The sequence below is a fragment of the Embiotoca jacksoni genome, unplaced genomic scaffold (genome assembly GCF_022577435.1).
Source record: "Embiotoca jacksoni isolate LCO1_2020_lvr unplaced genomic scaffold, fEmbJac1.0.p SCAF_16, whole genome shotgun sequence".
Lineage (NCBI taxonomy): Eukaryota > Metazoa > Chordata > Actinopteri > Embiotocidae > Embiotoca > Embiotoca jacksoni.
In genome coordinates, this window is record NW_027185296.1 from 11046549 (window position 1) to 11190727 (window position 144179).

The window sequence follows — 144179 nt, forward strand, 5'->3', positions numbered from 1 at the left end:
TGGGAGATTTCTCTGACACAGTGGATGTAAGTGTTCTGCATGACGGGCTGTGCAAACTGAGGACGTCTGCCAAGCTAGGTCTCTCTTTTTGTTTACCGTATCAGGAACATTATACTTAAAACCTTCCAGATGCTCCGAGATAATAACTTCAGCACATTTAATAGATTTGTTTATGGGACAGTGTAAACGGTTTATGATTTGTCTCAGTGTTTCCACATTCATGAAATGAACCGAACGCCTCCTTTGGAAACAAAGTGTTATCATAGTCTGTTTGAAATAAAAGCACGATGTGGGATATACCAGACTCGCATGATGTGTGTCGATCATGTGATTTCAGCTTTGACTGACCGCTCTCACATTAATACACGACACAGAAATACCACCTCCATCATGTTTCGTAGTTTCTCTTTCCCCGTTTCCCAGTCGTGCCCTTTTCTTCTGCGACGGTTTAACCAGCTGTTCATATCAACATAGCAACTCCTATTATTTGCGTATTAGTAGTGGATGGGAAAGGGCAGTCGTTTCCCGTTAGTTTTACTTATTGTATTAAAATTAAGTAAACAAATTCTGCTATCTGTCTGCCGTCTGTTGGCGGAATACAAAAGAAATATAGAGTTACTTGCAAAAATGTTGTGTAAATGATTTATAATATTTCAATATTTTAGACATTCTGTGACACTTGTGGCACATTAACTATCAGTTAGTTAAAACATCCTGTAACCAGCTGGTTAGCTAGCTCGCATAAAACATACTTACTGGGAATGGCAGTGGATGACTGAGAAGTACAGAGTTGATATGAATATGAATAGTATGATTTAAATATATGTAATCAAATCAAATACTGTGTTCCAGATGGCGTACTTGTGCACTAACAGTCCCTATTGTGAGTGCATAAGCGCGTTCACACTGTCAAGTACAGAAACATGCAGTGAACTACAAGTTCTACAAGGATGACGCACTAAAAACGCCTTCAAAAAGAAGTGCGACGCGCTGGACACGTTCAACCCTAAACGGTCGCCATCTTGGAATAATGTTCAAATGAAGGCTCTGAGGAAGCTGCAGCTGTTCCTGAACACCACATGAAAGTGGTTTTTGTTTTTCACTGCTGCTGCTGGACGGAAGAACAAGTGTGTTCATTGAGTGTGTTAAACAGAGGGCGTGAAAATATACCAATTTCTGATTAAAATAATTAAAGCTGCAGATATTTTGGCGGGTGACGTATTCACATGCTGAGGTCACTTCCGGTCAGTGCAGAACGGCAGTGTGCTGGTTGAAACAACACTACTCTGTCAAAACTCCTGCTCTGCACCTGTGAGAGTCCTGACATGGAAGAGGACTATTTGTTCGGGTGCTGTGGGAAGTACGTCATTTGGAACACAGCAAACGTTTCAGGCTCGGCTAGCTGCTACCAACCTTGAGAAGCTAAGCTAAGCTTAACCAAGCAGCTACAGCCTGGTGCCTGATATCAAACAGATACGAAAGTGGAATCAGTCTTCTCATCTAAATCTCCGTACCAACGCAGCATCATTTCCAATATCAATATTAATGGCCTGTACAAAAGGGAATTATGGACTCTCTTTTTCCTTAACTGTCTTTATTAGCCATTTTCTGTAAAACAGAACGTCCTCTATACCATCATTCGACTTCCATTTTTTATTTGGTCCTTCATTAATTCATCCATCCATCTGTTTTCTTGGCCAGACTTGATCAGATTTTGCCAAAACCTGTGAAATTTATGCATCTCACGTTCACGTTCCAGCATTTCTGTAATTACACTGATGAGGTCCAAGGGGTTTTGTCTGTTCCTTTGTTCACTTGTATCTCATAGAACATTTATCAGGGTTTGACAAAACTTCAGTGAAGCTTTTTTTTTTTTTTTTTTCCCAGCTCTTTACTGATAACAGGTCAAACATAAAGATTCAAAGGTAAGCTATTTCCGACTGACTGGCAGGAGGCAGGAGTGGTAGCTACTTGGCAAATCATCCCCTAAAAAGGTATTTTAGAAAGTCTTATTGCCAGAGGAGTTGACATCCGTCAGATCTAGACTGACCAGCTATATAAAGCCTGCCAGAATCTAGGCTTTCAATGAAACCTGAGGCCCCTTAAAAACATCATAATGGTGTGAAATGGGCTTCATAATTGTCTTGTTTCAGTCCACCGTGGAATCAGCAAACAACTTGAAATAGTGCCTGGGCGGTATTGCTCAGTTACTTAGCAGGGTGTTCAATAACACAGAAAGGCTCATGCAAATATTGGTAAGGCAATTATTGACAGTCATGTTTGGCCTAAAGTAGCAGGTAACTCTATCCTCTCCATTATGTATGCTGTGAACTCCGGTGCGAGGCGCACTGTTAAAGCGTTGTTTTTTTACTGACCAAAAGGAGCTCACTTTACACTCAGATGTCCTTCACAGTGGAAATGCACTCGTAATGCAGCCGGAGAAACGAAGCACCTCGCGCCTGCAGGAATCTTGTCTTCTTAAAGCCACATTTTCTCAAATCTATAAATAAATTATGCTTTTTACCTTTACACTCAGGGCGCTTTATCTGCGATTTCCCTAAAAAAAAATATCCCAAATATCAGTTTTCCTGCCATTCTTCAGTCACTATTAGAAAACAAATATCAATAATCAGTTTGCAATCAACTAGCTGAAGCATCTTTTTCATAAAAAAAAAAAAAAAAAGGATAAATACATAAAGGGAACGGGAGCCACTGCCATAACATGAATGCTTATTTCACTGGAGAAAATTACAAACATGACATCTGGGCTCAGACGGCTTTTATCAGTTGTTTTTGAAAAAATGAGCATAAATACAAAAGAAACAAGACAGTCAACATTCATGTGTTTACTCCCCCATTCACTCCTCTCCTTTTACTGGTTTGACTCTTGAAAAGCATTCCTTTTTCCATTTTCCCCCTTTCTCCTCAAGAATGTAGTAACAATAATAATGCATTAAGTGGGCTGAGTACTCTAAACACTCAGAGCTTCCTCTCACAGTAAGTGCAGAACCAGTTTGCCTGCTGTTGAAAGCATCTTACACACAGTCCTACAGAGAGTGGAGAGCCCCTCCCCCCTTCCCCCTCAACAAACACACACACACACACATATACACTCATACACACTCCCCCCCCACCTCCCACACACACACACACACACACACACACACAATAGGCCTCTACACACTGTCTGTGACTCTGGAGGAAGTAACAAAAACACTGTCAGACCAGGCTCATTCGCTGTCTGGTGAATCAGAGGACCTCAACATGTCATACCATTGCTTTTGCACAGGCATCCTGCAGAAATAGTCCCATCTGAGTTCCAGCACTCATCGTGCTTCTGTCTGCTGGAGCCATCAGCATGGTGAGGCTCTGAGCAGGGGGTTAAATCCCCCATAAGAACAGCAAAAGGTCACCAAATGCTGTTGTTTTTCAGCCATCCTAAAATGAAGCGCTGTGTGTGCATCCTGTGGGTTGACTTTAGCCCCTCTGTGCCTGCAGCTTTGCAAACACACCATGATGATCATTCCAATATTAATCTCTTCACAAATACTGCAAAAAAAAAAAAAAAAAAGACAGCTGGAAATTTCACACAGTTTCCTTAATTGATTGTTCGGCGTGTTAACAACCAGTAGCTGGTCAATCTATAAAAAAAAAAAAAAAAAATTATGCAGGCTAAAGTGCATGTGTTTTCATAATAACTTTGCGGTGAAAGAATATTTTTGGCATTTACATCCTCAGTACAGATATAGACAGGAAATGAAAAAGAAGAGAGGAGCATCGCACCATAACCATAAAGCCATCTGGACCACCCACAATAACTGTTTTTAAGTACTTCGGCCAATAATCACCATCGAATCTGAAACACGACATATCTAAGCAATATATAAAATAAATGTTGCCAAAAGGATGACAAAACTTAGAATTCACTTGAAATGATGGCGCTCTGAGAAGCCAAAAATGTAAAATATATTATAGCAAATAAGGCTGCAGGCTCCAGCAGAAGACAGTGAATTAGATAGGACTGATGATGTTCAACAGATCCATCAATGTGGTCCAACTCATTATTCTCTAAACAACAAAAAGGCCTGATTGTAAACAAAATGTTACATTTATCTTTTGACAACAGACCTTAGTTTCACTGATTTCACTTTAATTTTATTTTACTATCATTTAGAATTGCACTTTTACAACATTGTCGTACCTACAGATGGCAGTTTTTTTTTTTAAGAATAAACGGGTCAAAATTTATGCCACATTACCCACAATGCAGCTTGACCTCCAACAGTTTGGTGAAAGATTCAGGGGTGTTATGTGAGGCTATCACTCCTTATTTTCTACCCATGTCGACATAATTCCCAGCATATTGTTTGCTTTTGAGTGTATGAGTGCCCTTGAAAATTCCCAAAACAAAATAAACCCGTGGTATCCATAACATGTGCAGTACACTCATTTTTTCGTGAAATGCAATCAGCGCTCCAATGCCAATTTGAAAATTAAAGTAGTGAAACGTGTTAGTGCGGTAGCCTGTACGGTTGGGAAAAAAACTAAAGTGTAAAAACTGAATGAGCCAAAAACAATCATTGTCAAAATGGCAACATCACTTACAGTTGGCCTATATTAAGATACAATATAATATTAGCTTAATTCAGTTGATTTAGCTCATTTAAAAGTATAGAAGGTTTTGCATGTTAGCCATCTGATACAAATATTAACACAATCCAAAAATCCAAGATTTAGGCTGCATGTTGCAGCCGAGGCTACGACAATAATGACATCTTACAAAATCCCAGACATGAGCTAACATGTTAGTTTCCAGGCTAACAATGGCCAGAACCACTAACCATAGTATATGCCAGCCAATATATTAAGGATGCCCTTGGCAACTTTTCCCTCTTGAAGAAATCAGTATCCACTCGACTAAACATTATGAACTCTCGCCACGTGTAATTCCAGCCACAGGTTAAAGGTTCCTGGCTAAAAGTGGCCTGAAATGCTAACAAAGCTAATAGGCTGCCATTTTAGCATGACCACGTGCAGCTGGGGGGCACAAGTAGAAACAAGGAAGTCCTCAGTGGATTCAAGGTTGGAGCCACTAAAGGACACTCAATCAACTTATGTGTAGTAGAATCTGTCAAATATCTCTCTGTCTATGTGTTACACACACACACACACACACACACACACACACACACACACACACACACACAGACAGAAAAAAAAAAGGAGTGAGAAAGACAAGCACTCCAGGGAGAGAAATAACTCCTGAGGGACATCGTCTGTCTTTGATTTTACAGCTCTGCATTAACCAAGTCCTCAATGAACCTAAACACCATCGTGATATGAAAAAGTGGGTGGAGACGGTGGTGCGTTTGAGGTTGGGGGCCTTTGCGTTCAATGATTGTTGTGCTATTTTTTATTTTTTTTTGCTGCAGCTGTCATATTCTATTACAGGAAGTATATCAGGAACGGAACAGATTTCACAAACACCCAAAGACAAAAATGCAAAGCACAAGACCTGAAAGTGAAATTTCTTTTCATCCCCCGGTCATTGACCTATACATGTAATTATGGGACCAGTCCAAGCAGCTTCAAACATACCCTGAAGAATGTCCTGCACCATCACTCGATCGCCTCCGAACTGATGTTTTTTTTTTTTCTCAATCTTTTTTAAGGCATTACAGCTTGCTGTTTCTTCATATGTCACAAAGATTCAGAATCTGTGACCTGAAACGGCCTGAGGAGAGCGACTTCACAGGCAGTTTCCTCGGGGACTAATGTGTTTTCAGAGCGGCGACCATCTTTTTCCCTGTTTAATGAGCTCAGTCATAAATAAATGCATGGCCTTAATTAGCCTGCGTGTGGCGGGGGCACTGGAATTAGTGTGGAGCTGTAGAGATGGAGGCTCCATGCCCGAGTTCTTCTGGAGATGGTGATCCGGGCATGGGGAGGTGGCCTTTGAGCAGATGCTCTTCTCGCTCTCTGCTGGTTGAGGCTTCCATGACTCCTTCCTTTCATCTAAATCTATTAAGCTGCTTCTCACCGAGTGCTCCTTGGCCGATGGAGGGGCTTAAATCGGACAGTCGGCCAAACCAAGGCTAAACTGTAATCTGTTTTTTTAGGTAAGAATGATTAACAAAGCTAAAATTTAAAGAAACTTAGGTTGAAGTAAATGAAAAGGTGACAAATAAAACCACGACCTATCGCTCTGTGAAAAACATTTAATGTCCTTTTAATTCTGTTTTGAGCCACAATATCACAAGCAGTTTTACAATTTCAACATTTCAGATGCAAAAATGATACAAAATCACATTTTTACCCAGGTAACACTTTTCAATATTTTCTTTAAGTCTCTGAATTTCCAGTGTGAAACTGTCACACCTTAAAGGTTCCCCAAACAAAATAAAAATGTCGTGTCAGCAGCATACACTACACAACGTTTTTTGGAAAATGTAATCAACTCTGCTACCAATGGTTCATGTGAAAATTATAGTTATGCGACACTGTCGCTATTAAATATCATATATGGTTGGAAAAAAAAAAGGGAAAAACTAACCTCTGGAAAATGGCCAAATATTAACACAATCAAGTAGCCATTTTAAGCTACCTATAGCCAATGTAGCAATATGGGGCTAAAGTTTGGCTTGTTCAAAGTTTTGCGAGTGCAGAATTAACAACAGTGGGATTACTGTCCATTTATCACTGCAAAGCTGAATGTAACCACATTTTTATGTTCTCTAATGAACAGGTAAATAAAGTCTGAACACAGTCTATAATAACAATGGCAAATTCACAATGCCCCTCGTCTGCCGATCAAATCAATACGCTGCGCTCCGAACAGTCACACCAAAGCGGTTGGCCATGTTGTCGGAGAAGACAAAGAGGGATTGAAAAAAAGTCATTCAGGAATCAAAATTGTAAACAGACCTCAGCTGTGTTGATAGTTCGATCATCGTGGAGTGGACCTTCATGTGGACTTGGTTTGAGGTTATGGTGAAATTTTTTTTTTTACTTCAGTCAGTTGTGATCTATACTAGTGATTTGTTTTGGTGGTGATGCTATAAAATCAAAACATTCCAACTCCTAAATTGAAGTCATATTGAAGAACTCCAATTAAAAGTTTGACAGCAATCAGTGTTGATTTCTGTTGGGAGGTTTGCCATCTAATTTAAAACTTGTTTTTTAACTGTTCACCTCTATTGCCCAGTTTTAAACACTTGTTCAAAATGAATTTGCATGCAAGTAACATTAGTTTGGCGAGGTAATTAAAATAGTTACTTATTCCATTTTTAACAGGGTAACTAGTAATCTGTAACCAATTAGCCTACTTTTCAAAAGTACTGTACTGTGAGATGAATACTGACAACTGTGCGGTTATTGCACAAGATCCTTTCTGTTAATATTCTTCATCCACTTCGAGTGAACATGTTTGTTCTCTGCACGCTCAGCGAATCTAAGTGTATGATCTGAGACAGGCCCACTCTGTGTGATGTAACACTTGTGTATTTCACATAAAGCTGGGATCTGCACGGGTTCCTTCCAACATCTTAGCAACGGTGTTGTCACGATTTAACCACTGGAACGCCAAGTGCACACGACTTCCTATGATTTGACCACGAGTTCACGAGTTTCATTTAAAGGCTGCGTTTGTTTTTACGCCTAACAGTGACCAGAAATGCTCACAATACTAAAAACACAACTTTCCTGAACCCTGAAGACGTTCAATATCTACCCGACTAAACACAAGCCAACACGTTAGCAGCTGGTAGCTTTCAGAAACGCTCTACGCCGCATATTTGGCTATTGAAGAGACGAATGAGGGAGTATTTGCTTTTCTTCAGCTAATGGTCCAGAGGTGAGATGAGTGGTGGCAGCAGATCAGGTGACTCTGCAATGAGAGACAGGAGCGTTTACAGTACGTAGGTGGTGACTGAAGAGAGTCCACGCCTGTTGGGGACGGGGTGACGAATTCTGCTCTCATATTGCATTCTAAGTTACATTCTGGTAAGAAGGCTGGGGCGCTCCTCCCCTCCAGCACCGACCACAACCTGAACACACACCGATAACAAGCAGCTTCGCCCTGATGAACGCAGAGCGGGGCCTCATCTCTCTTCACCAGTGGACCCTGTGGGTCCAGAACAACACCGCTCCTGACCATGGACACAGCCATCTCACCAAACCTCAACATTTGTCCAAAACAATTTGTGCAGAGTGGTCCTGGACGGGGATTGTAAAAATACATTAGGAACAGACATTAATAATATTGCCGGGCCATATGTGTGGCAGACCACTGAGGTCACCTGACACTGAAGGTCACCTTTTTCAATTCAAATTATTAAGTGCTTCCTCTCTAATCAGATGAGACGTCCCACATACTGCCCATGCACATAGCAACCAGTTTATTTATAGGCTCCAAACTGAAATGACCAGTTGGTTTAATTTAATAGTGAGCAATAGGATTATACATGGAAACAAATTACCTAAGTGGGGGTACTCACTACCAAAATCTTTTAACAATGATGGAAACCACGGCCATGATGTCTCCCAGTATTATTTCATTATTGGGCTTAGCCTCTGCATCTGTCAGCTAGGCCTGGCTTCTGGATGGGCCCAGCTTGTGTCCAGACTGACGCACAGCTGCTAGCAGCTCATAGACCTACGCCCCGGCCATCCCACACTCCAGGGTCAGAGAGGGGAAGGGCAGCATCCTCTTCCACCAGCAACCACACACCCTATTACCCAATTACAATTGAATTTCCCAGTCCTCTGTGGTCAAAAGAAACAACATGGACTTTATCTACAGATCATGATATCTGTTATTTTGTCTCCCACATGCTCCCGGTAGTGAATATCTACTCTGACGCTGAGCCTCTTTAAACACGAGGAAGAGTAGACATTATTTAATCTGATGGAGTACAAGGGGCCGACATCAGCATACGAGCAGAAAGCTGAAAGACATCATAGCAAACCATTTCTCCTGTAAAAGAGTTGTGCTGGTGAAAAGATTACTTTTTTTTTTATTATGAAGGAATGCAATTAGACTTCAGCCTTAATATCTCAGAGGCTGTCACATTCTCAAGCTACTCTGCTATGCTTGCCAACTGCGATCAGAAATAACTCTGTCCCTTCAACTTAATGAAAAACAAGTACTTGGCTATAAACTTGTAGTCATCCTCTATCCAATCACATTGTCTTGAGTAATTAAAATGATTAGCTTAATTAGCTTAATTAACTAAATTTGACTACAGGACATGGCCATATGGTGAAGAAAAACAAAGATGGGAGCTAATTAAAGTTAAAATAATGCAGGTTTTAATTAACTCAACCCTTAGGCATCAACATTTTCAAATTTATCCAAGCTGATAATTAAAAAGTCCTCTTGCCCAAGCAACATTTCTTCTCTGAGCTAATTAAATCTGGAAATAAATTAGCAACATGACGCTCCAAATATTAATTCCTGCTAGAAGATGACTTCACTTTCTAATGAAATTAATTAGCTGCACTGGACCCTCAATCAGATGCCAGGCACTGTCCATGAGCATAGACCTCATGTAATCTAGCGCCGGGCGAAGGGCCCGAGGGCAGAAATTTACAATTGTAATGAACACTCTTTAACTGTGTGTCTCTCTTAATATACCAAATGAACATGTAGATCTATTTATGCCAAGGGCTTTCTCATTTATGAAGGAGTGGTAAGACCAGCTAGTTAAAACTTTTTCTTTTTTTTTTTCAGAAAGAACGTGTAGTGCGGGAAAGCGCATAACCACATAGCTGCCAAAAGCGATGCCAAGACCAGCTTCAGCAGCCTGTAAGGTTCCACAGGCTGTGCCTGTGTGTGTGCCAGCCTATTACAGAAGACCCTCATGAATTCACCCCCCTATACTCTCTTGGCAGCTCAAGGGGATGACACTGTGGACGAGGGGGGGGGGATGCAGTAAAATGTATCCGTCTGCATTTTCAAATCCTTACTGTCCCCGATGCTTATGTATACAATTTACTGTATGTACTGAGACAGCGCTGTAAAACAAACTTCATCATCTGCCATTATGGGTCTGTTTAAACAGATGTCTAGTATGCGTGACACCTTAAAAAGTCAGCCCGATTTCAGATAACATATTCAAATATTTTTTAGCATTGAGCATAAAACAGACATAGTTTACTGCATCAGTGCGGAAACATGTCATAAGATATTCACACAGATTTTAAGATTATGATTCAGAAGATAAAATCAAGATGAAATTTTAATGAAGCCCACGGGGAAAAAGCATAAAAATTAGATAATGACAGCTTAAACCAAAAGTTCTTGCATGTGGTGCCAAGACAACAAGTCAGGTAATGATGCGGTATCTGATAATGAAACACAGTATTTCTCGAACACACGATGTGCAGGGCCTGTAGTAAATTACAGTTCAGGCCAGATTCAAACTGCAATGTAAGTGTCTGAAGAATGCCATTCAAGGCTATGTTAGATGCATCTGTCGTAACGATGTTGTCACCGAAAGACAAAAGACAATATGAAGGCATACAACAGTAAAGGAAGTGCTCTGCCTGGAATGACTGTGTTTGCTCACTGCTTTATTTTCAATAATTAAGTCGCTACAAGTCTAACGCTCAATGACACTGATCAATATGATGCACTTTCTATTCTTCAGAGGCCGCTAACCACATCAGCAGCCTGACACAGATACAGAGCTGCATCCAGTGGAGCAGGTGTCTCTCCAGAGGCTATACCTCGCCTTCTCCACGACGCTTGTTACAGCCTGTCGGTGGAAGTGCAGCACAAAGCACAAAACCTTCGTTCTGCAGCGGAGGCTGAAGACGCTCCGGCCTTTGTGCTTCAGCGCGTTCTCTCAAATGTCTTTAAAATTGAGATAATTGTGTTTACTGGGCGCAGAATGGCTTTCAGTCTGTGCAGACAACAAACTACGAAGGGAGGGAAAAGCTGCTCTTTTGATTCTGTCACTTTTTCAATAATTAATGCTCTCCTCTGGAAATTTTGATCTGATATGTAAATAGTTTCTCATCCCATTATGCAGAACATTGATGAATGTGACAAAATTCCAAAAGATGACAGTCCAGCTCACGCAGTTGTGGGCAAACATTACAATACACTAATGACCGGGCCCTTTAATGTCATCCCATCTGAGACATTAGAGAATTTGAAATTAAAGGTACAGTTGGCACACACGACAAAGTGGCCATCTCATCTAAGTGGAATACCCACATCAGTCAGGATGCAGCTGTGATGCGCCCAAGCTGAGCTTAAAGCTAGTTATAGTTCACATCAAAGGAACGTCATCATGCCCAACAGCTACCCTTGCCATTTGGATCCCACTGAATCCGATCCTTTCGTTACATTTTTCAAGCTATCTCTCCTCCAGCTTCCACGCTTAAACACCATTAAAATGGAAAATATAGTGTTTTCTGCATCAGCCACGGCCTTCGTTATTTCACAGACTTGTCCTTGTTATCTTGATCGCAGTAAACAAGCCGCGTATACTCCTCTGAATTCTCAGCTCTAGTGCGGAGTTGTCTGACAAAGTGGTCAAAAATGTAGACACAATTAGCGCTACAAAGAAATGTCTAGATATCAACGAGGTGGTGCACTGACCTTTAAAACAAAGGAATCTAAACACTGGCATCATAGCAATGCGCTGGCTGCTGGCATAAGGCTCAAACTCATTTATTTCAGGTGGTTTTCATGTGTTCTGCTTTGAAGAATAATAAATCTCAATGCTCTAATCATGCTGCTCAGGGCTGTTGCTCTTCCCTTAGATATTAATAACACACACACACACACAAAACAGAAGTATCAGATTGGCTCAAATACATACAGAGCTTTTAAGACAAAGATGAAGCATCTGATGGTGATTGTTTATTTGATGTTCAGAGAGCTCCTCTCCTAATTATCCTGCTGTGGATTATAGAAGAGATTTTCTTTTTTTGTACTTCTTTTTTGACGCTGGATTCCCTTCAAACTAGTTCAACAGAGCATGACTGTGATTAACTTTAAAAGGTCAGTTAAAATAGCTTTCAGGAAGCATGTGATGAAACCTGGTTGAACGTTTGGAAATGATGTACTCGGAGATGAAGACCAGCCTCGCCCGGCGACCCCCAAAAGAATACACTTTATGCTTTAATAACCCCCTGACAGCGTACAGAAGTCGTCTCCGGACCTCCTGGCACATGTACCTGCAGAAAAAACAAGCCGTCTTCACGCAATAATACATCAGGATTCCTTTAAATGAGTCTTACCATGTGTCCGACTGCACCTTTCGTGACCTACCTCAGACACGAAAGGTTAATCCATGACAGGGTTAAAAATTTATCTGGCCTTTCTGGTCACATAACATCCCAATTACTTTAACAATCTAACAGTGAATGGAGGTGGTGGTGGTGGTGGGGGGTGAGCAAAGAGATGGGAGAGAAGAAAAATAGAATAGATAAAAGTCTGTCTCAGAGTAAAAGATAAGTTCTTATCTTAATCTAATGACTCCACAGCCTTAATTTGTCAGACCTGGCTTGCCTGGAAGGAACCGAAGAGAGAGAAAAAAAAACGAGTTTCTTGTACACAGTGTTAATAAGGGACATCTCTCAAGTCTTGATGAAAGAAGAGAAAGGATCATGGGCGGAACATTCAGTGGCAACGGTGAGATGTGCTTCATTCTGGAGAATGGACTACGCCGCATATAGGACTCGTGCTAACAGTTGCTAATTAGCACCTTATCACCCTCCAAGTAGCTCCATACTGCGGAGACGGCAAGCACACGAGTATTTATAACCCAGTGACTGAAGAGATAAACAGCTCTGTGTGGCCAGTGGCCAGATCAAACATTTTGCTGGTGTTACGGCACTATTTAACTGTATTATTCAAGACAAAGAAAACAACCTTTCAGATCAGTTTAACCTGAACTCACTGCTCCAGAGGCCACGCTGTCTAGCAGTTCAGGTATTCACTCTTTTACAATACACCTCCAAAATGATTTTTTTTTTTTTTTTTTTTTTTTTTTTTTGCCAAACCGCTGCCGTGAAGCACGTTGCTAATGCCTTATTGCATGGATGGATCCTTTGGAATCAAACCTTTAAACCTGGCAGCGTTGGTGACATGCTTTGCTAATGAAGCTACACAGGACCAGACTGATGCAAAAGAAAGGAAAAAAAAACATGTCTCTTGAGCTGCAGTTTCTTTAATGAGACAAAGAAAATAGAATGTGAGCTTTGTGTGAGAGCAAATCTCAGTAGATTAATTTGAAGTGTTCACTGAATTGTGATTCCTTTTAATTAATGATAGAATTAACTGCTTTGTTAATGCGTTCCTGGAGGAAATGAGCTGCTGGCAAATTCTGCGGTGAACAAAAGGAGGGCACATCTCTCTTGACATTTATACAACTTTGCCAGTGTCAGGGTGCAACAGCTCATGTTGGGCAAAATTTGTCTTGAAGGAAATGTTTTGCGACACTGTTGGGAGACAGTGATTCAAAACCACAACTGTGTTTAAAATCGATAAAGGCAGTGCTACTAAGCTAAGTTTGCATCATAGCTGAGGGTGAGACATGTTTAAGGGGTGTTGATATCATTTAAAAGATGTTGCTTGTTGTAAATGATCAGCTGCCTTATCTGAAAAACCACGGGATGTCACCATCAATTAACTTGTGCTCGAATACTTCCAGCAACATTTAGATGCATTACAGATATTCCATAACTATAAATGTGGCCATGATTGCATTCACTGGGCTCTATTTCTGTGACTCTAGTTAACGCGCAAATGCATGTCTGAGTTCTGTGCGCTGGGAGCACACAAAGGTGTGGCCAGCTTTTTGGGTAATTTGGTGATCACGATCAAAAGCGCATTTGTGCTGCAGCAGAAAATAAGGTGTAATAGATAATTAGAGGGTGGACTGCAATCATGGCCAATCACATCACCTCCATCCACGACGAGATACCCGCCCCAGTGGAGCATGGAGTAGCCATTTGGGGGCGTCGAAGTTGGCGTAACAAGTGATGCATTGGAATTGTGGAAACTCCTAACTTTATTTACTATATCATAATTAATCAAATGTCAAAGTAAACAGAGAACACCCATCGAGCATACTGAAGGTGCTTGAACGATGTTGAGGAGTGAGCAGGAGTAAATAGAGCACACTCAAAGCTCCTGATGCAATTCATGTATTAACAACGCTAATGTGCTCGAAGCTTCGCGGAGGCGAAAGTGTGATTTTACTTTTAAGGAATGGCACCGAAGGTGCTCTACACCAGCACATCTTTACCGACCCACCCCTTGTTGGGCAGTTCTACCCATCAAGGCAAAGTTGGGTTCATGTTGAGCCATGAAAATAGCAACTTGATTCAAGCGTGGAAAAAAAGTGGCTTCCGCTGTACAAGTGTTGCAAACACACCTGGATCTGTGCTCAGACCAGCTTTGTGTCAGAACAAAAATAAGGCCCATTAAGTTGAGGGTTGAAATCTGAGGACATGGTGACATCACTTAAACAAAGTCACACAGAAACATAAAAACAGGTTAAACGTATTTGGAACAGGAACCAAAATTATTACCCAGACTGTCCAGTACAAATATCCAACACAGATAATGAACAAGCTGCGATGGATTGTATACATTCTACTTCATGCACAAATTTGACATAAAGTGCATTAAAATGGGAATTTACTGAATAAAAAAAAAAAACTGGACATTGGGATCACTATTAGTCCAAATAATTCAACTACAAGCCATGACTATTATGAAGCAAGTTTAACAAACATAATCATACTAAGTGGTCACACCAAAATGGTTAGCAACTCAATAAGTAAATTCAGCCTTCCTCAATCCAGCTGAGAGCACGCTCATATAAAAGGGGCGGGGTTTGCAGCATCCGATCAACCACAAGCATGTTTACTGGCAGCAGAGCAGCATGTTATACAAACCAAGAGCAAACTATAAAATTAGACAAAGACGAAGAAGTTAAACACATAATCCAGGCTTAAAGCAGCACAGCTGCAGCTGCCAAATGCAAAAAAGACAGCTGGCAAAAAAATCACAGACTGTGTGAATGTGTAAGTTAAAAGGCTTCTAAGATCACTTCCCCATCATTAGAGCATGAATAGATCTGACTATAATTACATTCCATTAAATTAATGTGTTGCTCAGATGTATTCTTATGGCATGTAATTTTAGCCTTTCTCTCTCAGCTGCAGCCCCGGTGGTGTCAAATGGACTGGGGAGCAAATAAGAAATACATTTAAAAACATAATTCAAAGGTAGGTACAAGTAAAAGACTTTAGTGCTTCAGTCAGTCAGATACAGATATATAAAAGCAAAAGCCAAAGCGCTTTGCTGGTTTCTGAACACTTTGCCCTCCGCAGAAACACTTTGACTTTTCGCACACAAAGCTCCTCGGGACTTTTCAAATAGGTAATGTGATTTTCCTTAAGAACTGATTGATCAGTAGGAGGTACTTTCATATATTTGGATTTGTTATCTCAAACTGCACTTTCTAAGGACCAGGTTAGGTGTGCAACACTAGTTAATATGTCATTGAGGTTACCTCACTAAGCCCACATCCTGCTTGGTATTACAGGCCTCTGATAAAAACTAACAGCAAAACTGTCTGAAAAATGTATTGCCTACTCAACCAAACAATGATGACAAAATACCATTATATGTCATTATATCACAACTGAATCAAAACAACATGCACATAAATCACTCCAGAGCCAGAATGTCAATCATGTCAATCACACCCCAAACATACCTCCCTTTAGGTTAGGTTAGGTTAGGTTAGGTCGTTACTTTATTAATCCCCGAGGGGAAATTTTTCCGCTACAGCAGCATACAGAAACAATAAGATAATAATAGAATAATAGAAAAGCAATAAAATAGCAGTAAAAAAATATAAAATATATATATATTGAGGTTTCATATCTACTAACTGGGAAATTATTTCCAAAATGTCTGATCAGAAGGAGGGAATTTAACGAATGACATCATGGTGACTTATGAAAAAAAAAAAAAAAATCATTGAAATAGATTTCAGTAAGAAAAGTTGGTGCTGGTTGAATAGTAGTCTTCTGGAGCCAGATGGTTTTTTTTTTAACCAGCTCCTAGTGGCCCTCAGTGGTACTGCACTTTGAGGTACTTCAGCATTAGCTTCGATTTCAAGCCGTGGATGTTGCCTCTTAGGTTTTACAAGCGCCCCTTTTAATTTTGTTCTCTTGTTATGCCCTCTTCTTCTGCAATGGTTTGAAAACACCGATTACAGAATTAGTGCCACCAGTTGTTTATCTCAACAAACCAATTGACCCAAACTTAATTTGCATTTTATTTTGCCGATTTTCTTGAAACTCAGTTCAACTTTTAACTACACCTGGATGGAAACACAGCTAGATTTGGCAAGACTGCCATTTAAAGTTATGCAGTGTATTCTTCAGTTAAGCTATGTGGGTTGTGTTTGATGTAATAAGAATGAATTGGTTGAATGTATCTTTTTTGAGGTACTATCATAACAGATAGGAATGAAAGCCAAAAGGAAGACCCAGGTTGTAACAAACCAGAATTATCTTTTAAGGATCTCCTCATTTTCATTTAACAGGCAATTTGACAAAAAACATACTTTAAATGCACATTGATGCTTCTACTGATCCAACTTCTTTTTACAATTGCACAAGCAGTAGTGAACTGTACTGCAGTAAGATGGGCTCATCTGACACTCAAAGGCTGTTAAATTCCTCAGTTTGAAACATGGCCTTTGTGGTAAATGTCTCCAGCTGTTTTACGTTTGCCGATGTACTTTTGACATTTAACAGTCGTGACTTTCTGATTGCTGATAAGGATAAAAAAAATAAAAATAAATGGATAACAAGGTAGCATTACACGGACATTTAAGAAATATGAGGGTCTCCACTTAAAAAGATAAGAATTATGATGGTTATTTCCAAGCATTGGAGCTGTTTGTGTAACTTAGGGAAGAAAATGTCACACACATTTTCCTTCCTCACAAAGGAGAAACTGCAAGGTGAGATCAGTGAAGTGAACAGTCCGCTGTATTAAAAGCACCTGACAACATGCATGACACTTATTACAGTATTTTCTTTCTTTCAATTCAGTGAAGTTTTTCACAGCAACAACCCGAGACAGCATAACACTCGCAGAGCGTCGGCAAACGGCGTGCTCTCTGACAACAACATCGATGTATGTTTGGAGTGGATTTCATGTATCAGAACATTTTCTCTTTGACAGTGTGCTTTGTGATGATTTTTTTGTTCAGGCGGAGACAGAAAATCATTGAGATTTCAGGAACAGTGATATTGGAAGTGGAATTGAGTGAGTATTATAGGCTACATCTCTGCAGTGGCTCTTAACACATACTAAATTACAGCGCGTCCATGCCCATGCTCAATATAAATCCATCAAAGGCGAGAGTGGTGGTAGTAGTGGTGGTGGCGGTGAGGGTGGGGGTTCCATCTCTTCATCCACTCATTGTAGGCATTTAATGAACAATTTAGAACATGTCTCTCCAGTGGATTCAGATATGCATCCTTTAGTAAGAGCAGATTTCGAAGGGGTGTCTACCCAGTAAAAGCAGCATGTTCCTCACTACTGTACCTTTGGGTGTCATGTGATAGCACACTGTGCTCTTTTAAAAGCCGACCCGTGCAGTTCAAAATTGAATGACTTTTAACTCTTTCTGATGGATTGATGACTACATATAAGTGTTGGCACTGGATTTTAAGGAGTATCTTCACCTATCAAGCAGTGAGTTGCACGCAGGAAGAGCACAAATGTCACCTTGTGTGAGTAGTGCTACCCCCACCGACCCTCCCAACAAAAAAAACATAGCAGCTGCATATTCTATTCAGGAGCAGGGCAACAGGGCATCCATATGAGCATAATATCAGGGAGCGGGCGATTCCCTGCACAGGCCTGTCGAGCATGATGTACGTAGTGGACTGGTATCTTCCCCAGCAGAGCTCAGATTGTTTTGATATTTTTATTAACATGTCCTCAATCATAAATCACCCCGGGGGAAGTAAGGCCGATCCCTCCTCTCTCCGCGGCATCAGATTACAAGTAGAAGACAAAGCTATCAGACACCTTGCCACGTGTCTTGCGTTTAACACTTTAAGACTTAAATTCAGTTTACATTCAAACATTAGGATGGAGATGAATACAATATACATAATATTATGTAAATGGCCTCTCCCATACAGTGGCTGGGATTCAAAAGCAGCCTTCTATCCTTCATCTGTTTTTATCAAAGCTGGAGACAAAACCAGCTGGACAGACAGTAAGCACTTCTTGCAATGTCAGGATTTCATGTCATATCTCTTTAAATAACCTCGCCGGACATCATTTTGTGTTATTGTGCATCTTGTGATGTTATCTTCTTGAAAGGGGAGGTATTAATGCATTGTTTAAGCACAATGCTGTGTCCATTTGCATCACAATAAGACTCCCTTTTTTGGGGGGGGACTTCTCAGCAACCGCTCCGTACCCCCGACTCAGGCCAGGCAGCAGCCGAGCCGTTCTGCAGCCACACACATTTTCATGTCATACTAACTTGCCAGTGTGCGCAAAACTGTCAGACTCTCTTAAAGGCTCTGGGTGCTATGTGTAATTCCTTTAACACAAGGCCGTGCAGATATCCTTATCATTGTTGTAATGGCGTGCTCATGCCACCCTGCATCCTGCGAGCTTGCACAAGGCAGCTGGTAATTCATTTAATTTATTCAAGTCGACCTGCGGTGGATCAGACCGCGCCGCGCTCCTGTTGTGATGACGGCCAGAATACATGGCCGGACACTCAGCAGCCATCGTCCTTCAGAGGTGATCTCAGGGTCATGTGGGATTCTATCACAGGCCAGAAAAACCATCATTCAGGACTTTCTATCTGCAGCCACAGGCTCTGCCTCCATGATGACCAAATGTGGGAAGTCTGGAGGTTTGTGAAAAGGTATAGAGCTCATGTCACAACAGCAAATACATTTCTCTACTTTCAACAAGGACCTCACTTGATGAAAGCAATTTTCTTTCACCATCAGAACAGAGCTTGCCTTTGTTTGTTTAATATGTAAACACCATCTGTATTTTGTTTAATCCTCCTCAACAGGTAGCCAACTCTAAAGCGGATCCCCTGTCACTCGCAACCTAGGACATTTGGCACCCTGAAACACTGGTTCTAATCTGTGTGTTGGTGCTTCAAAGCAAATATCTTGTTCACATGTGGTCTGAAGCACTGCGGGGTGTGTTTAACTAGATCTCAGTCAGCGCAGAGCGGGAGCTTTATCTCTCCTGATGGATCTGGCCACTCATTATGAGGTGGACTCATCTAATGAGCTCTGATTTCACAAAGGCCTTGGCTTGAGTTCAATCTAATAGGAGTGTGGGACATTAATAAGTACTCATGCTCAATGGAACATTTTTATTTGGAAATATAATGATTTGGCTTTTTCAAACAATGACATTCTATAGCTCCTAAATATATGTAAAACTAGTTACTTGTAGGCATATGTTTGTGACTGTATCACCATGAATGTCATACCGCGATTACAGTGGAGATGTGCTCATTAGCGAATCGAAAGACAATTATATGCAAACCTGTTTGATGCTATTTATAGTTGCCGTGTTTTCAACACGTTCTATTTGTATTTGCTGCACATTCAGTAATTACCGCCCTATCGTGTACGGTGATTTTCAACATTAGAGGCGGAGTCTGAAATTCCTGGGCTGTATTCAGTGGGTTACTTACAATACGCACAACGAATTCACAGGAAGTGAAGCAGCAAGTTTCCATCAACAGAGTGGAAACACACGGTGACGTTTATTGGAAGCAGTCTCTGAAAATGCAGTTTATATAGAGTATATGTTACAGAGGGTGACTTTTTCATTTTAAATGATCACTTTAATTATCCGGTATCAATTTTAATTATGTGCTTTGTTTTTAGCAAAACCCCCAAATACTCATCCGTCCATCTATTATCTATACCCGCTTTATCCTGAACAGGGTCACGGGGGGGCTGGAGCCTATCCCAGCTCACTTTGGGCGAAGGCAGGGTTCACCCTGGACAGGTCATCAGTCTGTCACAGGGCCAACACATAGAGACAGATGGAAACAAAGACCAGTCACGCTCTCATTCACACCTAAGGGACATTTGTAGAACCATCAATTAACCTGAGGTGCATGTTTTTGGATGGTGGGAGGAAGCTGCAGTACCTGGAGAGAACCCACGCAAGCACAGGGAGAACATGCAAACTCCCCAAAATATTCCATTATTAATAATGATGTTGTTACGGGACTAGCCAGCCAGGCCTGTAATAGGTTTAATCCTAAGGCTACCTAGCTAGTAACCTAATGTTTTCCCTCATCTGTGTTCTAAATAATGTGAGCAGGTTCTGATCTGTCCGCTGTGTACGGGTACTCTTCCCTACATGCCGCTCTCCTTGTTCAGTATATATTTTTGTAAATGATGCAACTTTACCAATTGTGTTGGAATGGATGACAAAACAAAAAAAACACATTTCTCTCATCAAAATTCTGTCCTTCATGGTATCGCATCTTCTGGCCTCCTGTGGTTTTCCTGCGCTTCTTTCAAGCGAGCCCCCCCCCCACACCGGAAGCTGGCGGCTTAAATGAGTTAACCACAACCACAACACTGCCCCCGAGTGTATAAGACACTACCATGACGTGTAAAACAGAGAGAAGAAACAAATCCTCACATCTGGGAGTCTGTGGCCAAGATGGTAGGGCGGGTTGCCCACTAATCAAAAGATTGGCAGTTCGCTCCTCCTCCTGGTGACATGCTGAAGTGTCCTTGGACAAGACACTGAACACTGATGGTGTACCATTGGTGAATGTGTGCATACATGTATTTCTGATGGCAGATCAGCTCCATTAGTGTGTGAATGGGTGAATGGGAAACAGTTTAAAGCGCTTTGAGACCACTGAGGTGATAGAACGTTATATAAGTGCAGACCCTTTACCATTTGTGTGTGGAAGTAGGTATGGTTTGATACTTTTGCTTTACAAATAATTTAAAGCAGCATGGATCAATATTTTTATATTAACAATGGGTCAGCTGACTGGGTGTAATGTGAAAGGTTTTACTTGTCATCATAAACCCACAGAAAATGATCCTTCGACTGCAATTCCTCTCAGGCCTGAGGAGCATTTTAACGTCTTCTAGCTGAAAAAGCTTTGATAAACTAACTACCGTATCTACACAGCACCACATGACACAAGGGAAATGTTACCAAGTAGCTGGTGAACATAGTTGAGCCTTCGGCACCTGAAAAGCCTGATATTTTGCTGGTGGAGACTCAAACAGCTAACGTAGAGTGGATATTGGACTTGCGTTCAATAGCTACTAACATGTCTGCCATTACAACTATATAAACTCATATACACAGTTTGATGTGTGCCACACTCAAAGCAATAAGCAATACATGCTGTTTTAAATTACTAATTAATGGGTAAGCTTCAATGAGGGTCAAATTGCTTGCTAATTTTCTGTAAATTTACTACACAATTAATCAAATGACTGTTTCAACACTGCTGTACAGTATTCCTCTGTATTGTCTGCCTGCTGCAGTGTTTGACCCAGCGATGAACACTGACAACAATGAATCAGAGCGTAATGTGATAATGTGTTGATGGTGGTGGCACGCTCATACTATGGGCAGCTGTAGCTCAGGTGGTGGAGTAGGTAGGCCATTAATCATAGCAGGAGCAGTCCATTCCCTGGCTCCTCTTGTCCACATGACAAAGTGTCCTTGAGCAAGACACCTCGCCCCAAATTATTCCCTGTGTGTGCATGTGGTAAAAACGTGCAAACGTGTTAGTTGTTCCCATAACACAGGAAGTTAAGGACAGAGGAAGACGTTTGTCCAAGCATTTGTCTCGCAGGACGGTCTCGTAACCTTTCACTCTGCCATTTTTGGCAATGCCCTGTCAGTGACTATAGATGTAAGAGAGCCCACTGCAGGTGTGCCCTCCCCGCATGCCCACCTGCCTCTCTTACCGCAGTCTGCTGTACCATGTGGAGCCCCAGATGTAGCCCGCAGAATAATCCACACTCGTACACTCATGAAAGTGTCCATCTGGCCCCACACGCACACATTAAGCCCCGTAACCATACAGGCATGGGGGGCACTGTTGTTGTGGCATTTAACAGATACAGCAGTGTGAGATACTGCTGTACTTCTTTTATCCTGGGTGTTAAAAAAAGGCCCGAGCTGAGGTGGTGCACAGCTGAGAGTCACTTGGCTGTGACCGAGAGGTGAAACGAAGAGGGACTGAGCAGGATAAGCCTGCAGAGCTCACTGCTAGCAGAGCAGAGCAGAGTGAGGAGGATCTTTTTACATTAGCTGTGCCTCAGGCACATGCAGATAACAGCAAAGCTCCTTCCCAGCAGGAGAGGCACCAACACTACAGCCCTGCATCACAGCTGGCAATGTTTATCCAATCAAAATAAAAGATCGCTTTTTTATATTTCAAGGTTTTCTTTGCACATCTGAATAATATCTCATGTATTCTCTGTTGATTAAATACAGACTGACCTGAAACCCATTCAATGTAAACATCAAATAGAGGCCTGCCTCACTTTTTATTTGTTTCCAAGTATAACATTCAGTTAGTGATTCAGCAATGGTTTACAGTAACAGTATTCAGTTATTTACAGTTTACATACAGTTAGTTCATATACAAGATGGTGTCCTATGGAATACATTTACAGAAAAACATTTGTTTACAGTCCCTTTGTATACAATGAAAAGCATACTGCGAAAAGTTCTGTTTCTGCAGGAGCTTTGTCAGGTCTGTGAAAATAACCCGGATGATGTCATCATGGTGATTTAGGTGTTTCTAGGCCAAAAGGTCGTGGACTCCAAATTTACATTAGAAAACCTGAGTTACAATCTGTAGAAGAGTCTAATGAACACAGAAACGATATATAAAGATGGACGCTTCCCAAAAGTGAAGCCAAAATATCTTGATGGCCCCCAGGCGGTCTCATATAGGAAGTATAGGTAACAGATGTCAGCAGACGGATCATGAGACAAACTAAAAACTCAAAGAACACCTGAAATACTTTTTTTTTCCAAACATGGTTTCCCTCCTGTTATGTTCGTTTCTTAGGTACAGCAATGATGTTCCCGGGTCCCGGTGCATGTTTAATCATCCAAAAGTTGTCAGAAACAAAAAAAAATCCTAATAAATATAGTTTGTACCTCATCACCAGCACCATTACTAACAATTCAATCAGTTTTTAGTGGAATGGAGTTATTCACCCCTCCATAGATCATAGTTCAATTAGGATAACTCACTCGTTTTCATGAAAAATACATGTTCAAACTATTTTTTAGGTACACTGGAAAAACCTAGATATAAATTGCACTAGTCTACCATAACATGTATGTTTTCCTAAATTTTATTTGCATTTTGAAACTTTCTTTTTTTCATGGCGTGGTGTAGATAAATAGAGATGAGACACCTCTGCTGTTCAGGGTCATATTGACCCGCTCACTCAAAATCAAGCCAAATGAGTCATAAGGATTGCGTTTCATCCAGCTCCTTCCACTTCTCCCCCAAAACACGTCTCCCTTCTAGATTAGTCATTTCTACAATGACTTTCTGTATTGAGTTTGGAATGACCAGCTCAAAAGCTGACTTGATGTCTGTGACACGAGTCACTGCCATCCTGGTTGGGCCTGCCACTGTCTTTACAATATGTTCGGCAGACGGTGATGTGTATCGGGTGAGGATGACCGCTGTATTTCATGATATTTTGACACGAATGTCTCGCTTGGATGAACTGGTGTATCACTTTCCTCATCTGATGGTTCATAATCAGTACCGTTATAATCTGAATTGACCTCAAGATGGTCTTCATCTTCAGACACATCCTCCTCTATTTCACTGTCGTGATCAAGGATGTGCTCCAGAGCCTCCAGGGCGGTCATCCTTTTGTTTCTGTTGCTCATGTTGTCCTACAGTTAGGTGCTGAGTTGTATGTATCTGCAGAGTGTATAGTTGGTGGGACTCCTAAGCAACCATTTTGTATGTTTCGGCCCTCCCCTGCTAAGTGTGGGCGCAGTTTTCCTGCGGGAAAAAGAAACGTTCCTGTCAAAATAGTATCTGTATTTCTCGCACAAGTGGGGTAGCTAGAAAGAGATTGTGCATGTGTGTGAGATTGGGATGAAATAGGGTGTGTGTGTGTGTGTGTGTGTGTGTGTGTGTGTGTGTGTGTGTGTGTGTGTGTGTGAGAGAGAGAAATGGGGTGAAACATGGTGGGAGGGAGTAAGAAAGACTGTCTCACATTTTCAAAGAAAGAAATGGTCTAAACCTGACACTTTTGACCCCTTATAGCCTCCACTTTCCACTGCCTGGTCAAATTGACCCGAACATCATCTCTGCAATATAAACCTGCAGGGAGGGGTTGCAAATTCATTATCTTTTTTTATTAGTATTATTTTTACGTTGATTACACTAATTAAGGCAAGCAGAAGAAGTTTGATACAGAAAAAGTACTTTAAAATATTTTTTCTAGATTTTCAAACTGTCCACAGTCCTTGAGCTAAGCTTAGCTGACCAGCAGCTGGCTGTAGCTTTAAATTTAACAGACAGATATTCAAATGAATGTGCTTTCTTGGCAAGAAAGCATCTGATATGTTGAAGAAATGCGGCATCGCCCCAAAAATGCTCTATTCGGTAGATACTAATTCAAAGCTGTTACGCATGAAAATTATCTGCAGTCAATGTGATGGTAATATAACATGAGGGCTACTTGTTAGCACCTTTTCTGTCTGTATGATAATGGTTTATGTTTTAAGTACAAGTGTCTCTCTGGGAAGCTTTACTCTCATTTCTGAGGCAGCAGCGGGACAGACGTTGCTCTCGCCCCCGTCCTCGTCACCACTTCACGGGCTATTCAATTAGCAGAAGAAGCATGGGAGATGGAGCCATAATGGAGCTGATGAGATGCACAAGGACAGGTGACACTAATCAGAGCGGCTCCCCATTGTCTCTGTGTGGGCATCATTAAGGAAAGAGAGTGATTTCGGGCGGGTTTTTTTTCTCTCTGAGCCCGAACACACTCATGCAAGCTGCGTGCATTCTCTTCCTTATCATCAATTTGCAACATGTGTGAATATATCAGCTGAATGAAGTGAGAGTGAAATGATTGACATAAAGGAAAACAAGAATATTTGGCACCTCGAAAATAGGTTTTAAAGCGTAAGATCTCCTGATACTGATATACCATGTTACTTTCAATGGCTGTTAGACACATCTTAATACCCAACGGATTTACTCTCAGCCTGTATTCTGTAAACTCCTGTTAGTGGTTCAGAAAAAGCTGAGACATCCACTCGTCAACAAATCCACTTTCCTCTCCTCCTCTTGACTGGGTGAAGCCCCTGACGAAGCGTGATCTGGTGGTGCTGCTGAAGCGGCCTCAGACAGATCCCAGCAGCCCTGGTGGTTTCCGTCCTCCTTAAAGTCTCTGGGCCGGACTGTGAAGGATCTCTGCTCAGCCTGCCGGTACCGACCGCTGAGGTAGCTCGACAGACACCTGAGAAAACACCGCCCAAGTACAAACATTAGCAACTGCTTCATCCCACATATTTCTGACACCAAAGTCCAATTAGCTACATTCACACTTTGGCTAATCCCAAATAACTTTGTTAGTATAATAACATAATCCTAATCTTATTATTAAGTCCCTCTCCTCCCATTAACTGTGTCTTTAGAGTGTGTGGGAGACTCGTGCTGAATCCAGAGTGCTTCTTATCCTCCTGACATAATGTGGTATGTTCACATTATGTCAGGAGGATAAGAAGCACTCTGGACTCAGCAGGGGTTCTGTTCAGTACCAAAACATTCAAGAGCTGATGCCGTCTCATATTGACTTTAAATTTCTTTGAGTCCATCTGTGTACACTGATGAGGCGATACATTATGACCGCTTCTACCTAATATTCTCTACATCCTTTGCGTGCCGCCAAAACAGCTCTGATCCGCCAAACCCTGGACTATACAAGACCCCTGAAGGTGGCCTGTGGTATCGAGGTATACAAGACCCCTGAATCAGACACGTTCTAGCACATCCCCAAAGGTGATTGAGTCGTCACTGTTACCTAACTGGATCAACATCAACACCTGTGTTACACATGTTTTTGTGACCACTAGTACATGCGCATATTCGCGATTTCACCATGGACTTGAAGTAGCGCACATCAAAGTTCACGTGAAACTTAGCAAATTGGGAAAGGAAACCTTTGAAATGCTTCAGGAAGCCTACGACTATGAAGCAATGGCCCAAGCAAGAGTGGCATTAGTATTTCAAGAGGGGGCAGAACGTCACAGTTCAAAACTAAAGACGGTGCGTCAGGTAAGCAGTGCAACCAATGTTAGTGGGTTTTTTTCTGACATTCGCAAGGCTGTGTATCATGAATTCACCCCCCAGGGTCAGACAGTCAACACCAAGTCCTACTGTGATGCTCTGAGGCCCTCTCCAACATGACAAAAAGCCTGCTCACAGTATATTTAAAAACATGTGAGTTTCTTGCTCCCCACTACTTTGATTTGGCTCTCTGCGACTTCACTGTTGATTCATTTACGTTCTGTAAGCGGTGCGTGGCCGCAGTGCTTGGCAGTCTATCGCTGCACAAGGGGACTACTTTGAGGGGATGGCCGCAATATTTCAATACGGTAGTGCTTTTGGTGGTTATAGGTACTGTTAAATTGATTGATGAAGCGCCACACAGAACTTTTGTTGGATTTAGTAATCGTTGCATGTTTCTCCTGTTTGTTTTGTGGCATTTAACATCACATGTTTTCCCAACACCTGCTACTAATATGTTCTTCCCCTTCTGATGCTTGATGTCAGTCAAAAAACAGCCTTTAGGTTCATTACTGACACCTTCTGGTGGTAGTAAAATGGCACTACCAGGTGCCGGTAAAAACAAGGGAAAGTTTTTTTATTTTATAAAACAAGACGATAGTCGCATAAACTATTGATTTTATTAATTATTTTATCTGCAACATTGGGGGGAAATTATAAGTTTTTTACATTTACCAAAGTCTCTTACCAAAACATTTATATAAAACTGATTTGCTTGGCTCAAATACATGTTGGAGGATCTTCTAAACCAGGAAGCATAGGATTCCTGTACTGGAGAGAAGTCATAGGAAGTAGGTCAACGTGGCTGGTTGAGTGTCCACCGGATTGGACTCTACGGATGGGGCAGCATCACCGCGAGGGTGTGAATGATCAATCAATCAATCGAAATGTATTTGTACATCACATTTTAAAACACAACAAAGGTTGCCCAAAGAGCTGCACATAGACAAACAGTCATACATTGGAAAAGACTGGAAAGCCGACAGGGATTGAGCAGCAAGATCTCTGTTTTACCTTCGTTGAGGCATAGAACATTTTGCGAGAGCCAGGTTTTGACATCAGCCAGGCAGCTCTTTAATGAATTTATAGAGGCCGTTCCAGATTTGAGGGGAAGGTATATTTGAATATCCTCGGCATAGAGGTGATAAGAAATGTTATGTTTTTGGAAAATGGATCCAAGAGGAAGCATGTAGAGTGAGAACAGAAGTCGACCCAAAATGGACCCCTGCGGTACCCCGACAGGTCAGGGGAGGCCTGTTGAGAGGAGCAGTTGCCCATGTTGACAGAGAATGATCTGTCATTCAGGTAGGACTTAAAACATTGTAGGGCAGTACCTCTGATGCCGATGGAGGAGGGCCAAATGATATCAATTTTGTCTACTGTTCATGTCCATGAGGGATGTCTGGGTGAAGCCCGGTGTTTATGGCTGTGGGCATCTTGTGAACACGCCTGCATACGAAGACTGAATGTAGTATGAAGAGAACCAGATGTTTGTCTGCTGTCTTTGTCTGTTTTAGAGTGTATTGGGGCTATTAACTGCTCAACATTCACCCCCTTTTTTTTTTTTTTTTTTTTTTTTTTTTTAACTAAAACAGGACTAAGAGCTTGGAAACACTTTGTCAATTGGACTCCTACTGTGAAAATAGTGTCCAGCACATAGTGATTTAACAATTATGTGCCCCTATAGATGATGGAAAATGTCAGAATATAATTTTGCTGTGTAAAGAGCTGTTGCTATGCCATTGGTATCTTAAAATGGTCTCTGCTGTTTGAATTGTTACGTCTTGTGATTTTAAACAATGTTCCTGTTTCTGTACAAATGCTGAAATCGTGCCTAAAAAAGATCCCACCGCAGCAGTTACTTAAAATACCGTGTGCTCACAGCAATGTGACGATCTTGCCTTTTTTTTTGCTATGTACAAATTAAACAATCAAGATATATGAAATTGTAATTTGTGAACTTTAGAGTTGCTGGTAGGTGGAGCAAGGCTCGCTCTTATCCTGTTTCCACTTTATGCTAAGCTACTCAACTCCTAGCTTCTTATTTAGCCTACAGACATAAGAGTGGAATTATCTCTCTCAGCTAACACTTGTCAAGTAAGCAAATCTATGTTATTTGCCAAAAGAAGTACATTATTCCTTTAAAATATAGAAAAATCAGCTTGTCCCATTTCTTGCTTGGAACGGGTATCGCAGGACAAAAAAGGGAAGATAGTGATACAGAACAGTGGCACCAGCAGGATTGTATTTTATAGAACCGACCATTAATTGACTACATTTACCATCAAGGTTCCCACGCATACAGCGAGCGCGCAACAGAAGGACAGACTGAGTCATGTTTTTTACAATAAGTGTCTAAACGATGTTGATATGTATCTAAATGGATGCAGCCGAAAAATCTGACAGGATCTGCTGTAGTTGCAATTTTATTTTCAAGATACGAATTTTCAGCGAATGGACAAAACTTTTAAAATATGTGCATACATTCTGTACAGAAAGTCAAACAGCAAAGAAAATCCAAAATAATAAAATAAAAAAGTACATCGTATCTCATTCTATCACAGTACTCAGCTTCTGAAACACAGGAAAAAGCATTGTTTAGTTTTTAGGAGTGGACTCTACATTTATGGGATTCTTCGTGTTAATGCATTCTAACTATCCCAGAAATAAGGTAGTTATTATTAGGTTCATGTGACTGATGTCTGAGCTAATCATGATAGCTTGACTTTGTGGTGGTCGAACAGGTGCACACTATCATTTCCTGCAATCAGCAGCCATTTAATATCAAGACGTACACCTTTCAGCGCTGCCTGGCAACCAGATGGAGAACCCAAGAAATCAAGACTCATTATTTTCCACCTTTCCACTTTTTCACCAGTACATTTTAATTCAACATTTCTAGAATCAAAATAATACACTGGACAGGAAAGGAAATCCTTCTCCCAGTAGACTGACTGAAATAACCTCCATCCACACAGTAACTGGCTGCAAAGGCAAATCAATGCCTCAGATCAGAATTGAGGTATTCTGCTTGTTTACAACATCTATCATTTGTTGTTATCAAGTGTGATCAGAGCAATTTTCTCTCCCTTAATATAGGTTTGATGGGACAAAGAAAAGCTCAATTCTCAGAGAATTGGAAAACACATTTCTTGTGCTTTGTGGTAACTAAACTGTCAACAGATAAGAGAGTCCATAGTATCAACTTGTGGGTAATTCATCTTACAATTGCGCTGTTGTGTTTTCCTCTGGAAACGCTTGGAAATATGGTTTGAGGCCTTTACTCTAATGTTACTGCAAATGCTTCATCCTAATGTTCTCACAAAGGAGAATGTAAAGCAGAATGCAAAAAGTGTAAACTCAGAGCGCAGTGCTCTCCTTCCCAAAATCCTCTCAACTTATGTGTAGTTGCCACTTAAAAAAAACAACACACATTTTTAGCCTTGTGTGCACTTATATATCTTCAAAAGGGCGATGAGCTACTCGTCCTCAGGCAGCTCTACAAACTGCTGTAGACAGTAGCGTGAGGTGAGAGAGCAGTGTAGGCCACTTTGTATCATGTCAGCGCTAGCGGTTGGACGCCATCTCCACAGTGTCCCTTGTCACCAATCACATCCTTTTAAACCACCCAGGGAGCTCGACACCCCCCCTCATACACACACATACACATACACACTCCCTTATCTGTCAATGCTGCTTAAATAATGTAATTAATGACTTAATTAACATTTCCATAATCTATTTTAATAAATCTAACACGGCATAATGAGAGTTTCTAACCTCCAGGCAATGGCATATAAAAATTCACAGCGCAGAGCTGCATGGTCAGGGCAATGTCTGAGTGCCGCAAACTCTCGCCGTGACAGTAAAGGAAGGAGAGGACGCATGTTGTGTGACAGCCTTCCGAAAGGCAGTTCAAGCCTGACAAATGTCATGTGACTTTGTGAATGTGTCCAATAACAGACCTGCAGCAGGAGGAGGAGGGCAAATAAAAGATTATTTTGGGGGTCAAAATGTTGAAAGGAGGCCAGAGAGCCACAGAGAGAAGGTTCTTTGAGCGGGGGTCAAATGTGAGCCAGAACAAGTCATACATTCTAGAAAACTAAACTAAAAGAAGTCAGATATATGGCTCCTGTTTAGCACTTGAACATGGAGCTGCAATGCTGTCTTTTATTTTCCTTCTTCCACAATCAAAATATTTACCAATTACCATTAAAAAAAAAAAAAACAGTGTCGGAAGAAGTATTTTAAAAGAGCATCCTAACAATGCAGCAACAATGTAAAAATACTCTTTTATGACTACAATTATCAAATAAATCTATTATCTGCCTTTCACATTCATAATGAATTCATTAAGCTGCTGTTCAGTAACCCTCACAACAGTCAGAAAGGCCACACAGCATCCTGGAATCCAAGTGATTTCCCAAAGTCCAAGCCCTGAGAGCTCAACGCACTGCAACTTTTTATAGTTTGTGAAGTTTGAAGTTACCGAAGTTGACTGTCTGTCAGTGAAGTGGGAAAATAAGCAATTATGTTTTCTGCTTGTTTGTTTATTTTAACATTCACTTCATGAGACACGTCAACCGCATCCCATCCCTGTCGATAACGTTTTAGTGCTCCCTGGAAATATTTGCTACCTGCATCTTATTTCTGTATCTGCAACTTTTTTCTGTATTTGCAGCATTTTTTTTCTAAATGTCCTGTCTGTGTTGTCAAATTGATGAAGATGTTTTCTTAATTTTTTTGTTTGTTTTTGTATTCAGTATTCAAAATTCAACAGCAAAATGCATATAAAGGAGCAGTGTGTAGGATTTAGTGGCATCTATTGCTGATGTTGCAGATTGCAACCAATTAAACAACCCTCACCTTACCCTCCCCTTCCAAGAAAGTAACAGAACCTACGGTGCCTGCAAAACTCACGAGAAACATTAGAGACCTTCTCCAGGGCCAATGTATGGTTTGTCCCTTCTGGGCTACTGTAGAAACGTGGCAGTACAACATCGCGCTCCGTGGAATGGGAACAGCTACACTACCATTCTAGCACATTATGGAATTTGATGTCTTCCTGAAATCTGAGCACAAACTTAAAAAAGATCTAAATTTACAGACATTGTGCAAAATTTCGCATTGTTTTACATTGATTATTATTTTTTTTCTAAAACAGTGCAGAATTTACATTCAGTGAAAAAAACCTAAATTTACATGTAAGGATTTCTACAATAAGGCGTTGGTAATAAATATACAGACAATTTGATTTTACTGTTACACAATGTACTTACAAGTCTGTTTTTTTAAAAATGATGTCAAAGGACGGAGATAATATTGAACACGTATGTTTACAAATGTTTTGATAAAAAAAATACTCTGGCAGTCAAATTTTACAGCTAGATACCATAATGAAAATTGTATTTTATTGAGAGGTGACAATGATAGTAAGTTAACAAAAGAATAAATAATATGTAATAATGAAAGAGACATCAGAGTCTGTAATTAGTATTAAAACACTGTAGGCTATTGTATAAAAGTTATCGTCATATGTTTTCTCTGTAAATACTAAAGTAAAGTAGAGTACTTGAGTAAATGAACTCATTTGTTTTCTCCCACTGAAACAGAGGACCTCCTGTCACTCCAAGTACTCCACTAATGACAAATATTCATTAAAATATGGTGGTTATTCAAGTGCTTTATGGCAAGCTAATCTGTCATCTGAAGTGCTGTAGCTATGGCAACAGACAACAGGTATGAGCGACACAGACACTCAGTCACAGGGACGGTAGCAGCAGGCTTTAACCCCCTCCCCTGCTAATAGACTGAGATGACTGCATGTTACCATTTCATCCAGAGTCAGTGTAAATGATCACGAGTGCACAACATGGATCCAACACGGTGCAAACAATAAAAGGTCATTCGGAGCTCTTTGCTTGTTTATCTTTGTCTTGTCCCTCTTTGGAAGACTAACAGGCAGTGTGGAGGGTGAGAGATGGGGGTGGGGGTCGCTCCTCACAAGGGCCTCCACCCCCAGGGCTGAAGTGTGACTGAGATGCACACTGACAGGGGGCAGCAGGAGGCTGGCACATCCCAGGCAGCACAAGCACCATGGGGCACGGGCCTGTGAAGACCACCCATCCTAATAAGGGCACCCACCAACCTTCCTGTTGCACCAGTAATAATGTAAGCAGTGGTCAACAGAGAACCTGTTTAGTTCTCTGTATGTAGACGTGAGGATGCAGACAACAACAATCTGTATTGAAGCTTCAAAACAACATAAGTATGTAGTAATGGGTTATTGTGAATGATTCATACAGAAGTGTGAGAATGTTAACTAAAACATAACTCAACCCCTTCCAACTCAAACATTGAGCTAATACCTGCAGCGCACATCTGCCAAGAACGCGTCCGTCTGAAGCTGCTGTAAACAAACCAATTTCCTGTCATAAAATTACAGCTCATTACTAGCGTGGATACAGGCTTCAACAGCATAATGATGCAGAAGCACATTACCACTGCCACCATATTTATTAATTAGGAGTTGACTAGCTACATTCCTTGCAAAGGCGGTTAATGGGGAAAAAAAAGTTATTGGCTTTGTTGAGTTAATTACAAACAGCCTGTCTTATTTTAGTTAAGACAAATACTGAAGCAAGGACTTGTGTAGAACACAACATTTTAATATGGGCACAAAAAGCAGTTGAGGGTGATTTAAAAGGTCACTTCTGCTACTATTATAATTTTTTGTAATTAATTTTAATAAGCAGAGGGGTTTGCCTGAATCCCAGCATTCAGTTGATGAAGCAAAATCATTTAAGTTATATTAAAACTGTGATTTGATTTTCAAAAGTACAACCAGGAAGCAGTATTCTAAGAAACCTTTGTATTTACAGGTTCCAATGTAAAAAAAGTTCCCACTGGCACACTTAGCCAGGTCAGGGTTTTACTGGCCCCTTGTATATTTTCACTGGCACCGCAATCACAAGATGAAAACAACTCTTTTCCATAATTTTTGGTGAATTATTACACACAAGTATAACGATGAAGTTCTTTGTGGTTTTGGTCATTTACGATATGAGAATAGAATTTGTGATAATAACATTTCAGTATGGATGACCTTGATAATAAACTCTTGTGTCAGGACCAAAGACAAGATAAATAAATCTCAGTGTTTCTCGAAGGATAATAATTTACTTGTGGTTGGTGCAACATGTGACCGACGTGCATGCAGAGACTCATAGAGTTTCGAGAAGGAGAGTGAAACACAGGTTACTTCCTCAAGCTACAATTTACAGATACCCCCTAAATGCCTCACATGCGGACTATTGGTAGACCCAAGCGGCCAACCTAACGTGGCGTCACCTTTTGGTTTGTGAACTGTTGTTTTGAAGATTAAAGTCTGGCATTCGGTCTTCATTTTTTTTTATTTTTTATTTTTTATTTATTTTTTTTTTTTTTAGAGCCAGATGTGACCGTATTTGGACGAGCTAGGGAGGAGCGAGGGATGAATCTGATGGAGATCAGAGAGAAGCCAGACTGAACCGCAGGCATGTCAGTGAAATCAGGCCTGCCCCCAAACAATACCTCTCTTTGAGGCCTAATATGTAATTAATTATGGAATTATTTCCACATGGACCACCAGAACTCTGATCAGAATGAGGCCATTTAGTTAATGAAAGCATAAAAAAATGCATTGACTTTGTATGTGATGAGAGAAGTTGATGCTTTTTGAATGGGAATCTGCTGGAGCCAGAGGTTTTTGGAGCCGACCCCGAGCAGCCCTCAGTGGTATTACACTTCAAGGCACTTCCACATTGGAATCACTCTTCAGACTTGCAGGTTACAGTCTAAGACAGGCCCATTCAACTTGCGTCCCTGAGGTCGGATACGACCCGTTAGATTTTTTTTCTTTGGCCCTGGCATGTGAGTAAATAAAACAAAGTTATAAATCTCTGATCTTCTTCACCATGAACCGTAGATAGAATGTCAGCAAGTAGAGTGCATCTTAATGGCAGTACCTTGCCACAAACACCTGAAGACCTCATTTGCTCAACCTCCAGTCAACAACATTGCCTTTTCTGCCTGCTGCTTGCTGACACATCTGCAGGCCACACTGACTTACACGTCCTTTATTGGGAAACTCAACAAAACATACCAAAGTTCCTTCCATGAATGTAAAAAAACCCTCTTTCTTTCTCGTATGTTGCTTTAGCAAACATAGTTTTTGAGTAGCAGTAAGAGCCTGAGAGCACATCTCGTAATGCATTTGACCTTTCCCACATGTATTTCAGCGAACCATGATGCATTTCGTCAGTCACATATCTTGAAAACGATGACATCATCTAAACCATGCTCACATCACAGCCTCTGATTGGTCACAGACTCATAAACTGCATAAACTTCTACCTGTCGGCCCAGCAGTTTGTGGGAGCCTGATTTATCAGAAACGTGCAGCCTGTCAGAGGATCTACTTTCTGCAATTACGGATTACAATACCTGTATTTGTAATCTGATTACATTATCTGCCAAATGTTGCTTTGTAATCAGAGAGTAGATATTGTTTATGCCAGGAAACTAATGTATTATTTACAAGTTAGATGTTAATAAAAACAGACTGTTCATTTACTAATGGTTTACAGTACCGCAGGCATCGTTCCAATTAGCAATATCAAAATGGGAAAGAAGACTAAGTGAAAACAAGAGAGGTGGGGGTGCTGGGGGGTCAGACAACAACATGTTTTCAGAGATGATTATTTGGATGACACACACAGTCACCGCTTCTTGTTTTGAAACTCACATAAAAATGAAATGCTACTTGAAAATATTGTTTTATATATTTGGCAGACCTGAATACAACCAGTGTGGAAAGACTGTTATCACCATTTTAATCATTAATCGATCTGTGTTCTGCATACGAAGTTCAGCCCAAAGGCACTTCAAGTAAAAAAAAAAAACCATACAGATGTGAGGGTTAATGAATACAAAGTACTCACTTGATGAGCAGGATCTCTGTCAGTACTCCAAAAGATGCTGCTGCCACTTTAAAAGTTGTGGGAGGAGGAGGGTCGGTGAAAGCGGTCATCATGCAGTAAACAAGATAAGGCACCAGTCCCAGCAAAACAAACGCCGTGATCAGCACCAGCCACGTCTGCCACTGGAAGCTCATCCACCGCCATGGACAACTCTTCTGCAGCTGGTACTGGAGGAGAGACAGAAGGAAATGTCATGACATCACCACATAGTCACACCGTTCATCTAATTACTCGGTATTCAGACAAATGATTCAAGTAACCTGAAGCCAGAAATAGAAAGGAAGGTTTTAGTGCTGCGGGTTCTGTGGCTTTAGGGGATGACATGATGGGTGTCCAGTCAGTTTAGCCCTTCAGCTGGAACAGCTGGCTGGACTGTCATTAAATATTCCTCTCAGGATTAACTGAGAACGCAGGTGGTCCCGTAACTTTTCAATCAGTTCAAACTTTCTTTGTCCAAAAACTGCAAACCAAAGACTTTCACATCAGCCTCAGATTGTACTTTGTGAATGCTAACAGGCTAAATTAAGATGGTAAACTATGGTAGTCACTACAAATGATAAACTTCAACACATATTGTCAATGTGATCATGTTAACACACTAACGTTAGTGTTTAGCTTGAAGCACCGCTGAGCCGAATGCTGCTTTTGATTCAGCTCGGTGTGGGTCTCTAAACTGAAGTACTGACAAGGGACACTTTTTCATTCACTACAAATTTCACCAAGAGACAGAGGCTCTAATTTCACTCAATTTAACAGCGTCCACAAACAGTGAACAATAGTATATCAATAAGTGTAATTATTGCAAAGTTAATGGTGTACTTTTGTGAGGAATATTCTGACTAAATTGCTGTAAAATATAACAAGTGACAACCGCTTCTATTTGTCATTTATCCTCCTCTGTTTCATTGATGTATCGAGTTACGCTGACAATTATATGCTGCCTGCAATAAGAAGACGAGTTTGCAGTCAGCCAAGTTGATTGCTCACATTTGGTTTCAGGAATTGTGGAAAACGTAGAGCATGACTGAATTAAAACAACAACCACTGACACAATGAACTGAGCTTATTGAGAAGCTGCACAGCAATACAGCCGGGTTCTACAACTCTATGACCCGAACAAATAGTGCACCTTTTTCATCTTTTGTCACGATGGGAGTGAGTTAAACAGTAGAAATATGACAGTCATGTACAATGTTATCGAGCAGGAATGTGCCATTTACCAACACAAAGCTCTGCTGGATGATGCCGTGTTACAGCAAAAGTTGAGCCAGCTTCAACCTTTTAACTGGTTCATCCAGTATATTTTGCCAGAGCACCAACAGACAGGCTTCATTCAAATTAATAACAACACCAAAGTAACTTGTGGAGATATTTGATTGACTGAGAATTTTATGGCACTATTTGAATGGGAGTCTATGGAACCAGAGACTTTTTGGAGTCAACCTCTTGTGGCACTTGGTGTTATCGCAGCTTAAGGCAGTTCCACATCGACCTCATTTTTCAGACCCCGATTGCTACGTCCACTTTTATACGCAGTATAGTATAGAGTGGTTTGGAACCAGGCTAGAAAGATTCTTAGTCTTGTCAAAATATTAGCCACATGTGAAAAGATCTGACCGAATTAATGTCTGACTTTGGCAAATTAAAGATTTGTGATTTCAGCCATCAAGACCTCACAAACTAGTATCCTGGCCAAACAGTGGCTGTAATAGCCAACGTACACTGAGCTACAGAGCCTTAAAGTAAAACCTGACAAGTTTCCACATGTAGAAATCCTGGTGATTGTGACCCCATAAAAGAGAGTTTACAAAATCCTATTATTCGAATAAACTCATAAACCTACACCGTTTTTACTTCAGGCTTCGGCACTAGTTTATATAAAAGTTAAACATCTAAACAGGGATAAAAAAAAAAAAAAAACCCAAAACAACACATATACACAGGCACATACATAAAACACAAAAAAATGCATGCAGTCATTAAGCCAGCATGCAAACACGGCCTTAAGTCCTCGCCAAACATCGCCTCGCTCTGGAGACAAACCAAACCACTTAAACAGCGTTTGATTAGTGTCTGGAATTCATCTGCAAATGCACACTTGCCTTGTCCTCTTTCATGGCTGCTATTCATTAATTAGATTCGTTGTGCAACTGAGCTATCCTCAATGTTTAAGGTTACATCAGGCCCCAGTAAGTGGCTGCCTGATAACAGAATGCATCCATCTTCATTACTCAGCCCTTTCTGTCGAGGCTTGCTCCTCCACAAGTGAGCTATGTCAGGAGGTTCTAAGGAACTGAAACATTTCTTTGCATTCAGATCCTGAACTTTTGCCTCCTTTGATTTTGGTCACTCTGATTGAATTACTGGGTTGCGGTTTCTATTCATATCGGGTTCTTGTCTGGAGATTTTTCCTTCTCAAGGTGGAACGATGTTGCAGCCAAATGAAAACTAAACACTCTTTTCATGGTTTTTGAATTACAAATTCTCTTCATGAATACAAAGCAAGGATTGTTAGATAACTATTACATCCAAGTAATTTGTAAATCCTGCGGTAATGTCACATTCCATCTGTCCTGTGTGTACTGGATCACTCTGAAATGACTCATTATTGTTGTCAGCAGTTGCACGAGTCAGAAGATTAGCTCTTTTTAAAATTAATCCAGTCAATTACACAGAAAACATTTAAACTATTTTTACTCTCGATCAGAGTCACAGTCAGGTCATAACTGGGAAATTCAATTCATTTAGAACGAGGCTACTAATAACTCAGGAATAGTTATTTGTGAAATTAGATTTCTATCAAATAAATTATTAAATTAATCAAATTAAACTCCAAGCTAATGTTAAATTGGTCTGCATTAAGTTCAATAATGTAAACCAGCTCCCTGTATGTCTCTGCTGATGGAAGTGTATGGCAAGAAAAAAAAAGAATCTGTAAGCTCACTATACTTTTTGCCAAAGAAAGAGCAGACATTCAGATAAATGTCTACACAAACCAAAACACGTGTTTTCAATCTTGGAGGAAACATGAATAGACTCAACTCCCAAGGTAACAACAGAACAAAGTGTTGCCACATAGTGAGGGCTTTCTTTTGTTATTTCGGGAACGGAGCCTGATAACGCAAGCTATTAAAAATGGAAGAAATGTGGTGGTCAGTCCTGAAGGTCTGGGCATCTCAAAGCAATTGAACACATTTTGGTGACAATCCTGAAAAGTCAGATTTAAATGAAGCTGTTAGCATTGCATCCATGAGCAGGACCTCAGCTTTTAGTCATCAAGGCCAAGCCAGTCTGAATAAGGTTAAAAGCAGCTCTGTATGGTTATTGTATTCCCTCAGCCGAATTAATTATCTGTGCGGAAGCTGAGTGAGGCAACAATAAGGAGACAGGCCATCACATCTGTCTTGTCTCCATGTGACTCCACGTGGAATGAAAGCAGGTTTTGAGTATTTTGGAGAGCAGTGTTTCAAAGGAAAAGGAAACGCAACAGTCCATTTATTTAGGGAAACGATGATTAAAGAAACACTATACGAGGATATGTATCACAGGTTTGGCAGTCTTTCGGAGAAAAACGCCATCTTTCTGAAATTACATTTACTCTGCCCCTAACTTTAAAATTCAAATAAAACTTGGCAATCCAAACACGAGTCTGAGAAGCGAGTCACGGACTTAAAAAGCAACAAGCAATACATTAACCACTGCTTAAAAAATCTCAGTCTGTTATTTACATCCAGATGTTTTATGACTTTGACCTTTAAACAGTATACCAATCAATCAATGCAGGAGGGAGGCAGCCTATTGGGAATATTTAGATCCACACATTCTGAAAGTAGGGCACTATTTATCCAAACACAATCATTATTAATACCTGGACAGTCAACCCAAATACATTTTCTGCATATTTTCTACATTAGCCTCTCTCCTCCAGAAGTACACACACACATTGTCCAGCATAGAGGGAATTAATGAACCACAGCTATCGCATTGTTACACCAAAGGAGACAATCAGACAAGTACAATATCATCCTCATCAACTCATGGTCAGAATCTTTGACCCATCATTTAAATGACTCTTATTGTGATATAATATCTGATATAATAAAAACAAAAATTATATGAAAGTTTTAGTATACTATAGGGAGGAACAAACTGCTACAGAAGCAGGTAATTATATGATAGATGAATGAAAGAATCAATATTTGAAATTCAAATAATGAATAGTATACAAATAACAAATTATTTCAGACAGAAGCAGAAAGAAGCGGTCAAGCTGCTGCAGGGAGAGTCTATCAGCTGCCGCAAACTAGGGAATGAATTTTTTTGTTCTGAATTGAGTGAATGTTTCCCATGTTTTCCACATGGGAAACATCACATGTATGACACATGTTAACCATGTTGCAACATATGAAAACATAGGGAAAATATGTGAAAAAGTTGTCACATGGGAATTTAAATGGGCTTCACACATTACACCATGAAAATCTTCTAAAACCACGTTTCACGTGCAAAATCCCATGTGTATGTGGTCACATTTAATCACATGAGTTTTTGCATATGTGAATGTGTATTTATGTGGCTTTTCTGAAAGGTAAATTTAATTTGTGGTTGACTTTTTTTATGTTTTCAGCTAAGGCCCCTGAAAAAAGTGTAAAATATGGTTTTGGTTCATACATACAGCACATTATGTTATGCTAAATAATATTTACACAAACAAGACTGCAAGATAAATGCTAACAGGTCCCAGGAAAAAAAATAAGTCAACATGCTCAGCTTTATGCTTTGACTTTTGTATGTCCAAACAACAACTTTTACTTTTAAATGAGAAAAAAAACCTCCAAATATTTCCCCAAAACTTTGCTATAGTACCAATGTCCTTGGAAACATGATGTCCATACTTTACTGTGGGTAGTAAGCTACCAAAGTATGCGGACATTAGCGTTAACCTTAACTTCTTTACAATTTTGCTCCAATAATTTCAGTTTTAGAACGATGAAAAACTGCCTCTATCCACTTTAAAGCTTGACAGACTTGCCATGTCTAGATAACTCCTTACAGACTTTCATAGTTCTGAGAAGTTCGTGGCACTGAGCTGTAGTGCAGCAAGTTTGACAAATTACCAAACTGTTTTACGACAAGTTCTACAAACATTACATAATGCTAATTGTCACAAAGAGCATTTTTTTTTCCCATACACATTAGACCAAGCAGCTGTAAAACGATAAATACATTTTTCTGTGCGTCAGAAACTCTGAGAAATGGTTTAATAACTTTTGGAGGAATATTAAGTGCTTTATGTGATTATTTTATTGTTTTCATATAGGCATCAACAGGAAGTCAACTGGCTCAACCGGCAGAAGTCTCGCAGGCAGCGGGGTGAAGACGCCTGCCAAGACATGGTGAATGTCTTGTGCACATATTTCATGGGGATATCTAGTACTTCTTACTACAGCCACGCCTCAACACATGCTTTATGCTTGTTTTTAGTTCGTTATGAATTGCAGTGTGTTGTCCCTTCTTGTTCTGGATATCATACAGTATATGCCTGCATGTAATTGAGGAATCATACAGATTTGCTGCTGTAATATACATTACCACATATTAAGATCCAAGTACTTGCTGCTGTAGAGGTTCAGATTGATTTTCCTCTGCTGGCTCAGTACTTAGTAACCTTTAACTGGCCGTTCTGGGTCTATCGACACACTTTGGTCAGATCTTCTAATTTAAGGTGCAACACAAATTAACTGTGTAATGTGGAAATGTCAACCAGCTCCTGAGCCAGTCTGCTTGTTTGCTAACAACAGGAATGAAGTTCTACTTAGTGGGACCAAACTCAAAAGTCTATTAACTTATTGAGATTAAAAGTCTGATGCCCGTCCGCCCTCCCCCCTCGCCCGCCCTCCTCGCCTGCCCCCTCCGTGGCCCCTTCCCCCCAGGCCGGCAGCACACCTCCAAAGGAGAAAGGTGATTGATGAGAGCTATCAGGCTGTTTGGAATCTCTTCTCACATTAGACTCCTTATGCATCTACGCTGTTTGAACGCACACTGGGAGGGAGGGGGGAGGGAGCAACGGGGGCTGTTCATCCTCTGACTTTTTAGAAGATAAGTACTCATACTAAAATATTTACCTTGTACATTAATCTCTGGGAAATTAATTTGCCATTATACTTTCTCCCTGGGAAAAAAAAAGAGACATTTTAATAGAGAAGTGAGATTCCCACTCCCTAATCTTCATGCTTACTGAGCTTTCTCTCTTTTGACTCACTTGTGGGACTGCTCGGAAATTAATGTCCCTGAGCAAGCGATGTATGGACAGTCAGGGTGGATCCTATCATCGACCACTGAGGCTCTCCTGAGAAGGGTTAGCTGGAGAGGTGAACAGGAAAGGAGAGGAAATAATGTTTTCTATGCGTATCCCTAACAGATGTGCTCAATCACATTAATGCAAGCGCGGCACATTATTATGTACTAATTGCCAATGGATAGTACCATTACTATAATGTGCTGGTGATTGCGTAGCAGCAAACCAAGTGGGGTTCATTCTGTTCCGACAACTAACCTCATTGTACCAAAAGACAAGAACCAAGATGAATAGTGAGAACCAGAGCCCTCCATGAAAAGTAGTTTGTGCTGCAGTTGACTCTAAAAGTGTCATATTTTGCCTTTAAGGGGTCACTCCATTCAAATTGATATACTCAATATACTTGAGTCATTGGATTTGTCCATAAACTGAAGCTTTGTGGATTGGGCTGTAGGAAGGAAAAACTTAACTGACTAAAGAATTCACCTGCGTCGGCATGTCCAAGTAACCCAGGATTACTTCCAAAGCCAAGAGTTCGCATATCATTAGTTATTATTTTATGAGTTCACAGGGGACGTTGTTCATGACTACGTTCACTGTACGGGAGCCAGTCCTGTTGGCAAACAGAAGGGCATCTGTGTCCTTCTGTTTGTTGGATTTGGTAAATTTAACACTCAATCTGTGCTTGTTACCTCACCTTTATTAATTTGTGTGCCCATATAGTGTTACAACTGGCACATCCAGACTGAAACTGTGAGCAACAATGCATGAGTCTCACCTTGTGGCTTGTTAAGGTATGTTTGCAGATCAGCCAAAGATCTTAAATTTTTCCGTATCATAATAGCTGGGCTTGTTAGCCCGAGCTTGCAACACATGAACAATGTTGCTGCTTTATTTCCATGTCTTATATTCAGTTTTATAGTTTGGTTTAATGTATGCAACCATCAAATGCACATCTAATACCTTTTCACAGGTTTCTTGTGTTAAAGAGTGGTGTCTCTTTAACACAAGAGACCTGTAAAAACCTGTTGTTTGGAAATGGTGTTTCCCAAACAATTCATGGAGCTAACATTAATCAGATAGTTGACTGGAGTTGATAAAACTTGACTACAATTGTTGTCTTGTCAGTCGGCAAAACTGCTGGTTACCAAGTAGAAATGACAAAGCTGCTTTTTTTCTACTTCTGTTTGTATTATGAATTTCAGCTGCCCCTGATATCCTTATAAACTACATATGTGCCCTGTGAGAATGGAAAGCTTGACAGGCGCACCAACAGTAACTTGGCAAATGGTGGGTTGTGGCTGCATGTGTCCTTGCGGGGAAGTGTAAGACAGTGCATGTGAGTAGGAAAACAGAGGTTGCATTGTGTGGACCAGTTTGTGTGTCAGAGAGACAGAAAGAGGGAGAGTTTGTCTGTGAAGGGTAGGGTTTTGGTCATCTGCCATCGGATAAGATATCCTGACAAGGCAATCAGAGAGAAACAAATTCTGCAGCCACACGGGTTCAACTCTCTCGTTCTTCACCCTGATTAGCTTTTGAAAAATGGAGCACAGTTGAAATTGGTTTTGTATGAGAGGCTTCAGATCTGTCTCTTGTCAGGATTATTGCCACCTGTCTTCATTGGCTGCAAAGGTCTGTTAATTAATCTGCCTCTCCTCCTTAGTGGCCATAGAGGACGGGGGGGAACAATGTTCTGCCTCACCTCCTCGGCACCGCTGTGTCAGACGTACTATCGCAAACATGTACGTGTTTGATTTAGGATAAGAGTTCTGTGACGTTAAACAACACTCCTACTCAGAATCATTAATTCACTTTCTAGTTTTATGATTGAAACTCTTTAATTGCATATTTTCGTTAATTCTGGGGATGGAAATCGGGAAATTTTGTTTGATGGACAGTAATATCTGTTGTGGTCAATCAAGCTGCAAATAGAGCTCTTCATAACTTCTCTCCACAATACAGCTGCAAAAACAACTATTTACTATCAAAGATATATATATATAAATATATACACACACACACACACACACACACACACACACAGTGTTCTCAGTTCTATTGGAAAGTAAGCCTGATATCAGCAAATGTAGGTGGAAGCCTCCAGCGAAGGGCACCAACATGTAATCCAGCATTGATTAATTGGACATGGATAGATTAATATGGCGCTGGATATCCATGCCAAGCTTATCAGAGTAAAAGTGTTATTACACAACCATCAGCTGTGTTGCTGTAAATGAGCAGGACAGTGGAGATGGATTTACTCGACCAGGATACTGCAGGGCCGGAGGGGGGGGGGGGGGCTCAGTGGACTTATTTCTTTTGTTGCATGGGGCCCAAATTCACTCCCCCAGGAACTTGCCATTGGCCCCAGCCCTGCAAAGTGTCAAATTGATCAAGTGTTTGCTGGGATTGTCTGCTCCTGAGTGTCTGCACCTGTGCATTCCTCCAAGTGTTCAGAGCCCAGCGATTTGAAGGGAAGTTTGAACTTGGCCTGCTGTTTGCGGCCCAGGCGTACCCAGACTTGCCCGGCTGAGAGCAGTTTGTATTGTACACACACTCCTGTCACTCTCCGCTGTTCCTTTGGAATGTAAACCACCAGTGTCACACCAGTGCGGTACACAGGGGTTGCATGTTTTTGTTGCTGTGCAGGTGCAGGTGCAGTTTGGGATGCAGGACTGGAGCACTTTGCCAAGTAACCAAGTGCAAACAATTCTAAAGAACAATAACTGGGACTTAAGTGCAGACTTTTCTTATCCGTTACAAGTCTGAACAAAGAAAATCATGAGATAATGTTCATTTCTGTATATTTCTCTTCTAAACGCACGCCATTGTAGCCTTAATCAACAGCACCTTTACATATGCTTGATGAAAGTAAAAATGAGCTGTTGTTTCTCCAAGGACATCTTTTCATAAGAAGAATACTTTTTCATTTAGCAGATGCTGAAATGCAGAACAGTGTTGTTGCCGCCCACAGGTATAATCAACCAGAAAATTAATAATCCTTCTGCAGGTCTACAATAAATCATTACGCTTTGGACAATTAATAATGGAGGCGAAGCTTGGGATGTCTGATTACAATAGTTACGATGCATATCATCAAGATTTAAATTTAACATTTCACAATGGAATTTCAGACACCAGTGCACATTACTGATGTTTAAATTTAGCATTAGGGCGGGTCATAGGGGTTGAGGGATGGTGTGCATCTCCATCCATAACTTGCTATTGCAAAATTATGGTACAGTACTTTTTGTAGCTATGAACTTAATTTTGATGCACAGTAAGAACAAATGTGACTCGTGATTAAAGGAAAAACAACGTAGGAAAAAAGTGCTTCATTGAGCCTCACGTCGGACACTTTGTAGAAGTACTTCATGTTAAGGATTAAACGAGTTGAATTTAACATCCCTGCACAGCACAGCTTTATAAGTATCATCAAAGAGTGAATCACACCGCTATGACATTTTATTCGACCTCTCTTTTTTAAGTCAAGGATGAGAATCAACTTATCTGGTTGAATAGAAGTTGAAATGTAATTTTTGACTTACTTGGTATGGTACATTGCTGTAGCTTGGCTCTGCCTGACAGCTTCAGTTTTTTTTGCTGTGATTACAGTCTGGATACGCTGCTTGTATTAGTGTTTGCTGAGCCACTCTGAAAGGCGGACCAATCAGCGACCAGTGTTGGTGGTTAATAAGTGTGTTTGTCCCGCACCTCTCTCACTGTGATTGGACATCTAGGTAAATAGTGACAGTGACGAGTGCAGCATTCAACTTTCGGTGTGCAGACCGGTTCAAAATAAATGCTCTGCGTCGCATCACGCTGCTGATGTTTAAAAAAAACAACCAAAAAAACACCCGTTACGAACCATTTTAATTTTTTTTACTATGCTCAGGGAAAAACACTTTGGTGGACACAGGCCCTAGGTATTAGCAGTGGTGGCAGGATGTCAGACGGCTTCAGTGCATGCTGATTGGTTGAAATTAACCCGATGTCACACCCAGTAGGATGGAACGACTGTGAACGATTCCCTATGGAGGGTACGAGACCCATAAAGTGATGCAGTGAATTTGGCTCTGGGTACAGCAGCATACCATTGAAGTGTTCCACAGGAAAGTTGTCTGGGACCACTGCTTTTCCCTATTCTTATCAATGATAAAGCCAATTTTCTGTATTATTTCTGAGGACACCACCTTTACAAATGAACTAATGAAAGGCTATGAAAACAAATGACAAATGACTTCAAGTGGATGTCTAAGTAATCAAACACTATTCTGTTTTAAGTATTTCCAAGACCAAATGGATAATTTTGACTCTAGCCATGCACTGAAGAGAGACAATCAGTTATGTCTTTCAGAAGAACAAGTAAGTAAGGCTCATTATCTATCATAATGACCAAATGTCCTGATGTCTTGGCTAAATTAGAACTTAGTAAACTGTTCAAGTTAAAAAAAAAAAAAAAAGGAGCGAGGGTAAGCTCAGAATAAAGCAGTATGGCAAGTACTTATATTGTGGAATACACTTTCCACTTCAGGGTTCCACTTCAAGATCAGGGTTTCAGTTATAATAGGGGACCTTTGTCATCATGGTTACAATAAATAAAAAAAAAAAACGACTTCAGGTTTAAAATAGGAAACAAACAGCTGTGATCACCTTACTTCCACTTTTGTTGCTGTCATAATCACTACAGCCATTACAGGGTGCTACTGCAATAAAACACAACTAAGGGTCATAATAAACTGCTTGCCCATGCAACCTATGGGTTTGTGGTTTATGAGAGTTATTCTCCCTTCTTTCTAACAATGCTGAGTCTTCGGTATCAGCTCCATCACACAGGGTTTTGGGTTCGTCCAGCATTATGCTAAGGAGATTTGAAGAGATATAACATTTTTTTAGTGCTCCCCAAAAACAGATATTGTACCAATTAAATTACAGTCCTGACATTGTCAAAATGTATTTTCTTCTTTTTGATAATAAACAAACACAGGATAAACAGATTTCCTTGTAAAAATCAATTAAAAACTTTAGTTTAAGCTCAAGAAGGACCTCAGTAATAAATAAACAAAAAACAACACCCGTTTAAAACGTATTTAGTAAAAATTATTCATGTCCAAAGAAAAGTTCCAAATTTTGAGCGTCTGGTTTCTGTTCTTCTCTGACAAAATAATAAATGATAAAGACGGTGAGTTTCTTTCTTTTTAACTGCATAGCTGACACCTGTACATAAACCTTCCATGCACCAAAACCTGACATCTAACAATAATTTTAGATTATTATTTTTACTGCGCCCTCAGAAGCCAGGTGTGCAGAAATCTGACTCACCGTGAGGCACTGGTAACACCGGCACCACTCAGTTTTGACATCCAGCTTTCAAGAGTCACAGAAGAAATGGTGAAAAAAACACGGGGGTCCAATACCTGAGCGGGGTAGTCAGCGCATTGAGCGGACATAAACTTCCTCCACCTGACATGTGGTGGGAAGAGGATTAGTTACACACACTCAGCCTTGGCTGACTCACAGTTTGTAGAATCACAAAGTAATCTCCAGGCACATTCACTTAGGAGGCAGCTTGATGATCCCAGGTCAGTGATTTATTCATTTTAGACACGTTGCGAGGCTGTAAGAATTTGTCAAGTTAGAATCCTAATTAAAACTGTTAATCACAGATTCCTGTTTGTTCAGCACTCGAGTGAGATGAAAAATGTGATCAAATTATTCATTGCTCCTTTCAGACAGGTAAGGCAGCATAGCTCCGAGAATCAATGTGCTGCAAAAGATTTTTATTTTGGCTTACGAAGAGTTGTCCTGACTTTTTTAATTAATTTGATATACACAAAATTATAGGTTGACATTAACAATTTAACCACCTGGTCAAATCAGATTTATTTGTTCATGTAGATTAGTATAAATTGAGACATTGAAAAATTGAGCTCAGGGCAATGAAACGTATGCAATGGACTGGATTAAAGTGCACACTCAGAACCAAAAGCAGTAAGCTGCTCCTATTCAAAGTGAAGACTGCAGCTATGTTACATTCCACTAAAGCAATGTGACTAATGAGAGACCACTTCTTTATCTTAGCCCTAATATGTCATACTCCTCACTATGAGTTTTGACTCTGTTGTTGTGATTAAATCACAGGGTTTTTAGGTGCATGTTGTAGTAAGAAAAACAATTATGATGGCAGACCACTATTATACAGTTTGCTTAGCTTAGACATGTACAGTCCTTCTGATCCAACCAACACAAAACCCCAGAGGGTGGAGGGAAAATCCCGGTATTATCTTAGTTTCAGTTCTAGAAATGGAACCTGGGAAACATCAGGGAGTCTAGCAGTAGGGCCGGACAACACAAATGGTGGTATGGCTGCCTGCTGTGAGGACCCTACTAAAAACAATGTGGAACGCAGGCAGGCGGTCAATCTAAAGACCAGTAGTGGGCCCCTTTGATGTACAGTAGCTGCCTGATAACTTCAAGAATGTATGAAATATTGCATCCCACAGTTTGACCAAGAGACCCTTCTGAATGTATATGGGCACTATATGGATAAAGAAAAGCCTTAATCAACATCAAAATGAAGGTTCATGTTATTCTAATCTTAAATAAAGATATGAATTACAGCTCAAAAACATATTGAATGCTTATGTGTGGCTGTCAAAGGTTATACCAAGCTGTCAGTCATGATTTACTGCTCTGTAAACTCCACTAAGAGACACTACCATGACAATGACGGCTCCGCAGGGGGAGCTCTGCTTTGACTCATCCCTGGGCCTCACAGAATAGGGTGTGGAAAGATAATTAATCTGCTGCTTGATATGATCGCAGGTGTACGGCCAAGTAAACCTGTTAGGGCAGTTTGTAGCAAAAGTAAACTGCTCACCCCTCAAAACTACACCTTTCTTCATAGTCATATTATCAGACTCACATTTTTGAAGTGATAAGTTAATGAAACACAGGCACGTAACTGAAATAATATTTGCCTTAAAACTTGATTTAAACTCAGGGCCTCTCATCAAAACAGGACCTTAAGGTCAGATACTAAAGCTGGACCCACCTATTGGACCATATTCTGTCAGCTGATGTCATGTTTTAATAGCTGCTTTTAGGCTCTAGTCTTGGAGACCTGGGTTTCAGTTTTATTTTGCAAATGTATTGATTTCTGCAAAACATAAATGTGAAATACATGTATTTGTATATATTTGTGGTCATTTAGAAAGTGCTCAGTTCATGTCATGATCAATATTCATTAGTAACCTAATCATTAAAAGTTTATATCATGTTTTAAAAAACAATTACTGGATGACATATCTTTATCTTTTTTCTAAACTTTTAAAAGCTGTCATTGGCCTCAGAATTTCAAGCAGAAATCTTCTTTTTTTTTTAATGATTTTCGGTGGCTAGCCCAGTTTTACCAGACCTAAATTCACAGAATGACTATACGGGTCTGGTACGCTCCATAGGGAATAATTTCCAGTTGTTGCATCCAACTGGACTCGTGTTAAATAAAAAAAACTATTGGAGAAGCCTTTAACCAATCGGTATGCGCCAAAACTGTCTGAATGTTGACCATTGCTGCAACTACATTTAGAAAAAAGAACTCACACTTTCATCAATTCATTCAGTTGGTGTATCGGTTAATAACTTCAATAGTCATTTGAACATTTTGACTGTTTATCAGCACAGTGAAATGTTCTGTTTTTGCAGGATGGACAAACTGAAGCCTCTCATGACACCAAGTACATCCAACAGAAAAGTGAAGGTGATCAAACTAGGAGTGTTTCCTATATTTACTGTGTTGTACTACACAGCAAAATACCTTGCTTAAGTGATGTTAACACATACGTGTTGCCAAAGTGGTGCTGTCAAAAATACATTCCAAATGACACAATAACTGTGGATGTTGCAAACACCTTTTTTCCCTAATGTTTTGTTAAGTTTGAGCTTGTCTAATATATAGCACATACGTAAAATTAATCTCAACTACATACCCAAGAGATGTCTAATAAGATGTTTGGTTTGGATTAGGAGGTACTACATCTCTGAAACATATCAGTTGTGTAATTTTTTTTTTACACAACAGTACACCACCTCAGGTTTTAAGCAAGCAGCAACCAACAGTGATGTCAACCATCGGTTTGTGAAAGGCCGTTTTAAATCAGCGAGGTATGTCAATCACTTTTGCAGCTTATTTTCTATTAATGACAGGATTATTTTCAGATGGACCCCCAGAACACTATAAGAAGGAGCAACTTCAGCTAGAAAAATTGAAATAACCCTTGGAAAAAATGTAATGAGATTTGTATGAGACTGGTTGAAGTCTATGGAGCCGGAGGCTTTTTGGAGCCAACCTCTAGCGACATTCATGTGCAATGTTTACACTGTGTAAAGTGTATCATTTCTATCTTAAAATAAATCTGATGAACTGCCTTCAAGAAATCTAACTACTATAATTATTTTTTGAAGATTATTTTTTGTTTGTATTATTTGTGAATATTCTGTAAAAGAATAATCCACAATGTAATGTGTTACATAACAAGTATGAATTGTTACATAATACGTGTACATTGAGCATTTGGGGTCCATATATTTAAACCTTCAACCTGTTTGGGTGAGGGTTTACACAAATGACAGCAGTCAAACTCATGCAGGCCACAAATCAAGATCCTTCTCCAAGCTAACAGCCACTGTTGTGGTATCAATTTTCTCATCTGACTTCCAGCAACAAAAACACACAGGTGGGACAAGTCAGAGTTCAGGAGCAGAAAATGTACCTCTGGTCCTTATTTTGAAAGTGTTTTTATAATGTTTCCTAGTCTTTCAGTTCTGATCAGTTGCAGTACTGTCTTTTTTTTTTTTTTTTTTGTCTGTCAGAACAAACCAAAGCAAACAAAAGCTACCTGTTAACTTCGCAGTGAGATTTTTCTGATGCTGCAGGTCAGCAAGTGTGAGAAGGACTCTCCCAGGACTTCACTGTGGGCAACTCCTGCTTAGTGGGTACCAGTGTGAAGATTGTGCAGAAGATGATGTTCTGTAGAATAATTGGTCAACTTCCTCCATTACGACGTCCCACTTCTCACATTCACCAATGAAACAAGACAATTGTATAACTGCAGAAAATATAGCTTGTTCAAGGAAGGATTGCCTTGTCGCCACCATCTGTAACGAAACCATAAAGGGCCTTATACTGCACACTAAGTGCCTGCGATAAGACAGAAAGCATTACATCATGCCACAGTATATCTGTGTGCACTATCAATATGCAGGTTAATGTCTGTAATTTAACAGCAGTTTCTGATCCCTTCCCGCATGGGCTAAAAGCCATTCCAGTGAAATGTAAAACTGTAGAAAAGAGCTAGATTGACATAACTAAGTAAATCTATCTAAGCCATAGCGTGCAGTAGACGCAAGTCCTGAAGAGCACAGAGATGTGAAACTAAATACAGTGACATCAGGCCCATTGATGCTGCTTATACAGGAAGCCTTCTTTTGTCTAAAAAGCTTCTTTGGCCCCTGAAATGCTTTTTGACTGCAGAAACAGAGTATTTATAAGGTCATCTTGGGACATCCAATGGAAATATCATTAAAGACACTGTGGCGGACTGCAAATGGACTCTATTTCTTTTAAACATATTGAGAAAATATAGAAAACATTATTATCTTTGACACAGTGATCCTGGTTTACAATCACTCTGAATGGCCACAATGGAAGGGGATATGAAAAACTGATAGAGGGGGCGGAGACATAACATTGTTTTAAAATGAGAATAACGCTGCCCATTTTAAGACAGCCTCTCCAGAGAGACATTGATAGAGTACCACCGGATTGTAAACATTAAAAGGGACACAAACAGTTGACGAACAAATTAAAAAAAGAAAGTTAAAAAGCGGGCAGATCATGACATAAAAAAGTGCGTGTGAATGTTGGATTGTTTGTTTCCAAATGCAACAGTTAATGGCTAACACAGACATACCCATCCTCTGTCAGAAATGTGTTTCATGCAACCGTCGGACATTCATTTCAGATAGACCATAAATCCTGCTTAACATGGTCATGTTTGTAGCAAGTATAACATTTAAAAATTTTGCAATCAAAATTTAAGAGCCATATTAATGCAAAATAACACTGCGAGGGTCGACTGACTCATTATTACTACCTATCTTCCTCTACCCAATGCCTCATTAATTAGGTTAGGTTAGGTTAGGTAGTTACTTTATTAATCCCCGAAGGGCAATTTTTTTTCGCTACAGCAGCATACAGAAGCAATAAGATAATAATAGAATAATAGAAAAACAATAAAATAGCAGTAAAATAGCAGTAAAACATATTAAATATAAAATATAAAATGCACAGTCTATACAGTACAGTATATATGTATATATATTATATATCTATCTATATCTATATATATATATATATATATATATATATATATATATTATATACAATATATCATTCACAGGATGCTATGCTAACACTATGCATGCTGTGCTCAGACACCAAAGTAAGACTATCTAGTACTAAGCATAAGCAACAAGGTGTGATTATGCAGTATTTCACTGGGGTTATCAAGGAGGCACCTCCCTTCACAGGTGTTTTATTGAGTAAGGCCGATGACACCTTGGGCAGCAGTCCTCACGTCCTAGAACTACTCCCCTCAAAACTTACACCCACCACCCCTGCTCTACTGTTACTGATGTACCTACATACTTTGGCAACACTATTTTTGCTCAAAGCCACAAGATCATACTTCCTGTGATCAGTAACATTAGCTACTTAACACTAAACACAACGCATGTGACAATATGCCATTTTGACCTGATGATGACGCTGAATAAAAGGTCAGACAATTGTCAATGTTCTTTCAGTTTATTCTCTGGGGACTATGAATGTCTGTACAAAATGTCTATCACAATGCATACAATAGCTTGAGATATTTTGCTCAAAAGCACTGATGTCAGCCTCATGGTGATGCTGCAGTAAAAGTCATGAGCTCACCAAAGTCAGAATGGTTTATCATCTTTGAGCCATCAATGTCTGCTCCAGAATTAAGCCAATCAATCGCTGTTCAATCAATGTTTAACTATTCATGTAGACGGTTACATCCATCCAGTAGTTTCTCAGATATTTCTGTTGGGATCAAAATGGTTGATCAAGCCAACCAACCAACCTACAAACCAACCAACCAACCAACCTACAAACCTACCAACGAACCTACCTACCAACCAACCAACCAACCAACCAACCAACCAACCTACAAACCAACCAACCAACCAACCTACAAACGAACCTACCTACCAACCAACCAACCTACCAACCAACCAACCTACCAACCTACCAACCAACCAACCTACCAACCTACCAACCAACCAACCTACCAACCAACCAACCAACCAACCAACCAACCAACCTACGAACCTACCTACCAACCAACTAACCAACCATCCTACCAACCTACCAACTAACTAACCAACCAACCAATCAACAGACTGACATTGCCATTCTAAAAGCCATTTGGCTAACATGGCTAAATAAGTCTATTTTATTTGTGTTTCATCATTCTAAGTAAGTACTGGAACTATTACTGATACTTCTACTGTACACACTGAATGCTTGCTATCTGTATAACATTACATCAATCTAAAATGAAAAAAAGTCAACTCACACAGTTTGCCTTCATAGAAACTTAGCTGCAATGAAGGAAGCTCAACCAAGTCTTTTTACAAAGACTCAGTTGGTACCTTCTCAGTACAGATTTTTCAGCCTGTGAAAACAAAGAATAATTCTGTGTTGTAAACTAAACTGTTGCTGGAAGTCTATTTATTATCTAAGACTAGGAAAATATTGGCCATTGTTCATTACAGCCACCTTGCAGCGTGAGCATGCCAACATTGAAGTCAAAAATCCTTGCAGATGGCCACATATGATTTCTGATGGTATTTTTCAAATTTGGTGGACACTATATTAAAAAGAGCCTGCACTTTCAGGCCCCTCTCTTGTGGAACCAGTTCCCAGTTTTGGTTTGGGAGGCAGACGCATTCTTCCCTCACCCCACTTTTAAGATTACGCTAAAAGCGCTCCTCTTTGACAAAGCTTATATTTAGGCCTGGCTCAGGTGACCTTGAGTCATTCCTTTGTTATAGTGCTTTAGGCCTAGGCTGCTAGGGCACCTGCCATTATGCAGTGAGCTTCTCTCCTCTCCTTTTCACTCTCCAGGCATTTACAACGTACTTAACACCATTACGTCTCATAACTTTATGCCTTCCCTCTCCCATAGTTTTGTTTATTGTGTGCTATCTCTATCTGCAGTTCTCCTTGCTTATGTCGTTGTTTTTGTGTAGTTGTGTCCCTGGCCCTGGAGCTTCAACTTTCTGGTCTGTGATTACTGGTCCCTCCAACAGTTTACTGTTTCAGATCTCTATACTGTTTTTTCTACTCTTCTTCTTCTCTTACGTCCATCAGTCGAAGCAGATGGCCGCCCAACTCGGAGCCTTGTTCTGTCAGAAACGCAGTTTTCTCTTCCCATGTTTCATTCCTCTTAAAAGGGAGTTTTTCTTCCCTCCCTGCTGTCACTTGTGAGACTTTTCACATTGTGATGTTTTAAAGTTCTGTTGTACAGATTCTCCACGGTTAAGTGCATTGACATAAATTGTGTTGTGATTTGGAGCTATATAAATACAATTTAATTAAGTATTCCTTGCTGCTCCAGCAGTGCTACGCAATTAAGGATTACATATAACTACATAGATGAGCAAAAGCATTATGACCACCCCTGAATAATATGCCGTCGGCTCTTTACAGCCAAAACAGCTGCAACCACTCTACTCGTAGAGTTAATGCATCAGTTTGAGCCGGTGTAGATCAGACGTGCTTCAGCACATCCCCCAACTCCCTGTCAATGGTTCATGGTTCGTCAGACCACTGTGAGAGTACTCACCACTGCTGACTGGGAGACCCCCACAAGCCTCACTGTTTTGGAGATTCCCATCCCACTCATCTGACCATAACAATATGACCCTTTTCAATGCAGCTCAGGTCTTTACACCTGCCCATTTCTCCGCTTGTAAACACATTAGCAGTCCAATTATAAACAAATAGCATTACATATCTTGTCAAAGGATGATGATATCACTTTTTTACTTAAACTTTCACCCTGGGAGATAATGTCCTGTCAGAGTTTGCATGTTTTCCCTGTGCCTGTGTTGGTTTTCTCCAGGTACTCCAGTTTCCTCCTGTCCAAAGACATGCATGTTGTGGGTTAACCAGAGATCCTAAATTGCCTGTAGGTGTGAATGTGAGTATGAATGGTTGTCTGTTGGCCCTGTGATGGACTGGCGACCTGTTGAGTGTCTAACCCGCCTTCACACATGTTCAAGATAAAGTGGGTATAGATAATTGATGGATGGATGTTGTCCTTTCTCTGCTTAACATATTATTACGTGTCATGATACACACTTCTTGTAATACCATTGTAAAACAAACAACACTGTATTTTACATGGAATGGAAAATGAATTGCCTTTTACAATGTGCACCACCCGTTTGCGTCACCGTTTTCATTCCTTCCACTCTTTAGATGATTGGATAACATGCATTCAGTACGCTAATAGTAAAAAAACAAAAACAAATCAGTGATTACAAGAAATGATCGGGTAAATGAAGAATATTTCCTCCTTAGCTTTATTTATTTCATGTTTCTGTGTTAATGTGATGTTAGTGATGTATTTCAACTTAATGAGCTGAGAAAATGGTAAATTAGCAGCGAGGAAATTGATACATTGCTGTTCTTTACACTGAATTTCCCTGTGGGAGGCTGCTGCTGCTGCTGCTGCTGCTGCTGCTGCTGCTGCTCGGCCTGCACTGGGAGTTTAGAACATTTGTTTTTGCCCCTAGGGCCTTCGTGTCACTTCAGGGAAAAATAATATGTCAGATATGTTCATTGTGACAGTAATTGTGAAAGTAAAACCCCCTAATGTAACTTAAGAAATAATTAAGATTTTAAGAAATTATATTATGCATTTCATTATTAACATGTTTGCTATGATTCTTAATACTGTTATTTTGTGATATATTACATTTAACATAATTTTGTGACACAAGCATTCTGGTTCAGATGATCATATATTTGTAAATGTTATATTTTTTGTCCGAGAAAGAGACACATTCCAAGGCCGTTATTTTGTTTTGTTTAATTGCTTAAAGTTATGTAGAGTTAAAGTTTTGCATTTAAAGATGCTGTAAAGTCGAAATGAAAATGAGTTTTAAGTTCATCACACCACAGAAGTATGAGTTGTTAACCACCCATCCAAATTTGAATGAAAAAAAAACACTGACATGTATGTTAAATTAGGTTTTGAAATCGTGACAAAATCAACAGTCTTCTCTGCTCTGAAACTGTGGGGGCGTGTCACCTGGACCCCCTGAAGCTCCGCCCACTCGCTGGAAGGCACCGCCTCTCCCAAAGTACCTATGACCCGGACAATAGACGCAAGCCATTTAACAGGACTCGCTGAGCCTGACATGTTTGAGCCACCAGAACCAGAATCAAGTTCTGAGCAGGATGACCTGAAAACCAACGTCATTCTTATTAGTCTGCAACATAATGGTAATTATTTTCTCTAATTTATTGAAGTTAGTAATAATAATACTGACTAGCATGAAGTAGCTAAATCAAGCTAGGTCCGATCAAATTGAACACTTGCTGTATTGTTAGTTTCATTCAACTCCACCTACCTGCAGTCTTCTGAGTGTTTTGTGTGAACTGGTGAATTTCTCTTTGCATCGTACCAGCTGAGTAACAGAATGCTGTCAACCAACTATATACTTTTACTGACTAGTTGTTCATGATAAATATTAGATAAATTAAATAGTTAACAGTATCTTTAGTCACACCGTTAATGAAACTGTACATGTACAGGTGGACCGGTGAGGAATGCAGGACGGAAGAGAATATAAGAGATTCATGTTGTATGTAAAAAAACACAAATATATCTTCCACAATGATCATTTACAGCCAGTAGAGTACAAGATCCCTCCACTGAAACAACTTCTGACATAACAGGTTGTGAAAAGATGTGCACAGCTTCCAGAAGCCCCATGATGCATCACTCTCCATCCAGGACCAGAACCAGTCTGCCTGAACCCGACTCCCTGCAGGATGCTCTGGACATCTACCAGGCAGAACGCGGGCCGCTCCAGAGGAAGGAAAAGGCTGCGCAAGTTTGTTAATAAATATATTTTTTTATTGATTTTGAATGTGTAGAAGTAACATTTTTAAAAACTTTTGATTACATCACGCATACAATCATTTGTTTAAAAAATAAAGTATTAGAAAACTCATTACATTTTGGATTAATGTACCCAAAACAAATATCATTTGCTTTTGATATAAAGGCAAAAAAAAAAAGTAATGATATTCAACTAATAACACCAGGGTGCACGTAGGTTTTTAGTTGACAGAGGTGGAACAAACACAGATGATGTTTGAGAGTTTAAACATTTCTTCCCGTCACTTTTGCTTTTAATAAAAGATCTGTATTAATACATTGCAGAGTGATGGACTCCTTTTCTACTGTTTGAACAGTGCTTTTACAGACACTCAACAAAAATAAGTACTTCCAGTTTTATCCCTAATCTTCCTGAGCCATAAAGTGGGCATTCATCTGCCTTGAACGTTAGGGTGAGAAAAGAACAGCATGGCGATCCAAGACAAGGAACTGTTGGTGTGTCCAGTAATCTCAGAGCAGAGACATGCAGCTCCATGTTCAGGATACCTGCAGAAACAAGAGCACAACTTCACGAGTGAGGAGAACTGCAAAGAGTCACTGGGACCTCCTGACAATAAGGAAATACAATATTCTAGCCGAGGCCGAGGAGTAACTGAACATGTGACACACTGAGAAGCAGAGGGAGAGAGAGAAGCCACAGTTAACTGATGAGTTAGCGGATCTGAAAAACAGCATGTTAAATAAAGTCAAAATAAGACTTGAGGCTTTTTTTTTTATATCAATGTCTTCAACAAAGATATCTGATAATGATATCTACTGATGTAAGACACCTCCCCTTCCCAAAGCAAACTGGAGGATACTGGATTTAATGTCAATTCATTATATCACGTCAATTCAAACTTTAAACCTGCTGAGGTCGAGCCGACAGTCTTTCTCTTCCACTGATGTCCCTCCACCTCCACCTGCTAGAGAGCAGCCTCCTGCACATGTAGTCGGGCTCGTTTATCCCGACCGGTACCGGTACACGTAACGTTACACCGGAGTACAAAAGCAACAACCTTCATTAATCGGGAGGACTAGATCTCCTCTGGTCCATGTTTACCATCACCCCGACATGTAAAATACAGAGTTACATATATTATAGTTCCTTATTGTAGCTATATTGACACGCATAAAATAATCCGCGGTTATTGGAGCATTTTTCTCTGAACTCTGCTACGAGCTCAATAGAAGCTTTTTAGCACATTAGCTCCCATTTCATGAAAATAAAGTTATTCTACACCGAATAAAATCACGTTAGCGGTTTGCACCGCGGACTAAATGTAGCAGAGTTACTGTGGAAAAGATATCTAGTATAATTATAACAAGCACAGAACTTACACTGAGTGGTGGACTGCTGGCGGCGGCGGACGGTGCCGGTGCCACCGGAGGACGAACGGCCGGGAGGGTGAACTCCGTCCATCTCCGGTGGAAGTTGGTGAAACAATCCGCCGTGAAATGGGCCCTGCAGAGGTGGCTGTTGGTGTCAATCCTAAAGTCTCCTTTAGCGAGGCTCTTCATGAAATCAATCCACCTCTTTTTCCTTTCTTCATCAGTAGGACATTTAAATAACGATGCAGCGCTGCTTTGGAGGTTCTTGCTTCCAGGAAAGATGCACTTGCGGGTGGAGGGAGACGTCCTGTAGCAACTAGCTGATGTACAATAACAATCTGACTACGGCAGGAGTAGAACTGAAGTCCAGTGGGATGACCTCTTATGCAAATGAGCTCCAGGCTTTTATAGCGTTTCACCGTGTGAGAGGAGGAGCCATGCAGAAGGTTATATAAACCGTCTGTGTAGTTGCTCGGTGACCTACTGAAGCTAGGTTTTAGCCCCGCCTAAAAAAACCCAAGCTGAAGACGATGAGAAACTGTTGAAGGGTCTAACTCCACATTTCAGTGCGACAAAGTTTTCGAACTTTGCACATGCTTTCAGGAACTCATTTCACACTATATAATTTATTGAGAAGCAAATCTTGGAATTTGCTTTACAGCATCTTTAACCAAATTCATTTTTTCCTTTCTTATTCTGAATTTTTTTTTTTAGATATCTTGCTCCTATAAAAAACAAAAACAATAAAGATTATTAGGAAAATATCTCTGGCTTGCCTATTCTATTAAACATATTGCCCCCCATACATTAATCTTTTGACATCTTGATGGGACCTCAAACCTCATGACGGACACCACTGGGGATAGGCAATGCCATATCATATGTTTGATGTCATAGAATGATGTTAGTCCGCTAATGGAATAAAGTTCAAACTGAAATTCTGGATGAAGCATCTAATTGTTGGAAAAATAAATTAAATAGAAGGCTTGGTTTAACATGGGTTCCATTTATGAATCAGTCAGAGCAGCTGTCACTCAAGTCCTCCTCATCTGTGGCAAATATCCTCGTCCTCTAGTGAGCTTAAGATGTTCATTCTACCGTGTGACAGCCCCTGTAGTGAGGGGGCCCTAATCTAAAAGCCCATCCAGACATAGATGTGTAGCACTGGTGACCTTTAATTTCATTCAGACTGTGTACAAATGACTTCAGCATAGCCCACTTAGGAAAAAAGGCAGTGAAAGAAAGTCATTGCAAGATTGTAGCTACTCTGGGTTTCGGCACACTGGCATTATCTACTCCCTAGCTTTAATGACTTCCCGCCGAGAGGAGCCACGGTGAGAGTCTTGGCAGTCAGACTAAGAATAGCATTAGACACAAGGTTATCTGGGCATTACACTCACTGTAACATGCAATTAACTCTACTCGTCCATTTTCATTATACAATTATTCATTAATGTCAATTTAATTTTATGCATTGTTCTACATGACCAAAGCCTGATTACGAGGCCCTTGCACTCCAATATCCCAAGTTAACTGGTGCCAGCCTCACTTGCAGGCCGACTAATTGCAATTTAGCCCTAGACAGCACCTCCCTCTTTAGGCCCTCCATAATGGAACAACTGATTCACAGACAGGTAACGATTGGAAAGACAAAGTGCTTCTCTCTCTGAATGGGAAAACAAATGCACTGCTGCTAAGCTGTTTTCTTTGTGATAGCACTGAGGTCTGCCCTTTGTATTCAGAGAGGGACAAGAGGTAATATGTTTCCTTAAATCCTATTTGTCTTCCAATTCTATCTCCATATAGCAATAAGAAGACCCTATTAAATCACACGGGAATGTCTACACTGCAGGAGCAAGGGAATTAAATTTTTGGACAGATAACAATTTGCATTTGCCATGTCAAGATTAAGGTACCATATGTACGTTTCTCATTATAAACTAGTCAAAAATATTTAAAAATTGTCTAAAGATATGGGGAAGAATAAACTTCTGATACATTCACTCTCTTTTTAGGCTGTTGGTGTCTCACATGTTCGAAGGGTGTCTTTCTGGATTAAAACACCACACTCACAACACTCACCTGTAGCTGAAGCACTTCATATAAAGGTTTGGGTATCAACATGTCCAGGTAAAAATGGTAATGTATTCAAGATATGTTAGAAGAATGCTCAGAAAAAATGTGACACCCCACAACCACGTACAGAGTAAGATGAAATTAAAAAGGAGGAAACTTTGTCAGGCCAAAGGAATAAAATCTGATGCTTATGTTTATAGGAATACAGAAAGCAAAGAGCGCTGACATTATGCTGGAATACTTTCACTGTAGAGAGTTTGTGTCATGATACTAACTTTGGCTAAGTTTAGTTCAATTGTCACCTGTCAAATTTAATTTATGTGGTGACCTCAAATTGTCTCTTAGTGTGTTGGAACAGTTTGAGTGTCAGTCATCTTTGGTACAATGGTTAATTGGTCTGGTTAGGGATACTGATTGAGGAGGTTAACCAGACATGAGCGCTGATTTGTTTACTTGCATGAAGCTTTGGGTTGCTGTTAATGAAGCCTTTATACACAGTTTTACCTCCGGAGTGGATTCTTATGAAGGTGGGTAACATACTTAATCCAGGAACATAGGTGTGTGTTTCCTTTTGGTCAGAAGGCGAGATGTGCATTTGAAACGATATGTAAAACTAAGTTAACTTGGGAAGCTTACTTCTTCCTACCCTAGGCTGCAGTGGTGGCGGGGGCGTCAAGGTTTGGATGACCCAAAGGTAGAATGATCTCAAATTTCCTGCCCTTTCCCTATCAGGTAGGTGCTTATTGAGGGTGTGGTGAACAAACTAAGGTTAACTGGCCACTAAAATATCCATTGAGAGCCCCAATAAAGACCCTGGTGTTCTTGTTTCATTAGGTCTTGTTGTGACAGTTGTTGAGTTCTTGTTGAACCATGATTTGCCAGGTACTTTACTGAGATATGATTTCAGCCTGACTGATATCTTGAACTGTAGTGCTTGTCATGGACTGTCTATAACAATAGACATAATTCAACACCAGAAGCTCCAGTGTACATGGTACCAGTAGCACTTAGTAGTCTCACTATACTGAGCAGTAGAGACAGCTGCTGAAGATAAACCCAAAGGCTTACTGAGTGTTGGCTGGAAAGGCCTGGTGTAGAATTTGGTTCAGAATACATTAAAACTTACTGTAGTACAATTATATTTTTTTCATACGGGTGGGCACAATGGTAAATGGTGCTGGGATGGTCAGTATCAAGGATGCTTTAAACAGAAGCCCTCTGCATGGAGGACAGAATGCCTAAATAGAATATCATGAAAACTCATCCAATCTGTTCAAGTTATTGAGATACTTTATTGTGGAACCAAATGCCGGACTGAGGGACGGATAGACCAGCAGAGAAATCCCTGGAGCTGTGTTGGTTGTGTGGCTCGAACAGGCTATGAGTGACCTTTCAGTTTCATCCATCTGATGGTAATTAAGTGCTGCATTCCCAGTGTTTACGAAGGTATTAACACAACAACTGTTTGGGCTTTTCCTCCCATCCTGTCTCTGTCCTCTGTAATGTCTTTCACAACATGCATCGTTTGGTGCAATTACTAAAACCATATTTAAAGGCAGCAAATAGTTCTTCTGTCAGGAAAATTTGCCTCCTACAATAATGGTAAAAATGATAAACCACAAGGGACCATTTTTTCCATACACCTGACATGGAACACATGATTAAAGAGTGCAAATTTGAGGGTGACCCCGGGCCAATTGGACCTGTCTTTCATGCACTGATTCACATCAAAGACTCTCAGGCAAGACTCCTCAAGGCATACAGTATGTGATCAAAGCACTCTTCTCTTTGTAAATTCTATTTTATGCTTGTTGTTCATATTATATTTCAGAGTAACCATACAAATCTCATGCATAATTGGGAGGGTAAAAGACATTTTAATTCTTCCAGAACCAGGTTTCATGCACAAAACACGAAAGTTTAATGTAAGATAATGATTAATGTACTTCTTTGCTGATTGACCATTGAAAAGACTACTCTTTTATTCTTCTGTTCAGCAGACTTTGTAAGCAGTAGGGCAGCAATTATTGTTCATTTTCAGACAGGGAATAATCAAGGCCTTCAGAAGAAAATTAGATAATAAGCATATAAAATATGAAAGGAAAGAAACAGCCAAGTAGAGTCTTCACTCGGAATAAAAGAAGATGTGATTAGCATGGCCAAAGGTTTACAACATTTTGTTTGAATATAATAGATGTAATTACTTTCATGTTGAATTGAATTCACTTCATAACAATATATCAGAATGAGGTGAAATATGTCTGGATTAAAAGTGGGATATATTTTTCTTCCATGTCTTTTTTTCATAGTGAATATGGATAATTGTACAGTCTACTGTTATTGTGAGTATTTTTTTAACCATTGAAAAGCATGGCAATTAATAACAACACAAATATTTGTTTTTACATTTTCACCGATGTACACCTACAGACATTACTTGGGTTTTGCAAAATTACTCAATATGTCTGATGCACATAAGGGCTTTCATTTGACCTCACAAGAGCCTCTGAGCTAATCAACAGCAGTGCTCTTCATGAGGTTTGGTACATTTGCTTCCCCCTCATACTTCTCATTTGACTGATTTCTTCTCATTCTCTTACATTCTCTGAAATGGCACCATTTAATCTCATGCTAACAGACATTGAAACTCTGTGGTCAGAAATGGGCCAAATATTACGGGCTAAGCTGCTTTTTAGCCTCTCTCGTCAAGCACTGCTTTGGATTGTTGTGTTATATAAATGAATGAACGTCTGTCACACTCATAGGCATAATCATAATTTCCTGTCAACAAAAAGATACTTTGAATTTTGACAAACTATAGTGTGAAAAAATATGCATCAAATGTGTAATGATGGCTGCTAGGTGACATGTAATAGTCAAGTCAGGAATATCCTAGAGTTTACAGAGTCATAAATCATAAGCAAACATCCGTAATGAATGAGCAATAAGTCTGAATCAATAACTGTAATATATAAAAACGTACATGATAACAAACTTTTTGATACTATTTTAAAGGAACATTTTTGAAATTGTGCTGCTGCGCTAGCTGAGAAGATGAATACCACTTTGACATCTATCCATTCAGTATGAATTGGATAATCTTAGTTTAGCATAAAGACTTACCTTCAGACAGGTCAGGGGTAATCTCATTATATTTAGCCCTCTATTTGCATTTACACAATCATTCTTGTCCATATATTCTTAGTTTTTATTTCTGACTACAAAGACAAATTGAATGCTAGCGAACAAACAGTTTTTTGCTTTCTTGTGGAGAGTCAACTAAAAAGATATATGCCACTGTCCCATTTATCCGTTCACTATGTAGGTGAAGGCAGAACACGCTTAGCTCGGCATAAAGCTTGTTAACAGTGGAACTTCTGACTCTGCCCAAAGTAGGGCTACCTGTGGCTAGTGACTCTCTTCGTCTTCATGTTGAACCTAATAGTCAACTAGTCCACAACATGTTTATGATATGAATCTAATTATTTAAATATACATTATTAGAGCATCAGAAAATGCTTTAGGTTCCAAAACTGAACAAAAAAATGGTTGTAAGTAATATTATTAACACTGTGCTACATTGGCTACAGAGAAATACAAAACTGTACATTTTACAAACAAATCCACAGAGCGAGCCGCCTGTTGACGATGATGCTAACGGCAGAGGCGTTAATGAACGAACAACCAGCAAGGACACCGAACATTTTGTTAATTTATTTCAACACAGTATGTTGTATCTTAGTCTATTAATGTCTGGGTCAACGCTACCAATAGATCACTGACAGCCAGGGCATAAGAGGACCTGCACCCTTTGGTGTGTGTGTGTGTGTGTGTGTGTGTGTGTGTGTGTGTGTGTGTGTGTGTGTGTGTGTGTGTGTGTGTGTGTATGTGTGTTTGAGAAAGAATAAAGAGTGGAAGGTGCACACAATTCAGAAAGCCAGTTACACAAAGCCTATAGCTCGCCATGTGCTCCCTTTCCAGGTCTGCAGCTCTTAACTGTGATTCTGTCTTTATTCTAGCCTGGCTTGTAGGTGGTAAACCTGCCTTTACTGTCTGGACCACCTCTACAGTGATGAGGAGAGGCGGAGTCATGTAACATAGCATGAACTCGGTGTTCATTTTTATTTTTTTTTCTGGGGCAGTGAACACACCGCACAACATTTAGATGACTTTTATTCTGAAACTATTGAGAAACGATCTCGAGAGTTTATGGCTGATTACAGGAATTAATCAACCCTGTCGGTATGCGCATCACAGTGGCTGCGGCTATGTTACTTCTCACACAGTCGAAACAAAAAGGGTCTACATCACCCCCAGGTTACCCACAAGGTCACCTTTGTTAAAGGAAAAGTCTCAACCGGTCACAAATGTTTCTTAAGGTCTTTATAACGTCGCTGACAAGGTGCGTGTTTTGAATATTTGAAGGTTGATTTGTTTTTTTACTGCAACAAAACAGTTAATGAAAACTTGGTCGACGAAGACTCTTTTTGTCAGCTAATGTTTAGTTGACTATTTGAGGGCAGCCCTACTCAAAAGGACACAAAATCTGATTATATTCAGAGGAAATTCACATAATTATTCACATCCATATGTTTGATTATTTCTGATTACTGGCCTCATAGAAAGCTTGGGAGGTAATTAACAATCCAACTAAACATTGATGTTACATCGTAGTCTGCCACGTCCATTCTTACGAAAACATCTTCCTCTTAAAATTTTGTATTTACAAATATTCATATGAATCAATGAAACAATGATAAAGGTAGTTACTCGGGAATGACCTTGTCAGCAGTTTTTCCGTTAACACTTCTGTATTTATTCCTTACTCATCTGACTACTCAGAACTGTTTACACCACAAGTGTTTTTTTGTGTCCCAATGATTGAGCCATTGGCTGGCTACTAATTTACTCCAGCTTTGCAAAGAAGCCCTCCTTTAGCAGCCGTCCTCAGCTGTTTCTCTTAAAGAACTGTCTGTTGATCAAAACTTTTTCCTTCCCGACCATGTCTGTGGCACTCAGCCCGAAGCCCATTAGTCCCTACCAAATCTCTGATCTCAGCATTTTCCTCAAACAGCTGGAAATTTTAGGTAGTGTTAGTCTAAGAGCGGAAAACTTTGTTGTACTATTTATTGGGGTTTCTTTTGAGACGATGATTAATACACAATTGGCTCTAGTGAACATATATAATGTATGTAGAACTGACCCAGGTTTTGAAGTCACATTTTTACATTTGAACAAGTGCACATTAACGTTCCATGGGATTGGGTTTAATAGTGATTTATTGAATCTAAATCCAATTCCAAATCAACTTTTGAATCCAATTATTTTATAATCCTTCATCAAATCATATCAAAGTAGTGTGTTAGCTGAAGCCGTAAACACAGGGTAAAACTGTTTTTTAAAAACGTGTCAGAAAGAGAAAAGATAGTAGGTAGTGTTACTATTGGATCATTACTTACACTTGTTTCCAGTGGAGCTGAGTAAAATGGTATAAATTGCTAGCTTTCTCGGATTTATAGCCAAAAGGACAATAACACGTCGGGTCAGAAAAAAATACTGTACAAGTGATGGCCTGTTGCACCGACTAAACGGAAAAATTTAAAAGGAAAAAAACTTTTTTGACCTGTTTCCTATGTTTATCCATAGTGTCCATATAAATTGCAGTTAAGAAACGTGTTACTCAGTGCAGTGTTGTGGCTCTCTGTTGTGTTTGTAATAGTTTTCAGAGCTCTGCAGAGGACTATTCATCAATATATCAGACTTTGGCTACTTGTTAGTAGAATCAATTTCCTTCATTTTTTTCTCCAAATGAAAACTATTGACTATAACTGGACTTTTCCTTTAACCTCAATGCAACAATTAACCTCTTTCAGGTTTCTACACAGAAGACATTTTCACTTTTCATGGTAGTTCACACACAGCTGTTGCTAATAATATTGATGATGAATCTCCTCCATTAAAATGCCCCAGTAAAACTTGACAGCGTGGGTTCAAGTCCAACATACACTGATCACCAGAGGTATATTTACTACTAGCATGAAAACTGCACATACAATGTCATCTGCCTGTATTTATTTTTCTATTCGCCTTCGCTGTTCAGTTGAGTTAAAAAAAAAAAACAATCTGAAAAACTGCCAAAGGTGCCAAATCTTGTATGTGATGGGTGCTTGGTCTGTGCAGTATAATCGAGAGAAAAGGGCTAATCTAGCAAACATAAAAGCTTTAATTATGACGGCACATGTTGATTCACATTAGTGATAAAGAAAAGAAAAACAGTTATCAGTCTGTCTGCTCCCCATTCACTCGATTCTGTAGACGGTTGTTGTGCCATCATGGTCCTGCCTGATGGGTGGGGATTGATTAACAGCTCTGTGCACCCCTCCCCCACCTCTAAATTTCTTTGTCTTTTAATTAAAAACTACTTCACTTCACCTCTGGCTGTATTGTGCAGCAGTATAACGAAAATGAATGAAGTGCCGCCCTGCGGGTGCGAGCACTCCTCATAAGATTATAATTGTCAAGATGAAACTCTCCAAAACCAGCTTCAGCAAAACAAATGTTCAAACATGAATTAGATAGTGCGTTCCCTCGCACAGTGAATACATTAATAATATTTTGTTATTGTTGCATTATTAATTCACACTTTTAAATCATAAATGCCCCTTTAAGTGTCTTGGAGGATGACACATTTTTCATATAATATTTTTTTTCCCCTCCTCCTTTCATAATTTAGAAGCGTTTGGACAAAACAAAAATCACCATAAAAATATTTTCGTGGCTTTTTAAAAATGTGACATGTCAGAGATGCAGCATTCTTGCAGCAAACAACAGTGATTTTCTGGGTAATCAAGACAATAGGATAATTACAGCTAGAAGAAAATAAGACGCCTTTTTAACTGCAGTTTCAACACCAGCTCATATGCTGCATATCAGCGAGTCTGTACAATTAAAGGAAAACATTAGCGTGAGCGCAGGAGGCCCCGGGATGTTAATGGGAGACTGAACTCTCTCTGTGCTCACTGCTCTGATTGGGCGTGTTGAGATGGGCCCTCTGATTGTCCACTAAGAGTTGTTTACATTTCTTCAAAAGCTCCATTTAGTTTCCCCTGACAAGGTGGAATAAGTGACTTGGCCATGATGGATGGAGGCACCTGTCCTAATGGTGGCTCAAACTGTGCCCACTAGTGCACGATACATTGATAAATTGACAACAGTTGGGACATGCTCTGCTAGCAGGGAGAATGAGGCTACGAGGACATTTTGACTGCTCACCATGCTTCCATGTTAGCGCAAGGGAACCTCACAATGTGGAAGTCCCCAAACAGCTGCAATAGAGGGATGAATGCTGCCAAACAGCAGACATTCCAACTGCAATGTTTACATTTTGAAGTATTGTTGAACCACCAAAAATAATGTTACCTTGTAATTTCAAAAATGATATTAAATCCTTAACAATAGCATTTTTTCCCGTTTTCATTTGTGTCTGAGGGGATTTTTAAAAGTTCTATTAACTTTAAATTGTATTGGAGTTATATAAAATCCAGGTGCAAACTCTATTTTTTACAAAAACAATCAAATAACTTTGTGTAATGTTAAAAGGCATTGCTTGTATCAATAAACTCACAAACAATTATAATCTAATTTTGCAGTTAATGTCAGCTGTATAATTAGTTTTTTTCTGTTCATTGTTTTGGCAGTTTTACTTCAGGCATCAATTTGATCTCTTCAGGATATCTCTCTGAGATCTAGATCTATTTTGCAAGAGACACTAGTGTACAAATTACACCCATTCATGATCACAGCATTGAAATGAATTGACTCAGAACAACCATCACAAACACATGACCACATCAAGGAAAATAGTCTCAAATCATTCGATAAATACAAGTATCGCTTTAAAGTGTCCCAGAGGGATGAAAAAGAAGAAAGTAGACTACGTTAGTGACAGAACACAAGCATGTTCATGTTTCATTAAAACATGGAACAGGAAACCTGATGTGAACCATGATGTTGTACATCTAATCACATACTGTGCCTCAACACCTTTGTAAGACTGTGTTGTGGTGCTATGTGTCGTATTCCTCCGTCTCTGCCTCACAGACAGAATAAGTCTTCATTCGCACAGCCATGGAAGGTTGTTTAGCAGGAAAAGGTACATTTAGTCCGTTTTAAACCTGCACTAATCAATATGTTTGTATGCACTAATCAATATGTTGTGCATCACATGACTTCATGTAATGTTAAAGTGGTCACTAAAAAGGTTATCGTCCAACTCTACACCCCTGTAAGCTCAGTGGAGAGTTTCTGCAGGTTTGGTTTTACAGCCTCCAGCATTAGCGAGAATCACTCATCAGCTATATACAAAAAATGGATGTCGCCTCGATGATGTCACAGACAGATTATCTGAAAAGCAGTTTTTACTCTCACTTCCGGGTGTCGCCATTTTAGCCGATCACTTCAGGCTAATTCAAAAATGGGCAGAGGCGGCGTGTGAGTGTTACACCCTCTGTACTGTTGCCATGAATGAGGAAATTAACTCATGAACTCAGACCACATTTGGCCAGGAACCGAATGAATGCTACTTCACATCTACAGAAAGTGTAAATAAGCAACTGTAACTTTATGAGGTGACCTTATTATAAATTTGTGTTTACAGCTTGTTCGCTGCCCCCAACAGGCCAAAAAAAGATCAACGACTGCATGTCAACAAATAAACAATGCCGTCATTTTCCTGGCAAAGTCTGTTGATTCTGCATTTAAAGCTCCTTGTGACTTGAGACATCATTGGTTATGAAATAAGTGTTTCCATAGAAAAATTCAATTGCACTTACAAAGTGCAAACGGTGGTTTTAAAAGCTCCAGAGAGTTATGTAATCTGTACTGCATACAGAAGTCATACAGTTTATAATGAGCGTCAGTTCAGCTTACCTCAAATGAGACTCATAAAGCTTCCCTTGGCATCCTCCCTGCTGTCTGTTTTGCCTTAGTGTGATATGGGGTCCATAACAATCAGCACCGCCCTAATTATTTTTGGCACTACAAACTTGCTCTGAAGGAGAAAAGACCAATTTGAGGCCTTTAAAATGCCTTAACCTTATTTTAAAGAGCCAATTATCCAGCATATCTAGCCATGAAGCCTGCCATTACACCATTTCTGTCACTTCTCTGAGGAGAAAACCATTTTACACAATTAATGAGGATTCTTTGCAACGATCACTTCAAAGTCCAAGCCTTGTTGTTTGTGTTTGTCTTTCAAAACCTCCTGGATGTGTGTCAGCACACGTTCTCTACCGAACAACAAGGACCCAGTTTTAAAGTGTGTTAAATTAAAGTAGAACATCAACACAGAACTTGGAACAGGCATTCATGCTGTGTGATAGCAGATCCCTGTACACAGTGTGGTGGGTCATGTTGCACTGAGGAGACGAGTGAGACGGATCAACTGCCTATCAGTACACGGATTGACAGAGTAACTTCTGCAAATCTAAATGGAGTTATTTGGAGAGCCTGCGTCTGCAATTATCTCACATCTGTAATAGTTTACTCGGGTTACTCAGGTGATTAGTCAGACTCCTCTGGCCTTATGTAGATTAACTCCAGATGTCTGTTTGCTCACAGCTTTGTGAACTTAACAAAAAAACAAACTCCAAAAAAGACAAACAACAAAAAATAACTTCAGATATAAACTTTTATAGAGAAAACGGATCTTCTATATATAACATCTAACATCCTGCAGGCTTTGATTTTCATACTGTAACATAGCAACGTCACATTTGCAGGTTTAAGCTGGTCCACACCACATGTGAGTCATGATTGTTAGTCATTTGTCTCATGAACATGTATTGCTCCCTCTTTCAATTAAAGCTGTTTTGTATTAGTTCTGTACATTCAGCTTCATCACACATGCGTCACTGCAACCTGCTGAATCCAAGAAAACTTCAGGTGATGCACCCTGGGAAATTTTACAAGCGTTTTTTTTCCATTAATCATGTTAATTGTACTTGTATAACCGGAGTGACAATATACATCTTGACTCTTGAAAACTAATCTTAAACATTCCATGGAAGCTAGTTTCAGATATACTGTATGATGCAGTGTGAAATGTTGGCCAACAGCTCTGCATGAACTGAAAGGAATGTCGTACTCAGCAGATGTGCCTCACAACAAAAGGTGCTCGAAACCCCTTTTGTTTGTTGAATTGCTAAAAACTGTGAAACAACTTTTCACTGCGTGACACATCACACATCACCACTCCACCCTCAAGTATGTGTGCTCTGTCAAAAACACACAATTGAAGTCATGGATATGTAACGAGGAACTTAGTTTTGGGACCATTTACAGTGGGTACGGAAATTATTCAGACCCCTTTAAATTTTTCACTCTTTGTTTCATTGCAGCCATTTGCTAAAATCAAAAAAGTTCATTTTATTTCTCATTAATGTACACTCAGCACCCCATCTTGACAGAAAAAAACAGAAATGTAGAAATTTGTGCAAATGTATTAAAAAAGAAAAACTGAAATATCACATGGTCATAAGTATATTACTGAGCTCAGTTACACACAATGATACAGTTTATTGTGGAGACAGATTTATACCATCAACTGTATTTCAGAACCGTCTGCAAACTATTGCTTTTTTTGCAGAGCAACAATCTGGCAGAAGAAGATAATAATAAAAAGATTTTTAAAAAGTTGATTGTCCAACACAGCACCATGATATCTCCCTGTGTCTCGGACTTTCCTTCAAAGGTCAGTATTGTCAGGATGGTTTGCCATTTTGTCAATGTTGCATATTTGGGCTGATAAAGTCCACCAAAGTTGAACTTCAGAGAAAATATTTGCACAAATTTCCAGAAAAAAAAAGAGAGTTGGGTTCTACTGAGATGTGTTACTTATATTGATGTCAACCTAATTGATTTAAATGGGAGGGACAAAACATTAGGAACACCTCTCAGTATAACCCAGTCTCAACAGCACCAGAAATTACAGGCTCCAAAAATGACTATTCAAATAAATCAACACCTCTCAATCAAACTTAATCAAAATTGAACACTATAATACTCATAGAGGCAGTATTTATTGATGAACCGTTGGCGCTTCACCTCAGTGGTTTTAATGTTATGGCTGATTAGTATAAACTTTTGAATAGTTTTTGAGGAATTTGAATGGTCCCTCGTTGGCCTTAAACTGCTACAACTCTTAGTTTGAGAAAATGTGCTGTTACATAATTTGGATGAATTTTTACTTGGAAAACAACAACAGGAAATTGTTGCTGTTTGAAGTGGTTTTGGAGACACTAAACTGCATAATACCAACGTTATTAAACATTTTTATTATTATTAAATCCCTTTTTATTTGGTGTTGCACCTTTTAGACGGTCAAATGGGCTAATTTCACAGCTGGCTGTAGAGAGACCCGTGTTTTTTGTCCAGTTGTGAGGATAGTTTGTTTTGATGAAAATAAGGTTATAGCTCTTGTTTACCTTTCTGCAGTAGGAATGAAACATTTGTGTTGTGACAACGTTTAGTTAATCAATTATTGATTTAATAAGTCTGAAATGTTCTTCTTACCAACTTCACCAAAGTTATGTTACCCTGCATATTGCTCTCAAATGAGTGTTTTCTTGTTACGTTACTGTGCCACAGTCAGGTGAAGAGCTGTTTTCCCTTCCGTGAATGATAAACCTCAGAACACGGTCACTTTTATTGCTGCATTGTTGACATCTACCCTCTGCTTGTTGTTACAATCGTGCTCTCATTATGAGCTCAGCACACAGTTTATCATTTATATGCTTTAGTTACAGGGGAGTGAACTGACCTGGATGTGAAATGTCCACAGAGCAAAATAATATAACATTATAAAATGGAGCTTTGTATAAAAAAAAAAAAAAAAAAAAGGAAAATAATAATCTCATTACATGTATATAGTGGAAATACTGCATTTTAAATACTGGGGTGCCACGGCTTCAACTCTCATTCCTTTTATTTCTTTGAACTCTGAACTTTGTTATTCAGTCAATGTAAATATCCACAAAAATGATGTGAAACAGAACCAACAAACCTGCAATGGCGCACATACACAAGTATAATATGTGTTTCTCCTGCAACTTATGTTTGTCGTATGGTTTCAGTTTTGTGTGAATTTCTATTTCTCAGCAACATATGGTGTCAGTTCCACTTAAATTAACGGAAGCATGCCATCCCAAAAGAAAATCTGTTGATGTGTGTGTCATGTACTGGAGCGTTTCTAGGGGGAAGGTGTGTGTGTGTGTGTGTGTGTGTGTGTGTGTGTGTGTGTGTGTGTGTGTGTGTGTGTGTGTGTGTGTCACATGTTTGAGGACCTCCTCCTCCCTTCAGACGAAAGTCATTTATAGGCCCATAAGCAGGTTGACTTGCGTCTGCTTGACTTTTGTCATTTGTGTGATGTTGTCATCAGCTTAGCCTAGATGTTAGGAATTATTGGACATTTTTAAACCTTGTGGCAAGCTTTAAAGTAGCACTAATTCATCCTTTCAGCTCATCACACCTTTTACTTTTGTAAAGCAACATAACCTCGACGATTTATTCGGTGTGTCACACTCTTTAAGCTTTGGCAGTCGAAAAGCAAATGCACAAAGTATTTGACTTCAAAACTGAAAAAAGAAATATGGTAAATGAGCAACAGTCAATGCATGAGCAAGGTACCCACACATTGAATCAGTCAAACCAAGGGTAGAGGCCACTGCCTGTCTCACAGGACAAAAGTTGTGTAGCACTGGGCCAGACTAAAACAACACCTAAAGGCTGATCTATTTTCTTGTTTGGAAGTAATATGAGTTGCTACATATCTTTTTGTGATTTAAATCAAGGTCATTAACTGTGATGTGTTGCAGGATGCAGAAATTGGGACATTAATCCTGAGGAAACAGTTATCTACTTGAAGAAGTGTGATCTGAATGCAATGAGACTGGATAGTAGATAAAAAAAATGTGACAACAAGTCTATGTCACCAGACATTATCTTCCTCAACTTTAGCACATAACTCCTGAACAATTCAAGATGTCACCGGGGGAGGAAAATCTAGGAGCGCACTGTTCCCATGAGCCCTATTTCCTCTGCTATTTATTGTGCATTGCAGAAATTCTCCCTCTGTTCTGGGACACTTTTCAAGAGGAAAGGCATATTAACAACAGGGTTTACTTGAATTTGAGATAAAACTGATGGTGGTATCACAGAAATAGGAACACACTGAAACAGCCTTATGTAAGAGAGGCCATTAGTTCTAATTTCCTCTGTTTTATATCATATATTAGTAAGACAACTCCCATGTTTCCAGATCAGCTCACTTTTTAATCTACTGTTGATGTCAAAGCTTGAACTCGAAACTTTCTCCACATTTAACTGTTATCTTGAGAAATTGAGTGTAATGTACAATTTCACAGGTCTAACCAAAACATAATCATGTTATACTCAATCATCAGTGGTTCTCTTCCCTCTCCTGTTTTTGCTCAGTATGATTTTTCCAGTGGCTTCATATTTTGCTGTTTTTTAGCCGAGGTTAAGTTACCGTCATCGAGTGTTTCATATTAAAAGGCTTCCAACAACTCTAAGTATAAAATCTGTCCTGCTTTTGGTAGGCTTTTTATTTGAAACATCTGCAGTAAAGTGTTCAGTAGAAGTGATTGGAGATAATCAGTGATTTAAAACAAAATCATGACTAAAAACAGACATTCAGAGCAGTAAAGGGACAAGTATGGCATGACTGAATTAAGGCTCTGTCACACTAGCAATTAAAGTTTTGTAGCCAAATCCTTACTTTCACTGGAAAGCTGCAATTGGTGGGTTCACACACAGGGACGAGGTAAATCTGTGCAACACTTTTGAGTTGAGTTTAACTTTGGTCAGGCTGTCTTTGCAGCGCTGACCTTTGAGGAAATGGAGAGATATCCTCAAAACAGAGGATGCTGTCATGGCTTATTAGCTTCTTGTTGTTTGGGACCTTCGACTTGGATTTAAATTATTCTACTGGAGTGTTAATTTCACTGGAAAAGATGCATGGTTTGTAGAGAGTTATTAGACAGAAGACAATGGAACAACTTCATCTCTCAATATAGTGTCTATTTGTCCAATTAGCTGATAGTTAGCAAGTTAACTAGCAGGTAAAGCAAGACTGCTGCTGTGTTCAAAATGCCGTACTATTGTACCAACACTCCCTATTTTGAGTCCATAAGTGTATTTTTAAGCACTGTCAAGTATGAAAACATACTTTCCATACTCGGAGGGTGTACGTTAAAACGGTCCTCAAACCCTTTCCACATTCAACGGTAGCCATCTTGGCCATGTAGCAGAAAGCGAGGGGCAACTAACAGAAATCATTTTTCAAACCGAGCCAAGGAAGCTGCAGCTGTGTGCGGACCGCCGCACAAAAGTCACTAAGTACCACTATACTGCTGTTGGATTGAAGCCATTGGTGTGTTTTTGTGTCTGTTAAACAGAGGGCACGGAAACGTGTTCATTTCTGGGTAAAATCATGCAGGCAAGTGATGCATTCAAATACTACAGTATTTTTTTTTTTACAATTCCTGCAAGAGCAGAACGGCAAAGTGCGGTTTGAGACAGCACTACCTTCTCTAAATTCAGTTACTACACTAGGAGGAGTACAAGCATGTAAGAGTACTATATGTGAGAGTACTATATGTGAGAGTACTAAGGGAAGTACGTCATTTGGAACACAGCTGTTGTATCAGTCGCAAACTTCAATTAGTACACATATGTGCGTAGCACCTAATTGAAATACATATTATTGTTTCTTTCATTGAAGACTTTTGAATCGTAGCTATGAAAAGCAAGCACATTACATATTTATCTTTTTTTAAAATATATATATTTTGATGGGTATTTCCTGCATTTATCTGACAGTGAGAGTCGAGATAAGAAAGGAAATGAGGGGAAGAGAGTTGGGGAATGACAGCAAAGGTCTAGCTGTCTGGGACCAGAACCAGGGACTCACTGCTTAGGACATACGTGCCCGTGTGGCATGTGTGCTAATCCCCCTGCAAATACATTTATTTAGTTTTTTTTTTCTCCTGCTGTAGGAAACCCTTCTCCAACTGACTGGTCTGACCCTCATTCATTTAATTCAGTGATGTAAAAATATGTTAAAAAAAAAAATCATTTGAATTCACTGTAATCTAAAGACCAGATAAAAACGACATCAGGCATCTCAATTACCAATTGCAGACACAAAGGGGATTAGTCAAAAATAAATCCTTTTTTTCCCCCCCTCTTTCTTTGACTACCTACTGCTGCCTTAAAAAAAATATCACTGGGTGTCATGTGTTTAACAACATGCAGCCTTTTCTAAATTAGCTCTGTTAGAAAGAGATTTAGCTGTCCTGCTCATGTATTAATTAGAGTGGTGCATCTGCAGCATGTGTTAAAGGTAAATCCCTTTGTTGGGAATTGACAGGTGGATGAAATGTCTGAGCGCTCCCGTCCATGTGCTAACATCTTACTGTACACACGTTATCGTCTTTACATTCCGTGCCAGCGGATTCTGTACTGTAGGTTTGAGAACCAGATTAGATCTGTGAGAATAAAATGAGCTTTCTTTCTACATCAAACCTAAATTGTAACTAAAGGAGATTAGTTAAGCTAAACCTGATCTAATTTCAGTTTTGCTCTCTGCACTGATTTGCATATTCTGTGGCTATAAGATAGAGTGACTCATCTTTTACACGTGAGCAGATGGGATCATCAAGGATCAACTGATACATCAGTGTATTTTGATTTTCCTTTTTTCTGGCATTAAGTAGCTTTTGATAAAGTCTTAATTTCCTTACTACATCATTATTATCTTTTGATACCAACGTGCCATCAGGCAAATGTTAAGGCAAAAGCAGATAAGAATTCATAATGAATATGGTTGACTCTATGACAGATTGTAATAAAAGAGAGGGACTGTGACAATTATCGCAGAGACAGAGCGTGAGGGCATTTGACAATGTGGCAGGACTGCACTTGCTAATTGCAAAGCTGCTCATACATTCCCCTATCTCACTGGCCATCACAATTCCTTTATGTGCAATCACATCTTTTTTTTGTGTGTGTGTGTGTTATGTTTCCACTTCTGAAATCCCACTCTCCTCTCCTGCACAAATCAGAACGTGTATTCAAATGGGTTTTATTTGGCAGTTAAATTGAGTTCAGTGATATATAACAGAAGACCTATAACACTTTCCCACCTACACATGGTGAGAATGAATCCAAATCGTTCTATTTCACAGCCGTGTCAACTCCTCCCCAGCACCACCTGTCATCAGGATATTTTGCAGCAATATCAGAGGAAACACTTTGGAGATTGTGCGAGCTGTGTGCTTTCATCAGTGTCCCTTAATTAAATCTACCTTTCCCCAGGCTCTTCCATGATCTCTGCAAATAAAATACAGAGTAAACACACCTAATTAAAGAAGTTAAAACAGCCCAACCAGGTTCTGCCTCAATGTCAGCGGCTGGCATCTCTGCAGAGGCTCTGCTCTGCACTGTAATTCCTCCCCGACTCGCAGTCAGTGCAGGCTAAAATCATATGTCATTAGTAAATTACACAGGTGCCAGAATGAGTTTATCATCTTGAGTATGAAAAGCTTCATAATAACCTAAGGAGGTGCTTCTAAAACGGTCCTATCTTTTAAGCTAAATGAACACGCCACACTGATATGAGATTATCCAGCTTTAGAGCAGACACTGTTGCCCCGAGGCCTGCAGCCAGTTTATGATGCACTATTTTCCCCTAATCTTTTTCAACCTTAACAAGCACAAGTACAAGAGGAGAAGAGAGGAACGTGTGTTGTATAGGTGATTTATATATATATATATATATATATATATATATATATACTTCTTATTTCAAGAAGCAAAAATCTTGGAGACGAGCTAATAGCGGCGGAGACAGCGGAGCTGGTTGCCTTTCAGACATCTTACGGAGGGTTTTAGGTTAAGTGCTTACCAGTAGTTACATTATAGCACTGGTTCATTTTCCCAGTACAATGATTTCAATTTTATCCATCGTTAAAGGTATTTGGGGAAGGACTAGAGGAAGGAACCAAGTTGACATTGACTAAAATAGTAAATGATTCAGGTCAGTGACATGAGAAAACTCTTCTTTGTGTTTTTCTCTTGAATAAATAATATTCCTTCACTCCACATTTTTCCTGGTCACCTAAGTGGCTGCAGATTGCAACAAACTGAACACCTCTCGCCTCCCTCTCCCCCTCCCTATCCACGCGTGTAGGAGAACCTGCAGTAGCTGCTTCTTATGTACTGTAGATATTAGGAGCTCATTCCAAGGGAGTGAATTGACAATGATTCTTAATAGCAGGTGATTATACTGATTCTGTCAATAAATAATCCTACGCACTGGGAATTCATTTCTAACTGACAATGCAGCATTTTGAGTAGCTGAACATTTAGATTTTTCAAAATAAAGGACAGATCTATTATTTTAAGCTTTTCTTTGGTTTTTCTCAGCTGTACTAAAAACATACCGAACAGTGACCCCAAAACGATGTGGCCAACTGTGATTTTTTTTTTTTTGTGGATCATTACACCGCTAACATTCAACATCTAAATGGTACGGGGTAATTTTGGGTTTAGTTTCCGAGAGCTCTCTTTAGAAAAAACTAGAAAAAAAAAACCCTGCTGTCGTGGCACCAACTAGTATTTAGTATTTGCTGCAGAACAACTCACTGCACTTGGAGATGAACGCTAAAACCCACCATTTTGTGGTGCAAATAGATTGGAGTGCCTTCTACTGTAATTTCAATAATTATTTGACTTCTTGAACCCCTTAATAAACACCTAGAGCCTCTAATAATTTAACATTTCAACTGTCAGTGACAATTATTTTCAGTTTTGCTAATTATTTTAAAAACAATCTAATGAAAACAATACACCACCACCAAAAACTGCAGCCTGAAATTCTGCAGTTTAATCAACCCTTCCCTGACAGAATATCAACCAAAAAACTTTAACATCGAAGGTTTATCACAGATACAGTGCATTTTATTACTATTTATTGCATTTATTTAGATTGTGTTGGTGGTGTGTTTATTGTGTTCATCTAAGTTTCAGCATGATTCATCAAGCTCCATATAAGACATTTTAATATAACGCAGAATGCAATTTAATGTGATCATAACTGACACTATGCCACTATTACCTAAGGCCCGTGTCCACCACGGCATTTCCCTTAGCACAAATAGTTTTATGGCAGCGCCGCATTTTTTAAATGCCAGCCATGTGACGAAGTGCTAAACGTTTATTCTTCACCGAGTGCCTAATGTTGGGTTAAAAATGTTCAGCTTTGAGTAAAATGCTGCACTCAACAATGTCACTTTTCACCCTGTCGTCCAATCACAGGGAAGATGCGGCGGGACAAATGCACTAAACCGCCGACGCTCAATGGTCCGCCCCTCAGAGTCGCTGAGTTAATACGAGCAGCTTATTCAGACTCTAATCAGCACAGAAAAATGTGAGCTACTACTACTACTACTACTACTACTGGTCTGTCTACCAGAACACTGAATGGAAGGATGAATTCAGATAATGACACCATTATGACGTAATTTCAAAGTGTGTTGTTATTTCCACAAAGACTAATTAACACCAACTTTACACTAAGTCCAGTTCTGAGGTACTTTTATTCCATAGGCACTTTACTGCAAAGTAATATTGTATGTTTTACTGAGTTTATAGTTAATGGGTATTTTGAAGATGTCTACATATTAAACACAAGATTTTATATTATTCTAAATATAATGCATATTAATTAAGCTATCCCATACTAACCATACCAACAGTGTTAAGTTGCAGTTATTGATTAACAGTCGATCAAGATCTATTCTATAGTCTATTATCAAAATAGTTGTAATTTAAAGTCACTGAGTCATTTTTTGTAATTTTTTAAGCAAAATCATTAAAGAAAATTGCTGCTTCTATCTTCTTAACCACAAAGATTTCATGTTTTAATTTCTCTATATCGTAAACTGAATATTGTTATGTTTTGGACTGTTGGTCGCACACAGTCTCTGGTCAATGGAAAATCCTGAATTTATGATAATTTTGGACAAAACGATTAATTTCAAGAATATTGGGAAATCTATGATTCAAATAATTATAGATGCATTTCTAATTTGTACACTGCTGCTTTTAGGTAGGAAAATAATCAGAGCACTTCTTACACTGCTGTTGTAAAACTTGGATTCACAGCATACACAAACATAATGAATGAACAATGAGTGTATTGGACAATATAGAGATCGGATAAACTCTACACAATGTACAAGTTTGAGGGTAAAAAGTTTCCTCACATCAAAAATAAATAAATAAAGATATTTCACGGTGTCCTCTTTAGCCTGTAAACGTGTTTGTCAGTCCGTTGCACTTCCACTTGTAAAGCTTCCAGTATGTGACTATCTGATGCTTATCTCTCCAGGAGTTATAGGAGTTAATGAGAGCAGCTCGACAATGTGAGAGTACCTGGAGCCCGAGGGCCTGTCGGGGAGTGAGTAAACCATTAGCCATAGCCCTGGGGCAAAAGACTCCTAAAAAGTGGAGAGTTCTGCAACACCATTTTCTTACTAAGTCTCGATGCAAAGGCTGAAACTGTGCTGGTGTTTACTGGCGCTGCCACTGCAGACATCTAATGCTGTTTACTGTCAGACACCTGAAGCCCAGGCTGGTCAAAACAAGCCAGTGATACAACACGACATACAGTAATCCCTGCAACCGACTCATGCGCTGAGCTTCTTACAAAGGCACTGAGAGTTGATACAGACAAGAGTAATGGGTCTCTCCACCTGTAACATGATTCTGTCTTTAGAAGGAGGCCCGAGAACGGCTGGGTGTGCCCACCCTCAGTCCTCCCAGTTGGACACCACTATTCTGCAGCTCATTGTCTTTGTGTGATGGGTCAAGAAGATAAATCCTCTTAGCGCTCCGCTTTTGCAAATAGGCACAGAAAAATGATAGCCCTGGGAGCATATTTTTGGCATCATATAAATAAGAAATGAAAAAAAAAAAAAAAAGAAATTATACTCCTGAAAGAATTATCTGGTTTGCAAGCCTTGCAGGGATCCACAATCACTGCCATATGGCACACTTTATTTTAACTCCATCTACTCTGAGCCATGTGTGAGCAATTAATAAATAGTAACATGACACAACAATGTTATTAAGCATTATTACTTGTTAACATCTCCTTCAATAAAGCACTTCTCTAAAAAAACAATTCATGTCTGCAATTTAATATATTTGTAATCTTATATTGTTATATGTCTCCAGTATGTTTAAACATATCTAAAACTGCTAGAATTGTATACATTGTATAGAGAAAATGCTGTAAAACACTGTATATAATTTAGAAGCAAATATATACAGATATTATATGAAGTTATTAATAAATGTAGTGAAAATCAAACAATTTAAAAACCCATATCAGGATTTCTGTTTGTGCATCTTATGAAGAATTGTGTGTATTTTGATGGAACAATTTCCTGATGCCCTAGATTCACACATTTATATTTTTTTATGTTTTAAAAACATAAAAGTAAAGTGAAGCCATTTATAATTCAATGCTAATAAAATTCACAGAATGTCAGGATATAGTAAACATTTCTTGGTCAAACCATAGGAATGATCAGAATTTGAAAATTAAACAAAATGGCATATATTAAAATTAAAAAAAATCCAAACATAAGTATAAAAATTGTTATAACAATGACAGAGAGACAAATAATAAACTGGATTAAAATATGGTGTTGGATTTCATGAAAATGTAACAATAATTGACATAATGTTAATATTTTATAGACACTTTTAATCCCTCGGGGTTTTGGCCACCGCTTTCATTTTGCTTTGGATCTTTTACTACATGAAAAGTTTATAAATTCAGTACTGTAATATATCCCAAAAAAAAATCAGCTCAACATGTCCCATTTGAATGTGTGCTGCTGTAATGCCACATGATTTTATACATTGTAAAATGGAATTTGATTAATTTTGAACACACAAATCTATGCAGTGTGTTTGGTTTATTCAAAGTTGTCAACTGAAGCAACAAATGTTTTACAAAATGTAAATGTCCTCCGATACGCAATATCAAACTTCATCATCAAAATCAACATTCTTATTACAATTCTTTTTATATTTTACAATGTTTAAATAGCCATTCTGATTCTTGAATCAAATTGACTTTATCATTGATCCTGACTTTGTGAAATAACAGCTAGCAGCTACCTACCAGTAGACAATTATCCCAGGGACTAGCTGGTTAGCCTGTTAGCATCCACAAGTGGATTATGGAGATGTTAAATTTGTTGAAATGGCAGCTAGAAGTCGCCGGCTTCCCCATCGTGGTGCCGTTAAATTTAAGGAATAAATTCAAAAAAATGTAACGGCGCCACTGACTGGTGACGGTTCCACTTTCTGCTAACTGTTAGGTCGTTGTCCGATTGTCTGCTGCATCAACATTTTGGGTCCGTGATGAGATGGGTACTTCACAATAAAAGCCCCAGTGGTTCTGTTTGATTAATTTCATTAAATTTGATTTAACTTTATTGTAACATTACTTTATTTGATTTTATTGACAGCACTTTTCTGTTTCTGTTTGCATGCTTTTAAGACAAAGCCAAGGGTGATGCTGCTGAAATGAACCTCAAAAAGACGGACATGTGATGTGCATTTCTTTTAGATATATGAGACATTATACACCGTACATAGTCTTGTAATTGTATGATTCAACATTCTCCCATCGTCTACTATTAAAACAAATGCAATAAATTGTAATATTGTGTATCAATACTTAAATTGAATCACAGTACCTAAATATCGCAGTACACGTCGTGATAGTATGGAATCAGGAGAAAATCATATCCCACTTTCGGTAATATCTGCAGTGTACAGTATTAACTGGAAGAGTTCAGAATAGAAAAGACAAGGATATGAAACAAGCCAGGAACAACTAAAGCATCTTCAGTGCTTCCTCTGACCAAATGATACTCCTGGAACAATGGCATGGAAGAGATGAAACATTATTTGGATATTATAGGGATAATGAGCACTGAAAAGACAAGTAAAAGGTCAAATCTTTGTATAAATTGAAGAAATGGAAGGAGACAATATTTTTTTTTACAACTTGCTGAATGCTTGTGACAGAAACACACAAAAATGTGCTCCTGACAACACTATAGTGCATTTACTGCTTATTAACACGATACAGAGAGAGTTAAAATGGTCCTCCATATCTAGCTGTAGGAATCTTCACTGTACATTACAGACTGCCAAGCATGAACAGATAATGGGCTTTTCTTATGGAAACACGGCAGAAGTTTGATGTAGGTGGAAGGTTGAGTTAAACTTTTCAAATCTTGAATCTACAAAGGTTAAGAACACGAGTGGATTACCACACTCAGAGTCTTTTGAGTATATTACAATTACTCTAAAACACATGAAACTATTCCAAACACAGAGGTGATTTATTACATTAGCGGCGAGCGGTAGAGACCAGCACAAAGGGAGATTGTATGAAGATTATAGTGATGAAATAGTCAAATTTATTATCTTGACAGCTGGATATTCCAATTTCTTTGCCGCTGAGCCATGTAGATTTTCCAGAGTGCAAACACGTTTAAGTACTTCTTCAGAGTCAATTAAATCAGATACTAGTTAAATTACCATTTTTATTAAGCTACAGGTTCATATTTTTGTAATTTTAATCACTATTGGAAAGACTATTAGAACAGCTTTCCTATGAAGACAGAACTAAGGGTCATTCAGAGAGCGGCAGAATTAATCACACAATGTCACTTCAAATCTACCTTTCAATTCACTTGAAAGCGCGCTCTGTGATTTACATGTGCATGGAGAATTATCTGTGGTTAGTTAAAGGAGCGATTAGGAGTGGCACCGGGCTGCACCCACCTCCAGGAAACTTGAGCATCACACCTGAGAGCTGAAGGAAGATTATTAAAATGAAGGTTGGAGAGTGTTTCAAAAGGCTTACAATGGGACCATTAAATATCCAAAAGTTCAACTACTGTCAATATTACACTGCAAATCATTTGTACCTGTGGCGTCTCTCTCAACCCTCCTCCGTGTGTGTGTGTGGTGCGAGCCAGCCTCTGGAGTGTGGACAGTAAATAATAAACCAAGAGAACATTAACCTTTAGTTGTGGTGTTAAGATGGAACCTCAATTAACAAGAGTAAATAATCCTTGTGATTACTTTTGGCTGGCCTTTATCTCATACATAACCTCATTAAATGGACCATCCGAACATAAAACCACAACTAATCAACAGCTTTGCTGAGGCACTGAAAGACTGTGTGGGATGTTAAAAACACCCCCCCGCGAGTGCGATCATCCATGTGTCCGACACACACACACACACACACACACACGCACACACACACACATACAATCTTAGTTTAAAAAGACTTAATGGACAATAAAGAGTTTTCATTTTGGAATACCGTCTCATAATTCAGCTTATTAAAAGTACAAGGTTTTTTTTATTTAAAATTGAATTTCATAAAAAGTTTGTTGTGAACATTTCTCATTTCCAGCTAAATCAATGAAACATAATAATTAAGACAGCTAATAAGAAATGTAGCAAAATTATTTCATTAATTCACTGAATATCAAAATGACCTTTGGTGGTCAGTGGATGACTTTTTCAGAGTGGAACCAATGATTTCGGCCTTCAGATTGTATTGAAAAATCAATTGAATACACAGACAAAGACCGCAGGTGATTTCTACACAATGGCATTATATAAAATACAGTCGTGGGACAAAACTAAATCTTACAGAAAACAACTTTCTGAATTGCAAACAAACCTAATGTTGTTATGTAGGTATAACTTCATCCATGTGGTACTGAGAGATGTCTTTACAACAACAACAACAACAACAACAACAACAATAATAAACTACAGAACCTAGTCTGTATCCACTCACATGCTTCACCTACATCTTGCCTCAATTTTGCATCTTCATTCAAAACATAAAGTATTCTGATACTAATGCATAATGTATATATATATATATATATATATATATGTGTATATATATGTATATAATATGTATATAATATTATTTCTATTATTTCTACTCGTGTCTTCTTTTACTGTTTTAAATCTGCTTGTGTGAACAGTTAATAACACTTCATAGCATAAATTGTTATAATCCACAATCTAAATAACTTATGATTGTTATTCATTATAAACAGTTTTAACCCTCAACCTATTACATATTTCTTTATATGGTACAGTGTAAACTGTAATAATCTATTATGAGGAAATATTTGATTTAAATATCAAAATGAGAATGTATGAACAATTGCAACGAACACGGATTATTTACGCAACTAAAGTATCGCAATATAATGTCTGCAAACAATAAATAATACAATAATGATATACAGTGGGTATGGAAAGTATTCAGACCCCTTTAAATTGTTCACTCTTTGTTTTATTGCAGCCATTTGCTAAAATCAAAAAAGTTCATTTTATTTCTCATTAATGTACACTCAGCACCCCATCTTGACAGAAAAAAAACAGAAATGTAGAAATTTGTGCAAATTTATTAAAAAAGAAAAACTGAAATATCACATGGTCATAAGTATTCAGACCCTTTGCTCAGTATTGAGTAGAAGCACCCTTTTGAGCGAGTACAGCCATGAGTCTTCTTGGGAATGATGCCACAAGCTTTTCACACCTGGATTTGGGGATCCTCTGCCATTCTTCCTTGCAGATCCTCTCCAGTTCCGTCAGGTTGGATGGTGAACGTTGGTGGACAGCCATTTTCAGGTCTCTCCAGAGATGCTCAATTGGGTTTAGGTCAGGGCTCTGGCTGGGCCAGTCAAGAATGGTCACAGAGTTGTTCCGAAGCCACTCCTTTGTTATTTTAGCTGTATGCTTAGGGTCATTGTCTTGTTGGAAGGTGAACCTTCGGCCCAGTCTGAGGTCCAGAGCACTCTGGAAGAGGTTTTCTTCCAGGATATCTCTGTACTTGGCCGCATTCATCTTTCCTTCAATTGCAACCAGTCGTCCTGTCCCTGCAGCTGAAAAACACCCCCATAGCATGATGCTGCCACCACCATGTTTCACTGTTGGGATTGTATTGGGCAGGTGATGAGCAGTGACTGGTTTTCTCCACACATACCGCTTAGAATTAACGCCAACAAGTTCAATCTTGGTCTCATCAGACCAGAGAATCTTATTTCTCATAGTCTGGGAGTCCTTCATGTGTTTTTTGGCAAACTCTATGCGGGCTTTCATATGCCTTGCACTGAGGAGAGGCTTCCGTCGGGCCACTCTGCCATAAAGCCCCGACTGGTGGAGGGCTGCAGTGATAGTTGACTTTGTGGAACTTTCTCCCATCTCCCTACTGCATCTCTGGAGCTCAGCCACAGTGATCTTTGGGTTATTTTTTTACCTCTCTCACCAAGGCTCTTCTCCCACGATTGCTGTTTGGCTGGATGGCCAGGTCTAGGAAGAGTTCTGGTCGTCCCAAACTTCTTCCATTTAAGGATTATGGAGGCCATTGTGCTCTTAGGAATCTTGAGTGCTGCAGAAATTATTTTGTAACCTTGGCCAGATCTGTGCCTTGCCACAATTCTGTCTCTGAGCTCCTTGGACAGTTCCTTCGACCTCATGATTCTCATTTGCTCTGACATGCACTGTGAGCTGTAAGGTCTTATATAGACAGGTGTGTGCCTTTCCTAATCAAGTCCAATCAGTTTAATTAAACACAGCTGGACTCCAATGAAGGAGTAGAACCATCTCAAGGAGGATCAGAAGAAATGGACAGCATGTGAGTTAAATATGAGTGTCACAGCAAAGGGTCTGAATACTTATGACCATGTGATATTTCAGTTTTTCTTTTTTAATAAATTTGCACAAATTTCTACATTTCTGTTTTTTTCTGTCAACATGGGGTGCTTAGTGTACATTAATGAGAAATAAAATTAACTTTTTTGATTTTAGCAAATGGCTGCAATGAAACAAAGAGTGAAAAATTTAAAGGGGTCTGAATACTTTCCGTACCCACTGTATTAGAGCAGGATTCTTTTCCAAAAAGTAAGAAAAATTGGAATACGGGCTTACATAAAAAGGCCTGTTCATCAGGTCATCAAGATAATATAGTAAACCTGGGTCATTAAGAAATGTTAAGTAAAATTGATGAACACAGTTGGTGACTAATTATTCCACTGAAGTAATGTGTCCAATGTGTTATGATAAACGGTGTGATGCTACAGGTGACTTATCAGGAGTGTGTGATTGCATGTACACAGGGGAGGCTGTTCATTTTTGCCGAACATGAACGTAGATGTTGTTCAGATCGTGGTCACAGAATGTGAATATCTGATGAGATATCTCTTTGTGATGCACAGATGAGCTTTGCATAACTGAACCAAGCAGCCTGTCATTATTTAACATGGCCTTGTGTCACTATCAGTACAAAAAAAACTGATGTTCAAAATGCATTGTTACACATCTTATTGCACAACAGGTAGTGCAGTAGATCTTCAAAGAAAGAAAATCATTAAAAAAAATGTGGGGTTAAAGTTAAGTGGGTGTTTGTCTGTGAAGCTAACATGATTGAGAGAGTTCACAGCCTGTGTTACTCTTCTCTTACACTACTGCTATGCTTCGGTTTGGCTTTGGCATTACCTCACATGTCACTAGCGGCTATAACTGAAGTTCAGCAAAACAGTGTGAAGTGGGTTTTCTTTCTTTTCTGCTTGTTCCAGCTTTTCAGTGAAGCCACATGTTTAATAAAGCTGAAACTACTGATTAATGGAGTAGTTGATCCACAAAATTCATCAGCAGTTGTTTTGATAATCAATTCATTGCTAATTGTAGATTTTGTTAGACCAACCATGCAATTTTAACTTGCTATTTTATTATTTGTCCCATTCTTTAGTAAATTTGAACTACTTCACACCTTAACCATGATTCTGGGTAATTGTGATTAATTGTGAATATAATAGACACATGAATCTCTAATAAAAACGAGTAATTGTTTTTAATTTGACAATTTAAAAGAGTCTCACCATAACATCTAACAATTAAACACACACATTTAAATGTAAATACGTGTAACCTGTTAACAGTTGATGTCTGTATGTGCTGAATAATAGTGATAATAATGAAAGGAACGTGGCAAAATACTGTAATGCTTTGCAGAATAATGTGTAATACTGTAATGGGAAACATTTGAGAAAGTTCCATTTCCACCAAAACACGTTTCCTTTGGTTTGCAGTTCCACAAGTATAATACTACCTACTAGTGCATATCATCAACCAGAATTTTTTTTTTTTTTTTTTTAATCGTTTTTCAGTGTACAGTTGGGCTTATTTGAGGGTTTAAGGGCAGTCGTATTGGATTTGCTTTCATTATGTTTGCAGGTCGGAACTGGTTTAAATAGGCCAAAGGAAATTGACTCCATTTAATCTGAGCATTGAAATGTAGACCGTGTAATCAGTTCTCGTTCACATGTGGGCCAAGATAAGACTGGTTTTATTTGTGTGTAAATCTATCCTGAGAGGCCTCATTCTTGGTTGTGGCTATAGTAAGCCATGCCTCCAAGCTACAGCAGTGTGAGTGTGTGTGGACATAACTGGTCCTTCACTTGGGTCCCCACCCTCTGCCTCAGGATCCTCGTGTAATTGAGAGATGATCTGGGCATCGCACACAAAGCGTGGCCACATAGCCTCAGGAGGTGAGCACAATAATCTCTATAACAAGGACGAGGACGCTTCTTTCTCTTTGTCATGGTGGAAATGTAACTCAGAGGGGGAATAGTTTAATTATTTAAGTGCGTGGCTCAATCAGAGAAGAAGTTTAACAGAGGTTCCCTTTAAGCACAGTAAAATCTGACATTACACATCACATAACTGAAGCAACCGCAGTGTATGAACAGTGTGCTCTTTGTTTCAGAAAAAGTTGCAGTGTAATCCAATACGTGGATGTATTCTTAATCATTTGCATCCATATATGTTCCTTCAGCCCAACGCTGGCACAACGCATTATGAAGCAAACTTGATTGTGAGTTGTCACCTGAGCCACTTTCCCTTTAATTACAGCCTCTATGTGGACATATATGCATACAAATGGCTTATTTAAAGAGTGGCTGAAAAGGAGTTCATTTGAAAAACTACAACAAAACCATTTGTTCCCAACAAAACAGCACTTGCTGTATGACAAATGATGCTTTAGTCTTATGAATAATTCTCAAATTCCAAGCAATCAAGTTTTAAAGATATCGTAAATCCTGTCTAAATGGCCTCATTCATTACACGGCGGAGATGGGAGGGATACTAATAAAGTGTTGCGTCTGAAATTGTCACTGACTTCATGCATTGCTGGGAGATGTTCCGCGCTGAGCTGATGTATGGTGCGACTGACTGTATGCTGATGGAAATGTCGCTGTGGCCTCGTTAGCATTCTGCTGTAACCCTCGGGCAGGGGTGTCAGATTCTCTCAAAATTTACAGCTCAGTTTGGAACCAAAAGAATCTGTGCATAATGGCTGTGGAGACCCTTATAATGAAAATACTGATCCTCACTAGCAGGGTCCGCAGTGAGGAAAATGTTGATTGATGAACAAGTACATGTGTTAAAGGTTAGCACTGGTCAAAAGCAGCATAAAAACTACAAATCCTCAAATATTTGAATTAATTGCAGTTCTATTTCTTTATTTTAATCGCTCTCAGTTGCTAAGATAACTGCTCTCTGTATTATTGGCTTTGGGCCTTTTGCCCAAGTGTCAGCTTCACTTATGAGGAGGTGTTATATGCAGTTTTTAATGCCAGCAAATCATTGTAATGAGGCCACTACTATATTTTGTCAGATTGTCCTACTCCAAGTAGAAGCAAAACAAAAGAGAAGGAAATTGATGTCATAATTATCGTGTAATATTTATATCAATGATAAATCCAAAACTATCTATGCCCGTGTTCAATAGAATCCCATATGTTCGTTAATCCGCTGCTGACAAATACATTATTTACTTCTATTTCAGCAACTGTAGCAAAGAACTGCATTGTTGTAGGACTTAAAAAATAAATAAAAACAACTACATGATAAAGTTCTTTCAGATTTAGGTTTTGGCTTCAGAATGAGAGCCCCAGACAGGTGGGGGAGTCAGGGGGTAATAAGAGAGGGAACAATAGGATTTGCCTCTGAGCATCAACATTAGAGCTGCAGTTAGCCATGATTTTCACTCCTAATGAATCAACTTACTTTCTCAACACAGCGATTAACAAGAGCAAGAAAAAAAAGTTGCTGGAATTATATTTTTGTTGTTGCTGTTTTTGCTTTACAAATTACTTCAGTGATTAGTTATTTATTAAAGCTGTTGCCAATTATTTTCTATCTGCAAAGTATATTTTTTTTCCCATGCACTAAAAACTACATTCAACCAGCTAACTTCAGGAAGCTGATATCTGTTTGGATGGTAATATTATGGGATGGAAATGAAAGTATATATATCTGGATTAATGGTTTCTCCAGTCATTTGTGGTCTACCACATATTAAAACTCACCATCAATGTAAGATCAAAAATTAAATTAGATATCAGAGAACAAAGACTAGAGCATGTTTTTGTTGCGCTGCTATAAAACCAAAGACATCATATGTTTCAGACAGTATTGAAAATGAATAGAGGCTTTAAAGTGTTCCTGCATGCGGTGCTCCCCTGTCCTGCTTTAGACATTTCATTCCTTGAGCACTCTGCTAAGAAGGGTAGGAAATGTGAATTACAACTAAGCTACTTAACCACAATGAATTAAGGCCTAACATTTGAAAATTTGATACTGAAATTACTGTCATTATGGTGCATTATGTCTGAGCATAATGATTGCTTTGGCGCTGTTTGAAGACAAAGGCCGACTCTGGGGGAAGAGTATATTCTGAGGAAAAGTTGATTTCATGGATGTTAATGATATGTGAACTTCAAACCTTCATTTCAGCAGCCATCATTTCCTGCCATTTCACAACTCGTCTTTTGTTAGCGGCCTAAGTAGTAATGCATCTGAAAGCGATTTCTCTTTCTCTGGACTCAATGTGAGCCAAACCCACAGAGAGCCACTTGTGAGACAGAAATATTGCTTCTTTTCAGCCTTATGTTTGCTGCGTACAACATGTGCTTCAGTCAATAACAAAAAAGGCAGAACATACTGTAAAGGCTTAACAGGAATGCACAGTTTGGAAAAAAAAAAAAAAAAATCTCCTCTCACTAACTGATGCAGTAAACATTTAAAACCACATGCATCTTTTAGCAAAAGTAGTAAGATATACTGTACTCATGCAGAGCTTTCTTTGGCCTCTGCCGTGTTTTTGTGGGTACAAAGTTTGCACCGAAAGTCAAGGGTGTTGACAAAGAAATGAAGTGCATACCAAGAGTGGGGACCACACAGCAACTGGGACCACGCTTTTCTCACAGCTGCATTATCCAACTTCCAAAACAGACACATGGAAAACGGGACTGACTTAGGCTCTTTTTTTTCTTCTTCTTTTTTTTTAATGTTTCCAAGGCTGTGGACACAGTGTGGAGACCAACTGGAGCTGTTATTAATTCTCCATCAGTTTCAGTTTGGATGCCTGGAAGCCAATTAAAGGGGAACTTAATTGAATCAGCCTCAGGATCCTTCTGAACAGGAACCCAAATGAAATGTGCTGGGGGACGGACGGCAGGGGAACAGACGGAGGGCACAGAGGTTAAATAAAAAGCCTGAAATTACCAGGAGTCCCAGTCTTTGCTGGGAATACTGGCTACGTACCGACCCTGCTATGATGTAAATTGAATCTTATTTGCAAACTTATTCAAGCAAACCACATGCTGTAGTTTCAGTAATGACTGATGGGGCTCTGTTTAAAAGCCACACTGACATTAAACTCACTTGTATTTGCAGTGATAGCCCCCACCTACAACAGGAGCATTGTGGGTACTTATATCATCGTCACTTGGTTTTGTCCAGATGAATGAAATTCACCAAAAATGTCATGGTCACTTTCTAAAGGTTGCTACTTGAAAACCCTAAACACTTCAAGCATGTAGTTGTCTCTGTCCTCCTGCTGTTACATGCAGCTGGGATCCCTCAACAAAAAAGATGAAAACATTCATTTATGACCTGTTTTTCACAACAAAGACAAGAATAAAATAGATTTTGTTTTGTTTTTTAAATTGAGAACTATTACGAAAGGTTTTACATTTTTTTGTTGAATGTTGAAATAAAATGATTCAATAATGTTCAAGATGGATAAATGAACAAATGATTGCAGTCTAATTCAGTGACCTGCAGCATCTGTGGAATCAAAACACTACAGCAACGGATTAGTACTGGAATATTACTGCCTGAAATATCTTCAGAAGTAAATTATCTGTTGAACCCTGCCTTTAATAAGCAGCACCATACTTGGAATAAATGGATTTATGAACTAAGCTCATCTCCAATCCAACCAGAAATGTACCAGCATCGGCAACAAGGCTGAGCTAGTTCAAAATGATCAGAGGAAGTAGATGTTTCAGTGACGACAGTTTCCATCTGCTGTCCTGCTTGTTGCCATCAGTGGGAACGATGATCAATGATGGCACTCCAGTTAAACCGTCCTCGGGAAATATCACTGTATTAATATTCTCCAATAATTATGATCTATTCTCAAGCTAAACCCAGACAGTGAACAGAAGTTTAATGAACAACCGACTGATGTTCAGAGTGAGTTGCTGCTCCTCAGTGGTGAGAGCAGGTAGCTGAGGCAGTAATGCTAATGCTAAGTGAGCAGGGCCGAGGTTCTGTTCTCACAGACCGAGTTACTGAGGAGAGTCCGTCTGTATAATGAGACTAAACAGTCACTCATGAAAACAAGACCAAAATGTCTTCAGTTCTCGTGACAAAAATCACATAGTTAAAATTTGACTCAAACACATTTTTGTCAAAAGACTAAATCGACATCATGTCGTGAATTTAGCCTCCACGTTAGCTTCCCGTGGTTGGGCCTTTTCTGTGAAACCGGGACGTTAATACTTCATTCACGGTTTGGACGGTAATAATGGGAAACATTAGTACGTTTTATGACCAGGAAGCTTTCACGCTTTCAAGCTGCTGCATCTTACTCATTACTGGAGATTTCATCTTATTTGACCACTTTACAGATAATTCTCCCCTTCGTGTTTTCCCTTCAGGAGTTTTGAAGTTATTAAAATAATCGTATTCCTCACTATGTGACAGCCACAGAAGGTTCCAACTCTTCATTATATCTGTGATGATTACAGTTAGAGATCACAAAGACATCCATTTGTCTCCTTTGAGAACCTCCTGGATTCATAACCTGGACTCTGTGTTTTAGCAATGTGCCAACAAATGGAGATATTCTGGACGTCTTGTGATTTATTTTGAATTAACTTCACCAACATTCAGTCTGACATGTTTGGTTTCTTTTGTAACTTGGAGATCTCCACAACTTTGACATAGATGTAAAACTAGTAACACCGATAAGTTGTAAAAGCAGCATCAGCCTGCTTATGGGAAATGATTGCTGAAGACGGCTACAATCATAAATACAGAATAAATAACAATATTAGAATCAAATAGTGACCATTCTTATCAAGACATCAACCAAAACATGCAACATAACGTCAAGAAAAGTTCTGTTTTAAATCTTTATTTTGCAGTTCTTAGCCTCTTCTACAACTGCCATTTGGGATTGTGAATGACGTTTAGTTATTTGTGGAAGAGACACAACGTTTTGGTGTCACTTTGTCTCTATAGCCAAATCTGTTGGTTAGCCCATCTGTGTCTGAGCACTCCTGATCGTTGCATTACTCCATGTCATCACTGAACCAACAGGAAGTCCAGCAGCTGCGAGTTTTGACAGTGTTGCTTTTTTATTGGACTCATGGAAAAGAGGCAGTGAACGATAGAAAGCCACAACACTGACTGTGCTGGAGCTCATAACTTGGGAGGTTTCAATTTAACATTCTCTCATGGGAATCAGTGGACATATTAGCATGGCCATCCAGCTCCCACATTTCAAATGGACACTAGCCAACTTCACTTTCCTGCTTACGTTTTCTAGGTAAAATACGAACTTAACTTCTCCCAAATACAGAATGTTGTATCGAGACTAAAGAGTCTTAATTCGCCAACAGCTGATAACCAACACTGAGTTTGAGAGTTGCTGTAAAAACATGGATTTTTGTTAAAGGTAAGACACTAAAGTCTGTGGTGCGGTATTGGACAAGCAAACATTTATAACATATCCAACTCACCATCAGATGCATAACTCAATCCCATTACCCTTTTGTTTACACTTCGCTCCTTCATAGTGGTCATTAACAGGGTTTTGAGCAAGCAATTTGCCTGCTATGTGATGTTCTTTGAAAAACTGCACGCTAACGCTTTGTCTTCCTCTTTTGTTGTGTTGGTGTTTGTTGGATCAGAAAAGCAGGAATCTTCAGTGTGAGTGAGAAGCAGCAGCACGAGAAGACTGGCAGCTGCCATCTTGATTTGTCTGATGACGTAAACACGAAAGTCGTAAACATGGCAATCTTTTCCCATCATTACCTTGAAAGCAACGGTGGCTTTCAAGTGTCAGTCACCTGCTATGATGGGAAACACTCACCCAGAGTATCATTATAGGTTATATTCAAACAAACACTTTATGCTCCTGTTGAAGTGTCATGAAGTACAATTCAAGACATTAATTGGAATTAAAGAAGGAAAGAAAAGGTGTCTGTTTGAAGAGATATACAGAGCAAACAGCTGTCTGCTGGTGTGTGCCCATTCTCCTGCTGAAGTGGTTCGCGACTAAGCAGCATGTGTGTGTACATGTGCCTACACACACACACACGCACACACACACACACGCACACACGCACACACGCACACACACACATACCTCAAGGCCATGTTCCATTGTCCTGGGAAAGCCATGAGGAGGAATTCCTTTCATGTGTCATCTCCTGTCACAGTACTGTCCTGACAGAGGCTTAGTGACATATGAGAGGCCTCGGCTGAATGTCCTGCTTTTAGTCAAATGAAGTGTCTGGCAGCTGCTGCATTCATCAAAATCAAAGGATAATCTGCTTTCCATATAAAATCAAGTGACGATTAACATTTTTTTTAAAGGGGCGGGGAGGGGGGGGGTAAATGCTTGCACCTTTAAGGAGACACTTGAGAGACGTGGGGGGTGGAAGGTTTGCAAAAAGGTGCAAAATTTAGTGTTGAAGATTTATATGAATGTGATGTATAAACTGAGCTGTCAGGTCCCATGTTCCTCTAACTGGACTGATTTCTCCCTATAAGACTTTCAGTGTCCATTGTTTTTGAAGACAAGTTCATCTGAGCTATACCATTAATTCCTGACATATATAAATCACACAATGGGCACTCTAGAATACAATTCGGACTCCATATAAAATAAGAGTAAGAAATTAAGTTTTGTTGCAAAAACGCTGACTACAATTTTTCCCACTCTTTTCGTTTATATTTCATTTAATGTTTTGGCAGATGCTTTTGATCATTATGGGGGACAAAAACAAAAAAAAGTAAATTATTAAATAGATAAATAAATACTAATAAATTGGTTATCAAAAGGACATGATTAAAATAGCTTGAATTTATTTTATATTTGGATACACCAACTTGTGTTTGGGCTATTTCTGTATTTCTACATTTTGTTTCTGTATTTCACATTTCTTCATTTAGTTTGTAGAAAGACAGGCAGATAGACAGACAAACAGAGAGACAGACAGACAGAGAGACAGGCAGGAAGGGAAAGAGAGATAGACAGACATACAGACAAAACAGATAGAGAGAAGGACAAAGACAGGCAGGAAGAGAAACAAACAAAGAAGCAGAACAAAAGAGTAAAAACAGAAATTAGTTTTTCATCTGAAAAGCTTCTTCAGTTCTGAACTGACTGACCATGACCTGGATGACTGACAATCTTCACAGACACGCTGACAATATGTTTTCTGTCATAATCAGCACAATCAAAGTTCATCCAAAACTCAACCTGCTTGAACCTCGGCTACTGATTTATGACTGCCACATTATCAAGTTATTAACAAACAACTACTGTCAAAGTGAAGCAGCACCACACTGAAGAGTGCACATTCAAATAAAAAAAATGTACAAAAAATAAAATAAAAAATGAAATATAAATTAAACGGCTGTTATTTTGTGTTAAAAGTGCCTCATTAGACCAACAGTCTCTCCTTCTGACCTCGTTTACAACCGAGGCAGAGAGCTCCTTCACAAGTCCCCACCAATGTCTTCTCCATCGGACTCCAATTAAAAGGAGCAGGGGCCATTAGACGGCTCTGGACCTTCTTTTTTTCTATATAATTACACCCTCCTGGATTGACCGAGCACCAGCTAGCCCTCTGCTGTTTGTGGTAATTAGTCCAGAATGTGAGCTGTCAACATGCAAAAATCGTGCCAGTAGGCCCACAATGCCGCAGCCACCCCCACTATGTTGAACAACAAGCACCTAGCCTCGGCCACTGGAATGCATTAACTTTCTCCTCTCTTTTTTTTTTCCCTCGGCGACTCATGTCAAATCCAGGTCCCTCAGAACAAAATCTTAATAATTAACTGGCAAATTTTAACATGATTGCTTCTGACACACCTACTCTGGTAATTATTGCTTTGAGGCCATGTGCTAATGAAATTAATGCATTCATTGCCCCAACAAATTAGCATAACTCATACAAATGGCCCACATTTGAGACACCGTGGCAAAAAGGGAAAACAACATAGAAGAAAAAGCAGTTTCAAAAATAAAAACAAGATAGAAAAGGAACTGGCACATTGAATCTGAGATCATGATGAGCACTGCTTGCTCAAAGACTTAATGGCAAAAGCCTCTTAATGTTAACCAGGGGTGATTGCAGTGATGCATTTCAGAGTGATAGCAGAACAGCACCAAATGATTATTACTATCATCAGAGTCATTGCTGATCTACATATACATCTCTCTTTGGACAAATATGAAATGGCCGTGCCACTGCAGACATTAAAATGTTATTACACTGATGCATTAACTTACTGTTGAAGAGTTCATACAGTAGAACAAAAAATGTTCTCAAACTGCCACAGCTGCCACTCACAGCATTCACCAGTCCTGCCACTAACCCGTGTTCACGGCTGCTTGGTCTCTCAGTGGGACGTCTCTCAGACACTTACTGCTCAGTATCAATTATTGATGACAATGCCATCGGTACAATAGACGACGACAAGTGCAACAGTCAGTTGGAGATGCTGCAAAAGTGCAAGAAATGTCCCCTCGTAGCTAAAATAAGAGCAAAGATGGTTGTAACACCTCTAAAATGTGTTTGCCTGCAGCCAAATACTGTCAGGGAAACAGAAAAACAATGAAAATGGCCTCCGTTTAACCAACACTGTCTTGCATTATTACAGTGAGATGAGAGTCTGCAGGTTAGCTTGACAGCTCACGGTTTGTATAACTTGTCTAAAGAACTCGGCTGGGCCAATGGACGGTGCCATTGCAACCTGCATCACGTTAACACAATAATTCGTACTATTTTATAATCAGACAATCTGCTTATTGAGGTTGTTTAAATATAGATTACGGGGTAGAAAAGTGAGGAAACACCGGGTAAGTAAGTGAGGATGGGCTGTGAATGGGATTAAATGTGCAATTCGCCTTAAGCTGCAATACCACTGACAGCCACTAGAGGTTGACTCCAAAATGCCTTCACAGACTCCCGTTTATAACGTGTGTCAGGAAATACAAACTCAATAATTTTTTTCCACTAATTCACTTAATGTTTTTAGCTAAAGTCACTCCGTCTTATTATTTTTCTGGCGATCCATCTGAAAATAACCCAGTCATTAATAAGAAAATAGGCCTCAAAAAGCTGTGTTTTTGGGGGCGTGCCTGTTTGATTGACCGGCCTGTGGTCCAGTCAGGTTTCCGCTATCAGTGGGTGGGGCAAGTCGCCGGGTTTCCAATCAGATTGAGTCACGACTCGCTCCTTCCCAACTCATTCAAATGTGGTCACTTCTGGCTCCTAAGCGCTCCGAACTAGCAAGATAGCGATGGCCACAACATGAGCTGACAATGACTGACGTGTCGAAATGTCATAAAAGAAAAGGAACACGACATGACAGCATCCGAACTCATGCCAACATGTGCCCCCTGGTGGCCAGGTTGTACTATGACTCATACGACTGTTTATTTTCTTAACCATGGCATTAATTGTTGTCTGTATCAAACAGCAGAGGTATACGATAAACTGTGGTAACTGATATTCTGAGGAAACGCTACATTTTTTGGTAACTCAAGTTTATATTTGAAGGCCAACTTAGTTAGCAAGCTGGGAGCACAGCCAACATATTGTCAAAAAAGATATGATATGTAGCTAGGTAGCTTGCAGTCCCTAATTATTCTTTATCTAGAAAATGACAAGACTACAGCAAGTGTCCACAACGGTCCGAGACAAACGAGCAGCAGGTGGAGGCAGGACCTTAAAACCACGGCTCCACCCCGAGATCACTACTGTGCACATGCTGCTTGCAAACGGCGTCATTAGCGCAAGGTGGCAGCACCCCTTTCTGTGACATTTCGGCTTCACTTTTGGACAATTTGAACTGGATCTTAGGGGATTATATCAGTCACACAGCCATGTCAAGGAAAATATAATTTGTTGGTCCGCTTGGGCCTTAAAATCCTACTCATCACCCTGTTGGCAGATGTGTGTTTCTTCTGGAACAGAAAACAACATCACACTTGATTTTTCTTTTGACCCCACGTGGAAACTAACAGACATTCCTGGATGAATAACAAAAATCACTAGAGAATTCCTGTCAGACCAAACGTTTCATTATACTTACATTGCAGTGGGAAGCTGTGTGCGGATTTGTGTGTGTGTGTGTGTGTGTGTGTGTGTGTGTGTGTGTGTGTGCGCGCGTGTGTGTGTGCTTGCACACACATGATTTCATGTTTAAAATATCTTAAACTCTTGAAAGGTCGTTGTCAAAGTTACTGTGACATTTTCTTCTGCAGACTGGATCCCTCCCACACACACACACACACACACACACACACACACACACACACAGAGAGAGAGAGAGAGAGAGACAGCTAACCCGCTGCTGTAGAGCAAACAATGAATAAAACACTCAGTAGCCAGCTTGTGATGCTTTGACCCACGGCGCAAGCATGAATACATACAACACATCAACAGCATACTTCCTAATCTGAGATGGTTAGTAATGCAGCCACCTTATCCAGCATGCAACCCCATCTGTGATGACACATCAGCTCCACCATTTCATACGAATAAACTCACAAACAGCAGACACAATGTGTTGACAGAAAATTTGCATGAGGAATGTAACACAGGAAAGCATGATTAATTTCTGCTCATGAAATGAATACAGATTTTGTCATTACATGGCTTGTATCCTTTGCCAAATATTGTTAGGCTTCACCCTGCTTTTCTGCAGCGAGTGCTCTGCTGCAATAATAAGGAATATAAGACAGCTTACAGCTCATAAGCAACACAACTGCTGGTAAATCAGCTAAATCACAGAGCAAAACAAAGACCTGATTGCTCATTAGTATTATGGATCTGCTCTGTTTGAATCTGTTTTGTGAGATGCAGACACTGTTTAATGGCTTAAATGGTGTTTGCTTAAATGCCCACTACCTGCATTTCACACAGTAAAGATTAAAAGAATGAGACGTCATCAAATATTTCATTGAATTTGTATATTTCTCCCCTTCTCAAAACATACACACATCAATACACTTACCTTGGCCTCGCAGATGATGCAACGCAGACGGTTTTCACTCCCACTTCCCTGGAAAGAAACAAAATTTAAAAGTAATTCAGTGAGAATGAGCCATCAAAATTGCAGCTGGACTTGCTGCACAATGACACGGATGACAAATCATTTGTTTGTGTTTTAATCAATAAACTATGTTTGTTTGGGAAATGGTATAGTATTTTTTAACCCAAAGGTGCATTATGGATAATATTCCTTATGTATAGTACAGAGGTTGGCCTTGATGACAGGTGGGGTCAACATTTTAGAAAAATAAAACTAAACAAATAACAACAAAACAGAAAACCATAACAAGGCAAAAATATAACGCAACAGAAAACACAACAATTCACAAAAACACAAAGAAAGCAGTTGAATCAACAAAATATAATACAACAAATACAAATCAGAAAAACAGTTCAAAAACAAAAACAAAACACAACAAAACAAAGAACACAGCATTTTAAAAAAAAACCACACAAAACAGAAAACAGCAACATTTAAAAAAAGGAAAAACAACAAAAAACTGAAAACACAATGGTTTTCAAAACACAACAATAAAAGCACAACATTCCACATAACACAATACTGTTGTTGTTTTATATTCTGTTTGCACCTCAGGGCCTCGGTAGTTGCAGTAATTAATATTTAGACATATATATCTGGATGTTTTCTAATGCACACAATAAATGAACCACTTCAGATGACAGAAGTACACATGAAAGAAAAATAATGTTAATAGCGAGAAAAGCATTTGTACAAACACAAACCACAAATCCACTGCTAATATGCATGGCATGTAGGAGCACATTTTGTTAGATGTTAATGGCATATAATTATAGAACACTGCTATTAGGCAATGTGATTTTATAAAGAGGACCATTGCCCCAAGCAGTGTGGCCTGATTGCTGTGAGTGTTGGGCTAATGAATGTAAACCAGGTCTGTTTGCAATGATGAGAATTATCAGCCAATAAGAGAGAGAGGCTGAAGAACAGAAGAGGCTTATTCACACTGCTCGCAATTAAAAGGAAACCTATGCATGCACACAAACTCATTTATCACATATGAGAAACCTATCTAATGCATGTCAACGTTTGAACTCATCTTGTGTTCATCTCATTATGTTTTTCAACTCTTCACACTTTCTTCACACACACTCTATCCACTGAATCAATGCTATATTTAGCTCTTCGCCATCACTTCTTGTGGTTCATTTCAGAGGATTACAAATTCCAAATGTATTTTTTTTGTTTGCAGAATACTCTTCTTATTAACCTAAATAGAAAGAAACCACATGTCTATAAAAAAAAAATAAATAAAAAAAAAAATACATATATATTTATCTGTGGGGATCCCAAAACCTTTTGGAAAGTAATGGTGCACACTGGCATCCTGTATTTTCTCAAGCCTTCGGTGGGCCAGGCAGTGAGGCACACCAGGCCATGCTGGTGCCATACAGTCCTCCCATGCCCTTGTACTTAGTGCTGAGAGGGGTTTCACCCCTCTAGGAATGCACTGCCTATAATGAGGGTCAAGGGTCAAAGTGCTGCCTAGCCTGGAGGCCGGGATCTCCCAGGCACACTCAGTCACTGACTCTGTCCCTATATTTAAATCCTGCCTCAGGACATGTTTTTCAAAGGGCATCTCCTAACTAGTTCCTGGTTACTAATTAGTTTTGTGCCATGCTATTTGTCTTTGGGAACCTGAACAAGGAAGGGAGGAGGGTGGCAAATGAGGCAGTCTCACTGCAGACAATAATCATTCAAATCGTCCTCTGCTGCAAACATGCTGAAGTATGTATCAACAGTTGAAATGAATGCCAGCTCTGTTTTGCTGTGTTTGAATTCAGCATGCCGGCTCTTTAGTGACAACATCTGCGTGATACTGTTGTGACTGAAACTAAATAAGGACGTGGAATTTGCCCTTTTGTTTTTTGTTCAAGCTGTTTTTAGGAGTGGTAACGGTGCATGCTATCACTCCCAGCTGGCTGGCTCTCTCGCAAGTCAAATCATTATTGGATTACATTTTCTGGCTTCATAAAATGCGGTTAAGAGGCACTTTAGACATATGTGCATGACCTGCTTTCCAGAGATGGCTATCAGAGCAAAAGTGACAGGTCAATTGCTGATTTCTGTTCTGTAAAAGGGAAAGGGGCTGCCTACCCTGAGCACTCTAAAAGGTTGCCTTCTCTCTCTCACACACACACACACACACACACACACACACACACACACACACACACACACACACACACACACACACACACACACACACACACACACACACACACACACAAAACTAAAGTAGTCTGCCAGCTTCAGCACACACTCAGCTGAGAGCGGGGTTCTGTGTTTGAGTGTGTGTGTGTGTGTGTGTGTGTGTGTGTGCCTGTTTGATGAGCCTGTGTGTGTGTCTGTATATAATTGTATAGTGGGAAGACACACACTTAATGGAAGTGGCTCTTCACTCTGACAGCTGGGTGGTGCAGATGAAAGGTCTGCTGTAGCATGTTGTCTACCACTTGTGGAGTATCCAAAGAGACCCAAAGCTCACATGAATGGACAGCACAAAAGCAGACACATTTTCTCCTTGATTAATGTACAATGACTGGTGTACAGCGCAGCTACTTACAGATACTGTATGTTATGATACAGATGTGATTATACAGAGCTGGGATTTGTTTATACCTCACATTAAATCAGGCAGCAACCAGAGGCACAGATCTGGTACTTTCCAAAAGTGCATTAGTGACACAGATGAAATGAATTTTCAGTTGATCTGCTCTGTGGCTCTTTACTCAGAGCAGCACTCGTATGGTCGGAGTATGTACTGCAGATTTGGACATGTTCTGACTTCAAGTCCTGGGAAATGGCTTCCACAAACAGTGGAGCCTACATTTCCAATCATGCAACTTGATAGTTTCTCCATCTTGCAAGGTAACTGTCCATATTTTGAAACTCCGTGACTACAGTTTGCAACACACGCTTTTATCTCAGTAGATTTTCTAAACTGGAGCCCAATGTAAAAAGGAAAAACTTGAGAAAACCTGAAATTTGAAGGCAACAAACTTCAGCAAAATTTTGAGTTCATATAAATTAGAATTGTCACTTGTGTTAATTTAGTCTGAGTGGCAGTAACTGTAAAATCTGTTTGCTGTACCCACATTAAATGATTAGCTTGCGAATGAGGTTTAATTCCTCTTTCATTGTGTCATGACAGCTTTTGCTATTCTAATCACCAGTTCTCAATAAAACACATAATGTAGTTCCTTAATTTGAATGAAATACATTTTATGAGAAGGGGAAGTGTCCAAATTAAAAAACCTTCCATATCTGACCATCTGACTCCTCTGAGTCACATTGCGCATCAAAAAACACACAGCGGCTGCCATCATGTGACTTTTTCTCTTGAAAAAATAATATAAGAATTTCTGGAGAATTTGAACCTCAATGAAGTACGTGCTGGGAAGTATATAAAAGTACAATGTTTCTGAATAACTTCATTTCATGACCTCAGTAAACGATTCATTTATTCAGCTTCAATCGTGATTCTAAGTCCTGAAAATTTAAATCGTGATGATAATTATCTGTTTTGGTCTCCACCAACTTTAGGGGAAATATTTAACTCTTTAGCGGCACAAAGCTTCACAATATTCCCCAACTGGTGGCTGCTACTGATGCAGCACTGATATGAGGGGTGAAGCACTGAAGTGAAACTGCTAAAGGAGGCTAAAAAGCTCCAAAGAGTTGAGGGGGGACAGCAGAGTTTTCTCCAAGCTACCCATTTCACATTACACACAGTTATTTGATCCTTTGCTCTTTAAAAAAAAACTACTGTATGATGCTCAGATCTCACGACCATTATTTGTAGAGTCATTATGAATGAACCCCATGTAAGGCAGTTAAACTGTGTAACATCATGTAACATGAACAGTTCATCAGGATATCTATCCAAACAAAGTAACAAGTGCGCTTGCATGCCGTGTGACATAAAAACTCATGCGCGTACAGAAGAGCTTTATTACTTTTGTGGAAGACTGCAGCTGAGGTGTTAAAGTCAGCCGCTAAATTTGCATTTTCACATCAACACACCTCTTCACTCACTTTTTAGCTTTTCCCTTTTATTTCTGGAGAAATACTTGGTACACATTGGTAATTATACACTCTGGCAATTCAGTTCTGGCAGCAGCAGCAGCAGTTTGCTGGGAATTCATGGTGGAAGAGTAATTAGCATGAGCAGCAATAAGCACCATGACCGAAGAGAAAGAGAGATGTATGCCACCCACAGAAATGTACATTTCATCAACTGAGAAGAGTGTAAAGTGATCTTTTGGGAGGAGCTGCACAAAAACAACACGTCACTGACCGCTGTACAACTGCTGATTTGAGGATGTTAATGATCTGTTCTGCAGTCGGTGACCGGTGTCAGGTGTATGATGGCTTCCTGGATTTCTGCCAGTCCATTATGAGGCACTTCTCACTGTCTTAGCCTCTGTGTTTCAACTGTATAACAATGACGTGTTATCACTTTTAGCAACCCTCATTAAAACTAATTGGGATTGCTATTTGAAAGGTAGCTCATTAGGCAGTAATGTTTTGTCTCAATAAGGAATGCTCACACGGCAAACAAATTTATTCACTCTTAGAAACCCAACAAGGACGTTTCCCATTTCGACAAATGGCTGATGAGGAAAAACAGCCAGACTGAAATTCAAAATATCAAGTCATGGAAAAGTCGTTCTTACCCTCTGGATCCATGTGGATAGACACACGTGATGGGCAAGTAAATTCTTGCAGTCACAGAAATTCCTCAGTGGGTCGCTGGCTTGAAGTTCACCGTCCCTGCATATAAAGCACTCGGATGTCTCTGCAGAAGAAGAAGAGAAGATAGAGGTTATGAATGGTTTCACATGGCATCAAAGGCTAATCCCTGATTTGCGTTAAGATTCATATCAAATATTTTCCCATCAATGCTGTTATGTATTTCTTATTGCAGCAGTCAACACACTGTACAGCTCCCTTGAGGATTAGACATGTATTCTGATCCCAGTGGAAATGTGGCAAAGTGAATCAGGGCTTTAAAGGTAATTGTAGCAACTGACATGACAATAAACACAGCGCCGTGCAGGAAAAAATAAAATTATATTTTCTTTTTAATGAATTATTTCTGACCACTAGAGTCTTGCTCATGATTTGATTAATTTGGACCATTGCTAACAGCGCAATAATTTGGTTTACGCCCAGAACAAGAGCTGGATATGGATCTTTTTGTTTTTATTTGGCCATTTTGTTACCTCAGACCAAAGTTGTCTGTAGAGATGCCATGAGTCAAGTCAATTACAGTGCTGCCCCTGTTACTGTTGAAAAAAACCGAAAGATAAAGTTTTACAAGGTAGTTTTACTGTACCCATTGACTTATCAGTCAGATGCAGTCAATGTCCAGAGATCAAAGGTGACCTCAAGTCCATCCTCTACTGCATTATCTCAGGAAAGCCACGAGGGAATTTCTTCAGATGTGGCACAAAAACTCGCACGGACTCAAGAATGCATTTGATTTTGGTTGCCAAAGGTCAAAGGTCACTGTGACATAACAAAACATGTATATTGCCACAACTCCAAAATTAATACTCTTAATCATGAAAACATTTCACACAAATGTTTAACAGGATAAAATTTTGACATTATATATCCAAAATATTAATTTCACTGTGACATCAAAATGTTCTGCAAAAACCCTTTTGTGGCCATTCCTCAACACCAGTACTCATGAATAGGAGGGACAATTGTGACCACATACTTCACTTTTGGTCAAATACTGAATTGGTGACACTAATCTTGGGTGTCCACCTTAAAACGATGGTGACCGTTTAGATCTTCTGTGCCGTTGGGTTGAAGAATTTGTCGCTTCTCTTCAGCAACATCCACATTTAAAACGTAATCAACTTTATTGGCCGAGCATGAGAACACATAGGATTCCTTCATAGTCTTCACAACATACATGAGTCTGGACAGATGTGGACGTAAACTGCAACTTGACTGGTTGGGGTTAGCATCCAACCGCAAGGTGATAATTCTATTTTCCTACTGCTGAGCTATCTTTACTGCTGCTAGCTTTGATTTTATTGAGCTTGCATGGTTTAGCAGGAAGAGGCTGAGTTACATGACCTTTTGGAACTGATCCAGTGGTTTCTGAGTTTACAATAAGCGGCAACCAACAGTGACGTCACTGATTGGTTTGTGGTTTATGAAGCCTCCAGTTTGGATTTTGGCCGGTGGCATTTTGCTAATCCCGAATGGTTGGGAGCAGGAAGTGACCATATTTGGATGAGCTGGGGAGGAGTGAGCGGCGGATCTGATTGGAAACCTGACAATGCTACGTTCCGACCACCGATAGCTGTATTCTGACTGCACCACAAACTTGTCATCCAAACAGACCCGCACTCAAAAACACTGCTTTTTGAAGCTTATTTTCTAACTAATGACGGGATTATTTTCAGATGGACCATCAGAAAACTAATAAGAAGGAGTGACTTTAGCTTGCAAAATCAAAGAGAAATTTTGATTGACTTAGAGTTGTATGAGACCAGTTGAATGGTAGTCTATGGAGCCAGCACCTAGCGGCACCCGGTGGTGTCCACCTCCTTTTTCAGACCCATAAGCTACATCCACTTTTATATAGTCAGTGGTTTACATCTCGTATTTACATGCATTTTTCCTTATCCAGGTAAGTTACAGATCACATATTGATACCAGTTTTAAATAGGGTTTTAATGCCATCAAATATTAGAAAATGTGACAATGTCTAACGCGTATCCCAGTAAGTGGGCACACTATCACATGACTAACAAACTTCATGCACTGACAAAACATTCATGCACATTGAATTCGAAGACGCGAGTACATTTGTCTTCAGTGGATATTTCATGGTTTCTCCTGACTGGTTCATAGAATCTTAACAGGATTCACAAAAATGCGTTGTGACCTGGTGTGTTGCAAGACTGTGTTTGTTAACAGGGTGTAAAGAAGGATCAGGAGTTAGTAATTTGTTACCAACAAAACATTATTTTCTGGCTTCACAACTTACAACGGCTGCTTTGAACTCCCAGCTGAAACAAAGCCTAATGTGTTGCAGTAAAATGATCTGTTGCGGTTCAGTGAGGAGTGGACATAAAAGTGGAATGGAAGACATCATGTGCGAGCTGCCAAGCATGTGGTCCCGGCCCTAGGCTGGGGTTAGCCACAAGATTTATCCATTGTTTTATGCTCCATTGTGCTGCAAACAGCATCTCTGATTTAACAGCAAATTTTGCCAATATCTTTGTCAGTGATGATTCCCAAGCAGGAGCTTTGAAGCTAAATATTGGACAGTAGCTAGAAGCCAGATTTGCTGATTTCATCCCATAGAAACACTGAGAGACAGCAGCGAGGGGTAGCTGTCATCTGTGCGCTCGCCTGAATGTGGGATGAACTGCTGCCTCAGAAGCTCCTGTCTCTTTTGGGCCTCTCGTTGAACCACATCGCTTCAGGTGAAAATCCATCTTCTGAGGAGAAATCTTTTAATCAAAGGGTGGGTTTTTAATATAACCCATCACAATCTGTGTAAGCAGATTTTATTACTGACCAGGCATATATCTCTACTTGCATATCTCCGAGACAAGTTGTAAAAGAGAAACAATATCAACTTTTTTTTTTTGTTTAGTCCTAAATTGGATGTTTGGAGATAAATGTGTGGCAGCCACTTGTTTAGCTCCCTGTTACTGACACCAACCACCTGGCCAACTACTTCCTGTGAGTCACTTTCCAAATACTACCGTGTGTCAAATTTTTTCTGTCAAAATAACTCGGCATGTGCTGAAGAGTTTGCAGAAAATAATGGATCCACGTAGAGACACACCTATAGAGTATGACAGTGCAGCTAACAGGCAGTCTGCGTGATACAGCAGCCTGACCGAAAATATTTCCAAAGTTACTGTGATGGCAGTTTCACCAATTATACCCACAAGTCCTTTTTAACATGTCACTCCCCTGAAATCTCTGCTGCTTTTACAATCATTATCGCAAGCCCCGAGGCACTTCTAGAGCTAAATAACAGCACTGCTGCTGAGAAAATAACTAGAAAACAACATTACAACAAAGATGTAAACATGCGGCATGTCAATTGTAGCCGAGCTGACACGTCTGCGTGATCTGTGACTCCCATAATTAACTGTCAGCCATGTCAGCGTTCGGCAACATTTCACATGAAGGTGGGTGCTCGACTAACTGGCTGAAGTCGCCCTCTCTGCACGATTTAGCAGCTAACAAAACTTCCTCTGTGCAGCAGCAGCTCTGGGCTGCGTTGTTTCCATACAGGGTGACGATGTTATCACAGAGGAGAATGTACCACCACACAACTCTTTCAAGAGCTCTGTTTATGCTACTTGACTGTGTGAAAATGGCTGTAGTTGCAGGCGTTTGTCAGTGATGTTTTAATTCACTGCTGCTAAGTGTCACACACATGAATCACAGGAAAGAAAATGACACAAGGATAGAAGCCATCATCCCCGCAGACACAGTCAAAGAGAGCAGTGTTATTTGGAGTTTGAGACACTGTACGGTGCATTACAAAGTGAACAAATGAGGAAAATGCCAGATTGGGATAATTTAATTGTCCGTTGCATTGCTAACGACCTCATTAACGAAAGAATGATGGGAAATCAGCATGGTCTGGGCGAGGAACTGCCTGTGTGACAGCCATCTGGCTACAATGAGGGGGTGGGGTATGGGGGGAGGGGGGGACTTGTAAGTTAACACCACGAGCATCACAACTTCCAAGTGCGGGCCTAGAGCACCTCTAGATGGAAGCTGCTATTATTGTTTTACTCATTAAATGTGAATTCAACTTTTCTTTTTCTGTTAATTTATTGGATTTATAATTTGCGATTCTAGTCACAAAATGAGATTAGAGAAAATATTAGGAACACAAGCCTCGTTCTGCGACGCACCTTTTCCATGATTCAAAACTCTAAACCTTCAAAAATCCTCGTCAGATTCTTTATCCACTGCATATCTGGAAGATTTAAATATATAAAAGAAGAAAACAAGAAAGGCACAATCGCTCAAAGGTGGATTCACTCAGAGTTTTCTCAGTATTTCAGTACTGGGATTCACGTCTAGGATATGAATGCTTTAAATTACACACCTGCAGTACATTTATAATCTAATAATAATCTGTGTATGAGGATATATTTCATACAGAACCTAGGCCCATATCTATTCAGCATCTCTCTTCTAGTAAAAAAAAAAAACATTTTTGTGACTGGGCTTGTGCAGACTGCAAAAGAAATGTAAAACTGAGGTCCTTGAAATATTAAAAGGCAACAACTTTGCAGAAGTGCAGACTCAAACATTGATAGCTCGTGTATTATATTATATATTACACAGATTTATTCATTCCAACAATCTGTTTTAATGTAAATTAATATAATAACATCAGAGATGTGTTCATTTTAAATGCTATTCCCAAGAGAAGGTGTAGTTTTGGGCACCATTAGTTAGCCTCAGGGTTGTTGTAGCTAGCAGAGGAATATAATGGGTCAAATAGTTTTTAAATTTCCAAAGAATGTGGTTAAGGTCTGTTTATTTGTTTCCATCATGCCTCTACCAATGTGAGAGAGGCACGTGTGGGTGGAGGCCAGCAATCCTCCATATTTCTCTACAGCTCTGTATTGAAATATAACTGGTAAACGACACGGTGTTTTCAGTAGTCTGACGGACTTGATTCAAATCACTTTACTGTGACTGAAAGCGGCAGGCCTGCGTTAACCTACAGCCTATTATTCAAATGGCTTATTGGTAAATATAACAATAAAAATAAAACTGTTTGTTTTGACCTTTAATTGAATGTGTTTATTCTGGTCCATAAGAAGACATACTTTGAAAATAACTAGCAATAGAATGTAATTGATGTACTTACAGCATTTTTATTTAAGATCAACACACAACAATAGGACAAGTAGAAACTGGCTTTTATTTCATGCCATTTATGATACATTAGCATATAGTATTTAAAGTCTTAATAGTAGTTTCCAATTTCACCGCTCCTTCAAAGTACTTTGGTATAAATATAAACTATAAAGATCAATCAATGTATCAGTGGATTGAGAAACAATTTATGTGTGACTATTTTAGAAGACAAGTACTTATTAGGTTATTTTCTTAAAACAGAATGACAGTAATTTGATAAATATATGAGTTTTTCTATGAGGCATGGTTTTGAAGTGACAGAGTATATATTACTTCTTCATAAATCAGGCAGCTATTAAACTTAACATATATGCAAACATGCTTGATAAGATGGGCTGAGGTCTCAGTATTGTAACATCTGGATGGCAGAGAGAGTGGACGTTACCAGAAAAACAAAGACCAACTACTGATTACGTATGAAAAAAATCAACTTCAAAGTCTACTACACTGTATGTTCCTCATGAAATGACAAGCACACAGATACAATACGTACCTATAAACAAACTTCTGCATGACTCTGCAGGAGACAGTGGTTGGTACTCACTGCCCATTTCTCACCCTTGGTAGAGAGAAAACTTCTTCCACCCTCTTCGGAGTATTTGCAGATACCAGCCGTTTCCTCCACTTCCTTTTAACATTCCTCTGTTTTCTCTGTCAGCAAATAAACAAACATTTAGAGACACATCAAGATGTCACGACTGAATTTCACTATTGTATCTGCGCTGCCTCCTACTGCACTAACTGTCAGCTGATAGTTCTGCCTTTTCGTTTGTACGGAAGTTGTGAAAGTGAGCAGCCAACCACAGCTGGATGCTGGAGCACGTCAGGACAGGAAGCCACACAAAGAAAAAAAAAGAAAGCGAACTCAGCAAACATGCAGCGGTGTCTGTCAAGAGTGTTTGAGAACAGATGTTGTGGGCCATAAACTGAGGAATCTAACATACCAGAAAAGTAGATTATTTTTCATTACAGCCACTTCTTTTGGGGGGGGGGGGGGAGGGGCGGGGGGGTGTAAAACTGTACAAGGTTGATCTTGTTTTACAATGAAAGAGAAGCATGTAATGGAAGAGAGTGCTTTCCTAATAACAACACTGTGTTGCAACAACCCATCATGAAAGCTCACTTTGGGAAATGACAAGCAGATTTTGGAATTTCCCTCAACATCTTCCTGACTACGAATATCAATGGATAGTTTGCCCAGTAATGATTGTGATGTTAATTTCTCTCTTAACCAGCTTCATTTTTCAGTTCTCCTACAACTGATTTATGTCTTAGAACTGAGGCTATATGGCACAAAATGGCACCATGAACATTTTTTTTATCACATCAAGACTCCCTAAACTAAATTCCCACAGAGACACAAAGCCAGCATGAGGGCAAACTGTATTTTTGCCTGTCATCACCTTGCTCATGGAATTAACATTAATTAGTGGCAGCTGATATGAACTGCTGCTGTGAAATTGATGATTAGCACAGCATAAAATGAGGCTGAATGTTTTGAACACTGACATTTGCAATTTTGCAATTTTTTCACATTTAAACATTGTAATTTCCATTCTCATATGCAGTTAAATGCTCACTACTGCGCCGAGATATACATGTATAGCAGACAGAACACAGCAAAGAAATGATACGATTTTGATTGGCTTTATTTTAGGTGATACCAATCCATTAAAATATGGATGGATCGCCTCGCAGTTGTTTGCCTCGCCAACCAGACAAGCCGCTGTTGACATCCACATTTGTCTCGACTCATATTTTATACTGTATGTAGTGAAGACTTTTAAGGATTTTTTTTTTTGTGTTCATAGGATTGGCCAATAGAGCTGATTCTGATAGAACCCAAAGTTGTCATAGTAGTAGTAAACAATGCTTCAAATATAAATGTTGTTGCAAAGAAGCTTAAAATTCTAAAACATTCGTCACATACAACTTCAACCTGACACCACAGAAGATCTGTACAATCACCACAGGTGGACACCCAATATTAGTGTCACCAATTTAGTATAAAACTAAAGGTGAAAAGTGATCACAATATCCCCTTATGGCATCGCATTTACAAGAGTGGGATGCACATGAGTTAACCACCAAAATGTAGTGAGTTCATCTTTGAGTCCAACGATGGACATTAAATTTCAGTGACCTTTCACCTTTGGCCACCAACATCTTGCAGTTCAACCAGCATTCCAAATGTTTGTGCCAAATTTGAAGAAATTCCCTCAAGGCCTTCTTGAGATATTGTGTTCACAAGAATGGAATGGATAGATAGAATGAATGCTAGGTCCGACTAACTTCGAATTACTTCCTCCTTTGGTCCAAGTGAACCTGTGTGCTAAATTTGAAGAAATTCCCTCAAGGCATTCCTCAGATATCGTATTCACAAGAATGGGAATACAGAAAGTCACTGTGCTGTTGACCTTTGACCTCTAAACTCTAATCAGTTTGTCATTGGGACCAAGTGAACGTTTGTGCCAGATTTGAAGGAATTCCATTAAGGTGTTTTTGAGATATCACGGTCACGAGAATAGGATGGACATATGGATGGACTTAAGTTAACAAGTCCAAGTACGTGACTTTAGATAAATACTGTAAGGACTGAAACAACTAATGTGTGGCAGTTAGACAGTTCAGTACTTATTCTCAAGGCGTTTTCTCTTGTGAAAGTACCCTGTATACCCTGTGATTTAACTCCAAGTGTTACAAATCTATATTTACCATGTAGATCCATGTAGATCAGCAACTGGTGAAGATGCTGAATTTCTGACTGGCATATGAAGCTTTAGCTTCATTGTTTTAGCATAACATTATGTGTGTAAACCATTGTGCTTATTGAAAGGGGCAGAGTGTAAGAATTAGTGGCATCTAGCAATTCAGGCAAGGCGAGTTTATTTGTATAGCACATTTCAACAAGGCAATTCAAAGTGCTTCACATATAACCATTCAAATCATCAAAACACAAGGCAAAAGATAAGGACATTCAAAAATAATTAAGTTGTAGACTGCGACTAACTGAATGCCTCTGACCTCACCCTCCCCTTACAAGCATGTCAGCGAATCTGTGGTGGCAGAAAAACTCCCAAAAATGCAAAAGGCCCTCTCTTGAACAAGAGTTTGTTTTTTCCCTTGTGGGTGTCTGGAGACTCATGGCAATACAACATGCTAGAAGGGGACCCTAAGAATCATTTTGTTTTCAGGGAATATAAATGATATAATTATCAAAGGCTCATTCTCTGAAAACAAAATGATTCTTAGTTTTAGGTCATTATCCACCACTAGAAACATCGTTATGAATATTATGTTACATTAGGGTCAATAGATCTCCCTAAATCTTCACACTGAACCTTAATTACATTGTTTTAACAAGCTTATTTTCATAGGAGTTAGCCTCAGACAGTTTTCAATCAAAACAAAGCATTATTTTCAGGTGGTAAAATAACACGTAATACGTATACAACGATACCGGCAGCCTGCCTGCTTTTATATAATTAGGTGTGAAATCAAAGATGCACTGTTTCAAAGACACCATTAATTTTGATCTGTAAATCTATCATTTTTACAGTGTAAACTTCATATTGGTTTTGACAGCAAAGCAATACCTTTGCTATCAGCTGATTAAACCAATGCATGTTTTGGCTCTTTGGGAAGGGGGCTGTCTTTCCCTAAGTGTCCGTATGTGTGGTTAAAAATGATTTTACTTAGGCGACAGACATGGTTAGTTATATATAATTTTAATGCCAAGGAAATGTTTCCATCATTATCTTTGTTTGTATGATTTACATTCCAAGCCTTTAAAAAAAAAAAAAAAGACTATTAAAAGCTTTCTAAAAACCCCAAAATCACACAGTTTATTTCTTTGCACAGAAATCAGAAGAGTTCCATACCTTTTCGAACAAAGCACTCAGCTTCAAAAAAACAAAACATGGAGAAGTTATGGGGATGGGATAGGTCTACACTCTGACTAATTAAATGGCACGTCTCCTACTATTCATGAAGAGCACTTATTAAAACAAGCATTCACATCCAATCCACGAGATAAATGACTTACACCAAGTGCCATGAAGCCCATTAAATTGGTTCTTTAGAGATGGATCGGGTCCAAACACACAATCAAAGGATTTCACTGGGATTATCTCAGATTAGAAACACTCAGGGACAAATGAGGAGATGACAGGATATCATACATTGAAAGGATAAATTAGAAGTCACATACCAGACCAAATATGTGATGGGTTTTAGGAAAAAAGACCAGGGGGAGAGATTGAGTGCTTAAAAGCAAGGAACAGCTATTCTGTGTTTAGTAAACCCAATGATACATGGACAATGTAAACCACAGTAAAAGCTTTTCGCTCTCCTTCTAAAACCTCCTGCCATGTAAATTAAGTCCACATCAGGAAAGGAATCAACCACCAAAGACCCTGAAAAGAACGCAAAGTAACTTTATTAATGTTTATTAATGTCCATTTATGATGTTTCTCCCACGCTATGAGACCAGGGTGTTCAAGTCTAACAAACGTCAAGTGGATTTTAAGTCACTGCTCAAAGTGGAACTAAATTCATGTGGCTTAGTCCTTGCATCACGTAGAGATCTTAAAATTCACATATGACACTATATCACCGTGCTAAAAATGATCATTAAAGGTATTTAAATGTGCCACTTATCAGTTTGACCTCGTCTCTTTGAACTGTGGGCAAAAACTTGAACAATTGTTCCAAGTTTTTTGTTCTTAACTGTGTTTTAGCCTTAGAGGAAACAAATATATTGATTATTGGGGATAGCTGAGCCTCTGGCAATTCCTTTGAAAGTTGCAGCTCTACAGAATTTGCAACAAATCAAACCATATTTAACCAAATACATGAGAATTGTGAGCTTAATTTTAAAATCAAATGTTAAAGAGCTCTGCTTTCTTGCATGGTGGATATTTTAGTTCCATTCTAATTTGAATATTTTAAAGTAAAATAAAGCAGGCCTAGTGCTGATAAAACACTTTTCAAGAGGATAAATAATGTAGGCAGTGGTTAATGTTAGCATGTTCTGCTTTGCATATTTTAAAACCAATGAGGACCTCTTTTCTATCGCATTAAATCTGGGCTTTCGCTTTCTTCCAGACAGCAATAAAAAGGTATTCTGGAGGGTTTGCGCATGAAGGAAATGTGACCTATGAACTCAACATAATCTTCCCTGTCTTATGCCCACTTGTTAGGCTCGTTCCCTTTTGTGCTGGTATGGACAGTGGATCGTAATACCATACCTGCACTGCCTGTTAAAAGTTGAAAAGCTCAATTCATCTACTCTTTCATCTTTAATGATGAATGACGTGTCTTTGTGGAGGATTTTATTTCTCCACTGAAGGCTGAAAGTTCACCAGTTCACTCCGTTCGCCTATAACTCTATATTTGGATATTGTACCTTTCATGAATTTTGACAAGAAATAACCGGATGATGATATAAAATGAAACATACTACATTTCAGTTGAAGTGAAATCTTGATTCTCCCCACTTTGTGTATGAGGAAATGTAATGGTACCACAGCTATTGTGCATATTTGTCAGTATGTGAAAAGCAGAAAACTGTTTTTGTACATATTAATGGAAACATGTAAGCGTCACGCATCTGTCTGGATCGCTCCCTGGGCAGTAGGTGACACTTTTTCAACAAGGCCCCTTAACTTTGGTTATCAACTGATATCTTCAGCTCTCTGGTCTTCACAACATTCAGTGTCTAGGACGTCCCATCCTTCTGTTAGGTGTGTGTTACATAAGGAAAGTGGAAGCTAACGAGGAAGGCTAATTAACCTATACTCCAAAAATAGGAGATAACAACATAGCCTTGCTATGTTGCATATTCATTATAGAAACCATTTGACAATAATATAAGATCACTTCTATGAAGAACTTGGAAGCCGGCAAGCTATGCTTACTGGCTTTCCCTTGAAAGGTTTAAGCTAGCCTAGCGTGATAATGTTACAGCAATTCGATTCGATTCAATTACATTACATTTTATTTATAAAGCGCCAAATCACAACACAGGTTTCATGGCACTTAACACATTAAAGTTCTTACAGTGGAACTTTACAATATTATACAGAGAAACCCAACAATACAACAATTCCCACATAAGCTAGGAGTGAAAAAGCTCCTCTTTAGGGGAGAAAAACCTCCAACAGAGTGAAGAAAAACTCCCTCTTGACAGGAAGAAACCTCCTACAGAACCAGGCTCAGGGGTGGACGGCCATCTGCCTCGACCGGTTGGGGTGAGAGGAGAGCAGAGAGAGAAAAGGACAGCATAGAGATAGAAGAGAAGAACTGTTGGTGGAGACGACAAGCGCAGAGCAGAGACATGCAGCTCCATGACGGGACATCTGGAAAAGAAAGAAGAGAAACTATGCGAGTGAGGGAACTGAATGGAGACAACAGATAATAAGAAGAAGGTATGAGAGAGAAAAGGATGGTGAGGTATGAGTCAGTTAAAGAGTAGGAGGAAAGAAAAGAAGCTCAGCATGTAACAAGGTCCCCCAGCAGCCTCGGCCTATAACAGCATAACTAAGGGTTGGTTCAGGTCTACCTGAGCCAGCCCTAACTATAGGCTTTATCAAAAAGGAATGTTTTGAATCTAATCTTAAAGCTAGAGAGGGTTTCTGCTCCTCGAACACAAACTGGGAGCTGGTTGGTTCCACAGGAGAGGAGCCTGAAAACTGAAGGCTCTGGCTCCCATTCTACTTCTGGAAACTCCAGGAACCACAAGCAGACCAGCGTACTGAGAGAGAAGTGCTCTGCTAGGATTATATGGTTCTATAAGATCTCTAAGATATGATGGAGCCTGGTCATGTAGGGCTTTGTAAGTCATCAAGAGAATTTTAAATTCTATTCTTGATTTCACAGGAAGCCAGTGAAGAGTAGCTAAAACTGGAGAAATATGATCTCTCTTGCTAAATCCTGTCAGTACTCTTGCTGCAGCATTTTGGATCAGCTGCAGGTTTTTAATGAGTAATTTGGACATCCGAACAGCAAGGAATTACAATAATCTAGCCTAGAAATAGCAAACGCATGAATACGTTTTTCTGCATCACGCTGAAGAAGGATTTTCCTGATTTTATTAATATTACGTCGATGAAAGAAGGCAGTTCTGGAGATTTGCTTTATATGGTGGCTAAAGGGCAAATCATCATCAAAGATGACTCCAAGGTTCCTCACAGTTTTCCTCACATCTAAGTGATTAGAGAAAGAGTTTCTGAGGTGTTTAGGACCAAGTACAATAACTTCTGTTTTGTCTGAATTTAGAAGCAGGACGTTTTTGGTCATCCAGGCCTTTATGTCTTTTAGACAGGCTTCAAGTTTTACTAACCGATTTGTTTCATCTGGTTTTATAGAACGATATAGCTGAGTGTCATCTGCATAACAATGGAAGTTGATGCAGTGCTTCCTGATGACATCTCCTAATGGAAGCATGTACAAAGTATGAAGTATTGGGCCTAACACTGAGCCTTGTGGAACTCCATAACTAACTCTTGTTTGTCTGGAAGATTCATTGTTGACATGGACAAACTGGAATCTGTCTGATAAGTACGATTTGAACCAATCTAATGCAGTTCCTTTGATCCTCATAACGTCTTTTAATCTCTGTAATAAAGTCATGTGATCAATTGTATCAAAAGCAACACTGAGGTCCAGTAGAACAAGTATCTGAGGCTAGCAAAAGGTCATTATTAAGTTTCACCAGTGCTGTTTCTGTGCTATGATGAACTCTAAAGCCTGACTGAAAATCTTCAAACAGATCATTCCTTTGAAATGATCAAAAAGTTGAGTTGCAACAACTTTTTCAAGGATTTTAGAAATAAACGTCAGGTTGGAAATTGGTCTGTATTTTCCTAAAACAGCTGGATCAAGAGTCAGCTTTTTAAGTAAAGGTTTAATTACAGCCACTTGAAAAGCCTCCGGTACATAGCCGGTTACAATAGATAGATTGATCTGATCTAATATCGAATTATTAACAGCACTGACCTCCATTAGATCAAAATTTAGTTTGTGTTATTTCAACATTTGTCGAGTCATTGACAGCTCCCACACACTCAGTGTTGTGTTTGTCCCACAATCAGTGAGAGAGTCAAGCTAATCTCCAGTTTTTATACTTGGGTGCCCAAATGATATGTACTGATTTGGAGGTATGTTGAGTCTACCTGTGTTGTAATTGAATATTCTGATATATTAAACTTGTCTTTTTTTTTTTTTAACTTCTTTTAACAGTAGACCAATGTTCTTGAGACTATGTAGGATGTATCATTTCACTTTAAATCATGTAGCTCTGTCTTAAAACCATGCTAACAACAATACCCAGCATTAGGATTACCAAGTAGGCCACAGGCCAATATGGACAATATTATATTATATATATGAAATTTTAACTCAATGTGGTGAATACTCCTCTGTTAAAATACATACAATGAGTTACACAAGGAGCGCTCAAATTACAGATGTGACTAAACAGCTGCTAACATCAATCTCCCCCCAGCTGATTAACAGTCTGTGAACTCACGAAATTGCTGTCATATTACAAACTATTTTTTGTGCTTGCCCACACAGATATTGCATCAATACAATTGCAGTATCAAAATTGTCATTCAGAACATTGAATTCAGGCAGTGTCACTGCAGAAGAGTAAATTAACTTAAAATTCCTCTTTGTGGTACAGAGGCTGTACTTTGACTTTATACAAACCTCCTGACACCAGCACCCCTACCACACAAATAAACTGTACCTTTGATCATTCCACTTGATCACAGCTTTAAGGTGTCAGCTGTGTTTGAGATAGGGAGAATTTGTCATTGGCTGCTGCCAGTTTTCTCTCTGTCATCCAATTTCACTGCCTTGATTTACAGAAGACGCCGACAATTTGAGTGTGAATGAGGGCGTCTTGCAGACACATAACTCCATATCTGACGCCTTCTCATAAACAATGAATTGCTGTAGTTATTTTGTTCTTGTCTCATCCTCCTCTATTAATGAGCCTTTATTAACAAGCACTGCAGGGAACCAATTCTGATCTTTTGGATTATTCACAGCAGCTTCGCTGGTGACTAGAAAATAAAAACATTTATTGTCACAAAGTTCTAAAGCAAGGTCAGATGTTCAAGGTTGCAACACAGTTTAAATATTCAGACTTGACCGTGTAAAGCTTCGGGAGGTAGAGCATTTTCACTCCATTAGAGAAGGGACAAGCATAATTATGAAAATGAGATAAGGGAGGATCAAAATGACCTGATTGAAAAAAAGAGAAAAAGTCCTCCAGTGCAGAACTTAGTTTGATTGATTCAGAGCAGATGAGCCCAGGGCTCCACTGCTGGCAGCCCAGGGTTCATGCTGTAATGATAGCTTTATAATTAAGATTAAAGACCACAGAGCACAGACAAGACACTCGAGTGGTGTTGGGGGCTTTTCCGATGATACTGGGAATAATTGGAGAGAAGTATCTACAATCCCTACCTCCCTAAAGAGCAGGGAAATGTGGGTATCGCTATAAGCAAACACTGGGTGTGACTGACAATTGGAATGAGGTTGAAATATCACGATCACCGAAGACTTTCAGACAGTGCAGTAACTCAAAATCTCCGTCGCTTCAGGATCCAAAAAGGAACGAGATTGATTTATGTATTACTGTAGTGTATAATTTTATAAAATTGAAGCAAAAGCCATGTGTCAAACAGCAGATTATGTGTTATGATAATTCACTCTTTACACGAGGCAGATTGGAGAGCCATCTGGGCGGCAGTGACGACTGAGGCAGACTGACTTCTGTTGCTAATGAGTTGGACGGCATGAAATGAACAACCACATTCTCGACAACTTTCTTCTTTTCTGATATTTGAGGAGGTGGTGATACTTTGTATTCAACGTTTTAAACACATTTTAAATAGTGAGTGCGGCAGGGTTGGAAAAACCTCCCCGCGTGGACATCCTTTGTTAAAATACATTTTCAGTCAGCCGTCTGCTTTTCAGCGTTCCGCCGCAGCTTGTCATGGCTCGTATTCAAAGTGGCCATCATTTCTCACCTTCGCCGACATCTCCTATCTGATGAGGGTGAAGTCAAGTCGCTTAGACAACTAATAATCATATCAAAGGTGCCATGTCATGCAGCAGATTTAAATAAGAGGGTTTGAGGGAGCATTTGCATGCATCTGTATGCCTGGGCTAAGAGGCTAATGTCATAAAGTACGGCGCAGACATGATTTAATGTAATCTGTCATGTCATATGCTAATCTTCAGTCCTCAGTAACATACAGCGAGGGAGATTTCAAGGAGCACTCCAGTGAGTCAGAGGTGTGGTTAGAGACAGCCGACAGTATGTGTTTGTGCTGAACTTGTCATTCAGTTCATGTAGTCAACAACATGCAGTTTTTGTTTACGTACATTGGTTACTGTCATTTTTGTCAAAATGGGCAGATTTATATCAAAGCTTATTATTAGGGAGTGGAAAGTGTCACCTGCTGCCACTCAGAACTTGTCTCAGTCCTTACAAACAGTAAAAGGACATTTTGTTTGAGGGAGTTTTGGGTTGTAACCCTCATCAAAGCCAGCAGAAATCAAAAATGGAGAAAACGACTGCTGGAAAACTTGTAATTTATGGTCTTTATTAATAAAAAGTCCCAGTTTCACCTATAATGTGGGACATTGAAATATATATATAATGATTGAACATACTGGTCTGGCCGTGCAGTGTTTGCTGGTGGGAAGCCTACATGGGATCGCCTTGGCCGGTCAGGGCAGCAGTAAGGTGGAGGCTGGAACTGAGGGAGATGAGCGTGTCTGTTACGCTGTCATGGTGGGTGGAGTTGAAAAGCAGCTGGCGACATTGTGTACCATGGAGGACAGTCTGTCCACATCCTCCCCAGGACAACAATAGAGTTAGCCATCAGAAGGCCTGCAGAGAGAAAATAGGGGGAAAAATGAAGTTAAATTATTAGAATAAAATAAAATAAAAGAGCTAAATATAAAGATACATTTCTGAAAGTTACATTACTCAATACTGCAAACGCAGGCAATATACATACATACCGTATGTCAGTGTACCCATCACATGGACCTCACAAGCTAAAGCCCATCTTTCAGCTCCACCTAACCCTGATGTTTTATCATTGAAAGGTAGGTTGAGACATGATATGCAGCAAAGCATATCTATTGTCTCCATAAATGTATATTCCTTGTTATTGTTGAAATGTTTTGAATGTGTTTTTCTATTGACTTTGTATGTATATGTGCTGCCAAATACCCAACCATAACTCAGAAAAATGCTCCCTCGCCCATGTTAAGGCCTGCATTAGTGATGAATAATTAATGTGATGTTCATAAAAAAAACTCCTCGAGAGAAAATGTTGGTGAGAATATGCATACGAAATATTTACAGGTTTATTACAGAATTAATCCAAAAGTACGTAAAAAGTAGTCTTTTGTTTACTGCAAATTGAACAACATTTATACATCACAAAACTGCAGCTGTGTTTATGGAAAGGTAATAAAGTCTCCATAATTAAGTGTTTGCGCTCAGGATATCTGTTGTGGGCAAAGCCCCTCATTATCATCCTGTCAGAGCTCAAGCAAACATCTACAGTAGTGGCTTTTACAGTAAAAAATACACAAACAGTAGATGTCCTTTTCGGTTTTGGTTAATCACATAAAATGGCTTCCTATTAAATGTGATTATTTCGTCTTTCGCTTTCATTCCAAAGTTTTCAGAATCCAGTAGTGTTACATGACAAAAATATTTCAGGGTCGCACATACATATTTCAAAATTAATTAATAATAAACTCTGGTTGATTTGGCTGTTCATCAGTTGCTTGAAGTGACCTTTTCACAATGAGGCTAAAGTTCTCTTTTCATATACAATGCAGTTTTCACACTTTTATCGCAGTAAACATGGTCGGAGAAAAGAGCTATATTTGGTCACAAGTGGCATCCCTGTCAAAATACCAAAGAATGAACAATAAATTCATCGCAGGAAAATGTCAGGTACGAAGCTGTGAGAGCGACTTTGGAGGTCTGACAAGACACAATTACAGACCGGCCCCCCACGGAGAGCCGGGATGTGGTATTTTCATGTTGGTATTCTCTCAAGTGAGCCCACAGCAGCGTGGCACACCCTACTTTGATCTGTGTGGAAGGGGCGTCTGCTGCATCCCACTTTTGAGGCTGATACAGAGCGGGAATGAATGTCAGGACAAACTGAGCAAAGGGCCAGCCCCTTCCAAACACACTCCCAATGCACACAGGCATTAAAATGAGCAAACCTACATTACCTAAGAGCAAACCTTCTGTCTGTCGCTGATGACCTCAGCGAGGAGGGACACACTCCGTGAGTAACTATAAAATAATTGTATCAGACACTTTTGATCATGAAGTTTTAAACTTTAACATGATTGGCTGTAATGCATATTACAGTACAAATTCATAAACTATATTTCCTTCACGGTCTCTTTAAAATATACCATATATTCTTACATGCACTATACAGTGATATATACAGCACATACTCTCATTTAATAATGTTTGCAATTATTCATACCCTGAAGACAGCCTGATAAATCGCCTGTGGTAATTAAAATGATTAAGTGAGAAGTGCAAAATGGTAATTTATCCTTGCATGACAGAGTTAAGTAAACCTGGTTATAAAAACAGCCTAATTAGCTGTCGTAAAATAGAGCAGAATGGTAAACCACTGAGCAGGTAGTTACAGAGAATTAAGTATTCTATTTCAGACTCTCCAGTTGGCCTCCTTGCATATTTTTCACTTTTATTAACCAAAGCTCTTTAGGTGCTACCTTTTTTTTTTAATACAACGTTTAGATGCAGTAAAAAAAAAAAAAAAAAAAAAAAAAAAAAAATGTAATAATATTTTTCTTGTACTACTGGCAGCACTATGAAGTTATTGAAGCCAGTATTGACCCTCGAGATTTGAATCTTTTCTTTTCTACCCAACTGTGGAATAATTCAGTCAACACTAAATATATATCAGGTAGAAATGAAAATGAAGTTGAATGTGTCATGGTTTTGGTGTTTCTGCCCCTCCCAATGTTCTGTATACATCCATGCTCAGTCTTCTGCCTGCCAAAGATATGGCCAATAAATAATAGTGTGACATTTGCGGTACATGATGTACAGAGTAATATTTTGAAATCTCCGCAAAAGCAATCCATAAATGCTTGATTTAACCCTTTAATGCACACACTCGTGTAATAAGTTCAGTAACCTTTGAGACATATGTCTGCATTGAAAAATTCACTGAATGAATAAAATTCTGACAGTGAAACGAGTGATTTCATTGAGGTTGTGATGCCTTTCTTTTTCATTTATCCACAATTCATCCACCCTTTTACAGCCACAACAGTTATAGGCCACAACGGGACACCACAGACTTCTACTGGCAGAGCTGGCTAATTTCTGGTTTCGCACTATGATAACTTGAGTGGAGATAAAACAATTTAAACACACTGCTCTTCCAGACTTTACAAATGTCATGGTGCTGACCGGATCATCAGCTCAGTAAATGCTGCTGACTTGTTAGCTAGCGAGCACGCAACCAACAGTAATTTGAGACGTTAAAGTTAATGAGTTTGGGTTGATTTGGGTTGAATTCCCAGTTGCAGCTGCGGGTCATGAGATCAGAGGGTGGCGGTTGAGGTTCAGCATAACTCGATGTAATCTTCCAAAAATGACAGTATTCCACCACAGGGAGCCGTTGTGTATGACTCTGAATACGGGTGGTGACTGGCGTCTGACAGGATTTCACAGGTCTAGCTGTGTGCTGTGAGGTTAACCTTGAGCCCTGGACAAAGCCAGTCTCTGCTGGCTTAAAAAAATTACAGTACAAATTGTAGTCAAGGTTCAGCTTATAGTCATTTACTAGATCCGAGCTAGAATAAGTTGCACTACACCTGGTATATTTGATATGTCATCAGTAAGGAGTTTGGCCGGGGGGTACTCAACTCTGTATATAAACTGTTGGTATAAAGTGGCTGTTGGATATCAATTTTAGCAGCGAGTCTCCTCTGCTTCCACTATCTGCCCAGTAACTTTTTCAAAATCCGTCACAATGAGAAACATCAACCTCGAGGTTACAAAAAGTTTTAACAAAGGTTGGGGACTAGCGGTCTCCAACTTTTGTTCCTCTGAGAGCTCCTGCGATCTACCAGGAAGGTTACGATCTACTGGTTGGAGACCTTTGGATCGGACGATGCAGACATTTTGTCTTTTTTTTTTGCCAGGGCTTGTCTCTACAGGTGCAGATGTTAAACCAAAACAAGTACAAGTGCACCGTTGCTGCATCCAAGGCTTAGTGCTGCCCAAGACATTTGTGATTTAAACTAATACTACCAAGCCACAGTGTTTCTTTACCTATACAAAAAAGATAGGCCCTTTTTTTGCTTCCATACATGACAGGTCTTGGAATTTTTTTTTTTTTTTTTTTTAAAGTCAGTTCAATTTATTTTGTTGATTAGATGATTGTTTAAAACTTCTAGTCATTCTTTATGCTAATCTATTATAGCAAGTGACATATTTGCTCCCAGCGAGAGGGAAAAAAAAAATCTAATACATTTAAGTATTTCTCTTTTCATTTATGTCCTTCAAAATCTTCTGTCTCAATTTGGCAGGACTGTCCTCAGTTAAGGTTAACCTTTCTAATCCTGACCTGTCTTTGATACAAAGTTACATTGGTACTCCGACAAGACAACATGTCGCAGCCAATGGACAGCCCACAGAGACATGCACAATAACCTTTCCAAACGTCGCCTATCTCAGCATGAGTCTGTCACATGCTCAATAGCATTGCATGTGACACTAGACTCGGGGGCAGATTTCTCCCAAATATGATTTGAGATGATTGAAAGCTTTTTGATTTAGAAGTGTATTCTCTTAAGCTAAGTGCTCTCAGAGACCATCAAGAAAATTTAATTGCCTCACTTAGAGAAAAAAAGCAGGTTTTCTGACCCAAATGATATCAGATCTTAACATCTCAATAGAAACACATGGAATTGGATGGTCAACTGGGCGCCTAATGTCATTGGGAAATGCAATTTTCTGATGGCATTTCCTAAGTCTGTCTCACCGAAAGCACAAGATTGATCAAAATCTTAATGAGCCATTTTCAGAAGTGGACTTTGGCTTTGGCTTTATGGTAGATTATGGAGCCAAACATCCATGAATGTTGACCTTATAAAAGGAAAGTTTCTATGTCTGAAATAAAGCCAGCCTGACGTGACTACCCAGCAACGGGGGTCGAGTACAAATAATTAAAATACAGTTTCATAAGGAACAACTGGAATATACTAACTACAAAAACTGCTCCCTATATAGGCACACAATGTACAAACAGTATTAAACAAACCAAAGCACAGCATGGAAGTATTTTTTTTTTTTTTTTTTTCATGATCTCTGAAGCTGATCTGAGGTGATTTGTGTTTTCCTCCATCTGCGTGGTCTACGACATCATGCAAACACACATACATCTATCTGAACAGAGCACACATTTCCAAGCATGATGTAAGCTGGCCTGCAGCCTGTTGCTGGATAGTCCTGGTCCCAGGTAATGCCAAGCTAAAGTGGATCATCCCAATCTCTTCAATAAAGATGGATGGTGTCTGAGTACAGACTCCAACACATTGTTGGAAGAGACTTATCAGCCCAAGTCAAAGTGAGGACCAAAAAAATGTTCTTGTATAAACAAAAGAAAAGAGATGTTTGAGCAGATTTGGATTATTATATCAAATACGGGTCAAAGACAGAACTCTAAAGGCTAAAGGAATGGTCTGTTTGAAGATTTTCAGTCAGGCTTTAGATTTCATCAGCACAGAAACAGCACTGATGAAAGTTACTAACGATCTTTTAATAGCTTCAGATAATGGACTCATCTCTATACTTGTTCTTCTGGACCTCCGTGCTGCTTTTGATACGATTGATTGCATGACTTTATTACAGAGATTAGAAGATGTTATGAGGATCAAAGGAACTGCATTAGACTGATTAAAATCACACTTATCAGATAGATTCCAGTTTGTCCATGTCAACAATGAGTCTTCCAGGCAAACAAGATTTAGCTATGGAGTTCCACAAGGCTCAGTGTTAGGCCCGATACTTTTTACTTTGTACATGCTTCCATTAGGAGATGTCATCAGGAAGCACTGCATCAACTTCCATTGTTATGCAGATGACACTCAGCTATATCTTTCTATAAAACCAGACCAAACAAATCAGTTAGTAAAACTTGAAGCCTGTCTAAAAGACATAAAAAGCCTGGATGACCAAAAATGTCCTGCTTCTAAATTCAGACAAAACAGAAGTTATTGTACTTGGTCCTAAACACCTCAGAAACTCTTTCTGTAATCACTTAGTTACTCTAGATGACGTTGTCTTGGCCTCCAGCAAAACTGTGAGGAACCTTGGAGTCATATTTGATGAGGATTTGTCCTTTTGCCACCATATAAAGCAAGTCTCCAGAACTGCCTTCCTTCATCGACGTAATATTAATAAAATCAGGAAAATCCTTCCTCAGTGTGATGCAGAAAAACAAATTCATGCGTTTGTTACTTCTAGGCTAGATTATTGTAATTCCTTGCTGTTAGGATGTCCAAATTACTCATTAAAAACTCATCAAGAATATAATTTAAGATTCTCTTGATGACTTACAAAGCCCTACATGACCAGGCTCCATCGTATCTTAGAGATCTTATAGAACCATATAGTCCTAGCAGAGCACTTCGCTCTCAGTACACTGGTCTGCTTGTGGTTCCTAGAGTTTACAGAAGTAGAATGGGAGGCAGAGCCTTCAGTTTTCAGGCTCCTCTCCTGTGGAACCAGCTCCCAGTTTGTGTCCGAGGGGCAGAAACCCTCTCTAGCTTTAAGGTTAGACTCAAAACATTTATTTTTGATGAATGTGGCCAAGACCAGAGAGATGGTGGTCAACTTCAGGAGGAGGACGATGGCTCCACAACCGCTGAGAGTTCTGGGAGAGGAGGTGGACATGGTGGAGGAGTACAAGTACCTGGTGTCTCCATCAACAACAGACTGAACTGGAAGACCAACATCAACGCTGTCTACAAGAAGGGGATGAGTCGACTCTTTTTTTTGAGGAAACTTCGATCCTTCAATGTGTGCAGCAAGATGTTGGAGATGTTCTACCATCTGTTGTGGCCAGTGCATTGTACTTCGCTGTGGTCTGCTGGGGGAGCAGCATTGGAGCCGGTGACACCAACAGACTTAACAAACTGGTTAAGAAGGCCGGCTCCATCATTGGCTGCAAACTGGACAGCCTGGAAAAGGTGGTGGGGAGTAGGACGCTGAACAAACTATTATCCATATTGGATAATCCTGACCACCCTCTCCACCACCTGCTGCAGGGACAGAGGAGCACTTTCTCCAAAAGATTCCTCCAGCTCCGCTGTCACAAGGACAGATACAGGAGATCATTCCTGCCGACCGCAATAAGACTGTACAATAACTCACCTCTGGCAAAATCCATCACAACAATAGCACCGTTGTCTGTTGTCTGTTTTTCTTGGTTGTTAATTTTTTTTTTTTTAAACTAAAACCTTTGCACTATTGTTTAGTTAGTTTTAATTTAATTATTCTATTTTATTTTAGTCTATTTTATTGTATATACTGTGCATTTTTATATTTAATATTTTTTACTGTTATTTTATTTCTTTCCTGTATCTATAAATGCTGCTGTAGTGAAATAATTAATTTCCCCTTGGGGATTAATAAAGTATCTATCTATCTATCTATCTATCTATCTATCTATCTATCTATCTATCTATCTATCTGTCTGTCTGTCTGTCTGTCTGTCTGTCTGTCTGTCTGTCTGTCTGTCTGTCTGTCTATCTGTCTATCTATCTATCTATCTATCTATCTATCTATCTATCTATCTATCTATCTATCTATCTATCTATCTATCTATCTATATATATATATAAACTGATAGTTAGGGCTGGCTCAGGTGGACCTGAACCATCCCTTAGCTATGCTGTTATATGCCTAAGCTGCTGGGGGACCTCGTTATACACTGAGCTTCTTACCTCTCAATCTTTAACTCTCTAAAACTCATATCTCATCATCACATCTCCTCAACTTCATGCTTTTTCTCTCCCATAGTTTTTTGCTTATTGTCTGTTGCCTCTCCATTCAGTTCCCTCGCTTGTGTAGTTTCTGTTCTTTCTTTTGCAGATGTACCCAGCCATGGAGCTGTATGTCTCTGCTCTGTGATTGTCAGCCCCACCACCAGTTCATGTTTTGTATCTCTATGCTGTCCTTTTCTCTCTCTGCTCTCCTCTCACCCCAACCGGTCGAGGCAGATAGCCGCCCACCTCTGAGCCTGGTTCTGTCGGAGGTTTCTTCCTGTTAAGAGGGAGTTTTTCCTTCCCTCTGTTGGAGGTTTTTCTCCCTTAAAAGAGTTTCAAGTTTTTCCCTCCTAGCTTATGTGGGAATTGTTGAATTTATCTGTATAATATTGTAAAGTTCTGCTGTAAGGACTGCTGAATGTGGTAAGTGCCATGAAATAACCTGTGTTGTGATTTGGCGTTATATAAATAAAAATTTCATTGAATTTAAAGGCAAAGAACATTCATGAAAACAAACCACCCAATGCCTACAGTGCCATTAAACTATATTCAGCTTAGCTGGTGTCCACAAAACATGGAATAATATCAGCATGACAATATTAGCTGATGCTGTCATCGAAGATAATCTCCAACCCACGACAAAGCCTCCATTACAAATTTATTTTTGATCGCATTCATTGATTATTTTCTGCCTGTCACTCAGTATGATTTCAAGATCAGCTCATGTTGAAAAGGTGAACAGGTCTATTTATTTGCCCGTCTGCTTGTTGAACAAGTTTCGTCCACGATGACATAGATATTCATGCCTGTAGTCTACCTTTGTACACCCATTGATTTAGTTTTGTTCTTTGCATTTTCTTTTACAAATGAAATATTAAGGTGTTGTGGTTTAGACCACTACTTCATTCTTGTAATTTGTGTCTGTGGTTGAGAATTGAAACTTATCTCATAACAGTTAACACACCTACATGAAAATGTGAATCAGTGTTCTGCCTGGCGCATACAGACAGACTTTTTGTAAGAGATTGTTATTGCTAATTGTGCCGCCTTTAGTAACAGCTGGCAGAGAGGTGAGGAAGAACCAGGCTTTTAGCTACACATTATGAGAATCTGTAGGAGTGCTTATCCACTCGGCGCTCTGAGTCCAGTGGCTTTCTATTTCATGCCTGGCACTGACTGAACACTGTCATACGGGTATGACCAATGCAAACAGCATTGTGGTGAAAGAAAGCCTGACCGATGAGGGTCAGAGGTAACGTGCAGGTGTACATGCAGTCTGCTTTGGCTCCAAACTCCTGCATGCTGGCACATACAGCGAACCGTCTGATCCAGCAAAACACCGCCCCATTGTTAGCCCACAACAACAACACTTTGAAATCTCTCCAGTATGGACTTTCAGCCATTTTCAGAATTTGCTATATAAAGCAACTGCAGATTCTGGACCATATTCACTCAACTCAACAATGAGAGAACAGTGCTGTATATGTCTGCGCTTCAGTATTGGATTTTATGTGACCCTTCACACAGGATTTCTAGTCACAGCGTAAATCACAACCCTATTCGAACAGAATTATATTTCAATAGGAGATGGGTGATTTCAATATTTAGATTTTAATCCAGTCTGGAGTGTGTATGTGAGTATTTTTTCACCTCCTCCCCAGTAATAATTACAACCAAAATGACCTACTGTTTTTAAGCAAACAGCTTTCTCCTCTTCAATTCAAATGTGGTGTGGATCCACCTCTCCGACACTTTTTCAGCACACTGTTAAATTCTGCTTTTGTGTGAGAATGGAGTTGAAAATATTTTTGACAATCTGATGAAAACATGCCAGCACCAACATATAGGCCTGTTTGAGAACTAACATGACGATGGAAAAAAATCAAAGCCTTCAGGAGCTGCACTGCATGAGCTCATTCATTGTAAGACTTGTACTGTCAGCTACAGGTCGGTACTGCTGTTCATATTCAAGCAGAGGTTTTTAGCCCATATTTCTTCTTTTTTTTTTTTTTTTTTAAATTGGTGTTATTTAAAGTATGTTGAATTAGCCATAACCATTTCCTGCTTGTAATGTACCTTCAGACAATTAACACTGGATAACTGATTCAGAGGAAAACTTAATATTGTCCTAATTCTCGGGCAAACTCTGACGGTGCTTCTTTCTGGGATTTCTATTGTTTTAGCATTTTTTTCTATTTATTTTCTTTCTGTTTTGGTTTGTCCTGCTGAATGTTCATGTCTAAAGACCACATTCTGTAATTCTGCAAAGTTCAAAATCCTGCTTGAACAGAGGCTTAAATTACCAACAACCACCAGCAATTCTTTCGTACCTCACCTCCCACATCATCCTGTTCAAATAGGGTTTTGGTTTCAGCCTGTGCTTTCTTTCAGTAAAAAAAAAAGCTTTGAAAAAACATTACACATTTAAAGTGATTGCTTGTCAGATTGATGTGTCTGTGACAGTGACCCCTGTATAGCGGTAAATGTCACTACTTCCCATTCGCCCACCTGTGCCCCATTAAATCAAAGCATCAATCAATGCTAACAATGGTCAAACAAAACGGAACTGTTACGCAGTGCAGTGTCTGTCTGCATGGTTTGTTAGTGAGAAAAACAACATTCTGGACTACTTTAGTATTTTAAAAAGTTTTCAAGGCCAATAACTTCTTGCTTGTTAGTTATAGCTGTTGCTAGCAAATAGCAAACAAGAGTTAGAGCTGTTGGTCTGTGAAAGTGTCTCATTAGCTCAGCAGCTGTCAGCAGGATCAGGTTAGATGATACCTTTGTTTGTCACTTGAGATATTGTAGCGATTGTCAATAGAAAATAAAATCCTTAGAAATCATGAAATATAATCCCATTTTTAAATATCATCATTAGAAAATTTTCAATTTCAGGTTTCCCAGTAATGGGACTATTATCACTATTCATCAATAGAAAATACTGTTGAGCTTGCTTGACTGCCTGGACAATCCAGGCTCAAATTCTGGCCATTACTTTGGTGTTTCACTGTGTTTTTCCATCTTCACTTCACATATAAACTATTAGTTATTTTTCAGCGAAGAGCAGCTCTCATGATTGTCAACTAACTGTACCAGACAAGAGGCTACAAATAATAATATAATCCTTGCTGTATAGACAAAGACACAGTACAACTAGATGGCTCATGCACTGGTTTTAAGAGCTGCTGTGCTGCAGTCATGGTTTCTGTAATATATCCAAATAATATTTGAATTTATTTAATATGAAAAACTGCAGTTTTATTTGTAACAAGTGCAACACAACATTTGATCTTTGTATTATGATGTTTACAGACATCACTTTAGATGAAGATAAGTAGCAAAGTGCAAACTAGTCAAGCTCATCACAGACTGCCCTTGAGGCTTTGAAACATGATCCATTTAGATTGTATGGCAGAGTAAAGGAATATGGCCTATAATATCTACACCGGCTTTGTAGATAGTGATCAAATGAAGAGGTCTTAGGAAAATAGCTTTAACCCCAACTCTGATTAGGATCCAATTATAGGGTGAGAAAAAAAATGGGAAATTAATTGTTAGATGGCTTATACTTACCACCATTTTGTGATTTAATTTGATTTGGAGGAAAAATACTGTTTACTCAGATTCTTTTTCTTTTCTTTTGCAAACCTGAAATGAGGCCAGCTACCAAAAAAAACACCGAAAAAACTTCATAATTAAAGCTGAAGGTCTCAGGGCTCTACAGTATGACTATTTCACTCATATTTCCCCTAAAATAAATATGTACAAACTGGAAGAATAATTTACAAGCAACGTGTGCAAGAAAAGATTACAAGCTATCATAATATTTTGTTACAAACTTAACGTATCAGTCAAATACAAGACAACTGTGATTATTAAACGTGAGCGGAATGAGAAGTAATAACATTACCTTGAGCCTATTGCCACTTAGTGCTGGTTTCATATTCACTGACCACCTGTCTTCTTACAGAATAGATCAAAAATATTGAATTGTTTAAAACAAGCTGCTTTTTTTTACTCCCATGCAAACAAGTCACATTTTCTGTAGCTGCTTCACAATAAAAGACTCCCACTGTTTCAGTGGACCTATGTGTGGCACAGATGTGAGTCCCATAGCACACACACACAGTGAGGAACAATAAACATGTATTGTTGAACCGATACATGAGTTTAAATGCAGTCAAAATTGTTCAAAAGGTTGTGTCAGTCCTTCAATGTTTAAAACAAAATATTGAATGTTTTAAAATAGCTTTTGCAAAAATAGAAAACTACAATGTTTTCAAAAGCCAGGTTCCTGTTTTAAAAGATGTTTTCAACGTGTCAGATTTCCGCCCCAAAACAGTTCCTCTGATTTTTCAGATTTTTTTTTAAATTGCACCCAAGAAGAAGGAGTACACACACACACACACACACACACACACACACACACACACACACACACACACACACACACACACACACACACACCTGTAGACTATAAATGTTACTGTTTGCCATGCCCCTAGATTTCTCTCCGTACTCCTCAGGGAAAAGATTAGCGTAGAGCCCTGATATTAGTTCTATCACTTGGTGATATAAAACTAATATACCATTTCAAAAAAGTAAGCTAAAAAAATATTTGTCTTTCCATATATGGAGGCTCAAGGTTTTTCTGAAACTAATAATATGAATAAATACAAACAAAACATAATATACAGTAGAAATTGCATTTACAAAAGCAATACTAACACTCATACTGAAATGAGCCAATACTTCTTTTAAAAACTCATCGATGTGCAGTATTAAAATAACCAATAATTAAAATTAAAGTTATTGTCGGTTTATATTTATTTTTATTACAAAAGTATTATTATTTTAAAAGTTTCCTATTTTATAATGTCACTTCTCATCAGAATGTCTTTCAGTTAAGTCTCAGGTGGCAGAAGGAACAAAAAAAAAGTTAAAATTAAATAACATTTGATAATAAGGAGCAGAGGTTTAAAATAGGATGGATTATTTTGCAGCCATAATATATATATATATATTATACCAAAGTATGAAGTTATTTGGTAGAAAACTTCCATAAATTAAAAATCAAATGATTCTTTCTGATGGCTATGTTTGATTCTGAGCTTCAGGTGAACTCACATCTATATATATATATATATATATATATTATAATATAAATAATATATTCCATGTCTTATTTAAATATTGACCAGTTTGGGTTTTACGTGTTATATTTGTTTTGTCAGGCCAAACTGACATCTTTTCAATATTTGTTGATGATCCCACAAACATGCCTGTTTTAGGATACTTTACATCTGCCACAAGATAAAGAGCTGTGAAACACACAGAAGTGATCCAAAGTTCACAACAGCCGAATCATACAAAAACAGACTCCACATGGATATCATATAGAGGTGTAACAAATAGGACAGTTTCCACCAGCATGTTCTGTCAGAGTCATCCCAGGACTGTGAGGCCTACTATGGTGTTTGTTTGCCGTGTCGTAATGAACTTGCTTGATTCACTAAAACCGAGCTGCCGCCGTCACACTGTGACAGCAGAGCTCACAGCTGCCTGGGAAATAAGATAAACTATTAGCAGATGAAACCGAGCTATCGGTTCCATCTCACTTGAATCAGGAACTTGTTTGCCTCTGCACAACCTTCTGGAAATACGCAGGGCCTCGGCTGGTACCACGAAACGACGCCTGGACACCGAGCGCAATTAAGCACCGCGTGGCATGGGCAGCCATTATGTATGAAATCAAATTACCTTCATTAACCTGCCAAGTTGGCTGAAGGCGTCACTACCCACTGGTTCGTTCTCCGCCCTCGTGGAGGAAGATGAATGACAAACCAAAAGAGGTGCAGCATGCTGATATCCCTGTGGAGTTCTAATACAACATCCCCTCCCAAAATTTTGTAATGCATTCATACTCATGGAAACCATTTCTGCTGTCTCCACCATGTATGTTTTAATGTTGCAAAATGAAATGCATGGCTTGAAAATAATATCACACGGTATAAGATAATTAGCCCTCCTGGCTTGACAAATGGGCCAATACCTATGTGCATACATGCGTTTGAGCACTGCATATGTTGCCTTCATGAACAGGCATTGTGCTGCATCCCTAGTCATAATATATATAAATATATATGTATTGACTTAACTCTTAATACCTGCACAATGGCAGCACAAACAATATTGCTAGGTACTGACAAATAAGAAACAGTAAATAAAGATGTGGAATTGAAGCTTTTGGCAACATAGCAGTCATAATACTACGATGAGGAGAATTTGTTCTTTCACTCCTTTTAAATACTATCCAGACTTTCTACCACTGACCTCATTTTCCACCATGGAGAATGTCAAACAGTGTTGAATTTACACTCATAAAGGGGAAAAAAAAAAATCTCCCCCACAAATGTTATTTCTCACAGGAAAACAGGAATCAAGTTAACAACAAAATGCAATCCTGTCTGCTTGTGCGTATAATCATTTGGCCTTATGTAAAATTGCCAGCAGAGGCACCGGGGGAACTGATATTTGTGGTGACTGACTATCAGAGCCAGCATCAGAGGTAAGTGATTCTATTTAGATAGATAATAAATATGCGGTCATGGGGAACCTATATCCAAAACCCACATAATGACTTTCTGCTGTGGCTGGAAGAGGAGGTTGCCGATCAGTCTTTACAATATTTACAGCAATTTGCGCCCCTCCATCCTTCTCCGTGCTAATTCTATTTCCTCTTCATTACGAACACCATATTTTTAATGAGAGAGGCTTTTTACCAGTCGAAATGTCTCCTCAATTCTCCTGTTTATCAATCACACAGAAGCTTTTAGGCTGCAGGCAAGCGGGTATCACATGGTGAAATCAGTCTTGAATTCCACTTAGCCGCTGCACTGTCTGATTGGGAAATTAGCTTGAATGCTATTTTGAGCGATGGTAACTTGATGGCATGGAGACAACTATGAGAAAAGCATTAAATGTCCTAAAAAAAAAGAGATTCGACTTCAGTGCTTCTTAATGCAAATTCCCTCAAACATTTTGTCCCACCCCCCATAAATGAATAAATGATGTATAAAAAACAATGGTGCTTTGTCTGAATCGAGGTATTGCCATTAACACGTTTTGTGCTCATGCCACCTGGAGCTGGGGTTTTGGCTTTTGTAATATTGCGATGCAGCCTACATGTTGTCTTTTCCTGATCCTAAAGGCTGCATTACAGTTAATGGAACAATTTTCCTGATTAGATTCCTCCAGCTGAGTGAAATGAAACATGAATCCCTCTACCTGTTTGGCCGGCATTGCCATTCCATTTTTCGTAATGATCATTTCTAAAGCCTTTAATATGTTATGAAAGCAATAACAACCGTCCTCAAAATGAGCCACATTAATGACTGGTAATATCTGATACTGTCAGTATCGGGTAGCCGTAATACCTCCACAGGTGAAAGTGTTACTCTTGATCAGAAAGCTTCTGTTTGGATATTTCTATGCGATAACAACAAAAACCCTACAGAGATCAATGCAGAAGATCTGTGTGACCAGAAACCAGCCACTGATGGTTCTCTAGAGGCTTTATTGAAAAAGTCTACAGCAGCCTTCATGTTAGACTGGCTGTAAGAATGTGTACAGTGAAGATTGTATTGTCCGATGTCACCTGCCAGTAAAATACAGTTTCAGACCGAATTTGAAGGACATTTTAGATGTAGAAAAGTAAGCCTGGGAGATATGGCCAAAAAAAAATAATCTCTATGTATCTCAGTCTTATGGAGGATTCACAATTTCCAGTGATTATTTTCTTTCTACACAAACATTAATCAAAAGTAGTTGTATTTCTTTATGTTCAAGACCAGGAGAAAAGAAGCACTGCTAGCAAGGCTATTACCCTTTTTTAGATTACATGTCTCTTATTTTATTTGGTAAATAAAAACTATTGGTGGGTCCTACAGAAAAAAATATTCATAATAATATTACACAAACAAACAGATTGAATTTACAGACCGATGTTTAACTGTTGGCACACATACAAGACAATATGTTTTTCTGGAAATTAGGTTGAGAAAAAGTTGTCATCTTATATTTGAGGACCTGAGGTTATGTCTTGACAACCTCGATACTTGTTTTTGATTGGCAAGAGCACCAGTGCAAGTGCAAATATTATATTAGTATAGAATTGTTTTGCATTGTGCAAAAACAAAACTTGAATTCATTGAATGAATTTAACACTTCGCCCCACCTAAAGAAAAGGTGCGCAAAGTGAAGCATAATAACAGAGATAATAGTCACCTAAATACTGTACATACACAAAGTCCACACACAAGGTTGGTATATAAGTTGTTAACTATGTACGCAAGCGGCAACCAGCAGTGACGTCGCCTATTGGTTTGCAAACATCCGGCATGAAGCCTCGAGTTTGGAATTTGGCTGGCGCCATCTTGGTAGTTCCGAGCGGTTTGGAGTCAGTAGTGACCGTATTTGGGTGAGCTTGGGGATCTGACTCGATCTGATTGTAAACCTAATACTATGTCCCACCCACCGATAGCCGTAACCTGGTAGAGGGAATTAAGCAAATGATAAGCAGAAAACTTCTGGACAAATGTTATTGACTGAGAATTTTGTGAAAGAAGTTGAATGGGAGTCTATGGAGCCGCAGGGTTTTTGGAGCCAACCTCTAGTGGCACCTGGTGGTATTACAGCTTAAAGCACTTCTGCATCGGCCTCATTTTTTAGTGCCGGAAGCTATGTTCATTTTTATACAGAGTCAACGCACATTCGGCCACCTGATAAACTGAAGCTGAGAACTCATTATCTTTTCGCTCAGTTTTGGTCCCTACCAACTCCTGAGGAATATCTGGCTTTTCCTTGTCTAAATGCTCCACATGCTACCTGTCTACTACCAGAAGGCTAGCATGCCTCAATAATGAGTTGAAAGACTGAAAAACTATGTAGAGCTGAGAAAAACTTCAGAAGAGGGTGATAATTGTCTGAATTAACCGCAACAAGCTCCCTCTTTAACAATACATACACACATTGTTAATATAGAACTATTGATCATATGAGCTTTGAGTAAAGAAAAAGAAAGATACAAAAAAATACAAAAAAAAACTAGGGATGCAATTGATTTGTCTCTCTTGAGTATATATATATATATATATATATATATAAATAATACAGTACTTTTACCATCTCATCACATCTCATTTCACTTCTCCAATGAACATCTTAACATTTTCAGAAGACACGCAGCATTAGGGTAACTAAAGGAATCCTGGGTGGGATGTCATTGATTGACTCTAATAGGTTACGGTAAATCAAATTTTTTTCACCTCATCAATTACTCTCATTTATTTAGTGGACCATAACTCTATTTGTGAATGAAAATCTTGATCAAAAGACAAGAAAAATTAGCTCGTGAGTGCTAGATTGTTGGAAAGGGAAGAAAATGAGGTGTCTAACCCAAAGTGACATTTACAAATTACCTGTTAATTTCAACTGGGTTGAGGGATGATAGGAGTGAATTACATTGACAGGAGGGTAACCGGGTAATGAAAGTCGAGTCTGCAGTGGCCAAAGAAGTAACCTGCACTTAGAGAAAAAGTGGGTTTATTCCATGTGAGCACCTGAAGTATTTCCAGCTCTTATCTGAACCGTATTCTGTCCACACCTGCCTGAGAGGCTCCCACTGCCCTACGTGCAATCTACTTTTGGTCCAATTAAGTGGAGGCTGGATGATGAATAGTTACAATCAGCCTTGTTTTAGGCCCGTGCTCAGGAGGATACTAACCATGCAGTGAGAGTGTGAGCGAGCGTCCAGGTGTCAGAGTGCAAGGTGAGGTGGCGAGACTTACAACAGGGTCACCTTGCATCTGTCCCCTGCTAATGTCTGCTGAAAAGTCCTTCCCAGTGCAGAGACAACAAGGCGCGCAAACCTGGTGTCCTTCCCCCTCCTGTCTGCCCCGAGCAAACATTAGGGAAGAGAAAACAGTGCCAAGTGGAAACGGGTGACATTTGAATTGAATACCTCAATAATGGATGCCATCTCCCTGCAACCTCCATTTAGCTGGCAGAGCCGTCGCGGCACAAAATCAAGACAGGATCCCTCAGGTCAATGGAAACAGAGGACGTTGGTTAATGATGCCTGTACTGGTCTGAAAGCACTATGCTGGACGCAGCGGGGAGATAAAAGCCGCGGAGCTGCAGAGGAGAGAGTGCACATTCCCTTGAATCTAGATTTAAATGTAACCATGATGCCTAGTTTAGTGCTGTCATGTTTGTCAGCTTCTCTCATAGGTCAGTAGTTTCTTGCACATGAGAGAAAAAAGAAGAAAGACACAGAAGGAAGGAAAAAGAGAGGACTGTGTGTGTGTGTGATTGGCCTTAAAAAGGTCACCCAAGTATTCAAAGCAACCTTCCCATAGTAGCATACTGGCTGCAAACTCCTTAACAATCTCTACTCTGGCTGCACAGAGCTCGAGACTCCACCCTGACCTCTTTAGAGAGGCCGGCCCAGCTTCTCCCTCACTCGCGTCTGACCGGAGAAAACTAATGAGTGCGAGGCTGTGGGTAAAACCTAATGGGGCTCAGTAGTTTTTGCTTGGGGCTGACTGCTGAAAATGAACATTTAACCACAGCTCAAGTAATTGAAAAAATGACAAGCGGTACATACAGGCCATCACCCCACACAAACACACACGCAGCGCCCAAATTATTCTGATTATTTGCCACCTCCGGATTAGAAGCGCTTCTCCACGCTGTCACTTACAGCACCAACCAGCAGTAGCGTCAGAATACACAGGAAGAAGCAGAGATGCGGAAGTAACATCAATTAAAATGAGACTGTTAGCCTCTAGTTATGCCAGCTATGAAGTAAGTGTAGGGAGGGGAGGTCCCCATGTTACATGGATTTAGTTTTGTGGAAGCAGGCAGCACAGAAATAATCTATCTGTGAGGAACTTTCTCAGGAAGAAAGCATCAACACTCTCTCTCTTCAGGAAAAAAAAAAAAAAAAGTACTCTGAGCTTTACTTTGCTCACAGCTCCACCTGCTTGTCATTTATTGACACTGACATGTTTTGAAAAGTCCAACTGTGAGAGTGTGTGTGTGTGTGTGTGTGTGTGTATGTGTAACCTTCGACCCCCCCCCCCCCCCCCCCCCCCATTACATATATATACACCCTGTGCAGCAAGTTCCCCATGACAAAAAAGCCAAATGGAAAATCACAAGATAGATGCAGAGGAAGAAAATTCCACTAAGAGGTAAATGACAGATTTACTCTCATCTGAGTTGTGATGCCTCAAACGAGTGTGTGCTTTAATAACTTTAGTATTTAAATCAAACACTAGAACAAATACTGTGGTGGTCGCAGCTCTGTTGTATCACTGCAGAGTGAAGGGACATGGACACGGGGTCTTTTTCACTCACCTCACTATAGATGATAACTATACCTTTAACCATGGTAACTCTATACAAAGATGGCAACAACTGTAGCCTCAAAATGCTCAGAGGTTATAAACGTATCCCAGTGTCCCTGCGGAAAGCTAGACTATGTTTTTTTTGTTTTTTTTGTGACTTAAACAGTCAAAAATCAAATAACTTAAAATTGATCAAAACTAAAGAACATTTTTGTTAATAAACCAAAATTAACACCTTCAAATTTCAGTCAATGATGTGCATCTAGAAGCAAAATTCGGTGACTTCATAGCTGGTCTGTAGCCAGTCACAGTCCAATACGCACCATTATACACCGGTGGGATGAGAAAACCTAAAGCTCCAACCACCGAGAACGGACTTATGTCAGTGAAGGAGACGTCTTATGTCCAGCAGTTTTCAGTTTTCAACAATATTTGCATATCAGACTCAAGAGTTTTCAGTGAGGCAACATATCAGAAGCAATTTACTGTCTTAAAATATGTCTTGAGGGGATCTTCAAGTAAGAACAAATATGAAATTGTAAAAGTTCTCACCATGCAGGAAAAGTTTGCAAATGAGTGCAAGTGAGGGAATCAAAATGAGTATTAACTACCAGATTGTCAGATGCATTAAGAAGTACACAGCATTTTATATCCTATCCGAGCTGCATTGGAACAATTTGATAAAACTGGTATCGTTATATAAAATGTCTTTTTAAACTATTGGTACATAATGTCCTAAAATAAATCTTAATGTGTTCTTGTAGTTACATTATGTGTGCTTTAAATTGTTGTGTTATTACTTGTGGACCACAAAAACCTGGGAGAACCTCGGGAGGTAATGGTGGTTTCAAATCTACAAAATAAGAGTGATTAAAGCTAAATTAATATCTCAGACATTAACCAGATTGAACACGAGCACTGAAACTGTGATCCATCATAATAGTTGAGCATTATCTTAAATGTCCAATGGCTATTCCATTTATGAATGTTATGCTTGATGGATGATGGCAATTAACAGAATGTAATCTCCAAAGAGTTCTCAGAATTCTCCCCCCACATTGAAACACACACTGGTGGGAAAGGTAGTACCATGTTTGGTGTGCTGTCCTTCACTGCATATCGTTTCACTGAGGACGTGATAGCTACAAAGGAATTATTGGGCTTTCAAAGTAATTTTTAAATATTGTTTGAACCTGATTTATTTGCTAAAGTCAGATATTAGTCAGTCCGAGGGTTCTTTTTAAAAGTTTGTACAGGCCAATGTTAGCAATTACCAACAGTTCATGAAGCAGCCTCATATTTTACACTTTGTTCCAATGAAAACAGCTTCTCTGCTTTTTCCATCTCAGGCAGAAGGTTCCTTGTTCTTCGTGTACAATATCTGTCTGTCTGCAGACACCAGGAGAGCAAAGTCATTAATCCACACTCACCTTACAAAAACATTTTATGTCTCATACTAAAGGTACAGTCCTGGGTCTGTAACATATAACCATATTAGTAGAAGTAAATTAATAATATTGGCTTTTTAGCCAATTTACACTAGTTAATAATTGGAGCCATTATGTACATGTACTCTGAACCTGAATCTGTGCCTACATCTACTACTTATTCAGACATTTATTTCTTATTTTTTGGAGGGACCCAGAATGGGAACATCATCTTCCTATACAGCTTGATACATCCATGAAAAAGAGCAACAACAAAAGGTGGCGAGATATGATCAGTGCAGCAGTAGGTTCACTTATAGAGATGATCGGCTCGATCTTACACCCAACACAAAGCGGGTGTAAAATAGAGGCCAAGTACTGCCCTCTGAACGCCCTTTTTTAAACATACTTTGCTCAGATTATCCACCTTTAAACCACAAAAGTAGGTTTGGAACCTTTAACCATTAAATATGCACCATGTGCTTACGTCATTAAAATAGAGCTCACTGTGAACCATGACCACAGCTTCAGTGTGGAATGAAAATGACCTCCACTAGGATAAATACACTGCTCATCTGATATGAAGAAAATATCAGATATAATGAATGAAGTGAAACAAAAGAGCTCTTTGTCTTCTTGTTGCAGATAAAAAAAATACAAGGAAAAAACTGTTTTGTTTGCTTTGATGAAGCCGCCTCTTTCTGAAAGGTTACTGCTTGTAGTCGGCTCCATGTCCCCCCTACAGAGTTACTGATTGGTTATATGTCACGAGTAACTATCCAATCATCATCGACAAGGGACTGTATTTACAAAAGTAAGAACGCAAATGTTGCCAAACTCACGACAAACATCACAATCAATATGATCTATCCCTATAATGACAATAAACCGGGTTACATTTTTTTGTGGTAAAATGTCACTATAACGAAAACGGCTTTGAGTGTAGCATAGCAGCAGAAATAAAACAAATTGGAAAGGGATTTTTCAGGAACCCCAATTCAATGCAGGGCCAGAGTTAATTCAAAAGGATGCAAAAGTCTTTGAAAATAGTCAGTAATCTCTCCAGTCACATTCCCTCTTATAACACTTAAAAAGGTAGCTACTGTTCACATATATCAGGGTTGCTTTCACACTTTTGGCATCACACAATTTGTCTCAGTTTGTCTCACACTCTCAAGCTGCCCACACAAATCTCACACAGAACAAGATGAAGCCTCACAGCTCCTCCCATGTCAGAAATATAGGTGTGTGTTCAAGCAGGCGTTCTCTGCTACACAGGACAAAGTCTGAACATCAGGTTTCACATTTCAGCATCAATATTGGTTACAAAGACGTCACAGAAAGCACAAACAACACAGTTCATGCGTCGGGAGGCATGGACACAGACCTTTCCAAATTTACAAAAACACACCTCTCCTATGTTGAGTTGTGCATCAATATTCTGCTCTGCAGCTTAACATACTTACATGCTTACTACAGATTAAAATGTCCATAAAATGATTAATTTACGATGACAAAGACAGAGTTTGTAACAGGTCCGATTTCAGAGACTCGTAAAAATGTTCAATTAACAGGAGCAGGAGTTCTGTTTGCTATTTCCAGCTGTTTGTAGGAGTTATTTGAAGTAGCAGGAGATACAAACATCTCCAAAATGAGACAGCTCCATGCATCTATGCACATAACACAACAGTGCTAACTTCAGTCTGGAGCTCTATCACAGCTGTGTGTCCCGTTAGGTTTTACTGTTAGTAAAAGTCGGATCTGTTTATTCTGGAAAGTCATTAACCCGCCTGGTGTTTATTGTTGGTTGTCTTTCTATGCTGCTCTTTTCTCTTAATTCTTTAGCAGACTTAAAAACAATAAATATACATTGTAGTGCTTTAAAATGAGTCTCGGTTTCATAGAAACATGTTGAGGTTAAAAACGAATTAGTTGCTTATGGAACACAATAATGTAAAGCTACAACGTTATCACCTGCCAGCTGTTGTCATTCTGTTCCTGATGCTGATGACAACAATCAAATTATAGTTTTCAGATTGCTTTTTTTTTTTAGTAATTATCTCAGCTGATTGGTCAGGCACTGATTATTGCTTGGACACCACACACGTTTATACTAATGTTAAGGGTACCTTAAATGGATCTGACAGGCATTATTTCTTAAAGATGTTTCTCTCTGAAATGTGGAAGTTGTGCATTTGAAACTGTTCTGCAGATGTTAATTAATAACGTTGACATTGCTTCTTTTTATTATTGCACTTCAAGTATTGACCTGCTTTGGTGAGCACTCCACCAGTGTTTCCTCTACTCTCACTCCATTGCAGCCTTTCCACCGTGGCCTCTGTGGGGTCTTCATTATCCGAGTATAGAGACGCTGCTACCCTGACTGCCTGCTGTAATGATGCAGAGGCTCCACACAGACACCAGTACAGATTTAGAGCTACTGAAAATGTTAAATTGTGTTTTAAAGGAATACTTCTATCTAAAGTGATTAAGGTAACGCCAGGTCAAGTGACTGGGTGTTGGGCCCACAACACGGTGGATAATGATTCATCCCAACAATCTCTGAAACCTGCACTTGCTCCTCCCTCTGTCATTGCCTTAATGCAGTATGGTCCTCATTCATAACTGTCAAGAAGCTACTCATCTGTAGCCCCGGCTTATTTGGGTGAAAATCACACATAAAATGTATTTTCCTTGCGCAGAGGAGAGAAGTGGGAACTAATCTCATTTCTTTTGACACTTTCATATAATGATTTTTTTTTTTGGGATGGGAGACAGTGGAGGATAATCCTTGGATGGATTTGAGCCTATCCCATGTCTGCACGTCTGGTGAAAGAAGCAGGAGATGCAAGCTGACTTTCACATCTACCCTCCAGTTTCTGCAGCAGTTGGTTGAGGTTGGGAGGGGAGGAGGAGGAGGGGGGGGGAGTAGAGGTGGAAGAAACTAACAAGATCATGCAATATTAATGAGGTGTTGAGATGTTGGCCATGCTAGGTAAATTGGCCAGTGTATGGGCAGCGAGATCATATTTTATACCATAATTTGTATTTCACATTAGTAAAAGTGAGTAAGACAAAGGCCAAGACAGAGTGTCAATGAAAATAAGCTTTATTTGGACCTCAAAAGTCTTTGAGGGTTGCATCTCCTTCTTTTACCAAACTTGTCAAAAAAAGCTGGGTTATCATAGATTTTGTCATTCCAATATGCATTCCTGGATCTAGGATAACCGGGACTGCTGAGGAAGTACCAAACATGCAGGGAAAAATGTCATTTTTAGGACATTTCTGAAAAACAGTATCTCAGAATTGCCCTAAGCAGTGTGTTGGCCAGAACTGCCCTTCCTATGCTTACTGTACATGTAAGTGGTGGTGCATCCGTTTGCTTTCCCCCCCAAAAAACGTATCTTATTCAAATTTAATTTTGGTGGGTCAAATAAAGTGAGGATTAATTTAGTCAAAGATAAAAGGAGTTTTTATGCTTAATGTATTTGTATTCCTTAACTTAAAACAAAAAAGTAGAGTCTACAGTCTGATTAGTGAAGTATTGCAATAGCACTTCTTTAAGTCCCAATCATAACTTATAATGATGAAACCATATAGGTGTTTAAACACATTGGAAAACACAAATACAAGACATTCTAGCCATCTCAGCAGTCACCGTAACTGTTAACGATGACATGAGCTGACCCCAGGACTGTGCACCAATGTTACTGCTGATAAGGGTTGATATTTATAAGAAACTTTCATTTTCTCCCAAACATGGCAGTTCCTATCGCTGTATGTTATATAGTAATGTTATGTTGTTTTTCAATTAGTTCACGAATAAGGTCACAAGTGGCACACACCAGCTTATTGTACAAAACAAAACACGTTTTCACTCTATAGAGCAGACAGGAAGTCAAATAAAAAAAATATTAGAGCGCAGCGCTTGTTTGCTGCTGGGAATCATACGGACACTTGGAGGTGGATAAAGTTGAAGGCAGAGAAGCAGAAACGTATAACAGCGGCTCTTGCAGCTTCTAT

The 144179-nt window shown here is 39.3% G+C and overlaps 2 protein-coding genes across 2 annotated transcripts in view; one reads left to right on the forward strand and one right to left on the reverse strand.

The window, feature by feature from the left end:
• lmo4b (LIM domain only 4b) overlaps positions 1-295 on the forward strand; it is a 14434-nt gene extending 14139 nt beyond the window's left edge. Inside the window, exon 5 of the mRNA XM_069150919.1 lies at positions 1-295. This exon is cut by the window's left edge and continues 3791 nt beyond it. The gene's annotated coding sequence lies outside the window, so the exon portion shown is untranslated.
• A 24193-nt stretch (positions 296-24488) lies between these two features.
• LOC138198527 (uncharacterized) lies at positions 24489-109865 on the reverse strand. Its single transcript, XM_069149969.1, has 5 exons — positions 109713-109865; positions 103960-104081; positions 99203-99250; positions 35369-35574; positions 24489-25557 (listed from the first exon to the last, which is right to left on the reverse strand). Exons 1-5 carry the CDS (start codon positions 109768-109770, stop codon positions 25332-25334), a joined length of 660 nt encoding a protein of 219 aa, XP_069006070.1. The 5' UTR covers positions 109771-109865; the 3' UTR covers positions 24489-25331.
• Between the last annotated feature and the right edge of the window lie 34314 nt (positions 109866-144179).

Coding starts and splice junctions, on each gene's coding strand:
- LOC138198527 (XM_069149969.1), bottom strand. CDS start 109,770: ATGGGCAGTGAGTACCAACCACTGTCTCCTGCAGAGTCATGCAGAAGT. Junction 104,082..109,712: donor ATGCAGAAGTTTGTTTATAG/GTACGTATTGTA, acceptor CTTCTTCTGCAG/AGACATCCGAGTGCTTTATA. Junction 35,575..99,202: donor GCATCATCTGCGAGGCCAAG/GTAAGTGTATTG, acceptor TCTCTCCTCCAG/TACCAGCTGCAGAAGAGTTG.